The sequence below is a fragment of the Bufo bufo genome, chromosome 2 (assembly GCF_905171765.1).
Source record: "Bufo bufo chromosome 2, aBufBuf1.1, whole genome shotgun sequence".
In the NCBI taxonomy this organism is placed as follows: Eukaryota; Metazoa; Chordata; class Amphibia; order Anura; family Bufonidae; genus Bufo; species Bufo bufo.
This window is the reverse complement of record NC_053390.1, coordinates 385,880,779-386,024,957: the sequence shown is the minus strand read 5'-3', so window position 1 is coordinate 386,024,957 and position 144,179 is coordinate 385,880,779. Positions and strand designations below refer to the sequence as shown.

The following is a 144,179-nucleotide window of genomic DNA, read 5'->3' as shown; positions in this document are numbered from 1 at the left end:
ACGGCACAAACCTCAGATCACAGTACACACACACCTCCGGAGCTCCACTGTCAGACTGAGGTAATCCTTCTCACCTGGTAGTGCTGGCTGGATTTTAGGCCTGGCAAACCCAGCCTAGAACATGGGGAGTAGTCACCCACCCAGCACTTTGACTACTTTCAGTAAGAGCCATCCCGGATCAGCTATACAGCCATACTAAGAATTAAGGTGTCAAACAGCAACTGCTGCTGACACATAAAAACCGGCTCTTACTCCACGGAAGCCAGGAACCTTGGTGACACGTACCTATCATCCACAATGATTCCTTGTACCTTCTTACACCAGACACACACCAGTAGGTGCTTTTGTGACATTTGGTTTCACATGAACAGGTAAGGACTAGGGATGAGACAACTTGTGTTTCAATTTTGGCGTACAAGGTTCAGGTTATTTAAGAATTTCATTATGGATTCCGCTACTACGGATCATAACTTATGGTAGCGGAATCCATAACGGAATTCTTAGAAAACCCAAACCTTGTATGCCGAACTTGAAGACACAAGTTCACTCAACACTAGTAAGGACTTGTTCACATCTGCATTGAAGGCTCTGTTTGAGGCCTCCATTGCACATTCAGAATTTCCTGTGAATTTATCTTTGGGGGATTTTAGGTCTAAGGGTACTTATACACTAGCGTTTTTGCTTTCCAGTATTGAGTTCCGCCACAGGAGCTCAATACCGGAAATAAACTGATCAGTTTTATCCTAATGCATTCTAAATGGAGAGCATTGCGTTCAGGATGCATTAGTTCAGTCCCTCTTATGTTTTTTGGACGAAGAAAATACCGCAGCATGCTGCAGTTTTCTCTCCGGCCAAAAATACTTCGGATCCGGCATTAATTTACATTGAAGTGTATTAGTGCCGGATCCGGCATTAAGTGTTCCGGCAAAACGCACGCGCAGACCTTTAAAAATACAAAACATTTTTTAGACCGGATCCATTTTTCCAGATGACACCGGAGAGACGGATCCGGTATTTCAATGCATTTGTCAGACGGATCTGGATCAGATCCGTCTGACAAATGCCATCAGTTTGCGTCCGGATTGACGGATCCTGCAAGCAGTTCCGGCGATGGAATCCTCTGCTGCAAGTGTGAAAGTACCCTAAAGCATGTCAATTTATGCTTGGCTGCCCTAACCCAAACAGACTGTTTGATAATGTTTTATGATACAGCCTCTATCTGATTGTAAGGCTATTGTAGTGTATTAACATCATCATGTCAGTACACTGCAAAAGTCCCATGATCAGATATGAACTGACTGTATGATAAAACACAATGATAGTCAGTTTGGCTCCGGGGAGATACAGTCAATCCGGGAGATGCGGTCGACACACGATCCGTGTTTTCCAAACACATTGTGTGAATCAGACCTAACACTGCACTTTCACATTTTCCAATGGAAATCTACAACAAAATGTGCAACAAATGCATATGAAACATATGCAGATTTTGCAGTGGACAAAAAATGCTGCAAATCCACAGCAGAATTTCTTTAATGTAGATTAAATGCGGTTTTTCCACACTAATTTTCATGCAGAAAAACTGCAGCATAATACAGCACCAGCAAAGTGTATAAGATTTTAAAAAAACTCTCATGTACACTTTGCTTTTACTTTCTGTGTGGACATTGACATGTTGTGCGGATTTTAAAATACACAGCATTTCAATTGTTGTGCAATTCTGCACCTTATGTGAGTGGTTTTCCCCATAAACTTCATTAGGGTTGTTAACACAAATAGAAAATCTGCACAAAAATACCGGAAGAAAAAAATAGGTTTTATGCTTTTTTCATATTTTTTTTTAAACACTGCGGTATATATGGGGTTGCAGAGAGAGTGTACTGATATCTTGGAATAGCAGCCCAGGCCTGCTTTCAGCCTATATGTAGCAGGCTGCGCCTCTCTGGTGCTGACTCTTGGTGGATGTAAGTAAAGCACTGAAATAAACAATGCAATGCATTATAGAAGCAATCAAAAGATTGCCTGTTAGGGCTGTTTCACACAAGCGATTTTTTCATCCGGATGCATGTTGTGAACACGTAGCCTCCCGACAGAATCCTGACCCATTTATTTCAATGGATCTGTGCACATTTTTCACACATGCTCTCTGCGTTCAGGAAAAATCACAGCATGTTCTATATTGTGCAGCCCAGGCTCCATACAAGTGAATGGGGCTTGTGTGAAAAACGGAAGGCATCCGGATGCAATGTGTTTTTCACAGATTGTTGCTAGGAGATGTAGATTGTTATTCTTCAGTTTTTCTTTCATGCGCGTGAAAAACGCATACAATCCAGATACAATCTGGATGGAAAAAATATACACACTGAATGCAAACGCAGAAAAAACTGATTGAACTTGCATGAGAAACCATCATTTTGAGGGCTTATGCACAATACCATGTGCCGGCCTTGCCCATGCTACGGATCGCAAATTGCGGTCTGCAATGCACAGGCAACGATCATGTGGCCACTGTCTGCGGACGAGGACTATTCACTTGAATGGGGTCTGGTATCCGCATCAGACAGTCTGCACTGCAAAAAAGTTGTGCTTTTTGCGGTGTGGAGGCGTGGACAGAAAACCTACGGAAGAACTCTGTAGTGCTTCTGTGGGCTTCCGATTCGGGCCTCTGTACCGCACCATATCTCCCGGATTGCAGACCCATTTGTGTGCATGAGCCCGTATCCTGAACAGATCCTGACACAATCCGCATTGCTGTTGTGAAAGAGACATCCGGATGTCTTCCGTTTTTCACACAAGTCCCATTCACCTGTACGGAGCCAGGGCTACATGAAAAATGCACATTATAGAACATGCTGCAAATTTTTCCTCAATGCAAAGATGATGCATAAAAACTACACCCATGTACACAGACCCATTGGAATGAATCAGTCAGAATTCAGTCCAGATGCTGTGTGTTTGCTACACGCATCGTATCCAGACAGAAAACTTACTCTTTTGAAAGAGCCCTTAAAGTCTCCTTCCAGGACTAGTAAATAGTTAAAAAAAAATAATAAACAATTATTAAATTTAAAAAAATCCAAGTAAAAAAAAAATTCCATTGGGAAAAAAAGCTTTTGAATGAAACAAATTACATAAAATACCCTGGACATGTTGTTGGTATTGCCGCATTGTTAATGACCCACATTACACAATCATCATTCTATTTAAAGGGGTTGTCCAAGTTATATTTATTGATGACCAATGGATAGGTCATTAATATCAGATTGGCGGGGGTCCGACAGCCGACAACCCCGCAGATCAGCTGTTTTAACAGAAGGCGCGCGCCGTGCCAGGGCTGCCTCCTCTTCATTGTCTACCTGCTCGCCGTCGCATCTGCAGTGGTGAGCAGGTGTAATTACACCCAAGCCGTCCCAATTGAAATGAATAGGACCGCTTGGGTATAATTACACTTGCTCACCGCTGCAGATGCGACGGCGAGCAGGTAGACAATGAAGAGGAGGCAGAGCTGGCACAGCGATCGCCTTCTCTTCAAACAGCTCAGGATAGGTCATCAATAAATATAACTTGGACAACCCCTTTAATTTATCCTGTACGGTGAACGCCAAAAATAAAAACAATGCCAGAATTGCTGGTTTTGCTTATTCACCACACTGACCACCAAACAAAAAAAAAAAAGCGATCACAAAGTGTTATGTACCCCACAGTTAGACCTCTTGCACACGAATGTGTACTGCCCGTGCCCATGCTGCGGACAGCAAATTGTGGTCCGCCTAGCACAGGCACCGACCACGGGCCAGCCGCATGCGTATCGCGACCCCATTCACTTGAAGGGGGTCATCGATCCGTCCGTTCCGCAAAAAAGATAAAACTTTGCCTATCTTTTTGCGGAACGGAAGCACGGAACGGAAACTCACAAAAGCACTACGTAGTGCTTCCATTCCGTGGTTCTGTTCCGCACCGCATCTCTGGATTTGCAGACCCATCCGTGATGCGGAATGCACATGGCTGGTGTCCCGTGTATTGTGGACCCGCCATATGCCACGGGGGACACACGGTCTAAGAGGCCTTATTGGAATGAAACAATGAAAGAAAAAAAAAAAGCCTGGTGACTAAGGGGTTAAATAATAGTGCCGATACGTTTATTTGTTTAATTATCTGTCTACCAATTGCCTTACATTTTGCAAGAGAAAGCAAAGAAGACATTGTAAATATCTAAGGCCTCTTTCACACGAGCGAGTTGCAATGCGTGAAGTGAACGCATAGCACCCGCACTAAATCCTGACCCATTCCTTTAAAAAAAAAAAAATTCATGCATCAGTTCTGCGTTGCGTAAAAATAGTAGCATGTTCTATATTCAGCGTTTTTCACGCAACACTGGCCCCATAGAAGTGAATGGGGCTGCGTGAAAAATGCATCCGTAAGCAAGTGCGGATGCAATGCGTCTTTGGCCTCATGCACACGGCCGTGTTCCGCGGCCGAGATCGGTCCGTGGTAACCCGGCCGGGATTCCTTCTGACAGCAGGAGCGCACGGCGTCATTGGTTGCTATGACGCCGTGCGCTTCATGCCGCCGCTGCTGTACAGTGATACACTCGTATAGATCATACAAGTGTATCACTGTACAGCAGCGGTGGCATGAGGCGCACGGCGTCATAGCAACCAATGACGCCGTGCGCTCCTGCTGTCAGAAGGAATCCCGGCCGGGTTACCACGGACCGCTCTCGGCCGCGGAACACGGCCGTGTGCATGAGGCCTTTCACTGATGGTTGCTAAGAGATGTTGTTTGTAAACCTTCAGTTTTTTTTATCACGCGCGTGAAAAACGCATCAAAACGCATTGCACCCGCGCGGAAAAAACATCGCAATCGCAGACAAAACTGACTGAACTTGCTTGCAAAATAGTGCGAGTTTCACTGAACGCACCCTGAACGCATCCGTCACGCTCATGTGAAAGGGGCCTTAGGCCTCTTTCACACGGGCGTTGCGGGAAAATGTGCGGATGCGTTGCGGGAACACCCGCGATTTTTCCGCGCGAGTGCAAAACATTGTAATGCATTTTGCACTCGCGTGAGAAAAATCACGCATGTTTGGTACCCAAACCCGAACTTCTTCACAGAAGTTCAGGTTTGGGTTCGGTGTTGTGTAGATGTTATTATTTTCCCTTATAACATGGTTATAAGGGAAAATAATAGCATTCTGAATCCAGAATGCATAGTAGGTGATCAATTGAGGGTTAAAAAAAAAAAAAAAAAAAAAAAAATAAATTAACTCACCTTCTCCTCTTGTTCGCGTAGTTCTCCCGGTCTCTTCTTTACTTCTTTAATGATGAGCTGTGGGCTAAATGACCTTTGGTGACATCAGATCACATGCTCCAATCACATGGTCCATCACCGCGGTGATGGACCATGTGATTGGAGCATGTGATCTGACGTCACCACAGGTCCTAGCCGATAGTTCATCTTTTGAGAAGTAAAGAAGAGACCGGGAGAACTACGCGAACAAGAGAAGGTGAGTTAATTTTTTTATTTTTTTTTAACCCTCAATTGATCACCTACTATGCATTCTGTATTCAGAATGCTATTATTTTCCCTTATAACCATGTTATAAGGGAAAATAATACAGTGAATAGACTGTCACCTAGCAACCATGCGTGAAAATCGCACCGCATCCGCACTTGCTTGCGGATGCTTGCGATTTTCACGCAACCCCATTCACTTTTATGGGGCCTGCGTTGCGTGAAAAACGCAGAATATAGAGCATGCTGCGATTTTCACGCAACGCACAAGTGATGTGTGAAAATCACCGCTCGTGTGCACAGCCCTATAGAAATGAATGGGTCAGTATTCAGTGAGGGTGCAATACGTTCAACTCACGCATCGCATCCGCGCGGAATACTCGCCCGTGTGAAAGGGGCCTTAGTGGTACCATGGCCTTCTGCTCTATGCCTCCACTCTGTATCTTCTCGATTGCGGACCCATTCAAGTGAATGGGTTCACATATGTGATACGGTGCGCACACAGCTGGCGCCTGTATATTGCAGAACCGCTGTTTGCAGGCCACAGTACAGGCACGGCCGGCATACATTTGTGTGCATGCGCCCTTAAATTACTTTTCTTAGGCTGAGTTCACACTTTAGTTTATTTGATTAGTTATTTTCATTAGCTAGGGCTTTTGTCCGTGTCTGTTATTATTTTTTTTGGGCTGCAAAACAAGCTAATGACTCAGTTTGCGTTCCGTGTCTGCATGACTGTTCTGCAAAAAAATGAAACATGTCCTATTATTGTCCGCATTACGGACAAGGATAGTACTGTTCTATTATGGGCCGGACGTTCTGGTCCACAAAATGCGGAACGCACACAGCCAGTAACTTTGTTTTGTGTTTCCGAAATTTGCGGTCCACAAAACAACAACACTCATGTGCATGAGCCCTTAGGCCCCTTTCACACGGGCGAGATTTCCGCACGAGAACAATGCATGAGGTGAACGCAAGTAAGTGCGGATGCGGTGCGATTTTCACGCACGGTTGCTAGGAGACGATCGGGGTGGGGACCCGATCATTACTATTTTCCCTTATAGCATGGTTATAAGGGAAAATAATAGCATTCTTAATACAGAATGCTTAGTAAAATAGGGCTGGAGGGGTTAAAAAAACAAAAAAATTATTTAACTCACCTTAATCCACTTGATCGCGCAGCCTGGTTTCTCTTCTGTCTTCATCTTTGCTGTGCACAGGAAAAGGACCTTTGATGACGTCACTGCGCTCATCACATGGTCCGTCACATGATCCATCACCAGTGTAAAAAGATCATGTGATGGACCATGTGGTGAGCGCAGTGAAGTCATCAAAGGTCCTATTCCTGTGCACAGCAAAGATGAAGGCAGAAGAGAAGTCGGGCTCTGCGATCAAGTGGATTAAGGGGAATTATATTATTAAATTTTTTTAACCCCTCCAGCCCTATTGTACTATGCATTCAGTATTCAGAATGCTATTATTTTCCCTTATAACCATGTAATAAGGGAAAATAATACAATCTACAGAACACCGATCCCTAGCCCGAACTTCTGTGAAGAAGTTCGAGTCTGGGTACCAAACATGCAGATTTTTCTCACGCGCGTGCAAAACGCATTACAATGTTTTGCACTCGCGCAGAAAAATCGTGCATTTTCCCACGACGCACCCGCATTGTGAGCCAAAACCAGTAGTGAGGCCTACTCAGATAAAAGGCATAATGGAAAGATTTCCTCCTGTTCTGTGTTTTTGAGCTGCACTTGGTTTTGGCTGATGGAAATAACTGACCAAATAACTGAAGTGTAAATTCAGCCTTAGGCCTCATGCACACGACCGTGCCGTTTTTTTGCGGTTCGCAAACCTCGGATCTGCAAAAAACGGAAGTCGCCCATGTGCCTTCCGCAATTTGCGTAACGGAACGGGTGGCCCATTGTAGAAATGCCTGTTCTTGTCCGCAAAACGGACAAGAATAGAACATGCTATGTTTTGTTTTGAAGGGCCACGGAATGGAGCAACGGATGCGGACAGCACACGGAGTGCTGTCCGCATCTTTTGCGGCCCCATTGAAGTGAATAGGTCCGCACCCAAGCCGCAAAAAATGCGGCTCGGATGCGGACCACAGCAACGGTCGTGTGCATAAGGCCTTAGGCCTCTTTCACAGGACCGTATAGATTTTTTAGTGTTTTGCGGTCAGTTTTTCACGGATCCGTTGTTCCGTTTTTTGTTTCTGTTATGTTTGTTTGTTTTGTTTTTCCATATGGCATATACAGTATACAGTAATTACATAGAAAAATTTGGGCTGGGCATAAAATTTTCAAAAGATAGTTCCGCAAAAACTGAACGTATACGGAAGACATATGGATGCATTTCCGTATGTGTTCCTTTTTTTGCGGACCCATTGACTTGAATGGAGCCAGTGAACATGATTTGCGGGCAATAATAGGACATGTTCTATCTTTCAACGGAATGAAAAAACGGAAACGGAAACGGAATGCATACGGAGTACATTCAGTTTGTTTTTTTGCAGAACCATTGAAATGAATGGTTCGGTATACGGAATGCAAAAAACGGCTTGTAAATGGAAGGAAAAAAAACGGTCGTGTGAACTCAGCCTTACCTGATCTGTCTTATCAGCCTTCTCCAGAGTCCCACCTATACTTACTAGATGGAGGAGTTGGTTGTCGTGCAAAGTTGCTAAACAACATTGCTTTATGTCAGACTGCCCTCTAAGGATAGCTGCACATGATGCGGATTACGTGCTGATTTTCACGTGGACGAAACATAAGGGCTCAGTGCACGCATTGCGGACCATAAACAGCTGGTCTGCAATATAGGGACACTGGCCGCGTGCACTCCGTGGTGCGGATGCGGACCTACTGACTTGAATGAGTCCGCAATCCCCAAGATACGACCTCAGATAGGCTTTCACCTTTCTTTTGCGGAGTGGAGGCATGGATCGGTAGCCCACAGAAGCACTGACCATGGGCTTTCTGGTCTCTGCACCGCAAAAAGACAGAACTTATTCTGTCTTTGACCGTAACTTGCATATCGCGAACCCATTCAACTAAATGGGTCCGCAAATGGAGTGCACTGCACACTCCTATTTTCGGTCCGCAGCCCAGACACTAAGCCATTACGCTCATGTGCATGAGCTCTAATACAGTACCAGCAAAATGTATAAGATTAGACAAAGCTCATGTACACTTGCTTTTTTTCTTAGGTGCGTTAATTGGCCTCCGGTGCGGTTTTTGAAATCTTCAGCATGTCAATTGTTGCAGCGTTTTTCTTGTGCAGATTTCACTCTTTTCAATAGAATGGTGAGATCTGCAGAAAATCTGCATCAAATCCGCCCAAACCCCCCCCCCCCCCATAAAACTGCACAAAAAAAACGCACACGATAAATAGTGTGGATTCATGTGCGTTTTTTGTATGGTTTTGGTGCAGATTTCTTGTGGATTTTCTGCACACAAATTTGCACGGCGTGCAGGTGCCCTTAGGGTACATTCACATTTGGTAGACATTTCTGTGACTGTCCGGTTCATCAGAATTGAGCGCGGTGACGTTAGCGCAGGTCCTGCTGAATTAAGATGGAAGGTTCTTCTATCTTCATTCAGCAGGACCTGCGCTGACGTCACCGCTCTCACCACGCGGGGAGCGCGATTACGTCATCAAAGGTCCTTTTGCAGGTCCTGAAAAAAGAAGAAAGAAGATAATGCCGGCTGCGCGATCAAGTGGATGAGGCGAGTTAATTTATTTTATTTTTTTTTTAACCCCTCAAGCCACGTTTTAGTAAGCGTTCTGTATTAAGAATACTATTATTTTCCCTTATAACCATGTTATAAGGGGAAATAATAAAATCTACAGAACACCTAACCCAAGCCCGAACTTCTGTGACGAAGTCCGGGTTCTGGTCTGGGTACCACAGTCAGTTTTGCAAAATGCATTGCACTCGTGCGATAAAAACTGAATAACGCAATCGCAGTCCAAACTGACTGAAATTGCGCGGGTTTCCCGCAATGCAAACGCGACGCATACAGAGCAAATCCGGGACGCCCATGTGAAAGGGGCCTAAAAGAAAACCCATTCAGATGACTGGAACTCCATCTGCCGCATGTGACTATATCCTTAGAGATGACTCACCGCCCACCTTTCCAAGTTTATACATGCAAGGATTTCCAATCCCTATTACCCATTGCAGAGTATCTGGAAGCCACAGATCTGCATTGTCAGCAGTCCGTCCATGGATACAGAGCCTTCCACGTAACAGGTTGCTTCCATATGTGCCAGTATTCTGATATTAATCAAATGTGCACATCCCCATGTATGACCTCTAGGCATAGTAAACGTACTCTGAGTCATGACCTACATTGCTTTATTTGATCTTTTCGTTTTCAGACGTACTGTACTGTATTAATCTTGATGTGTGGCCAAAACAGTGTTACCGTGTTAGCCAACAAAATCTATGGGAAGTTAAATGGCATCTTAAAGTATGTAACGTCAGACATATTCTTGCAAACAGAACCAACATGTATCGGACTTGATTATCATCCAGTGCAAATGTGGTAGGTTATGAACACACAGCACTGAATTAGGCTACTTTCACACTTGCGGCAGTGTGATCCGGCGGGCAGTTCCGTCGTCGGAACTGCCTGCCGGATCCGCCAATCTGGATGTGACTGAAAGAATTTGTGAGACGCATCCGGATGCGGATCCGTCTCACAAATGCATTGCGAGAACGGATCCGTCTCTCCGCTTGTCATGCGGACAGACGAATCCGTCTTGTATCTTTAACATTTTTACCAGTGTTTTTTCTACGGTTTTCTCTCTCAAAAAGACTGAACTGAAGACATCCTGATGCATCCTGAACGGATTACTCTCCAGTCAGAATGCATGGGGATATAACTGATCAGTTCTTTTCCGGTATAGAGGCCCTAGGACGGAACTCTATGCCGGAAATGAAAAACGCTAGTGTGAAAGTACCCTTAGGCCATCTGCACAAGTTGCGATATATGTGCGGTTTTTCCCAGCGGATTTTATGTGAAAAAAAAAAACCGCAGTGTAGTACAGTACCAGCAAAGGGAATGAAATTACACATTTTCATGTACACTTTGCAGATTCTTTCTGTGTGGACATTGACTTGCCATGAGCATTTCTATACCATGTCATCAATTAGGTTTGCTGTTTTAGCTGCAGATTTCACCCTATTGCAATGAAGAATGAGCTCTATGGCAAAATTGCATCAAATACGCACAAAAAAATGGTCAGAAATTGCAAATTTTGGTGCAGATAAGCTGTAGAAATGCACATAAATCCGCACTGAAATTCATGTGGTTTTTTATGTGCGTTCACTCACACCCGTGTGTAGGTACCCTTACTAAGGGCTCATGCACATGACCGTATGCCCCATGTCCGTATTGTGGCCCGCAAACAGCGGAATGGGTCCGCAAGACATGGCACGGATTTCGGTCTGTGCCTCTGCACCGCACAAACATAGAACATGTTCTATTTTTTGTGGTGAAGAACGTATCTTGCGGATTGCGGAGCCATTCAAGTGAATGGGTCCATATCCGAAAACGGCCTGCACTTGGGTCAGTACCTTTGCATTGCAGACTGCTATTTGTGGTCCGCAGCACGGGGCCCACATTCTTGTGTGAATGAGCCCTAATAAAGATGGAAATCCACACCTCACCAAAACTAGATAACCACACATAGAATCCAGATACAAATACATACTTTATTTGGTAATATAAAAGGACATACAATAGACTAATACACAAGATGCAGTACAGACCTACACTGTGGATAAACTTTCACCCCACAAGCTCTGGGTCTATTTGAATCCCCCAAAAAACAGAAATACCCATATGATAGTGGGTGGGGCACTGGTATGCATGTGACCGGTAGTACCTAGCAGCTAATATATAGGTATCTCCTTTCCACCATTGGCGTTTTTGTTCTTTTGCCTGCTGCTATCTACTTTTGGTATGGGTGGTCTTACACCTTAGAATGCCATGTTAGGCTAGGTCTACACGACAACATTTGTCACGCGACATTTTGTTGCACCAATGTCGCGCAACAATTTTTATAATGGCAGTCTATGGTGTCGCACTGCAACATGCGACTCTTTGAGATGGATTTTTCTGCGACTGTTGCGTCGCAGTAGGTTGCATGTTGCAGTGCGACACCATAGACCGCCATTATAAAAATTGTCGCGCGATATTGGTGCAACAAAATGTCGTGCGACAAATGTTGCAGTGTAGTTGTGCCCTATCTGTTATTGTCATGCAACAAATGTCGTGTAGACCTAGCCTAATAACGGAAAACAAAAACAGAATCCATAACGGTGATGTGAACAAGCCCTTAGTCTATAGTTCATTGTATGTCCTTTATATTACCAAATAAAGTATGTATTTGTATCTGGATTCTATGTGTGGCTCTCTAATTTTGGGGAGGCGTGCATTGCTACCACACACTGTTATGTGTGGTTCTTTTGGGCTGTCTAGATAGAAATCTCGAAGCAGGGTGGGGTTGACGGGTAGACGGCAAACACAATTTGATCAATTTCTTTCTACAGCCAAACAGACACTGGCCCAGATTTACTAACCCTGTAGGCTGCCTAGACCCCCCATCTACACAGGGGCTCAGGCTGGATGATAAATCTGGTGCAGGGATAGACCTTTCTCTCTGACTCTATACCAACTATTGGTTGGCTTTCTGTCAGACAGAATTTTAGGCCAGAATTGCAAAGATACACCCCCTTTCAACTAAGCCACGCACCATTTTCAAGCAAGTCATCATAAAAAGTAGAGAAACCCAGTTGTGCCAAAACTGTGCCACTTTTCAGGCAGATTCTAGGCACATACACATTAGTTACTCTGGGTCACTGTGTGGCTGGTAAGACTGTATGACTCCATAGATTGTTAAACACAGACATAGCATGCTGGTTCAGCAGAGCCAGACGTGTCGGTACATCAGGGCTGACAGCAGGCGGTACATTTACACAGGACATAAAGTCTGCAGATATACCGTATGATATAAGTAAATAACCTTTCCCTCACAGAAGGCACAAGTCCTTTATCTAAATAACCTAATGAAGGCTTCCTGGTGCCACCCATAACACCCTGCCCCTGGGCCAAATTCCCCCCCCCCCCACAAGCTACATTCCTGATAAGGCGGCTGTGGCGCATTAATGCACACCCCAATTTACAATGACTGTGGCTACCTCTGTTGCATGAGAAAACCTCCCCTATTGTGATCAATTCAATAAAGATTATTATTTTCAGCAAAGGCCGGCAAAGACATTGATTATTTTAAAGGGGTTATCCAACCCCTATAATGTACCCCCTAATGCCCAGGTCCCTCAGATAGGTTATACTAACCCCACTTCCCATGCCCGTACGACCGCCGCTGCACCTCACTAGCGTCACCCAGGGAGATGCAGCAGCGGCCATGGGGGGCATAAGGAGTGACGCAGGTGCCGGGGAGCGGGGTAAGTATAACCTGAGAGGCCATTATAGGGGTTGGATAACCCCTTTAAAGCAAAGAGTATGAGAGATAAAAAGTAAGGGGGTCATTTATTAAACAGAAATGCACCTATTAGGCATATTTCTGGTCCAGATTGCGGCACAAAGGTCCTTTGCGCCACAATCTGCGACTTTTCCTCGATCACGGCAGGTCTAAAAGAGTGGGCAAGGAAAGGGATGGGCCAGCAGGCCGTCTCATTTACCATTTTCTGCGCCTGGTTTAGGCGTAGAAAATGGTCTAAATGTAAGCCAGCTAGGAAGCGGTCTTAAATGTAGAAGCAGCGATATATACGCCAAAGTTATGCACAGGCCGACGCTTCTATATAACTGCGGCGGATCCACTGCCAGTGTAGGGCTTTATCAAGACCAGCGTCTAAAACACCTGTCGTTAATAAATGTGCCCCTAAGTGTTCTTAGTTTAATACATGGGCATATAGAAGCTATTTACCGTAAGCATTCAGAAAATATTTCTTCTATATCAATAGCCATAAAAAATAATATATGACCATTTTTCCTTTTAATCCTTTCTGCACATGAAACTTTCTTCATTAATCGGACTGGCAGATCTGAATGAGTCATATCCTGGATTAGTCATCGAGTACCCCTCCTATGCACATACCTACACCCACAGATAACAAAATGCATACACTGGAGGCAGGGTAAATGATATACCGGTATTTGTTAAACCATGGATCATGCGTCAGGTGCTGGTCAATAAGAAAACATACTCCATTCAAATCATCTCCAAACTGCAGTGTCATGAAACTCTTATTCACAGGTATAGAAAATCCAGGGCACAGTCATAATGAAGGTTAAACAGGACCTGCAGCATGTGTAGATTTGAAAATTTGTTCAAGCACTTTTTCACTGCTAAAAAACACTATGGGGGTCATTAACTATCCACAAATATTTCTATATGAGGCGTATTTCTGGAGCAGATTGAGGCGCAAAGGTCCCTGCTCACTCTAGGTCTAAAAAAAGTGGATGTCGCGTGGGCGGAGAAGGGGACAGGCTGGCGGGCCCATCTCAGTCATCATTCTCCATGCCTGTTTTAGGCATAGAAAATTGTCTAAATGTATAACCCTGCTAGGAAGCTGTCTTACATTTAGACTGGTGCTGGACGCTCCGAAGAAATGTAGAAATCAGCACCTTTTTGATAACTTTGGCGGATCCTCCGCCAGCTATAGAGGTTATTGAGACCGGTGTCTAAAACACTGGTCTGAATAAATGACACCCTATATCTATTGTGGGGTTTCGCTCTGGTAGAAAGACTAGCAGACACAGTATAGAGGCAATCACAAAGTCTTTAAACAGTTCCGTGTTTATTCACACACAAGGAAAAACAAAATGACCGTTCACAGTCTTGGTGTTTGTTCACACCATGCAAGGTCCAAAGAACATAATCTTCACCTGGTTAGCAGTTTTCCACCCGCAGTCCACAGAAGGCTTTAGGGGCCTGTTTCCCGGCATGCAGCCCTTTAGCACGGCACAACTTCACAGGTCCCAAAACACAGAGACTCCCCAGCTTCGCTGTCAGATGGAGGATAAACCACACCCAGCCGAGATTGCTGGCTGGGTTTTATATAGGCCAAAAAAGACCCGGCCTTGAGCGTGGGGAGAAGCCACCCACCCAGCACTTTGGCTACTCCCAGTAAGAGCCGGCTCGGATCAGCTTTACAGCCATACTAACAACAAACCGTGTCAGACACCACTAGCTGCCGCTGACACTTACCTCACCGAGGCCAGGAATCTCGGTGACACATACCTTCCATCAATGACGGCCCCTTGCGCCTTCCTACTATATATAGTGTAGTATATACTGCATGTGTCTTTTTCTTGTCTCATGCATGTTTTATGAAGTTTTTTTAGTGTTGTTTCTTTATGCATGACTGAAATGTGCTTTCAGTCAAGCATTTTTTCCCTATAGAGAAAAAAAAAGAAAAATTTGTACATGCTGCAATTTTACAAAAACACAATAGACCTAAAAAGAGCCACATTTGAAAAAAAAACACCACCATGAAAAATCATGTGTGCACTGTTATTAAAAATTCCCATAGACTTTCATCTAACATCAGAAGCTAGCATTTAAAAAAAAAAACATGAAAAGAACAAAAAAGCACCCCAGATCTTTACTGAGGGAAGGATTCTGGCAGTGACCACTGATCTCTCATGGTTGCAAAACATTTTGGACCAGAAGACAAGGACATCACGTTGGCGGAAGCTCTGTCCTGTTTACTGAACGGAGTCATGTGACCTGGGTTCCGATCTCCAGCTACAGTCCACATGCACCTGCAAAATCAGTTGCAAAATCCAAACTCTGCACCTGCAAAATCAGTGGCAAGACCACGGCTGAAATACATAGCCAAGTCCCTGAAGCAACTGCCAGAATCAGAAATAACTAAAGTCTCCTTTTGGGACTAAAAAATATACACAGTGTGCTGTCCGCATCTTTTGCGGCCCCATTGAAGTGAATGGGTCCGCATCTGAGCCGCCAAAACGGCGGCTCGGATACGGACCCGAACCACTGTTGAGTGCATGAGGCCTAAAGGTAACACATTATGTTGAATGGTGAACAGAGCAAAATTTAAAACAAAAAATTATGGTGGAATTCCTATGTTTTCCATTCCCTCCCATATTTTTCAATGACACCATTTAATTTATTATATTTTGTATTGAACAATGGAGAAAAACAATTTTTGTGGGTTAAAATTAAAAACAATAAAAAAGCAAGTCCACCATTGCTTTTTGGGTTTTGTTTTTATGGTGATCACTGTGCACCTTAAATCATATGACAAACTAAGGCCTCCTGCACACGACCGTTGCTGTGGTCCGCATCCGAGCTGCAGTTTTTGCCGCTTGGATGCGGACCTATTCACTTCAATGGGGCCGCAAAAGATGTGGACAGCACTCCGTGACGCTGTCCGGATCCGTTGTTCCGTTCTGTGGTCCGCAAAAAAAAAAATATAACCTGTCCTATTCTTGTCCGTTTTGCGGACAAGAATTGGCAGTTATATTAATGGCTGTTTTTGACGTTTTGCAAATTGCGGAAAGCACAAGGACGCCATCCGTATTTTGCGGATCCGCAATTTGCGTACAGCAAAACGCACAATGATCGTGTGCATGAGGCCTTATTCTGCGGGTCAGTATGATCATGGCAATACAAAATAAAAGATTTTTTTTATTATGTCTACACGATTACTTTTTTTTTACATTATTCATTTACAAAAGCATCAAACAATATCCGTAAAAAGAAAAGGCGGAGAAATGCATATTTAAGCATTATACAGTTTTTTATGTTTTACAGAATTAATTTCTTTAAATAGAATAGTAAGGCCTCATTCACATCTCCGTCAAGTTGATCTGGCAAAAATGCTGACTAAAAACCGTTGCATGCAACTGTTTTTGTCGAGCCGAAAACCCGGCATTTATGCCGGAAAGTGGCCAGATCACCACCGAACCTCAATTAAGGTTGATGGGGATCCAGCGGTGAACTAAAGAATCCAGCAGCCGGATCCAGCGAAATCCGGCATTCTGGTCTCTGCCGGAACAACATGCCAGATCTGCTTGACGAAAATGTGAATTAGGCCTAACATTTATTGATTTCAATGCAAAGGGATCAAAAATGCTTTCCAGTAAAAACACAGAACTTATTTCTTGCTTTTCTAGGCTCACATACAATTTAAAAAAATATTTAAATACTGGATTTTTGCCCTATGAGACGCAACTGCCGATAAGACGCAACTAGGTTTTAGAAGAGGAAGATAAGAAAAAAACAATGTTTCATCAGACCTCTGTTCAGACTTCCAATGTTAATCAGACCTCAGATCAGAGTCCCACTCTATCCCCAATATTAGGGCCCCTGCACACAAACGTGTGCTTCCCGTTGCCGTATTGAGGACCGCATTTGCAGATCCGCAATACACAGGTGCCATTCCACATCACGGATGCGGACCCATTCACTTGAATGGGCCGGCAAATCCGGAGATGCGGAATGGTACGGAACGGAAGCACGGAACGGAACCCTACGGAAGCACTACGGAGTGCTTTCGTGGGGTTTCGTCCCGTACTTCCGTTCCGCAAAAAGATAGAACATGTCCTATCTTTTTGCGGAACGGCCGGATCGCGGATCCTTTCAAGTGAATGGGTCAGCGATCCGCTGTGGCTGTCCCACGGACTGTGTTCGTGCATTTCGGCCCGCAGTTTGCGGGCCGCAGCACGACCACGGGGCGTACACGGTCGTGTGCAGGGGGCCTTAATCAGACCTCAGCTCAGAGTCCCACTCATATCCCCAATATTAATCAGACCTCAGATCAGAGTCTCAATCATATCCCTAATATTAATCAGACCTCAGATCAGACCCCTAATAAGACCTCAGATCAGACCCCCATGTTAATAAGACCTTCATGTTAACCAGACCACAGATCAGAGAAAAAACTAATAAATTAACTCTGCTCTCCTGCTTCGGACACCACCGCCACTCCCGAGATCTAGCTCCTGCTCTTCCTGCCTCGCTATGCTGTGATCCGACATCGCCCAGCGTGAGGTCACAGAACGTGCTAACGTCCATGTGCAGACGATGAAGACCAGAAAGGAGTGAGTACAGATCCTGCACAGGGAGTGCTGCATTCACTGCTCTCTGGTCCTCCTGTACTAATGAGTGCTTCCCTAATGGGAGTTAAAGGGACACTGTCATCTGGATTTTACTTACTGAGCTATTAACATCACCACATCAAGTCTCCACAATTTATATTACAATATACTAGTATTAATGCCCTGTGTCTTGTATATGGTCTATAAAATTTTATTATTATGATAATTACCTCAATAAGGAGCCCAAGTGGCTGTCCCTCCGGCCGTTGGAGCCCAGCCGCACCCATTATCTTGGAGCCCAGCACCGCCCCACTGCTAATTTATTCACTGCTCATCGCCAACGTAATGTGTTTGTTGCGACCGAAATCTCGCTCATGCGCCGTGGAAACTCATGTCAGCGCCCGCGCGGTGTCCTCACAGAACGAAGTGCGCATGCGCCAGCTTTGCTCGACCCGGAAATGTGCGAGATTTCGGGCGCATCAAACACATTACGTCGGCGATGAGCAGTGAATAAATTAACAGTGGGGCGGTGCCAAGATAATGGGCGTGGCTCGGCTCCAACGGCCAGAGGGACATTGAAGTAATTAGCATATCAATAGACAAATTGCAAGACACAGGGCAGTAATACTAGTATATTTTAATATAAATCGTGGAGACTGATGTGGTGATGTTAACAGCTCAGTAAGTGAAATCCAGGTGACAGTGTCCCTTTAAGACCCTACAGGTCTTCACTACATATAGGGAGTTGCAGATACATTGGGCCATAAAGATAACACCTTTTGTGTTGCAGTTGACAAAACATCTGGTATGTGATATGCCCCGAACTATCTCTGACTGATAAGAGGACAAGCTTTACAGCATCCGCATCTGAAGGTCCCTATATTTGTATTCAACGGTCTCTCTGTGAGGGGCTAAAAGTGACCATGTACCAGCATGTCTCCCACATGTGATAGCTGGGTGGTCAGGTAAAACATCCCCTAAATCTTGGTCTGTTATAAGTAACGACCAATATTGTTTTTAAATCTCCCTCACGGTGTGTGATTCAGTGCCATATGTACCAATGACCTAGGTGATGTAAGGAGTGCTGATAGATCAGCGTTATCCTCAGATTATCAATATCCCACCGGACATTCACTTCACTGGGAGATGAGCTACAGTAACCCAGAATGACTGCTACACTTTGAAATTGCAAATGTTTTCATATTTTCTGTTTTGCATTACGAAAAACATATTGACCAGAATTTTGTACACTCCAGAATCACTTAGATAAGTAAGAGCATTCCAAATTCATTACCACATAAAGTGACACGTGTTAGAAAAATAGGGCTCCGGCGATTGGTTCAAACTGGCTGCGGGAAGGGATTCCCATAGTGCAGCATGTTCCCATGATGAGTTGTACCATGTGAAAAACTATTGCATACCTCCCAACTTTTGAAAAGAAGGAAGAAGGACACCATGTGTGGCGAGCGAAGTGTACCGTGGCAAATTTTTCCCACCCTAGGCACACCTCTAACTCTGCCCAAAACATAACTATACACCTAATCCCACCCAGTCCCCTAAATGCCCCTACATAGTAATTATTCCCCCTTTATGCCACTGCACAGTATTTGTGTCCACATTGTGCTCCCTTCACAGATTATGTCCAGATATGTGCCCCCTCACAGTAGTTATACCAGATATGTGCTCCCTAACATGATCCCCTCACAGTGGTAGGCCCAGTGCTGTGCCACCTTACAATGATATGCCCAGTGCTGTGCCCCCTCAGTGATATGCCTATTGCTGTGCCCCCTCACAGTGATATGCCAAGTGATGTGCCCCCTCACAATGATATGCCCAGCTGTGCCCCCCTTCACAGGCAGTTAAAAAAATAAACTCCACATACTTACCTCATTCCCCAGCAGCAACACCATCACCAGTCCACATGGAGCTCCCAGCTGGCCCCACCCCCTGCCCTGCCCCCTGCCCAGACCTGCAGTGTAGAGCGCACAGGGGGCAGCTGATGGATGGCTCTTGTTTCATCATTACAGGCAGCTGTCTCTGCTTCCTATGAAGGCAGGGTCAGCAGCCAGAGAGCGGGACATACCTCCACTGTACCGGGACTATGGGACAGCAACTGCAATGCGGGACTGTCTCGCCAGATCCGGGACGGTTGGGAGGTATGCTATTGTATTCCATACATGTTACCTTGTGAGCCACATTCAAAAAATGGTCCTGTGAGAGTACTGAAACATTGCACTTGTTCACATGGATGAATAAAAGTTATTATCTAGGAGTTCTGCAGACTTCGTTATATAATATATATATATATACAGTACAGACCAAAAGTTTGGACACACCTTCTCATTCAAAGAGTTTTCTTTATTTTCATGACTATGAAGGCATCAAAACTATGAATTAACACATGTGGAATTATATACATAACAAACAAGTGTGTAACAACTGAAAATATGTCATATTCTAGGTTCTTCAAAGTAGCCACCTTTTGCTTTGATTACTGCTTTGCACACTCTTGGCATTCTCTTGATGAGCTTCAAGAGTTAGTCCCCTGAAATGGTCTTCCAACAGTCTTGAAGGAGTTCCCAGAGATGCTTAGCACTTGTTGGACCTTTTGCCTTCACTCTGCGGTCCAGCTAACCCCAAACCATCTCGATTGGGTTCAGGTCAAGTGACTGTGGAGGCCAGGTCATCTGGCGCAGCACCCCATCACTCTCCTTCATGGTCAAATAGGCCTTTCTTTCAAAGTTTTCCCAATTTTTCGGCTATCTGACTGACCTTAATTTCTTAAAGTAATGATGGCCACTCGTTTTTCTTTACTTAGCTGCTTTTTTCTTGCCATAATACAAATTCTAACAGTCTATTCAGTAGGACTATCAGCTGTGTATCCACCTGACTTCTCCTCAACGCTACTGATGGTCCCAACCCCATTTATAAGGCAAGAAATCCCACTTATTAAACCTGACAGGGCACACCTGTGAAGTGAAAACCATTTCAGGGGACTACCTCTTGAAGCTCATCAAGAGAATGCCAAGAGTGTGCAAAGCAGTAATCAAAGCAAAAGGTGGCTACTTTGAAGAACCTAGAATATGACATATTTTCAGTTGTTTCACACTTGTTTGTTATGTATATAATTCCACATGTGTTAATTCATAGTTTTGATGCCTTCAGTGTGAATCTCCAATTTTCATAGTCATGAAAATAAAGAAAACTCTTTGAATGAGAAGGTGTGTCCAAACTTTTGGTCTGTACTGTATATATATATATATATACACATACACACACACACAGTGCTGCCCATAATTATTCACACCCCTGGCAAATTTTGACTTAACGTTACTTTTATTCAACCAGCAAGTAATTTTTTTTACGGGAAATGACATAGGTGTCTCCCAAAAGATAATAAGACGATGTACAAGAGGCATTATTGTGGGGGGAAAAAAAACATTTCTCAGGTTTTATTTACATTTGAGCAAAAAGTGTCCAGTCCAAAATTATTCATACCCTTCACAAACTGTCACAGTCTGTGGGAAAATCAAAAGTTCTATACCATTCAAAATAGTGCAAGCTGTTCTAAAGCATCCTAATTACCCTGATTAATTGGGAACAGCTGTTTTATAGGTGAAAAACAGCAGCTCTCTGCAGTTGGTTGTTGAGAGTCATGGCTAAGACAAAGGAGCTCAGTGAAGACCTGTGGCTGCACATTGTGGCTGCTCACAAGTCAGGAAAGGGCTACAAGGCCATTTCTAAATGTTTTCAAGTTCCAGTGGCTACAGTGCAAAGTATTATTAAAAAATACAAGATGTTCCGCACTGTGGAAAATCTCAGAGGACGTGGTCGGAAGCCAAAAGTGACACCTGTGCTGGTCAGGGGGATAGTTAGAGAGGTGAAAAAGAATCCAAGGATCACCACCAAGGCCATCCTGGTGAATCTGGGCTCTGCTGGTGGCAATGTCACAAGGCAGACAATCCAACGGACACTGCACACTCCTGGGTTCCACGGATGCAGACCAAGAAGGACGCCACTTCTCCAGATAAGGCACACAAACGATTGCTTGGTCTTTGCAAAAGCTCATCTGGACAAAGAAGAAGACTTCTGGTCTTCTGTGTTATGGTCAGATGAAACAAAAATTTTATTGTTTGGTCACAATGATGTTTCCTTCATTTGGCGTAAAAAAGGAGAAGCCTTCAACCCAAAGAACACCATCCCCACTGTCAAACATGGTGGTGGGAACCTAATGCTTTGGGGGTGTTTTTCAGCCAATGGACCAGGGAACCTAATCACAGTAAACGGCACCATGAAAAAAGAGCAATACATGAGGATTCTCAACGACAACATCAGGCAGTCTGCAGAGAAACTTGGCCTTGGGCACCAGTGGACATTTCAGCATGACAATGACCCAAAACACACAGCAAAAGTGGTGAAGAAATGGTTAGCAGACGACAACGTTTTGGAGTGGCCCAGCCAGAGTCCAGACTTGAATCCAATTGAGAATCTGTGGAGGGAGCTAAAGATCAGGGTGATGGCAAGAAGACCCTCCAACCTGAAAGATTTGGAGCTCATTGCTAAAGATGAATGGGCAAAAATACCTGTGGAGACATTCAAAAAGCTGGTCTTCAATTATAGGAAGCGTTTGATTGCTGTAATAGCCAATAAAGGATTTTCTATTGATTATTGAGAAGGGTATGAATAATTTTGGACTGGACACTTGTTTCTCAAATGTAAATAAAAGCTGAGAAATATTTTTTTCCACAATAATGCTTCTTGTACATCGTCTTATTATCTTTTGGGAGACACCTATGTCATTTGCCGTCAAAAAATTACTTGCTGGTTGAATAAAAGTAACTTTAAGTCAAAATTTGCCAGGGGTATGAATAATTATGGGCAGCACTGTATATATCCATCTTCCAGGAGATGCAGGAAGGCGGGCAGTCAGTGCTAGCAATTGGCAGTAAGTATAAAAGGCAGGGAGACAGGGAGAAGCTGTTCTACGGTATATAGGGACAGTTAGATAACTATAGTAGATATAACTGCATAATTGCTGCAACAAGCAACACACTGTTGCAGACATAAGGGCACTCCTACAGAGTCCACATCAGCATATTTTAGCTTCATTACCAATTTAAAATGCCAAGCCTTAAATGACATTTAGCCTTTTATTATTTAGGTGATGATTCACTGTTCGGGCATTGTTTCTTTCTTGTTGAAACCTGGTGAGTGTGGGACCAGGATCTACGGGTGACTCATCAATGCTTATGTAGCTTAAATTCCACAAAATCATCACCTGTACATTGGAATTTTCATTAATTTCCAGCGACCTCTTATGTGAAAATTAGAGCTTTATGTTCTGTTCTTGAAAAAAAATCTTAGCTTCTGGAACCATTAGAGGTCCCAGGAGTTTTTTTATTTTATTCGCTACTCGTTTTATCTAATGTATCATACGTGAATACTCATATAGGTCTCTGTGTGATAAGTTAGTAGAGTAACCTTAGCAATGTCTAAGGTCCACTAAGCGTGCCATACCTGTATTTTTGCAAACAAGTTTCTGAGGGTCTGAATCAATGACCATGAAACATACTAGACTATCGGAGGTACTATCAGGTACTGCACCGTTTCCTACAAATATAAAACAATTTCAGTTAGGTATTAATTGCAGCATTCTGGATCAGTGTTGTGTATAGAACGGTGTAATAGGGGAAGACACCTTGGGACAAAAGAAAAATACCCTGGGAAATAATAATATAAAAAAATTATTGCTCTTACCAGTAATCAGTATTTGTGAAACCCCTGGGAGACTTCCAATTCACTGGACAAAAAATTTGAGAAGAGGAAAGCGATTACTGGTAAAGCCTTATTCACACTTTTGTGATCATGGACATGTGCCGTCCGTGTTCTTCATGGACATCACATGTACACATTCATTTTAATGTGTGTATTCACACATTTGTGTTTTAGCATGGGAAGCATGTTCTATTTTTGTCCTTGTTTACGGATCCATCACCCACATTATAGTCTATAGGTCCATCAACAACATGGACACCGTCTGAGTTTCATGGACCATTTATAGAAGATGCTCTGAAAATATATTTTCAGCTGTGCAGTGTCAGTGGAACACGGATGACACAGATTCTTCACGGATGAATCGCTGACCATCTTATGAAGGATTAGGAAGGGTAGGACACAACCTTGGAACAGAATATTCACTGTGGAGGTCAGGGCCTCAAAGAATTGTTATATGCCAGACACTTTTCTGACATAATCACTGGAACAAGCAACTTTTTGGAATAGAAAAAGGAGAGAGGAATCCTCCGTATCTAGGGAGGATCCAAAATAAAATATCTTTCTGGATGAAGGAAAACTTCCTATTCTAGAGTCAGTTTGAACTTTTTTTTTATTTATTTTTTACTGAATTGTGGTGGGATAGTCACAGAACACCTTCACCAGTGTAAAGCGTAACCTTTACTGGTATTATTTAAAATTAACCCAAAAAGTGCCAATAAAATGTATTTTTTTAGTAGGCTGGGTATACTAAGGAAATAAATCACCTCAGCCTAAAAAAGTAAAACTGGGGGACAGATATATGTGTGAATATGTTTTAATAATGCCCAAAAATGATTATATCAGATTTTGGCCCACACACCAACAAACCATTATCGGTAATCAGACCCATATGCATATAACCAATTCTATAGATATCAATGATGATGATGAAAATTTGCATACAGATCAGTTATTGATCAAGGGGCAGAGATTGTTGTTGCTGCAGGTAAACAAAGGGCCAGAAGAGAACCAGGGAAATTAGGACTTTTTTTTGCCTAAAACTTGCTTAGCTGTATATATTGCTGCCCATCAGATGTACAGTGATCTATATATTTTTTTTTTAATAACTCGGACAACCCCTTTAACTGTCTCAATCACAGAGGAGGACAGAACCCGAATTTCACCACCATGTTTAGATGTCACATGTCTGGAGATGGGTTTATCACGTTTATTTCTCACATCCCCAATATGTTCCAAAATCAGTTTTTTGAAGGCACGGCATGTTTTAAATACATCAAATTACAGGTGCACTTGCACAAATATATCACACCCTCAGTGTTGCAGTTAGCAAAAGAGCGGGTATAGTACATTTTCTGTCCACCAGAATCAGAAAACTGAGAACCTCTACAAATAGACTGACATGCTTTGCAGTGGCCACAGTGAAAGGTCCCCAGTTGTCTACTGGTCAGCCAAGTTTCTTTTTTCTAGTTCTCAGAATGGCTGTGGACCAGGGTATCTCTTAGGTTGCGGCCACATCTATACGTAATTGCTGGAAATTCTGGATCTGTTTTTAGAAGTGACCAATATTTACCACGTACATGTGAATTGTGGTGGGAACAAATGGAGGAAAGGTCTTGAATTTCATTCAGAAATCAGATTTCGCCATACTTAGCGGACATTAAATCTTCTCTCAGTTTTATGAAAAGAGTGCCGGCTGCCCCATTAGCTTGAGCCCTCGTATTATTGCTGTTAATATTTGTTTCTGATGTGAGCTTTGCTCTTTCTCTTGCCACTGCTGCTCTTTTTTAAATATTTGGAGACCAAAAGGAATGAAGGTCCCTTTACATAGGATAATTACTGGGTTCGTAATCCCAATAATCAGCCTATGTATAGGTGCACCCGATGAACGAACGAAAACTTCGTTGATGTTGACACCTAAATCATTGTTTCTGGCCAGCAGCAAAGGATATGTATGGAGAGAAGCGATCACAGTAGCAACTGCTCATTTTCATACAGGGGAAGGGATTGCTACATCTAAATGCAGCTCTCACCTCCTCTGACGAGCCAGCAATTATTGGGAACAAATAGTTAAATCAGAATAATTGCCTGTTCATTTTGACCATGTACTGTAAATGGACCTTTACTCTGTCTTTTTATCTAAAGCCTCTTAAAAAAAAAAAAAGGTAATCTGTGGATGGGCCAAACTAAGTCCTCAGTATAGAAAATGCAATACAGTTTATGTTTGAAACCCATATCGCCACACCAAGGTTTGAGCTATAATTGCCGCGGACAATAGGCATCTTTCACATAAGGTGGAACGTGCAGATCAGGAAAATGCAGGATTCGCACGGCTGGTATCCATGTTTTGTGGATCCGCGAGCAAAACTGATACAGTCATGTGCATAAGGTCTGAAAAAGACACAATTTTAAATGAGAGCTCTAGCAAAAACACAACTTTCTATCATATGGCCTTGAACTGATTGTTTATCACACTGTGGACTTATTATCTGTAAATTGCACTCATTTCACTGCAGTTCAGCATTGGCAGCCAAAGAATGTACCAACTCTGCTTGCTGAGAGGACTGTGTAAATTTTCTTCTCTCAGTATTCTCCTACCTAGACCAAGAGATTAGAAAGACAGAGCCAAGCAGGCTGAACTGCCATGTTCTTCATTTTAACTGTGTGACAGGACCTAATCACCAGTAAGGCCCTGTTCATCGTAACAGTGTCAGTTTCACGTCCCTGAAAAAAAAGCATCGCCGTTTCATCCGTGAAGATGTCCGTGATGGATCCGTGTTTGGTCCCTGTGTTCATTTTTACCCTCTGTGTGTCATCCGTAATCCACAGACACTGCTCAGCTGAAAATTACATTTCCAGAGCATCTCCTATTGACTGTGTTTGATCCGCATCATAAACCAAAATAATGCATGTCTCCGTGATTCTTTACTGAACCACGGTCAATAAAAAAAATACTGATATGTGCACAGACACATTAAAATAAATCGGTACGTGTGCTGTCCGTAGAAAATGCAGACAGCGCACGTCAGTGAAAAACAGAAATGTGAACAAGGCCCAACTGTGAGGGGTGTACACCAAAGAGACCAGCAACTGGCTGCAACGATCATGTGTCGATTTGACATCACCGCTGGTGCAGTGTCCAGCCTGGAGAACTGGAGTGGCAGCAGTGAATCTGCTAGGTAAGTGCGCCCGCCTGGATGCAGCCTCCTGGCTGCAGCGGTGATGTTCCATACAGTTCACCGTGCAGCCAATTATTTGCCTCAGCAGTAAAGAAGATGTCACTGCTGAGGCCAGTGGTTGGATGCAGTAGTGACCTGTGTGTATGGAACATCACCGCTGCAGCCAGGAAAACAAACAGCAGTGAGGAGGACTGAGCACATCCCTGGAGTCCGCAGGGAAGAGAAGGAGTAAGTATCACCTCTTTTGTTACTTTAGCACATGTACGGGAGTGCCCACGTTTTTATTAAATCAGATAACCATATTAATTATTCTAAGAGAGGATCTGGACTTTATTGTTTTGTGACACTCAAAACCGACTGAGACGTATAAAGGCTGGCGATAGACCTGTCACAATCAAAGATCGCTGTTAGTGTTGAGCGAATCCTAGATCCAAAGTCGATTCCTTCAAAACTTCCTTTGAATGCTGTACGGAGATCGCCACTTCATGTCAAATTTCTGCAGCACGTGGGTTACTCAGGCGGATTTTTCTACAGATTTGTTGCCGTCACAAATTACGTGCTACGAAGATGTGCTCTAAAACTCACATTTATCACCTAACCTGTCTATAGGTGATATTTGTCGATTCTGGGAAATCTCTTCAATACAAAGGCCCAGATTTAATCATGAGTTTGCGCCCCAAATCTGCCTAAAGTGATGCAAATTGGCGCAATTTAGTTCTACCATTTTTTCTAAAATGCTCAACAAGGGGTGGGGCTTAGAGGGAAGGGAGCTTTGCAGGAAAGTGGGCGGGACTAAGATGCACCACTTTGCACCAAAATTGCACGCTAATTCTGTCATAATATTTTGTCTCAAGACAAGCCAACCAATAGTTGGTATAGAGTGGGAGAAAAGTGTCTATCCCTGCACCAGATTTATCATCCAGCCTGAGCCCATGTGATAAATCTGCTGCAGGTCTAGACAGCCTGTCTGAGTTTACGCCATTTTTAGGATTAGAAAATCTGGGTCAAAGTCTGAAAAGCACTTGTGCTATGCAGGTTGTACTGACATCTAGTGGCCAATGATAAAAACGGCAATCAACATGATGTTTTCATAGCTAATTTGTATGTACAGTCAGGTCCATAAATATTGGGACATCGACATAATTCTAACATTTTTGGCTCTATACATCACCACAATGGATTTGAAATAAAATGAACAAGATGTGCTTTAACTGCAGACTGTCAGCTTTAATTTGAGGGTATTTACATCCAAATCAGGTGAACGGTGTAGGAATTATAACAGTTTGCATATGTGCCTCCCACTTGTTAAGGAATCAAAAGTAATGGGACAGAATAATAATCATAAATCAAACTTTCACTTTTTAATACTTGGTTGCAAATCCTTTGCAGTCAATTACAGCCTGAAGTCTGGAACGCATAGACATCACCAGACGCTGGGTTTCATTCCTGGTGATGCTCTGCCAGGCCTCTACTGCAACTGTCTTCAGTTCCTGCTTGTTCTTGGGGCATTTTACCTTCAGTTTAGTCTTCAGCAAGTGAAATGCATGCACAATCGGATTCAGGTCAGGTGATTGACTTGGCCATTGCATAACATTCCACTTCTTTCCCTTAAAAAACTCTTTGGTTGCTTTTGCAGTATGCTTTGGGTCATTGTCCATCTGCACTGTGAAGCGCCGTCAAATGAGTTCTGAAGCATTTGGCTGCATATGAGCAGATAATATTGCCCAAAACACTTCAGAATTCATCCTGCTGCTTTTGTCAGAAGTCACATCATCAATAAATACAAGAGAATCAGTTCCATTGGCAGGCATACATGCCCACGCCATGACACTACCTCCACCATGCTTCACTGATGAGGTGGTATGCTTAGGATCATGAGCAGTTCCTTTCCTTCTCCATACTCTTCTCTTCCCATCACTCTGGTACAAGTTGTTCTTGGTCTCATCTGTACATAGGATGTTGTTCCAGAACTGTGAAGGCTTTTTTAGATGTCGTTTGGCAAACTCTAATCTGGCCTTCCTGTTTTTGAGGCTCACCATGGGTTTACATCTTGTGGTGAACCCTCTGTATTCACTCTGGTGAAGTCTTCTCTTGATTGTTGACTTTGACACACATACACCTACCTCCTGGAGAGTGTTCTTGATCTGGCCAACTGTTGTGAAGGGTGTTTTCTTCACCAGGGAAAGAATTCTTCGGTCATCCACCACAGTTATTTTCCGTGGTCTTCAGGGTCTTTTGGTGTTGCTGAGCTCACCGGTGCATTCCTTCTTTTTAAGAATGTTCCAAACAGTTGTTTTGGCCACGCCTAATGTTTTTGCTATCTCTCTGATGGGTTTGTTTTGTTTTTTCAGCCTAATGATGGCTTGCTTCACTGATAGTGACAGCTCTTTGGATCTCATCTTGAGAGTTGACAGCAACAGATTCCAAATGCAAATAGCACACTTGAAATGAACTCTGGACCTTTTATTTGCTCATTGTAATTGGGATAATGAGGGAATAACACACACCTGGCCATGGAACAGCTGAGAAGCCAATTGTCCCATTACTTTTGGTCCCTTAACAAGTGGGAGGCACATATGCAAACTGTTGTAATTCCTACACCGTTCACCTGATTTGGATGTAAATACCCTCAAATTAAAGCTGACAGTCTGCAGTTAAAGCACATCTTGTTCATTTCATTTAAAATCCATTGTGGTGGTGTATAGAGCCAAAAATGTTAGAATTGTGTCGCTGTCCCAATATTTATGGACCTGACTGTACATGGTTACTACTAGGAATGAGCGAATCGACTCCAGGTGAAACATCCGAAGTCGATTCGCATAAAACTTTGTTCCAATACTGAACGGAGCAGGAGCTCTGTATAGTATTAGAATGTATTGGCTCTGATGAGCCGAAGTTATTGCTTCGCGAAGTCTCACGTGACTTCAGGTAATAACTTCATAAATTAATTTGTACTGTAAAAAAACATTTCCCAAATTCGGTTTCAAATTCATTTATGAAGTTATTACGGGAAGTCTCGCGAGACTTCGCGAAGCAATAACTTTGGCTCATCGGAGCCAATACATTCTAATACTGTACCGAGCTCCGGATCCGTACAGTATTGGAACGAAGTTTTAATGCGAATAAACTTTGGATGTTTCATCTGAAGTCGATTCGCTCATCCCTAGCTACGACTAAGACCTCATGCACACAACTGTGTGCCAGCCATGCTCATATTGCAGGCTGAAAACAGCGGGTCTGCAATATACTTGCACCGGCCATGTGCGTACCGTTTCAAGGATGCAGACTCATTCACTTGAATGATCCACCAGAAGAACAGAAAACGGATCCTGTATTTTAAGCATCGTTATGCTCGGTTATGCATATTTTGCATCCGCTTTAGCCATTTCCATCTGAAATCCATTATTATAGATGAAAAAAAAGTCCTACACAAAGTTTTTTTTTTTTAGTCTAAAAAAAACTATGGAAAATGTGCATAACCGAGCATAAAGGATGCTGAAAATACAGAATCCCTTTTTTTTTTCTTCCTGTTCTTCTGACAGATCAGAAGAACAGAAAACTAAACTGTGATGTGAACCCGGCCTAAGCCAAATGCAAACACCTCTTATATGTTTTTTTATGTTTTATTAACCCCTTTCTGACACATGACGTAATAGTACATCATAGCGGCAGGTGACTTGCCACAACTTGACGTACTATTACGTCATGGTGATCGCGTGGGCACGAGAGTGGTGCACGCCCGATCACTGCAGGGGCCCGGCAGTCACGACAGCGATGCCGGCAGATTAACCCCTTTTATGGCGCTGACCTCGGCATAGAACGGGTTTGCGGTCAGTGAGGGATCCGATCGGGTCCCCGCGCTGCGGTAACGGGGACCCGATGGGTGAGAAGGCAGCCCGATGCCATGCACAGTCTTCCCAATGTCTTGCACGGCATCAGGACCTGCCATCTACTGGGTCCGAGGAGATCCAGCCACAGGCTCGTCTCCTAGGCAACCTGTTAGTGTATTACTCAGGTGTTATACACTAACAGGCAATGCATTACAATACAGATGAATTGTAATGCATTTCAGAGGGGATCAGACTCCCAAAAGTTGAAGTCCCAGAGTGGGACAGAAATAAAGTAAAAAAAAAATAAAAAAATATGTAAAATAAAAAAGTGTTTTTAATAATAAAAAATAAATTAAGTAAAATAATAATAAAAATAATAATAAAAATAGAGAAAAAAAAATAATAAATAAGGAAAAACACACACATATTAGGTATCGCCACATCTGTAACGACCAGCTCTATAAATATATCACATAATATACCCCGTCAGATAAACACCGTTAAAAAAAAAACTGCTAAAATTTGTGTCACCTTAAATCACAAAAAGTGCAATGCAAAACGATCAAAAAGGCGTATGCCCCCCAAAATAGTACCAAACAGTCAGCTCATCCCGCAAAAAATGGGACCCTACCTAAGACAATCGCCCAAAAAATAAAAATTATGCCTCTCAGACTATGGAGACACTAAAATATGATTTTTTTTTGTTTCAAAAATGCTTTTATTGTGTAAAACTTAAACTAATAAGAAAAAGTATACATATTAGGTATTGCCACGTCCGTAATGACCTGCTCTATATAAATATCACATGACCTAACCCCTCAGGAGAACTATGTAAAAATAAATAAATAAAAATGGTGCCAAAACATTTTTTGGTCACTTTGCCCCATAAAGTGTAATAATGAAAGATCAAAAAATCATATGTACCCAAAAATGGCACCAATAAAATGTCAACTCTTCCTGCAATAAACTAGCCCCTACACAAGACGATCGGCATAAAAATAAAATATGGCATTCAGAAAATGGAGACACAAAAACATAAAAAAAAAAAAAATGTTTTATTATGTAAAACTGAAACAGAGAATGTAGATATTTGATATTGTCGCGTCCATAACAACCTGCTTTATAAAAATAGCACATGATCTACCCTCTCAGATGAAGGTTGTAAAAAACAAAAAAAATGAAAACTGTGCCAGAACAGAATTTTTTTGGTTACCTTGCCTCACAAAAAACGCAATATGGAGCGATCAAAAATCATATGCATCCTAAAATAATACCAATAAAACTGACACCTTATCCTGTAGTTTCCAAAATAGGGTCATTTTTGGGAGTGTGTACTGTAGCGGTGCATCAGGGGGTCTTCAAATGGGACATGGTGTCTTAAAACCAGTCCAGCAAAATCTGCCTTACAAAAACCATACTGGGCTCCTTTCCTTCTGCGCCCTGCCGTGTGCCCGCACAGTAGTTTACCACCACATGAGGGGTGTTTCTGTAAACTGCAGAAACAGGGTAATAAATATTGAGATTTGTTTGGCTGTTAACCCTTGGTGCATTACAGGAAAAAATTTATTAAAATGGAAAATCTGCCCAAAAAGTGACATTTTGAATTTTCATCTTAATTTTCCTTTAATGCTTGTGGAACACCTAAAGGGTTAAAGGGATTGTCTGGGTTCAGAGCTGAACCCAGACATACCCATAATTCCACCCAGGCAGCCTCCCTGACTTGACATTGGAGCAGTTCATGCTCTCCTTTGCCAAAGGCATTTTCTGGAGTTCTGGTGACGAACCGGGTTCTCCGTAGGGCTGCCAGGCGGAGGCTTACGCCCAGTAGTGAGCCCGGTGACGTCACCGGCACTGATGGGGGGCTTTAGCGCTGCCCCAGCCTGTAAAACGGCTAGGGCAGCGCTAAAGCCGGCCCATTAGAGCCGGTGACGTCCCCGAACACACTACTGTGCGGAAGCCTTCGCCCGGCAGTGTGTTATAGTAAATAAAAAAGTCCTTGCCCTGTGTCATCCTGCTCAGGGCACGGGAGAGCATCTAACATCAGGGGGGCTGCCTGGGTGAAATTATGAGATGTCCGAGTTCGGCTCTGAATCCGAACAACCCCTTTAACAAAGTTTGCCCAAAAATATGGTCGCGTGAATGAAGCCTTATCTTATTGAAAAATGACAACTGGAAGCTCCACTATGAGAGGCAACACATGTGGCTGAGGTATGTCTTGCACATAGTTCTGAGCTGTTGGGGTGACCGACTGCCCTATGCGAGGACTCCCCAGATCATCACACAAGTAGTTGGGACAGTGTGACGCTACATGGCAAAGCCAGGATTGAAGCGCTCGCCACGAGGCCTCCATACTCCCAAACAGAACCTGGATTTATCTCTAAAGAAGATAAGGTTCCAGTCCAGGACTCCATAGCAGTCTAAGTTTCTCATTTAGGAGTCTGACACCGCTCCAAACAAAGGCAAAGGTCACTTGCTATCAATGGCAGGACACGCAATGGCAGCCATGAACCAAATTTCCTTCTAAGCACCTGGACACGGTCCAGACAGAGACAGGGGTGTGTAATGGCGTCACCTATGTCTGGATGATGGACAACAAAACTTTGGGAGTTGCACGTTCCTGTTGGTGAATCAAATGATCCTCTGTACTGGTGGTCTGTCTGAGCCGTCCAAAGCCTGTTCCAGTGTGTGCATGCCCCAATGTAACCACTGCTCCCAACATCTCCTGACAGCATAGTTGCCAACTGTCCCAAATTTACAATGACTGCCTTTGATTTTCAGAGGCAGCCGCAGGCCCAAAATGGGCAGGGCTACCAGCAATCCCACCCCTGAGTGTTTCCAGCAGAGTTGGGGAGTTTTCAGGTGCGTGGTTTTGGATGCCCCAATTTTACCAACCTAAACGTTGGTAAGTGTATAACAGCTACGTCAGAACAGCCTAGATGGTGGCCAATTCTTCAAAATGACCATCCTGCTTCACTCAGACTAATGATATGCCCCCCTTAAGGTCTGTCAACTGGGCATAATGGTTGAAGATTTATCAGAACCCATAGCAGCTAATCAGATTCTACAGGCAGGAGGTTCTCAAACCCACATGCAGTTGTTTATATATATACAGGGGAGCAAATCCTGCACTTGTGGCCCGTTGCTAATGGCGATCCCCAGCAAAAATGCATACAGTGGAGGATGACCGCAGCGAACCACAAGTACCATAAACATCCTACACAAGATAGCAATTATGTGGATGTGATAACCAATATAATAATATTAGCAAAGACAGGTGCACTCTGCAGTCTTACTAAACCGAACTCAAACTGATGTTAAAATTGAGAGATTAGCCAACATGTCCTACGGTGTAGGACATGTCTGAGCCCGAGCACCACGCCAAGGTTTCTCAAGTAGCTCGGACCTAACACTCACCTACCTGTGCCTATGTGGGCAATACCAGGGGCCAGTGGGCAAATTACAGGAGCATGAGGCCGACTCACCAGTTACCTCCAGCATGTAGCCATGCTTGCAATGGGAGGAGGGAGGAGTCTGCGAGTCCCACTCAAGACTGGCTGGTATGGCCCAGGCCTCACAGGTGCACCTAAATGTGGCCTATAGATGGAAAACAGGCACATTTAAATTGGAGTTTATACACCTCCAGGCCACCTCCCATTGCAAGCATGGTAGCCTCTGAGAGCCTTTTTGTAGGCAGCGGAGAAGGCACTTGTATGCCCGCTTGTGGCAAGACCCAGTGTCTAATTATTTAGGGTACTTTCACACTAGCGGTTTTGTTTTCCGGCATTGAGTTCCGTCGCATGCGCAGACCTTTAAAAATGCAAAAAAAAATTATATGAATACCGGATCCGTTTTTCCGGATGACATCGGAGAGACGGATCTGGTATTGCAATGCATTTGTCAGGCGGATACGCATCCGGATCCGTCTGACAAATGCCATCAGTTTGGTTCTGGCGACAGAACCGCCTGCTGGAATCCTCTGCCCCTGTGAAAGTGCCCTTACCTGGCTGACATAACTGCATGCCCTGTTTTGCAGTAAGCCATTTCTATCTGGATGCATTTTTTGTCAATGAGAGTAGGCACACATGCAATTTACACAAAGAACTCTGCTGCCTGCACAAAATAGCTTCGAAAGTTTTTTGCTTGCAGCATACACAGAGCAGCTATAAGAATGGTGCACTTTGCAGGGGGCGGAAAGATGCGACCGCCTCACATCCCCCTCTCCTCTCAGTGTAGCTGAGCTCTGGGCTGCGGAAGCATTCTCCGGAGCCACGCCCCCTCTGACGTCACCCAAGGTCTTTTACCCTGCACATGAGTACATCGTGTGAGTTGTAGCCCCGCCCCTATCCCCGGACTCCGCTATGGCAGCTGGGCACGTTGTGAAGGTAGGTACTACTTACCTCATAGCCAGGCCATGGCTCCTGGCTGAGTGTGACGCAGAATCCTTCCTGCAGAGCATCACAGCCGCCTTGTATCGGCAGGCTCAGGGTTGTGCAATGCTCTGTGTAGTCATAGAGAAGCCACTAGAATTCAGCCGGGGGGTGTTCCCCCTGGAGCAGGTTGCAGCTAGTGCAGCAGTACTGGCCCCAACATGTGTGGCCCTTTCCACCTCCATGTAAGTGTCCCTCCATTTCACCCAAGTCCAATGCAGAAATGTGCATTACTACATTGCTTCTTATTAAACTATCTGTATGGTTTCTAGCTGTATATTAGACCAGAACTTCATTATTTGGTGAAATTTGGGCTACTTTCACACTTGCGAAGGAGAAATCCGGCAGGCAGTTCAGGCGATGGAATTGCCTGCCGGATCCGTCAAAACGTATGCCAACTGATGGCATTTGTAAGACAGATCAGGATCCTGATCCGTCATACAAAAGCATTGAAATGCCGGATCCGTCTTTCTGGTGTCATCTGTGTTAGGCCTCATCCAGACGGCCGAAGGCTGTCCGCAAAAATGCCGATCTGTTTTTTTTTTTCCAGACAGTTCAGCATGTCTGTAAAAAAACGGATAGCATTCAGTATTTTTGCGGACCCATAGACTTCAATGGGGCCATGTCTTATTTTCACGGACAAGTATAGGACAGGTTTAATTTTGTTTTGCGGAACCGTGGAGTAGAAAAGGGCCCCATAGAAGTGAATGTGTCAGCATCTAATCCGCAAAAAAAAAAACGGATCCGCATTTTTGCGGATAGCATACGTCCGTCTGAATGAGCCCTTAATAACATTTTTTTTCGGTCTGCGCAGGAAGGACGGATCCGGCACTAATACATTCCTATTAAAAAAATAAATAAATGCTAAATCTAGCATTCAGGCAAGTCTTCAGTTTTTTTGGCCGGAGATAAAACCAGAGCATTCTGCGGTTTTATCTCCGTCCAGTAAAGGCAAAAAGACTGAACTGAAGACATCCTGATGCATCCTGAACGGATTGCTCTCCATTCAGAATGCATGGGGATATACCTGATCAGTTCTTTTCCGGTATAGAGCCCCTAGGACGGAACTCTATGCCGGAAAAGAATAACGCTAGTGTGAAGGTACCCTTAGACTTTAAAATATCTATAGCATATACAAAATCCCAGCAGCTGTGTCTTTGAAGATAGGATTTATTCCAATATTGGTTATGGTGTCCTACATGCAGGACGCGTTTCGGCAAGCATGCCTTTATCACCAGGAGTTGATAAAGGCATGCTTGCCGAAACGCGTCCTGAGTGTAGGACACCATAACCAATATTGGAATAAATCCTATCTTCAAAGACACAGCTGCTGGGATTTTGTATATGCTGCACCTGGAGTTTGCTCCTTTCCCGCGCAGCGTGTATTCAGCGAGTGCCGACGGCTTTCTTACCTGTTTAAAATATCTATAATCTGATGATTTATGAGCTAATATTTAGATGGATATTGAAGAGCACGAAACAAAATTGTCTCAGGGGGTCCACTTGCTATAAAAGAAATTGTACCCACCTAACTGATCCCCAGCTGCTGCAGTTGTGATGGAGTCAGTAATTATGCTTTGGGCGGAGTTAGAGGCGTGGCCTAGAATAAAAAAAATGGCCACGATGCGCGCTGCACATATTGTCCCTCTTTGCAATTTTCAAAAGTTGGGAGGTATGCACCTACCATGGTGACTGGAAGGGCTGAGAAAGGAGTATGTCCCAGAGGGGCCCTAAAAAGATCAGGCTGGGGCCCCATGGTGTGTTGTGCAGTGATCTTTTAAAGATGCTGGCAGCATTTTAGCCCCTGTACGGCCCGAGCAGACAGCTCAGATGCTGTGGTCGCAATCGACCACAACATTTGAGGGGATAAATGTCGATGATCGGCGTCATCCCCGATCGTGGACAATGCCTCTGGGTGTAAAACAGCAGGCACATGGCAGCTATGGCATCTGCTAAGCTTAGAAGCTGCTGCCATCTTTAAGCCATATGTGTTGTGCATTTTTCCGCTCCGCATGTTCCGCCCTATGTTAAAAATGCCTATTGTCCACAAAATGGACAAGAATAGGACATGTTCTATCTTTTTTGCGAGATGGCGGAACGGACATATGAATGCAGATAGTGCACGCGGTCCACATCCAGTATGCAAAAAATATGGTCATGTGCATGAGGCGCCTTAAAGGGGTTTCCAGGAGTAGTAAACCGGGCTGCTCTGCTAAGAACAGCTCCAACCCTGTCCACAGGTGGTGTCTGGTATTGCAACCAGGCTCCATGTACGGTGGAGGTCTTGAAGGAGTGTCCGCCTGGTATAACGACTGCTCAGCATGCGCCTTCTCCCTGTGAAGACTGCTATAATTACTATTGAGTGACCACGGCGTCTGAGAGCTCATGTACACTTTGCTTCATTCTTCTATGTGTCATTTCGTAAAACGCTGGACTTTGATAAAGGGATGTCTTTGTGTGGGTTTCCTCCCACACTCCAAACACGGGGAGAACATACAGACTCCGTGCAGATGTTGTCCTTGATTGGATTTGAACCTAGGACCTCAGTGCTAACCACTGAGCCACCCTGCTGCAATTTATATTAACCTGATATATAATTAAAGAGGTAATCGAAAATGTATATTTTTTTGCGGGTGTTGCATAGGAGAGAAGCCCTTTAACTTATAAGACATAATGTCTGTGGTGAACAGAGTCTTTTTGTTCCACTTTTGGTATTTCTATGGGCTCTATTATTTTTCTGCTTCATGAAAATGTGATAAAATATTTCACCCTCTTGCTTCTTCTGCAATAGGTCGGTATAATTGGTGGATCTGGACTGGATGATCCTGATATTTTGGAAGGAAGAAGCGAGAAGTATGTTGAAACCCCCTTTGGCAAGGTATGTGCTACAGTTAGGCACTCATACAGTAGACTTGCATAATACAATTTTTCAGACCTTAGATCAGACCTCCATGTGAATGACCCCATGGTCAGATCACATAAAAAAAATAAAAAAAAATCAATTTACTTCTCCTGCTCAAGATGCAGGCGGTGCTCCTGTCATCCAGCTTTCTTCTTCTTCCCGCTGCACGCGATGCTGTGACCCGACGCCTAACGAGTTCAGAGTGCTCACACTGTGCGCAGTCACAGCACAGCGAGCGGCCAAGGTAGACCAAAAAGCGGTGAGTACTGGTCCTCTATAATGGAAGTGCTCATTAGTATACACCCCATAAGACGCACTGACATCCCGCCTCCTTTGAGGGGAAAAAGGCGCGTCTTATAGGGTGAAACATAAGGTAGATATTAACTTATTATAAATGCATTCCCAAATAGCTTTTATTATTTATAGTTGAGTGAATTGAAGGTACAGAGAGGAGGATGGATGGGTGGGGGATGTCTGCTACATTACCACATCCACTCCGCAGTACGTCCTGTCCATCCTCTCTGTACTTGCACTTCACTCCGATCACTACACACATGTAAGATCGTAATGCATGACAGCAAGAGCAGTGAGGAGAGCTGAGAGAGCTCTTTAGTTCACTGTTTTGAAGTAACCCGTCCATCTCTGTTCTTAGGACGGGTTTTTTGTGGGCTAGTAGGTCAGTGGCCATTTTATTTCCCCTTATGACTGCCCCCTAGAGAAAACAAGCCATTATAAATAGTAAAAGCTATTTGGGAATGTGTTTTTAATAAAGTAATATTTAGGAATTTTCAGAAATTCTATTTTATTAATTCCCAGAAAATCCCTTTAAAGAAGAGCCGTCGCCACTTATGACATGGCTGTTTTACTGAATACATTTATTTCCCATGCAATATCGATTCTGGAGCATCTTTTCATATAAATATATGCTGCTCCATTCCTCAGGTATGTGACTTACTGGTACGTCACAGCAGCTAGATCATTCCTGCTCCGTGCCGTAATAGTATATCATGGCGTTGGAGTTGGGTCATTTGCAGGTGTCGGCGGTATTATACAGCAGGAACCCGACGCTCACTTTCGGGATTGGAGATGATGCTGATCGGCTCTATCAACCCCTAAGATGCCACAGTCATTAGCAACCGCAGCATCTTAACATTTAGACAAAGGACTCAAATGGCACCAAGGGGCCCCAGGCCTGTGATGTACTGGCCTATATATAATATAGTAAAATATCCCATGATATAACCCACACAGTAAATGCCATAAAGAAAACAATCCCCATTGCCAGAATTGTCTTTTATCACCTTGCCTTTCGCCCAAAAAAAAAAAAAAAGAATAAAAATTGATCAAAGGGTCCCTTGTATTCCAAAATGGCATGAATACAATCTCTTGCCCTCCAAAAATGAGCCTTCACACACCTCACAGCAGAAAGATAAAGTTATAGGTTCCAGAGTATGGCACAGCGAACACTGTAAAAACAAAACCCTAAAATCAATGGTGAGATTGTTTTTCCATGCTGTTGGTCAATTTTTTATGCAAGTCACCTGACGTACCCCAAAAAAGTGGCATTAAAAAAATCAACTTGCCATCATGTGGCGATGGGAAAAAAAAGTCATTACTTTTAACAAAAAATCGCAGAGTCTAAAGTGCCAAACTAGTCAGCGTCCTTAACGGGCTATTTAACTCTTTACTAGTTGGGACTTGGGAGTGTGTCCCTGCACAGTGTGACATATCTGTAGTGCCATTGTGAGACTGTGCAGGGGCACACCTCCCAACTGGTAACACCCAGTGACAAGTTCATTAATAAACTTCTAGTAGCAATAACCGAGGAACGGAACTTAATACAGTTATATGATCCAGAATGATTATTGCATGGAGAAATAGACATGTCAGAAGAGATGACAAGCCAATTTTAAATGAGTTGTTCCCCAAGGTACACTACCCACAAGTAGCCTCTGAGTAGCCTTGGGGAAGCACTTTTATGCCCTCTTGTGGCAAGACCCAGTATGTAATCGTTTACGTATCTGCCTGAGGCATAACTGCATGTTGAGTGTTGCAGCACTTATTTTTATTTTTTTTGTCTGAATTTAATCTTTTCCTTTAGGCCTCTTTCACACGAGCGTGGCGGATTAGGTCCGGATACGTTCAGCGTGCATTCAGTGAAACTTGCACCATTTTGCAAGCAAGTTCAGTCAGTTTTGTCTGCGATTGTGTTCAGTTTTTTTCCTCGTGGGCCCAATGCGTTTTAATGCGTTTTTCACACACGTGATAAAAAAGGTTTACAAACAGCATCTCCTAGCAACCATCAGTGAAAAACACATTTCATCTGGACTTGCTTGCGGATGCAATGCGTTTTTCACTGAAGACCCATTCACTATGTGGCCAGGGCTGCGTGAAAAACACAGAACATAGAGCGCTCATGTACACAGACCCATTGAAATGAATGGGTCAGGATTCAGTGCGGGTCCTATGCGTTCAATTGACGCATTGCGCGGAAAACTCGCTCATGTAAAAGGGGCCTTAAAGCTATACATCGGCTCTGCTCCTTCTGCTCTACTGCTGTATAATATGCTGCCTGCAGATTGGACTGCATTTTTGATGTGACAGGTTCTCTTTAACAGTCCAGCATTGCCAGTTGTAATCATTTCCTTATGTTCCTGTTCACATGTGGCATTATGTACTACCTTGTTTCGGAGCTTCTATAAACTAATGTTTCTTTCTGCTTGTACAGCCATCAGATGCTTTGGTTCTTGGAAAAATTAAAAATGTGGACTGTGTGCTACTTGCAAGGTAACCATAAAAATATTAACCTCAAAAACTTCTGCAACTTTGCAGTATGCTTTGGGGGGGGGGGGGGGAGTGTGGGTGTTAAGAGGACACATCAGCAGTATTAACCCTATTAAACCAGGCGTACATGGTTGATCCTATTGATTTAAAAAAATAAAATAAAATGCCTGTGTGGTTAAAACCGGGCCCTATTCCTTCGAGTTTCTTCAGCTCCTTTGCTTTTCAGAGTTTGCCAAGCCACCCCTCCCCTTGACTGACAAGGCCAAACATCATCATTGTCTTCTTGCCTGGCCCTGTAATCCTGCGCATGCCTCGGGGAGTCTATAATCTGCATGTTGACTAATTATCTTGACAGCAGGGAACTCTGAACCCAATACACTGCAGATGCGCCAATTGCAGAATAAACGGTGCATGCGTGGGTTTACAAGGCCAGACAAGAGGACCATGATGATGTCTCGCCCTGTCAGTCATGTAGAGGGGGATGTGAAAAAATGCTGTAAAACAGCGCAGTTGAGGTGTGCGGAGGGGCTAGAGTCCGCCCTTTGGCTCACTGAAGACCTAATTTACATATAGAATAAAACTCTTAAGGGTCCATTCACACGTCCGTGGAATGGGTCCGCATCCATTCCACAATATCCGGAACGGGTGCGGACCCATTCATTCTCAATGGGGCAGGAATGGATGCAGAGATCTTCCAGTCCGCAGCTCCAGGAAAAAAATAGAACATGTCCTATTCTTGTCCGCGATTGCGGACAAGAATGGGCAGTTCTATGGGGGTGCCGGCCAGGTGTATTGTGGATCCACAATACACTACGGACGTGTGAATGGACCCTTGGTTGTCCGCTTACTGGCTACGGTTGACCAATGTGTTTGTAGCATCATTAGATGGCACTTACTAATATAGTCTTTGATGATATTCTGTATAATTTTCTATATTTCATAAGGTATGTCCCTTGTTTACAAAGTCTTTTGTGCTGTCCACATAGAGGTCCTGTCCATAAAATGGCTGCTGATGGAGGATCATGTGACCAGACACATGACTCAGCCTCCTCCCTTCTAACACTGCACCTGCACTAAACTCCTAACGGAACAGGTAGAGATGGCAGTTGTGGTGTATATGAATGGAGGAGAAATCACATGGACTTAATTTTGTCTGGTCACATGACCCTCCATCAGCGGCCGTCTTGTGGACAGTACAAAAGGCTTTGTAAACAAGAGGACATACCTTATAAAATATAGAAAATGGTGCAGAATATCAACAAAGACTGTATTAGTAAGGCTACTTTCACACTTGCGCTTGATCGGATCCGTTCTGAACGGATCCGATCATATTAATGCAGACGGAGGCTCCGTTCAGTACGGATCCGTCTGCATTAATAACTTAGAAAAATTTCTAAGTGCGAAAGTAGCCTGAGCGGATCCGTTCAGACTTTCAATGTAAAGTCAATGGGGGACGGATCCGCTTGAAGATTGAGCCATATGGTGTCATCTTCAAGCGGATCCGTTCCCATTGACTTACATTGTAAGTCTGGACGGATCCGCACGGCCAGGCGGACACCCGAACGCTGCAAGCAGCGTTCAGCTGTCCGCCTGGCCGTGCGGAGGCGAGCGGAGCGGAGGCTGAACGCCGCCAGACTGATGCAGTCTGAGCGGATCCGCATCCATTCAGACTGCATCAGGGCTGGACGGAAGCGTTCTGCTCCGCTCGTGAGCCCCTTCAAACGGAGCTCACGAGCGGACAGCAGAACGCTAGTGTGAAAGTAGCCTAAGTGCCGTCTAATTATCTCAAACACATTGGTCAGCGGTAACCAGAAAGTGGCCAACCCCCTTTAACGTTTTGTTTATGCTGTGAAACAGCGTAACAGATTTTGACCATACTTGTTTAATCAGCATGATCACCCCCGCCTAGTTTTCTATGGTTGCTCCTGGTGATGACAGGTCCTCTTTGCGCTAATGTAAAAAAAGTCGAACATTTCTCCACATGCCATATTTGCATAAAATTATTATTTTTAATAATTGTTTTGCAATTATTCGCCACGCTCACCGCTTTTCAAGAAAAGAGGTGCAAGGCACAATCCGTCTGAGAAACCAACTGTAACTTACACTAGAAACTGGGGTATAGGATGGCACACATAAGTGGGCTGGCAGAGTTTTAATTTCTGGCACACGGACTACCAAAAGGTGCATGTCATCAGTTTGCCGCATCTGACTCCAGTGCACGTTGGGTAAAGTCTGGCATATCAGATACCACTCTAAGCAAGTCTCCCCCTTTTTGTTTTGGTCCCTTAACATTTTAAAGATCCCTGCTTGTTGTCAGTGGATAAGAACATGAAAGCCTATAAAAACGTAAAGGGTTTGTCCTGCGACTAAATATTAATATTTGTTTCAATTGTAATCATTTTAAAAATGCTTTTATCTGGATAACGTTGTTACATACATGTTGTGGTGCCCCCTGGTCCTCTTTTGTTTATTTTCCTAGAACCTCCACCTAATGTGCCCAGTGCTGGTGCTCACAGATGGTCAGTAACCGTGTCCTGCTGAATCCACTTGTAGACATGTGGTGGAGTGATTTCTGCTATTGTGCAGGCTACCCAGTAATAATCGGCACACTGTAAGTGGCTTCTTCTGACCAGCACCACACGCATTAGTGGCAGAGTGTTCTAGACGTGGTCCGTGACATACAGAGGACATTGTGCAGGGAGGAGGAGATGAGCTGTGACCATCACCTGTACTCCTGGCTCCTGTGTTCTCTGCCCCAGCGTTATAATAGAGAAGATATCTTTCATTGTGATACTAATGATTAGGGTTAGGTTATTTCGGAAAACGGGAAGTGTCAGCCTGTGAGGCTCAGTGGCCAGTGTGAAAACTGCAAGATTGCAGGATTTTATTTTATTTATGTACTTTTTTTTTAAATATTTTTTGTAAATGTTTAACATAAAAAAAAATAATGTAAGAATACAATTTTCTCGCCCATATTCCTTGGGGGACACAGGAAACCATGGGTATAGCTCTGCTCCCTAGGAGGCGTGACACTAAGTGAAAGCTGTAAGCCCCTCCTCCATCAGCTATACCCTTCAGCCTGGAGAGAGAGACTGCCAGTTTTTTGCTTAGTGTCCAAGGAGGCAAGACACTCCCTGCTTAGGCAGGGTTGCTTTCCTAAAATTTTTTTATTTTTTGCGTTATTTGTTGTTTTTTAATTCGTTTTTTTTCTACTTGCAGGGACAACAGAGGCGCACTAGACCCCTCTGTTTCTCCTGGGGTTGAGTTGCGCCAGTGCCGGTAATGCCGCACTGCCGCCTCCCCCACAGAAGACAAGGTGGACCAGGGCAGCCTCGCTCCCCTGCGTCCCGCCAGCTCAAGGGTCGCCCGCACGCCAAGTCCCTCCCCCGGCTTCCTGCCACTGCGGTGCCAGTAGCTGAAGGGGCGACCCTGCTGGATGGATTGAGGGTGAAGACAGCGAATGGTGAGAGTGGCTGCTCCAGCCTCCCCTTCCCTCCCTCCCACCGCTGCTACGTCTAAGCTTGAAGGCAAGCGTTTTTTCCATCATCGACCCCCCCCCCCCCCCCCCCCACCCACATGGGCATAACTGGACCGGCAACTTTACCGGCCATCATTTGGGGGGGACTTCGGTCTTCTCTAGCGGCAGGGCATCAGGGGGACGGCTGTGGGCAGGAGGCCGTCTGCCACATCCAGGCGCGGCGGGGGCCGCTTACTTGGCGCGAACGGCGCCATTTTATCTTGGCCGGCACTTCATCTTCCTCGGGGGTTAAATCATTTTGCCGCGCGCGCGGCTCTGCCTTCTCCTTCAGCGCGGCAGGGGGGGGCGGAGCTTCCTACATGCGCTCCGCTACTTCCTGTTTCGTCGTGCTGCGTGGAATCCTCTCTGCCGTCCGATCCTGAAGCTCTTCATCTCCGTGCCTGCTGCCACTCCTCCACAGCCTCCTTCAGTCTGCTGCCCTTGCTGCTGCCGCTTGCACTGTCCGCGGGTCTGGTAGGACTGTTAACCCCCTCCGTGCCACCAGTACCGCTGCTTGGGTGTAATCCCCGTTCCGTTTTTTCCCTGGGGTCTCCCACTTTAAGTGCAACATTTTTTCCACCATGTCAGACCCTTCTGCAGCCGCCAAGCCTTGGTACCATGCCTGTACCGCTTGTAGGGAACCCTTTCCCCGGGGGCAGTCTGATCCGCACTGTCCTGCATGCTGAGCTCCACCGCAGCCTCAGTCGCCCGCTGTGTCGCTCCCTGTTTCCTCTGACCCGCCTGACTGGGCTAGATCCCTGTCCCAGGCCGTGGAAAGCCTCACCCATGTCGTGGGCCGCCTAATAGACAGGCCGCCTACCCCGCAGGACGCCACTCTTACTGTCGCGCCCTCCGGGTCCACCGCTTCCGCCGCTGCGGCGGGTTCACCCTCTCTTAGTGACCCTTCCCGAGCTAGGCACTCTCAGAAGCGTTTTAGAGTAGAGCGAGCCTCCTCCTCGGATGCCTCCCTCTCCCCGCCACGCGTGCGCACTCAGAAGGGCCTCTCCTCTCCAAAGGATTTGCCCTCTGAAGGTGAATTGGCGGCTTCGGATTTGGAAATGGACTCGGCCCTGCCGTCCAAGCTAGCCTCAGCGATGGGTCAACTCATCTCTGATATTCGTGACACCTTTAAGGTGCAAGATGACCCCCCTAGCTCTGACGCAGCTAGCGTCTCCTTTATCAGACCCAGGCAGGCCTCAAAAGTCTTTCCAATCCACTCTGATTTCTCCTCCGTGGTGTCTAAGGCTTGGGCTCGCCCGGACGCCCGTTTTGTCAACCCCAAGAAGCTGGATATTTGCTATCCTTTTCCAGCCGATGTCGTGGCCACCTGGTCGTCCCCACCCAAGGTGGACCCCCCTGTGGCCCGTCTGTCAAAGAACACGGCCATCCCTGTTCCCGACGGGTCCTCTCTTCAGTCAGCGGAGGACCGTCGCATGGAGACCCTTTCCAAGGGCATTTTTGCTGCCTCCGGTTCTGCCCTCAGACCGGTTTTTGCCTCTGCCTGGGCAGGTAAAGCAATCTCTGCTTGGGGTGTGCAGCTGGAACAGGAGTTGGACTCGGACGTCCCCATCCAGGACCTACGTTCCTTGGCCCAGCTTATTATTCGGGCCGGGAATTTTGTTTGTGAGGCCTCCCTTGATGCGGGAGCCCTTATAGCACGCTCCTCCGCCCTGGCAGTTTCCGTCAGGAGGGAACTCTGGCTGAAGGTTTGGAAAGCGGACGCTGCCTCCAAACGTTCCTTGGCGGGGCTACCTTTTGCGGGTTCCCGCCTTTTCGGGGTCCGCCTAGACGAGCTTATTTCGGAGGCCACGGGTGGTAAAAGCACCCATCTTCCTCAACCCCAAGCCAGGGGCGCCCCCCGCGGACGCCCTGGTGCATCTCATTTTCGGTCCTCCCGCAGGACCTCTGGGGCTCCCCCCGCAGCTGCCGCTTCGGCCCCTCCCCAGGATAAGCGTAGGAAGCCGTTTTTTTCGGGCGCAGCCCTCCTGGCGCAGGCCGCAGGCTGCCCGCACACCCGCAGCGAAGCAGTCCTCTGCCTGAAGGTGCGCCCCCACCCACCCGAGTGGGGGGCCGGCTCCTCCTTTTCAGGGACGTCTGGATGGCTCACGTCTCCGACGCCTGGGCTCTCGAAATTGTGTCTTCCGGATACAAAATCGAATTCGCTCCTTCCCTCCAGATCGGTTCTTTCGCTCCCGCCCGCCGCGGGACCCGAAAAGCGCGGCTGCGTTCTCCGCGGCCGTTCAAGCCTTACTGGACAGGGGGGTGATTACCCCCGTTCCTCTAGAGGAAAGGTTCCAAGGGTTCTATTCGAACCTCTTTGTAGTCCCCAAGAAGGGAGGTTCGGTGCGGCCCATTTTGGACCTCAAAAGGCTCAACCGTTTTCTCCTCCTTCGACGGTTTCGGATGGAGTCCCTCCGTTCCGTGGTGGCTTCCCTGGAGCGGGGAGATTTCATGTCTTCCATCGATATACAGGATGCCTACCTCCATGTTCCGGTAGCCCGGTGTCGCCATCCCTTCCTCCGATTCGCCGTGGGGGACCTTCACTTCCAATTTGTCGCCCTTCCCTTTGGGCTGGCAACAGCCCCCCGGGTGTTCACCAAGGTCCTGGCCCCGGTTTTGGCCTTACTCCGCTCCAGGGGTGTTTTTCTGCTACCGTACTTGGACGATATCCTCATCAAAGCTCCGTCCCTTTCTCAAGCGGTTGCCAGCGTGGATCTCACTCTAGAGACCCTGGCGAGGTTCGGTTGGGTCATCAACTTCCCCAAGTCCTCCCTTCCCCCCTCCAGACAACTGGTCTTCCTGGGAATGCTTTTAGACACGGGAGCGGCGGAGGTACGTCTTCCCTCGGAAAAACGACTGACCCTCCGTCGGGCGATTCGGGGTCTCCTTCTCCACCGTCGACCGTCCTTCCGCTTCTGCATGCGGGTCTTGGGGCAGATGGTTGCCTGCTTCGAGGCGATCCCATTTGCGCAGTTTCACTCCCGCCCTCTCCAACGGGCGATCCTCTCCTCCTGGGACAAATCGCCGGAGTCTCTGGATCATCCCTTCCATCTATCGCCTCCGGTGCGGTCATCTCTCCGCTGGTGGTTACAGTCCCCTCTTCTGGGCAGGTCCTTTCTGCCGCTCAACTGGTTGGTGGTTACAACCGATGCCAGTCTCTTGGGCTGGGGAGGCGTGTTTCCTCCCCGATCCGTCCAGGGCATTTGGTCTCCATCGGAGTCCAAACTCTCGATCAATGTCCTGGAGCTGAGAGCGGCCCTTCTGTCTCTGCGACACTGGACTCATTTGCTGAAGGGTCATCCAGTTCGTGTGCAATCGGACAACGCCACGGCCGTGGCGTACATAAACCACCAGGGGGGCACTCGCAGCGATGCGGGAGGTCACCAGCATTCTCCGTTGGGCGGAAGCCCACGTCCCGGCTCTATCTGCAATTTTTATTCCAGGGGTGGACAATTGGGCGGCGGACTTCCTCAGTCGCACCACCGTCGACCCCGGCGAGTGGTCTCTTCACCCGGAGGTGTTCGAGGCCTTCGTTGGGGCATACCGGACGTGGACCTCATGGCCTCCAAGTTCAATAACAAGGTCCCCGCCTATCTGTCCAGGGCCAGGGATCCGGGAGCTTGCGGAGCCGACGCCCTCGTTCTTCCTTGGCGAGGCTTCGCGCGTCCATACATATTCCCTCCCATCCCACTCCTGCCCAAGGTCCTTCGGAAGATCGCGGCGGAAGGCGTCTCGGTGATTCTGGTCGCTCCGGACTGGCCCCGCCGGTCTTGGTATGCCGGCCTCATGCTGCTCCTGGCAGACGCGCCCTGGCCGCTGCCCGCCAGGGAAGATCTTCTCTCTCAGGGACCGATCTTCCACCCGCGTTTAAGGTCCCTACATTTGACGGCGTGGTTGTTGAGACCACCGTCCTGACACGTAGGGGTTTTTCTGCGGACGTCGTCCGCACCATGATCCGCGCCCGTAAGCCGTCCTCTTCTAGGATCTATTATAGGACCTGGAGGACCTATTTGGGGTTCTGTGCCGATCTGGGGATTCCTCCGCTCCGCTTTTCTCTCCCCACCGTTTTGTCCTTCCTGCAGAGCGGACTTGCCCAAGGTCTGGGTCTTAGTTCTTTGAAGGGTCAGGTGTCTGCGCTGTCCATTTTGTTTCAGCGCCCACTGGCCCCCCTTGGTCCTGTCAAGACCTTCCTTCAGGGCGTGGCTCACGCGGTTCCCCCGTACCGCCCTCCGGTACCGCCCTGGGACCTGAACCTGGTTCTCTCAGCGCTCCAGGCTTCTCCTTTCGAGCCTCTGCGGACGGTTTCCTTGCGACTTCTGTCCTGCAAGGTTATTTTCCTTGTAGCCGTCACCTCTCTTCGGAGGGTGTCTGAATTGGCTGCACTCTCCTGTCTGGAACCTTTCCTAGTGTTCCACCAGGACAAGGTGGTTCTTCGTCCGGTCCCTTCCTTCCTTCCTAAGGTGGTCTCCGCCTTTCATCTGAACGAGGACATCGTTCTCCCCTCTTTGTGTCCTTCCCCTTCCCACCCTAGGGAGAGGAAGCTTCATCGCCTGGACGTTGTCAGGGCGCTCAAGGTTTACCTGGAGGTAACCAGCTCTTTCAGGCGTACTGACTCGCTCTTTGTGGTTCCGGAGGGGTCGCACAGAGGGATGGCGGCGTCCAAAGTTGCTATCGCCCGTTTTGTCAAGATGGCTGTTACTGAGGCTTATCTCGCCAAGGGCAAGGTTCCGCCCCTTGGTGTTACCGCTCACTCCACTAGAGCGGTCGGGGCTTCCTGGGCTCAGAGGAAACGGGCTTCTACGGAGCAAATTTGCAAGGCGGCCACTTGGTCCTCCTTGCACACCTTCACCAAGTTCTACAGGGTGCATACTCATGCGTCGGCTGACGCTGCTTTAGGCCGTCTGGTGTTGCAGGCGGCAGTTGATTGATGCCTCTGGTGTTGGTCTAGTTTGTTCTGGTCCCTCCCTTCTGGGACTGCTCTGGAACGTCCCATGGTTTCCTGTGTCCCCCAAGGAATATGGGCGAGAAAAGGAGACTTTTGTATTACTTACCAGTAAAGTCTCTTTCTCGCTCTTCCTTGGGGGACACAGCACCCGCCCTTCATTTGGGTTTACAGTTGTGGTTCCGGCTTGGTTGCCCCGTTGGGGCTTGACAGTTCTTTTTTCCGGTTGGTGGTTATCTTTCACTACTTGGACACGCAACTGGCAGTCTCTCTCTCCAGGCTGAAGGGTATAGCTGATGGAGGAGGGGCTTACAGCTTTCACTTAGTGTCACGCCTCCTAGGGAGCAGAGCTATACCCATGGTTTCCTGTGTCCCCCAAGGAAGAGCGAGAAAGAGACTTTACTGGTAAGTAATACAAAAGTCTCCTTATTTCGTTGCCAAAAAACCTAACGGAAGTAATAATGCTCACCAATCTTGTGATTTCTTACCCACGTTTATAGGAATCACCTTGGAATCTGCATTAACGACATACCTGAAATTTTATTTTTCTTGCTTTTCCTGAACGGTTTCCATGCCTTTGTGTTGCAGACATGGCAGGCAACATACGATAGCTCCTTCAAATGTAAACTTTCGAGCAAACATTTGGGCATTGAAGATGGAAGGCTGTACTCACATTTTGGTCACCACAGCTTGCGGATCACTGAGAGAGGAGATTGAGCCTGGAGATATTGTTGTACTTGACCAGTTTATTGATAGGTGAGAATGAATTCCTTTAGAAGCAGGTATTTACTATACTATAGATAGGGCGTACTCAACCTGCCACCTTCCAGCTGTTGCAAAACTACAACTCCCGACATGCCCGAACAGTCTACAGCAGGGCATGGTGCGAGTTGTAGTTTTGCAACAACTGGAGGGCCGCAGGTTGAGCATCCTTGATATAGATGGTGATTGTAATCTACAGAAGGGCTCCATATTTATATGATGTGTATGTATACTGGTTCTATATATGTTATGATATATATTATGTGTCCTAAAAGGTGGCTCTTGTACCACTTTAACCCCTTAAAGACTGGGCCTATTTTCATTTTTGCACTTTTTTATTTATTTTTCCTCCCCACTGTCCAATAGCCAGCTTTTTTTTTTTATTTTTCTATTCACATAGCCATGTGAGGGGTTATTTTTTGCGGGACAAGATGCATTTTTTTAATGGTACCATTTAATTTACTATGTCTTGTATTGGAAAACGGGAAAAAATTCTTTGTAGGGTAAAATTAAACAAAAAAAAAAACACTTCCCCAAGGTTTTTGTGGTTTTGACATCACTGCGTTCACTGTGCAATAAAATCGACATAACATCCTAATTTTGCAGCTCAATGCAACTACGGTGATACCAAACTGGTGTAACTTTTATTTTGTTTTATTACTCTTAAAAAAAAAAAATATTTAAAAATCAAAAATTTGTTTCCATCACCATTTTCTGTCAGACATAACTTTTTAAAAATTTTGGTCTACAGAGCTGTATGCGTTTTTTTTTTTTTTTTTTTTTCTGTGTGTAGAATGAACTGTAGTTTTTATTGGTACCTTTTTTTTGGTATGTACAACTCTTTGATCATTGTTTCATTTTTTTTTGGGGGGGTGACAAGGTGAATAAAATACTTTTTTTTTTCTGTTATGACATTCGCCACACAGGAAATTTTTTAAATCTATTTTAATAGTTGTCATTTTTGGAGACTGCAATACCTAGTATGTTTGTTATATTTATATTTTAAAATGGGGAAATGATTTAAATGTTAAATTTTTTTAACTTTTTCACTTTTTATTTAACTAAGTCCCCTCTTTTGATCCCTTGTCCTAGTCACCCTAATAGAAATCTATTAGGTTGAATAGGATTCTAACAAGCTCCCTGCTGAGCTATGCCTCATGCAGAACTTAGCAGGGATATTACTGTGACACCCATGGTAAGCTTCAGCAGGCCCCAGGCTGTCATGCTAACCGATTAGAGCCCTACAACTTCACTGCGGGGGCTCTGATCGGGAGGCAGAGGGTTCTCTCTGCCTTATCTCGCAAATGCCGCAATCGGTGTTGACCATGACATCTGAGGGGTTAAATTATAGAGTTCGGCGTAATCACTGTTCCCCATCATTGCGACCGGGTGCCTGCTGTACTATGTAGCCTGCTCCCGTGGTGTATGTAGAGGGCTGACTGCAGCAACCCGCTCCATACAGATGCGGGTGCATAATTCTGTACATGTGCGGTATTATCTATTCAGGGATTAAGGCTGGGTTCACACGAGCGTGTCCTGATTAGGTCCGGATGCGTTCCGATGTATTGCGGCAAACCCGCGCGAGTAGGAACGCAATTGCAGTCAGTTTTGACTGCGATGGCATTCCGATGTTCAGTTTTTATCGCGCGGGTGCAATGTGTTTTGCACGCGCGTGATAAAAAAACCGACTGTGGTACCCAGACCCGAACTTCTTCACAGAAGTTCAGGTTTGGGTTAGGTGTTGTGTAGATGTTATTATTTTCCCTTATAACATGATCGCGTAGTTACCGGTCTCTTCTTTACTTCTTTAATGATGAGCTGTGGGCTAAAGGACCTGTGGTGACGTCAGATCACATGCTCCTATCACATGGTCCATCACCACGGGCAAAAATGCTCATGCAATTGCAATTAAACTATAACAATATTAATGGCATACGGCAAATGGCATAACGGGAAAAAAATAAAACAGCCAATTTTTGTCACTTCAACTCCCCAAAACATTTTTTATGAAAAGTGATTAAAAAGTCGCACACACTTCAAATTGCATACTGAAAGTACAGATCACCCCGAAAAAAATTAGCCCTCACACAGTCCCGTACACATAACTACAAAAAAGTTATAGGGGTCAGAATATGGTGATAAAATATTTTTTTTTCTCAGTATTCAAACGCAAGAAAAATTATACAAGTGTGGTATCGTTGTAACCGTACTGACCTGTAGAAGTAAGAGAACAGGTCAATTTTACTACATAGTGAACGGTGTAAAAAAAAAATTGTCAGAATTGCGTTCCTCATTTTGGAAATTTTGTATTACATTTTTTTTTCACTTCCCACTACATTGTATGCAACCGTAAATGGCGCCATTAGAAAGTACAACTTGTCCCACAAAAAATAAACCCTCATAAGGCTATGTGAGCGGAAAAATAAAAAAGTTAGGAAACAAAAACGCAAAAATAAAAAAATCGCAGTGTCCTCTAAGGGTTAAAGGGATCCTCCAGGCTTTTGCAGAAAATCCAGGGGTCTTGAAAGATTGTTTCCTCAGTCCGTCGCACTACCATCTCCAGTAGTATAAGTAGCTGAACAGGAAGACCCATCCAGTCGGGACCTCAGTAGAAGAGCCTGCAGCCAGTCTGGGCATAGTGGAGACTGCGGGGCAATGGACGTACTGAGGAAGCAATCTTTTCATCCATAGGTAAGAAGACTCCTGAATTTTCTAAAAAAATACTGGAGAACCCCTTTAACATAAACGTGTCAAAACCAGACCATCATGACAGGGTTCTTTCTTGGTGCCATGACACTTTGAAAACCCCTTTTAGATGCTGTTACAGATTACACTTTTTTCTCTACTGGGTAGGATACTGTTTTCTTTCCTTCTTGAAACACTGATTGAAAAGCTTACAGTGCTATGAGACAAAAGAAGTAATACATTAAAGAGGTATTCCAGGATTTTAAAGAGGACCTGTCACCTCTCCTGACATGACTGTTATAGCAACTAGCTGCATTCCTCATATAATATCCATTCTGGGTTTTCTTATAGCTCCACGTTGTGCCTTTCCTCTGTTATTGCTTCTAGAAGTTTATGGCATTGTTCAGAAATCTACCGTATGCCGCAGGAGACTACGGTAATTTTCTGCATCAAAATACAGTAATGAAAGCCCTGTCAGCACTGTAATTACCAGGGTACTGCAGCTAAGAACATCCGTGGATGACAGTGTTATGGGGGGAGGGAGGGGGGATCTGCTGCTGACACAATGTTATGGGGGATCTGCTGACAGTGTTATGGGGGATTTGCCCCTGACACAATGTTATGGGGGATCTGCCGCTGACACAATTAGAGTTGCAAGAAGCGACTTCGGATTAAAGAGGACCTTTCATGGGTCCAGCCATTATGAAATAAGTAGCACGTTATGTAGGGCATAGTGCAGGGATGTAATATTGCTTACTAGTTTGTCTGGGCGCCGCTCCGTTACCCCACTGCCCCCCGTTCACTTTTCTCACCTGTTATGCTAATGAATAGCATCGGTACAGGGAGGAGGAGACTGCCGCGGTCCAATCACAAAGTAGAGCGTCACAGCCAGGGAGAAGGTTATTTTTTTTCTCCCTGGCTGTGATGCTCTCCGCTGTGATTAAGAAATAGGGCAGTCTCCTCCTTCCTGTACCGATGCTATTCATTAGCATACCAGGCTGGAATAGTGAATGGGGGGCACAGCGGGGGAACGGAGCGGCGCCCAGACAAACTAGTAAGCAATATTACATCCCTGCACTATGCCCTACATAACGTGCTACTTATTTCATAATGTCTGGACCCATGAAAGGTCCTCTTTAATCCGAAGTCGCTTCATTCAAAACTTGGTTATAATGTACGGAGGTCTGTCTCCATACACTATTAGAATGTATGGGCTCCGATGAGCCGAAGTAAGTCGAAGTTGCGCGAGACTTCGTTGAATAACTTCAGTAATTGATTATTACAGAGAAAAACCACTTTAAAACTTGGAACCGAACTCAGCTTTGGTTCTAAGTGGTACCTTGGAACAGAAGCAGAGCTCAGTTCCAAGGTTTTTCACTGTAATAATCAATTACCGAAGTTATTCAACAAAGTCTCGCGCGACTTCGTGAATGACTTACTTTGGCTCATCGGAGCCCATACATTCTAATAGTGTATAGATGGGTCTCCGTACAGTATTATTCTAAAGTTTTCAATGACGTGACTTCGGATGAAGCTTCCAAAGTCGCTTTGCTCATCTCTAGACACAATGTTATGGAGGGGATCTGCTGCTGATACACTTATGGTGGGGAGGGTATCCAGTGACACATTGGAGGGACAGTTTATTAGGGATTCCTAAGAAGTTTTCTAGCACAGCTACCAGGGCATGTACACTAGAGCAGGCATGTGTGACAGGACAGCTTGATTCGCCCAGCTGCTCCAGCGCACCCGCCCATGGTCTCTCTCAGCCAGCACCCCATTCTGCAACAGGTAACAAATGGGGATCGATGTCCGGTGCATCACAGGCTGCTGTTCCTATGCAGCACAGCCTGGGATGTACCGGCCACATGCAATGCGTCCACCACTTTTCAGTTTTTTTTCCTGTATTCACCCCATAACACAAACAGGTTTTTTTCCCCCATTTTAGGGGGTCTTTTTGGGGTGAAAAATATAGTAATTACAAGTAAATATAAAACAGATTTGTTTTGGCCTGGTGAGACATTGTACTGTGTGTGTGTGTTTTTTTTTATTTTTATAACCAGCAGAAACTCCTTGCGGTGTATGACGGGTGTTTCTTAACTCTTACATTGTGTATGTGTGATTATGTCCACAGGACCACGAAAAGACAGCAGACGTTTTACGATGGGACACCCAGCTGTCTCCCAGGTGTCTGTCACATTCCTATGGCTGAGCCTTTCTGTGGCAGAACTAGAGAGGTAAGGACTAAATCATGATCAGCAGTCACGTGTGGTACATGCAAGGATCACCAGGCCAGCGGTCACGTGAATTATGTACGTGGCGTCACCTCTGCAGGACTGGCGGTGCTGGTGCACAGGGGCATATAGGGGGTAAATAATGGGGGTTTTTTTGTTTTTTTTAAATACGCGTACCATTGCTCAAAAGCTATTTTCTTGAAATCACAGGTAATCCCTTTAAATATTGATTATAATTAATAGATATGTGTAGTACTTTTCATACACTTTTCCTTAATTGTACCAATCTAGACATCATTCACCGGGTTACAATTTTAATGTTACTAATTCAAATCAGACATCATACAGTACATGACAATCTCTTTATAACAAAGCTAGAACCAGCCCTGTACCTCACATGGATTCAGAGATCACACCATTCATTACTCCATTTGCTGTGCTTGATTTTCTTCAGGCTGGCAGTTCAGGGGGCATGTCCTTTCTGCTGAAGCTCTTTCCCTGCCACAACTAAGGGGGCATGGAAACCCTTCCACGGGCTTTGGGATCCGCACCTCAGCGGAAAATAGTTCCTAAAATAACCTACAACTAATCCCTTAAAATAAAACATTTTAAAATATAGAAGAAAAAATTAAAAAGTCATGACTGCTAAAAGACAAAGGGGAAAATATTATTGGTCCTTAAGGCGAAAATTAATGATGTTGTTAAGGGGTTAAAAATGTCCCCTGAGTTGTGCGCCAATGAGATTTACTGCAGACACACATTAAAAATCTACAATAAAAAAGTGACATTTTTGGGAAGGTTTTTCCAATTTTAAGGTGGCTGTTAAGGATGGAATTGAGCATGTGTGGACCTCGGCGATGTTCTAGTTCTAGTACATTAATGGGGGTCACAGCGTCCAAGTATATTAGGCTTTTGTCGGATACACATCCCTTTTAGATCCTTCTCCACTCCAGGACCCATATTTCAGTAGATACACAATTTCAGACAGAACATATGTTCACGTGAGAATCTTTATTTCTTCAGCCGAATAAGTTGGTGCACAGAAGTACAGCAATGTTTCGGGCTTAACGTTGCGGTACTACTGCGCACCAGCTCATTCGGCTGAATAAAGATTCTCATGTGAACCCTGCACATGTTGGGAGTGCTGTCTGAAACTGTGTATCAGCGCTGTTACTGAGGTTGATGGGGAAACAGCAGGTGGCGCTATAGAGATACATTTTATTGAATAGTGCAGTGGCTATACAACATTTTTAAAAGGGTTTTCTGAGATTTTAATACTGACAACCTATACTCTGTTCGGTGGGGGTCTGACACCCAGTACCCCTGCCGATCAGCTGTTTGAGAAGGCACCAGCACTCCTCACAGCTCACCAAGCTCAGTGCCATACATAGTATAGCGACTGTGCCTGGTATTACAGATTCCCACCGATCAGATATTGATGAACTATCCTAAGGTAACCCTTTAATTCCATGCAAATACACAAATATTTACATCCAGGTGCTTGTTTGAAAAAAGTAAAATATTTTTTACAGGACAGCCGTGTTAATGTAAATAACTATTATAGGAGGATCTACATTTACATTCACAGCAATTTTCAGCAACCATCCTGTGTTTCAGTGGCTCATACATGTCACCCCTCCCCTTCCTGAAAATGGAAATAATCAATTAAATAGGCATCGTCCTAAGACACCTGTACTATAAAATATAAAAATATTTATCTCATACAGCAGGTGGTGTAACGGGAAAAAGATCATGACGATTCAGCATTTTTCATCACTTCACCTCCCCCCAAAAATTTAGTAAAGTGATCAAAAAGGTCTTTAGGTTTTATTGTTTGTGTATAGCAACCAAAATAAAAAGTGTCTTTTCTTGTTTGTTTTTTTTGTTTTTTTTAAGCTTGATCCAATAAACTATAATATATAGTTATTTATTGGTGTGCGTCCATGTTTGGCATGTGCTCCGCTAAAGCCTGGCATAGCACATCGATGCAGGGTATCCTAAGGCAGAGCTTTCAGTATAGTGGGCACAGGCAGCAGCAGCGAGGTGTGCTCCTGCCGATACCGCACATTGTACAAATCAGAATCCATACACTGAATATATGGCTACAGTGTACGGATTCTGTATGCGCTGCAGTCAAGAGCACTTCAGGAAGGTCCGAACTTCGGAGGCCTCTTCTGCTTGTAAAACTATAAAATCAGGAAAGAAATATACTATATAATATATTAGGATATTTCTGTCCGTTTAAAAAATGTTATCGAAACTTTAGGTACATTTTAAAGGGGCTATGCCACCATTAAATGTTATTTTAATGGAATTCAACATGAGAAACTACTTACTTTTGTATTTTGCTTTGTTACAAAAATGCTCCAGTTGTGAGATTCTCTTTAAGTTATTATAATGGCACCCCCTGGTGTTTACCTTTTTTAAAGGGTTTCTATCACTTTGTTTCACCTATTTAGCTTTCAGACACTAGCGATCCGCTAGTGTCTGCTTTATCTAACCATCCTAATATAAGAGCTTATTGTCCTGCCGTTTAGCTAAAAAAATAACTTATATAGATATGCAAATGAGCCTCTAGGTGCTATGGGGGGCGTGATTAGCACCTAGAGGCTCCGTCTACCTTAACAAACTGCCGCCGCCCAGCGCGTCCCTCCAGCCCGCCCATCTCCTCCGGAATGCGATGCTCCTCGTATTCGGCGCATGCGCAGTGAATGTCTGATCGCTTCCCTGCTCAGACATCTCCACTGCGCCTGCGCCGATGACGTCATAGTGCTCCGAGGAACAGGCGCAGTGGAGATGTCTGAGCAGGGAAGCATCAGACATTCACTGCGCATGCGCCGAATACGAGGAGCATCGCATTCCGGAGGAGATGGGCGGGCTGGAGGGACGCGCTGGGCGGCGGCAGTTTGTTAAGGTAGACGGAGCCTCTAGGTGCTAATCACGCCCCCATAGCACCTAGAGGCTCATTTGCATATCTATATAAGTTATTTTTTTAGCTAAACGGCAGGACAATAAGCTCTTATATTAGGGTGGTTAGATAAAGCAGACACTAGCGGATCGCTAGTGTCTGAAAGCTAAATAGGTGAAACAAAGTGATAGAAACCCTTTAAAGTAATAGGTGGTCACACATGCTCACTTCCATCCTTCACTGCCACCAATCATATCTACTGTTGCAAGCTGTGACTTTTAATGGGAGAGAGCTAAAGCAGAAATGACCTCCTCCCCCCCCCCCCCCCCCTCCCGAGCTGTGACAGGGAGAGAGCTGCAAGTTGGGCAGACTAGATGGGCCAAATGGTTCTTATCTGCCGACACATTCTATGTTTCTATGTTTAAGTGCAACAGAAGGGGGCACGCCTGAAGAGAATCTGGTGGCGATATTAGTGCGGAGCAGATTCTAGCTTTGTTGGAAACAGATGGTTATGTACTGTGTGATGTCTGATTTTCATTTTTTTACATCAAATATGCCATAACCCATTTAACCACCTCAGCCCCCATAGCTTAAACCCCCTTAATGACCAGGCCACTTTTTACACTTCTGACCTACACTACTTTCACCGTTTATTGCTCGGTCATGCAACTTACCACCCAAATGAATTTTACCTCCTTTTCTTCTCACTAATAGAGCTTTCATTTGGTGGTATTTCATTGCTGCTGACATTTTTACTTTTTTTGTTATTAATCGAAATTTAACGATTTTTTTGCAAAAAAATGAAATTTTTCACTTTCAGTTGTAAAATTTTGCAAAAAAAACGACATCCATATATAAATGCTTGCTCTAAATTTATTGTTCTACATGTCTTTGATAAAAAAAAATGTTTGGGTAAAAAAAAAATGGTTTGGGTAAAAGTTATAGCGTTTACAAACTATGGTACAAAAATGTGAATTTCCGCTTTTTGAAGCAGCTCTGACAGTACAAACACCCCACAAATGACCCCATTTCGGAAAGTAGACACCCTAAGGTATTCGCTGATGGGCATAGTGAGTTCATAGAACTTTTTATTTTTTGTCACAAGTTAGCGGAAAATGATGATTTTTTTTCTTTTTTTTTTCTTTTCTTACAAAGTCTTATATTCCACTAACTTGTGACAAAAAAAAAAAAAAATTCTAGGAACTCGGCATGCCCCTCACGGAATACCTTGGGGTGTCTTCTTTCCAAAATGGGGTCACTTGTGGGGTAGTTATACTCAAAGGCGAATTAAGTGCATGATAGGCCCGGGGCTGTCTAACCAACTTGGCCCCCCCCCCCCCCCCCATTTCCTATTTTAGTTTAGTTTTTTTTTGTATGAAGAGGCTGCGGTGCTTCATGAGCTCCACAGTTTCTTCTTAGGCCATATGACATCTTCAGACAAAAAAAAAATACCCCAAATTGGGTCCTAAACTGAAAAATTTGGTCGCCAAATTTAAAATACATATAATTATAATAAAAAAAGACATGGAGGAGAATACAGCACCACATACCTCTTACATCCAGTGACATCTCCTGTCATGTAGACCTTCTCTTTCCTCTTCTCCTCCATTTGACCCAGACCGCCATGACAAATTCTTTCAGCCGCATCTCGTCTCTACAGAGTTTGTAACACAGACACGTTAGATTTCTCAATTCCTCCTCATCCTGGTGTCCCCACAGTGTCACCCTGCTGCCACTTCCAGTACTGTGCCCGTTGTGCCCCCCAATGTCCAAGGTACTATACTGCTTAAAAAATAGTGACCCTAATAGACATAATTGGAGTCATTTATCAAACTGGTGTAAAGTAGAACTGGATTTCCAAAAGAGCTGTCAAATATGAAAGGTGGAATCTGATTGGATGCTATGGGCAACTAAGCCAGTTCTACTTTACACCAGTCTGATAAATTACCCCAAATGTTCCTATAGTGTCCACAGCAGCTATAATGTCCCCCAGAGTGCCCCGAGTAATAATAACACCCTATATTGTGCTCCAGGCAATAATCCCTGTATAGTGTCCCCAAAAATAAAAAATAAATTCCCCTACAGTGCCTCCCCAATAGTAATTTCCACCACACTGCCCCCACACAGTAATTTCCCCCACATAGTAATTTGCCCCACACTGCCCCTACATAGTAATTTCCACCACACTGCCCCCACATAGCAATTACCCCACACTGCCCCCACATAGCAATTACCCCACACTGCCCCCACATAGCAATTACCCCACACAGCAATTACCCCACACTGCCCCCACATAGCAATTACCCCACACTGCCCCCACATAGCAATTACCCCACACTGCCCCCACATAGCAATTACCCCACACTGCCCCCACATAGCAATTACCCCACACTGCCCCCACATAGCAATTACCCCACACTGCCCCCACACAGCAATTACCCCACATTTCCCCCACACAGCAATTACCCCACACTGCCCCCACACAGCAATTACCCCACACTGCCCCCACACAGCAATTACCCCACACTGCCCCCACACAGCAATTACCCCACACTGCCCCAACACAATAATTACCCCACACTGCCCCAACACAATAATTACCCCACACTGCCCCCACACAATAATTACCCCACACTGCCCCCACACAATAATTACCCCACACTGCCCCCACACAATAATTACCCCACACTGCCCCCACACAATAATTACCCCACACTGCCCCCCACACAATAGTTTCCCCCACATAGTAATTTGTCATAGCAATTTCCCCCACACTGTCCCCACACAATAGTTTCCCCCACATAGTAGTCCCTCCAATAATAATTTGGCCCCACACAGCCCCATATAGTAATTTGCCCCCACACAGTAATTTGCCCCCACACAGTAATTTGCCCCCACACTGCCCCCATATAGTAATTTGCCCCACACTGCCCCATATAGTAATTTGCCCCCACACTGCCCACATATAGTAATTTGCCCCCACATAGTAATTTGCCCCCACACTGCCCCAAATAGTAATTTGCCCCCACATAGTAGTCCAGCTCCCATAATAACTTGCCCCCACATAGTAATTTGCCCCACATAGTAGTCTCTCCTATAATAGTTTAGCCCCACACAGCCCCCACATTCCCTCTCCCATGTACTCGAGGTCCCTTGAATATGACCTCCTCTGTGTGTCGTCCCCCACATGTCCCCCAAAGTAGGCACATGAAATAAAAAAATAAAAATTAGAAAAAAAAATGAAAAGCTAAATACTCACCGTCCAGGGCCAGGCGTGCACACGTCAATGTGCTGTGTCCCGGCACAGGCGCGTGATGACGTCATCACGCACGCGTGTGATGACGTCATCACGCACGCCTGCGCCGGAATTTCACTACCGCATAGGCCTCAGGCCTACTAGGCCTGAAGCCTATGGCGGTGATAGGCGACGGGACAGGGAGCTATGCGCTCCCGTGCCCCGCTGCAGTATGTGGGCGTTCGGGTCGGCGCTGGGCCCCCCAGCGGTGCTGGGCCCGGGGCTGCCGACCCGAACGTCCCTATTGTAATCCGCCACTGGTTATACTGCCCTGGCATTCTAGGGGCCCAAATGTGTGGTAAGGAGTTTGAAATCAAATTCTGTAAAAAATGACCTGTGAAATCCGAAAGGTGCTCTTTGGAATGTGGGCCCCTTTGCCCACCTAGGCTGCAAAAAAGTGTCACACATCTGGTATCTCCGTATTCAGGAGAAGTTGGGGAATGTGTTTTGGGGTGTCATTTTACATATACCCATGCTGGGTGAGATAAATATCTTGGTCAAATGCCAACTTTGTATAAAAAAATGGGAAAAGTTGTCTTTTGCCAAGATATTCTCTCACCCAGCATGGTATATGTAAAATGACACCCCAAAACACATTCCCCAACTTCTCCTGAGTACGGAGATACCAGATGTGTGACACTTTTTTGCAGCCTAGGTGGGCAAAGGGGCCCATATTCCAAAGAGCACCTTTCGGATTTCACCGGTCATTTTTACACATTTTGATTTCAAACTTCTTACCACACATTTGGGGCCCCTAGAATGCCAGGCAGTATAACTACCCCACAAGTGACCCCATTTTGGAAAGAAGGACACCCCAAGGGTATTTCGTGATGGGCATAGTGAGTTCATGGAAGTTTTTATTTTTTGTCACAAGTTAGTGGAATATGAGACTTTGTAAGGAAAAAAAATAAATAAAAAATAAATCATCATTTCCGCTAACTTGTGACAAAAATATAAAATTCTAGGAACTCGCCATGCCCCTCACGGAATACCTTGGGGTGTCTTCTTTCCAAAATGGGGTCACTTGTGGGGTAGTTATACTGCCCTGGCATTTTCCAGGGGCCCTAATGTGTGGTAAGTAGGTAAATGACCTGTGAAATCCGAAAGGTGCTCTTTGGAATGTGGGCCCCTTTGCCCACCTAGGCTGCAAAAAAGTGTCACACATGTGGTATCGCCGTATTCAGGAGAAGTTGGGCAATGTGTTTTGGGGTGTCTTTTTACATATACTCATGCTGGGTGAGAGAAATATCTCGGCAAAAGACAACTTTTCCCATTTTTTTATACAAAGTTGGCATTTGACCAAGATATTTATCTCACCCAGCATGGGTATATGTAAAATGACACCACAAAACACATTGCCCAACTTCTCCTGAGTACGGCGATACCAGACGTGTGACACTTTTTTGCAGCCTAGATGCGCAAAGGGGCCCACATTCCTTTTATGAGGGCATTTTTAGACATTTGGATCCCAGACTTCTTCTCACGCTTTAGGGCCCCTAAAATGCCAGGGCAGTATAAATACCCCATATGTGAGCCCATTTTGGAAAGAAGACACCCCAAGGTATTCAATGAGGGGCATGGCGAGTTCATAGAATTTTTTTTTTTTTTTGCCACAAGTTAGCGGAAATTGATTTTATTTATTTTTTTCTCACAAAGTCTCCCTTTCCGCTAACTTGGGACAAAAATTTCAATCTTTCATGGACTCAATATGCCCCTCACGGAATACCTGGGGGTGTCTTCTTTCCGAAATGGGGTCACATGTGGGGTATTTATACTGCCCTGGCATTCTAGGGGCCCTAAAGCGTGAGAAGAAGTCTGGAATATAAATGTCTAAAAAATTTTACGCATTTGGATTCCGTGAGGGGTATGGGGAGTTCATGTGAGATTTAATTTTTTGACACAAGTTAGTGGAATATGAGACTTTGTAAGAAAAAAATAATAATTTCTGCTAACTTGGGCCAAAAAAAATGTCTGAATGGAGCCTTACAGAGGGGTGATCAATGACAGGGGGGTGATCAATGACAGGGGGGTGATCAGGGAGTCTATATGGGGTGATCACCCCCCTATAAGGCTCCATTCAGATGTCCGTATGTGTTTTGCGGATCCGATCCATGTATCCGTAAAAATCATACGGACATCTGAATGCAGCCTGACGGGGGGGGGGGGTGATCAATGACAGGGGGGGTGATCAATGACAGGGGGGTGTTCAGGGAGTCTATATGGGGTGATCACGCCCCTGTAAGGCTCCATTCAGACGTCCGTATGCGTTTTGCGGATCCGATCCATCTATCAGTGGATCCGTAAAAATCATGCGGACGTCTGAATGGAGCTTTACAGGGGGGGTGATCAATGACAGGGGGGTAATCAATGACAGGGGGGTGATCAGGGAGTCTATATGGGGTGATCAGGGGTGATCAAGGGTGAATAAGGGGTTAATAAGTGACAGGGGGGGGTGTAGTGTAGTGGTGCTTGGTGCAACATATTACTGAGCTGCCTGTGTCCTCTGGTGGTCGATCCAAGCAAAGGGGACCACCAGGTAGCAGGTATATTAGACGCTGTTATCAAAACAGCGTCTAATATACCTGTTAGGGGTTAAAAAAATCACATCTCCAGCCTGCCAGCGAACGATCGCCGCTGGCAGGCTGGAGATCCACTCTCTTACCTTCCGTTCCTGTGAGCGCGCGCGCCTGTGTGCGCGCGTTCACAGGAAATCTCGGCCATCGCGAGATGACGCGTATATGCGTCGCTGAGCGCAGGGCTGCCACCTCCGGAACGCGAATCTGCGTTAGGCGGTCCGGAGGTGGTTAAAGGGCTTCTGTCACCCCCAAAACACATATATATATTTTTTTGGGCTTGTTAAAATCCTTATTTAACTACTATTCCCTATATAGGGCTCTTACCTTTTGTCTGTGGCTTCTTTTCCTTAAAAAGCTATCTTTTAAAATATGAAAATGACTTCACTACCAGCAAGTAGGGCGTCTACTTGCTGGTAGCCGCCGCAAAAAAACGCCCCCTCCTCCTGTTGATTGACAGGGCCAGCGAGCGCTTTCCTCCTCCGGCTGGCCCTGTCAGCATTTCAAATCCCGCGCCTGTCTTCATTCGGCGCAGGCGCTCTGAGAGAACGAGGCTCGCCTCCTCAGCACTCCCTCAGTGCGCCTGCGCCGATGACGTCACGGAAAGAGAAGACATCATCGGCGCAGGCGCACTGAGGGAGTGCTGAGGAGGCGAGCCTCCTTCTCTCAGAGCGCCTGCGCCGAATGAAGACAGGCGCGGGATTTGAAATGCTGACAGGGCCAGCCTGAGGAGGAGAGCGCTCGCTGGCCCTGTCAATCAACAGGACGAAGGGGGCGGTTTTTTGCGGCGGCTACCAGCAAGTAGACGCCCTACTTGCTGGTAGTGAAGTCATTTGCATATTTTAAAAGATCGTTTTTTAAGGAAAAGAAGCCACAGACAAAGGTAAGATCCCTATATAGGGAATAGCAGTTAAATAAGGATTTTAACAAGCCCAAAAAAAAAAGGGTTTTGGGGGTGACAGAAGCCCTTTAACTGACTGAAACTTAGATAAAATATAGACCGTACATAATTATTAGCCATCTCTAACCTCATTGTAAAGTTTTTATATTTGTTAGAGGTTTTCTGTGATGCATTTGAATATTTTTTTTAATCTTGCAGGTCTTGATAGATAATTCCAAGAAGCTTGGTATAAAATGCCACTCAAAGGGTACAATGATCACCATTGAAGGTCCACGTTTCAGTTCCAAAGCTGAAAGTCACATGTTTCGGCTTTGGGGGGCTGATGTTATCAACATGACCACAGTTCCTGAAGTGGTTTTAGCTAAAGAAGCTGGGCTCTGCTATGCAAGTCTTGCATTGGCAACAGACTTTGACTGTTGGAAGGAGCATGAAGAGGCTGTAAGTGCAGATTAACTTAGATTTCAGAATTTACTATGAATGAACTGAACTTTTTATTACCGCAAAATCTAAGAGATGCTAGAGACTGGATCTAGTCTAAAGCACCAAATGATGCAAATATTAAAGTCACCACTGTGGGAATTGAAATCATCTTCGGCGTCGCAGACCAACCATGTGATGTGGGTAATTTTCACAATACGTCTCAGTAAATTCAAAGGTAGCCGCGCTGCCAGGCTCGCTTCAAAGCGTCAGTGCAAAATCAAGGGAAAAACAGCAGCTCTTTTTGTGTAGCTATGACACAGACTTCCACCAACAGGCAATCTCTATCGTGCGAGTTCCTCCTGTGGATTACAAAGTTGTGCCGCACATAGTGAAGTTCCACCAATCTTAATCTCTTAGATGCTTTTTAATATACTCACAAGAGTCACTAAAATTCAGGCATTGAACTATAAAATCTGTAGCACTGCCCGGAGATTTAAGAGATTAAGATTGGTGGAACTTCACTATGTGCGGCACAACTTTGTAATCCACAGGAGGAACTCGCACGATAGAGATTGCCTGTTGGTGGAAGTCTGTGTCATAGCTACACAAAAAGAGCTGCTGTTTTTCCCTTGATTTTGCACTCTGACGCTATGAAGCGAGCCTGGCAGCGCGGCTACCTTTGAATTTATGGAGACTGGATCTGGCCATTACAAACCACTTTACAGTAAAAATGTGTGGTGCACCAACTTTCCGAGTCAGATCAAAGGAGAGAGGAGCAGTACAGATATGTGGTACATTTGGCTGAACTGATTTGGATAAGGAACACATCCAGGGGTTCACCTAGCCTTTCTGCTGCTTGAGGCGAAAACAGAACCTGCGCCCTCTCCCCCTCCCCAATGCCAATTTTTTAACCTAACCCTTCCTTCCTCTAGCTAGTACAAGACACAGACCTCCTTCTAGTCTGTGCCCTAAGCTCTATGCAGCCGGGCTCAGGCAGCGCAATAATGATGACACCGGCCTCTGAGCATTTTCACAGTGGAAGCGCTCATTGACCATGGCCCATCCCCCCCCCCCCGTCTTGCCCCTACCTGGTGCTGCCTGAGGCAGTCAACTTGCCTCATTGGTGGTGCACCCCTGAACACATCCATCAGAAGGAGTTACAGTATATATTTTAAACTCAACATTTATAGAAAATGTTTTTTAATTTTTTTATTTGATAGTAGATGTAGAATTAGGAGGACAGGATGACAGCTCTATTGTTCTCTTGATAGGCCCAGATAAAGACTTGCATTGATTAGTGTAATGTGTGGTGCTCTAATAGAGTTATAACAGGGGGGAAGGGGGGTACTTGACTGTGAAACCTAAAGGCTGGTTTACATTGCCCAATTGTCGGACAGATTATCAGGGACTAACGTTTGTACGAATGTTTGTTCCCCTTAACCCGTTAAGTACTGAGCCCATTTGGTTTTTCATTTTCATTTATTCCTCCCCACGTTCCAATAGCCATAACTTTTTTAATTTTATGTTCCTATATCCAAATGAGGGATTATTTTTTGCGAGATAAGTTGTATTTTTTAAGGGCACCATGTTTGTTATTGGAAAACGGGAAACAAAATGATTTGTAGGGCCAAATTGAAAAAAGAAAAAACAATTCTAGCAACGTTTTTGGGGTAAGTACATCACTGCGTTCACTCACTCTTATTCTGTGGTCTCAATACAAATATGGCAAACTCGTATAGTTTTTTAAATTTTTTTATACTACTTCAAAAAAATAAAACCCTTTGAAAAAATAAACATTTTGTTTATTTTATTTAAAATTTAATTTTTGCATCGCCATTTTCTAACAGCCATAACTTTTTTTTTATATTTCGATCTAGAATATTGTCTGAGGACTTTTTTTTTTCAAAACGAACTGTTGTTTTTACTAGTACAATTTTTGTGGTAAGGTGACAAAAAAAATGCAAATTGTGTGGTCATCTTCCCCCCCCCCCCTGTTACAGCATTCACCACACAGGAATTTTAAAAATAAAATATTTTAATAGCTCAGACATTTTGCATAAAAAAATACAATATTTGCCAAAAGTTTTGAAAAATTTGCAAATTTAAAAGTTTCAGTTTCTCTACTTCTGTAATACATAGTAATACCCCCAAAAATTGTGATGACTTTACATTCCCCATATGTCTACTTCATGTTTGTAGCATTTTGGGAATGATATTTTATTTTTTGGGGGATGTTATAAGGCTTAGAAGTTTAGAAGCAAATCTTGAAATTTTCAGAAATTTACAAAAAACCCAATTTTTAGGGACCACTACAGGTCTGAAGTCACTTTGCGAGGCTTACATAATAGAAACCGCCCAAAAATGACCCCATTCTATAAACTACACCCCCTCAAGGGTATTCAAAAACTGATTTTTACAAACTTTGTTAACCCTTTAGGTGTTGCACAAGAGTTATGGCAAATGGGGATGAAATTTAAGAATTTCATTTTTTTGCCTATTTTCCATTTTAACCCATTTTTTCCACTAACAAAGCAAGGGTTAACAGCCAAACAAGACTGTATCTTTATTGCCCTGGACTCCTGCAGTGTACAGAAACACCCCATATGTGGCCGTAAACTACTGTACGGGCACACAGTAGGGCGTAGAGGGAAAGGTGCTCCGTATTGTTTTTGGAAGCCAGATTTTGCTGGACTGTTTTTTTGACACCATGTCCCATTTGAAGCCCCCCTGATGCACCCTTAGAGTAGAAACTCCATAAAAGTGACCCCATCAAAGAAACTATACCCCTCAAGGTATTCAAAACTGATTTTACAAACTTTGTTAACCCTTTAGGTGTTGCACAAGATTTAATGGAAAATAGAGATACAATTTCAAAATTTCACTTCACTGTTAGATTTTCCATTTTAATATTTTTTTTCCAGTTACAAAGCAAGGGTTAACAGCCAAACAAAACTCATTATTTATGGCCCTGATTCTGTAGTTTACAGAAACACCCCATATGTGGTCGTAAACTGCTGTACGGGCACACGGCAGGGCGCAGAAGGAAAGGAATGCCATATGGTTTTTGGGAAGGCAGATTTTGCTGGACTGGTTTTTTTGACACCATGTCCCATTTTGAAGCCCCCCTGATGCACCCCTAGAGTAGAAACTCCAAAAAAGTGGACCCCATTTTAGAAACTACGGATAGGGTGGCAGTTTTTGTTGGTACTAGTTTAGGGTACAAATGATTTTTGGTTGCTCTATATTACACTTTTTTGTGCGGCAAGGTAACAAGAAATAGATTTTTTTTGGCACGTTTTTATTTTTTGTTATTTTACAACATTCATCTGACAGGTTAGATCATGGTGGTAATTTTATAGAGCAGGTTGTCACGGACATGGCGATACCTAATATGTATACAATTTTTTTTAATTATGTAGTTTTACACAATGATTTCATTTTTAAAACAAAAAAAATGTTTTAGTGTCCTCCATAGTCTAAGAGCCATAGTTTTTTCAGTTTTTGGGCGATTATCTTAAGTAGGGTCTCATTTTTTGCGGATGAGATGACTGTTTAATTTGGCACTATTTTGGGGTGCATATGACTTTTTGATTGCTTGCTATTACACTTTTTGTGACGGTAGATGACAAAAAATGGCTTTTTTTACCACCGTTTTTATTTTTATTGTGTTTACGGTGGTCACCTGAGGGGGTTAGGTCATGTGATATTTTTATAGAGCCGGTCGATACGGACGCGTCGATACCTATTATGTATAATTTTTTTTTTATTTATTAAGTTTTTACACAATGATTCATTTTGAAACAAAAAAATCATGTTTTAGTGTTTCCATAGTCTAAGAGCCATAGTTTTTTCAGTTTTTGGGCGATTATCTTGGGTAGGGTATGATTTTGCGGGATGAGATGACTTTTTGATTGGTACTATTTTGGCGTACATGCGACTTTTTTGATCACTTTATTACCTTTTTTGGGAAGTAAGGTGGGCAAAATTTCAATTTTCTCATAGTTTTTATTTTTTTATTTTTATGGCATTCACCGTGCGGGGAAAGTAACATGACCGTTTTATAGATCAGGTCGTTACGGACGCGGCGATACCTAATATGTGTAGTGTATTTTATTTTTTTATTTTTATTCAGTGATAAATGTGTTTTTTTTAATCTTAACTTTTTTCACATTTTTTTACATTTTTTTTGACCCAGACCCACTTGGTTCTTGAAGATCCAGTGGGTTTGATGTCTGTATAATACAGTACAGTACAATATATAATGTACTGTACTGTATTTTACTTACACTTTGTCTGAACAGATCTCTGCCTTTAGCACAGATCTGTTCAGCACCATGGACAGCAGGATGCCTGAGACTGCGTCCTGTTGCCATGGGAACCTTCCCCGTCTGCTCAGTAGTGTTCAGAACTTCGCAGACGGGGAAGGGTAAGGACGGGGCTGTCTGGGGGCTCTCTCCCATCCGGGGGCTGCAGAGAGAGGGAGGGAGCTCCCTGAGCTGTTAACCTTTTCCATACATCGGTCCGTACGGACCGCTGTATGGAAAAGGTTAAGCTGCTGACATCGCATCACCGATGTCAGCCGTTTATACCAGGGTGCCAGCAATGTGCTGGCACCCTGGTATACCCACTAGCCACCAACGATCATTCAAGGGGAGGCGGGCGGGGGATCGCGATCCTGCCGCACCGCCTGCGACCCCCCCCCCCCCCTGCACCACCCGCCCACATAATATCATTCAGGGGTGCAGGGGGGGGGTTAATAAAACTTTATTTAGGGCATTTTAAAGTTTGATCCCCACGATCAGAGACCGCGGGGATCAGAATCGGCTAAAAGCGCAGCAAACCGCATGTCTGAATTGACCTGCGGTTTGCTGCGATTGTGACAGGATGCCGGCTGAATGATTTCAGCCGGCATCCCGTTCGGATTAACCCCCGGGGCGCCGCAATCTTATTTTAAACTCATGACGTACCGGTACGTGATGGGTCCTTAAGGACTCGGGACCCATGTCGTACCGATACGTCCTAAGTCCTTAAGGGGTTAAAGATGGTGCACGCTTTACAGTGGAGTGAGCGCAATAACCGCTGGGTTTCTGCTGTTTCACACAGCAGACATCTGGGGCTAATCTCTGTAATTGGTGATGGTGCAGATCTCAGACATTTAAACCCTCAGATCCTGTGGTCAAATGTGGCATCTCGCAGCTTTGTTCCTATGGAAACTTGACAATCCATAGGAACGGCAAATTTCTCATATACTTCAATGCTAATGCATTAGAGACTATGACAGAAATGAGCAAACAATCTCATGACCGCTTGTTCAGGTTCCCTATGGGGAACTTTTGAAAAGTTTAAAAAGAAAAAAAAAGTAAATATATGAAAAAAATAAAGAAATATTTATAAATGATAAAAAAATAAACATAATAGGTACAGTGGATAAACTAGAATAATGGGCGAGCACATTTGTATCATCCAATACATAAAATTTAATTAAATCCAATAGATAAACACGTGATGCAAAATAAAATAGTCACACAATAAATTAAAATACAATAAAATATCTGAAAAACAATAGGCTTGGATTGATTACACTTCAATAGATACCGCAGATGAATAATTACACTGTATGGTGAAGTCCAATTGATAGTATGTGGACCAAGGTGTCATAAAAGTCCATTAATATGGTAAGATATCTTGCATTCTCCTATCCAGGAGATCTATGGTCACAAGTCTATTGCATGGATAGTGCACCTATAGTATGTGCTGATATTATGGCTCCAATATAGGGAGAGAGTATCCTCTTCCAGTCTCTGGCCGACTGCTTTAAGTGAACTCCTGTATAAGACCTTAGGTGCTGATTAATATGCACCAGTTGGCTGTATAATGTAGCAAAGTCCCGTAGTCACTATGGGTATAGCAACTAATAGATACAGTGCTTCTTACCTCCCTCGTGGTGGACGGGTTGTTACCAGCGTGAGTCGGGCGACGCGGGATACTGCCGGCGTCTAGCTTCGTTCAGCTGCAGCTGACTTACCCGATGTCTCACGAGATTTACAAGCGGGATTTCGCCCAGACACAGCAGGGAGGACACAGTGAGTCTCCAATATGTTCCTAGTTATTGAAGTCCTTCAATTCAATTTACAGCATGGCCATGCTTGTGGACGTGGAGGTGCTTTTAATTACAGGTATGCGATCCGGCCCATACGCGTTTCGGGAACTCTCCTTCCCTTCATCAGTGGTGCCGCATCACCTGTGAGCCTACACCTTTTATATCTTAGATAGCACCAAAATATGGATCACTGGATTTTTCCTGCTCCAATGCAAAACATGTGATTTTTGTACATGCACTTGATAAACAACTCTTTGAATACTCATGTAGTTTTTCACATCATTATATATATATATATATATATATATATATATTTGTCTACATATAATCGATAGTATATGTTGCATATAGAGGTTATTCAATTGAAAACGCCAACTAGGAGTTATTGGATCTCTCCTTCCAAATGGTCTGCATGCGTTTTTTTATATATACATGCGTTTATTGAGCATGCGGTTTTGGTGCGTTTTTTTGCAACTCATGCGTTTTTTGGCTACATTTGTTCCTACAATCGATATGGAGAGAACTATGTAAGCCAAATTAATACTATAGACTGAATATCAAAGTTGTGCAATATTGAAGTGAAAGTGCATTTAAAGTGTGCTATTAATAAATATTCATAAATATTCTATTTATACATAAGCCTACAAATGACATTCCAATTGTTAAAATATTAAGAAGAGACTATATTTGATAAAAAAATATATATAAAATATATAATATTATTGGCGGATAGACTGATTCATATATTCTAACAGATATTAAAAGGATCCGTGGTCGGGACAGCCAACCGTAAGGTAGCCTTCCAATGTATTTCTTTGTAAACAAGGATCTTGTAGATGGTATATGGCTGGAGGCCCCCCATCCGAGTCCACGACGCAGTGCCGATAACCGGCCAAACTGCGGCGTGTGAGTCAGAATGGGGGCATCCAGCCTACAAGAACCCGAATAACTCCAGTTCTGCATTTAGACCCGCTGGTATCATTGATCCAAACTCATATATCCGTCTTGATTCTAATTTTGACATCTGTTTGATATAATTTCCTCCTCGCCATTGTCTATCTACCTTCTCCAGTGCCATAAAGATCAGTTGTGAAGGGTCTTTGTTATGTACGTCCCTATAGTGTTTTGACAGACAATGTTTGTCGTAGCCCTTCCTTATATTGGCTACATGTTCTGCCAATCTAGTTTTCATTGGACGTTTAGTTCTTCCTATATACTGTCTTTTACATGGGCACTGGATCAAGTAGATTACACCGGCGGTATTGCATGTGAGACATTCTTTTATTTCCCATTTGTGCGTATTTTGGGTGGAAGAGATAGTAGTTATTTTCCTGGGGGTGGGGTTTAATTTACAGGCCATACATTTGCCACACTTAAAGAAACCGGTAAGTTTCATCCAGGTCCCCATAATTGTATTCTCTTTATTTATCGATTTAATTGGTTTAATAGATGGAGCTACCTTTAAGCCTAAATTCGGTGCTCTAGTAAATGTCAGAGATGGTGTGGTTGGTAAAAGATGGCCTATCACCCTATCTCCCAGGATATGATGCCAATGTGTTTTAATTATTTTTTGCATTTTTTTCTGATTATTATTGAAAGGGAGAACAATTCTAGTATTTATTACTGTGTTTACTGGCTCTATCCCAGTCTTTAGTTCTTTATCAATAAAGAATGTACGTCTATTTAAGTTCCTTGTCTTCTCCAATGCTATATCTAGGATTTTCTCAGGGTACTGTTTATCCAAAAATTGACTCTTCATTTTTCCAGCCTCTATCTCAAAGTCTTCATCATGTGTACAGTTTCTCCTAATTCTGCGAAACTGGCCGAACGGGACATTAGTCAGCCAGCTGGGCAGGTGACAACTGGAAAACTGTATAAAACTGTTTTTTGATGTAGACTTAGAGAATGTTTTGCATATATATTTCCTATCCACCTGTTTGATTTTTATATCTAAAAATTCTGTTTCATCTTTAATATTCGCGGTGAATTTCAAATTTAGTTGGTTCTGATTGAGGTCTAACAGGAATGTTTCTAGTTCCTCCTTACTGTTTTTCCAAAATAATATCATCTATGAACCTTCGCCATAGGACCAGATCCGCCCCAAGTTTGGGCAAGATGAAATTGGTTTCCCATTCTGCCAAAAAATTAATTAGCATAACTTGGGGGCGAATCTGGTTCCCTTGGGCGGTCCACACCTCTGTAGGTATAGTTACCCTCAAATAAAAATAATTGTGGGGTAGGAATGTAATTTAATCCCTCTGTAATGAAACCTATATGCGCATCGTCAAATGTCCCTTCTCTCTTCAGTTGTTCTTTTGTTGCTGAAATACCCTGTTGATGGTCAATCACTGTGTAGAGTGATTGTACATCAAGTGTACCCATAATCCACTCAGGTTCAGCTTCTAACTCTTCTAATATTTGTATAATGTGGGTGGTGTCTTTGATGTAGGAGCTGGTTTTTTTAACAACTGGTTGTATTTGGATGTCTATATATTTTGATAGATTAGAGGATATTGAGTCTATACCCGAGATAATTGGTCTCCCTGGTGGTTTCACCAGGGTTTTGTGAATTTTGGGGAGACAGTAGAAGATGGGTAATCTTCCCTGTGTCCCCAAAATAAAATCGTATTCCTGATTGGAGATGATAGATGACTCCAAACCTTTCTTACATAGCGTCTTGAGTTCTAGGTCAAATTCTACCAGCGGGTCCTTTTTTAGCCTCATGTATGTTTCCACATCATTCAACTGTCGGAGGCATTCTTCATTATAATCAGCCGTATTCATTATAACTACCGCCCCCCCTTTATCAGCGGGGCGTATAGTAATAGCTTCATTTTTTTGGAGATGTTTTATAGCCTGGCTTTCCTGTCTGGTCAGGTTGTTCCGACTCACAGATCCTATTTTGATCTTGCGTATGTCAGCCTCAACATTTTTATAAAAAGTAGACATCTCTGCACTGATTTTGTTCCTCGGAAATAGAGTAGACTTCTTTTTCAGTAAAGGTTTATCTGATTGGTCTCTATTATCTGTCCTTACTAGTGGATTTTTAAAAAAATGTTTTTTTAGACATAAGTTTCTTATATACTTTTGGATCCCTATATAGACAGAGAATTTGTCCAATTTCTCAGTGGGTGCAAATTTCAGACCTTTCTCTAATAAACAGATTTGTGAGTGAGTAGGATTGATTGAGCTCAAATTAATTATCATTGAATCTTTTTGTGTTATTGGTGGTGTCTCCTTTGTTGTCTTGTTCTTCCTGTGACGACTTCGTGTCTTTTTGGACCTTCTATGTGCTCGTGTTGATAGTGTTGGCGGGGCCTGTGTTTCCTTAGGGGATAAGTGTCCTGTTCCCTCTCTTGAACAGGATGGTGAGGGTAATTTTCTAATATTTGTGTCGGATACTGGTGTTTGTGCCTCAAGTTGTATTGGTGTGTAGGTGATTCTCGATTGTAAGTGGGGGGCGTGCGTTCTTTGTGTCTGGTTCTGGTCCTGTGATGTGCTGGAGTGTGATCTAAAAAATGCTGATTAGATAATTGGTCATATCGGTTATTCACTGGAACATTATAGTGACTTTGTAGGACCTCCTCTCCCATTTCTCTAATTGGGGGGGGATTTTCTCTGGGTTTATTCGAATTTCCTTGGGCCTCTTCTATCTGAGGATTTTTTTGTGAGTTTGTGTATTTTCTCCCTTTCCTATTTATTATATCATTTTCAATTCGATCTAGACCCTTACACAGTCTCTCCTGCCAGTTTTCAAATTCTTCATTCTTAGGGAATTTGTCTACTAATTCTTTCAATTTAAGTATCTTACTATTTAAAACTTCCAACATTTCTAAACGTCTTTTAATGATTAGTTTAGTCAGTGACACTGAGTGCGCAAATAATAGCGCATTCCACTCTTCCTCCAACTTGTCACTGAGTAGATCATATGCTGGAGTTTTTTGTAATAGAAGACCCTTCGGTATTCTATTACTATCCACATATTGTTGTAAGGACCTAATCTCCCAATATTGTTTTAGCTGTTTTTGTAACAGACTTTCTAATTCACGAAAAATTTCAGTCATGTCTCTATTTGCTGGTGTTGCATTGTTAATATCATTAAAATCATAAGTTTCCGCTCTAATTTTTTTGGTTTCTAGATGATGCCAAATGTCCATATTGCCGTCAAGAGGAGCTCACACAAATGGGTGATAACAATAGAATAAGTAAGCAATGGGATGGTGGCTCACTCAAGGCGGAAATGTGGAACAGGTGCTGCTAGCCCATTATTCTAGTTTATCCACATTACCTTTTGAGTGTGGGTGTCCCTCACATTTGGGCTAGCAGCACCTGTTCCACATTTCCGCCTTGAGTGAGCCACCATCCCATTGCTTACTTATAATAGGTACAGTGCCTTGCAAAAGTATTCACCCCTTCCCCTTGACTTTTTTGTGTTTTGGTGCCTCGCAACCTGGAATTAACATGAATTGTCTCAGGATTTGCTTCATTTCATTTACAGAACATGCCTACAACTTTGAAGATGTATATTTTTTATTTTATTTTTTATTGTGAAGCAAACAACAAATAGGACAAAATAACTGAAAAAGTCAATGTGCATAACTATTCACCCCCCTAAAGTCAATACTTTGTAGAGCCACCTTTTGCAGCAATCACAGCTCCAAGTCGCTTTGGATAAGTCTCTATGAACTTGCCACATCTTACCACTGGGATTTTTGCCCATTTCTCCTTGCAAAACTGCTCCAGCTCATTCAAGTTGGATGGTTTGCGCTTGTGAACTGCAATCTTTAATCACTTAAGACCACAGGTTTATACCCCCCTAGTGACCAGGCCCTTTTTTACAAATCTGCACTTCACAAATTTAACAGTTTATTGCTCGGTCATGCAACTTGGCACCCAAATGAATTTTACCTCCTTTTCTTCTCACAAATACAACTTTCTTTTGGTGGTATTTGATTGCTGCTGATATTTTTCGTTTTTCTGATATTAATCAAAATAGACCGCAATTTTCTCAAAAAAAGTGTATTTTTAACTTTTTCTGGTAAAATTGTTCAAATATAATTACATTTCTATACAAGTTTGTGTCAGAATTTATTGTGCTACATGTCTTTGATAAAAAAATAAATCCAATAAGTGTATATTTATTGGTTTGCGCAAAAGTTATAGCGTTTACAAACTATGGTACAAAAATGTGAATTTCCGCATTTTGAAGCAGCTCTGACTTTCTGAGCACCTGTCATGTTTCTTGAGGTGCTAGAATGCCAGGATAGTATAAATACCCCCCAAATGACCCCATTTTAGAAAGAAGACACCCCAAAGTATTCGCGGAGTTCTTGTATGATTAAAAAAAATTCACAAAGTTAGGCGGGAAAATGGACACTTTCTGAGGATAAAAAATAAAGTTTTCCATTTCTGCTAACTTCTGGCAAAAAATAAATAAAAAATCTCCCACGGACTCACTATGCCCCTCAGTGAATACCTTGGGGTGTCTACTTTCGAAATGGGGTCATTTGTGGGGTGTGTTTACTGTTCTGGCATTTTGGGCGGGGGCTAAATTGTGAGCAACCCTGTAAAGCTTAAAAGGTACTCGTTGGACTTTCGGGCCCCTTTACGCACGTAGGGCTGCAAAAAAATTGTCACACATTGTGGTTATCGCCGTACTCAGGAGAAAGTAGGGTAATGTGTTTTGGGGTGTATTTTTACATATACCCATGCTGGGTGAGAGAAATATCTCTGTAAATTGACAATTTTGTATAAAAAAAATGTAAAAAGTGGTCATTTACAGAGATATTTCTCACACACAGTATGGTTATATGTAAAAATACACCCTAAAACACATTGCCCTACTTCTTCTGAGTACGGTGATACCACATGTGACACTTTTTTGCAGCCTAGGTGCGCAAAGGGGCCCAAATTCCAATGAGTACCTTTAGGATTTCACAGGGCATTTTTACGCATTTGGATTCCAAACTACTTCTCACGCTTTAGGGTCCCTAAAATGCCAGGGCAGTATAAATACCCCACAAGTGTCCCCATTTTCGAAAGAAAACACCCCAAGGTATTCTATGAGGGGCATGGCGAGTTCATAGAAGTATTTTTTCTTTGGCACAAGTTAGCGGAAAATTATTTTTTTTATTTATTTATTTTTCTTACAGTCTCATATTCCACTAACTTGTGACAAAAAATAAAATTTTACATGAACTCGCCATACCCCTCACGGAATACTTTGGGGTGTCTTCTTTCCAAAATGGAGTCACATGTGGGGTATTTATACTGCCCTGGCATTTTAGGGGCCCTAAAGCGTGAGAAGAAGTCTGAAATCCAAATGTCTAAAAATGCCCTTCTAAAAGGTACTCATTGAAATTTGGGCCCCTTTGCGCATCTTGGCTGCAAAAAAGTGTCACACATGTGGTATCGCCGTACTCAGGAGAAGTAGGGCAATGTGTTTTGGGGTGTATTTTTACATATACCCAGGCTGGGTGAGAGAAATATCTCTGTAAATGACCACTTTTTACATTTTTTTTTTTTTTTTATACAAAGTTGTCTATACACCCCAAAACACATCCCTACTTCTCCTGAGTACGGCGATACCACATGTGTGACACTTTTTTGCAGCCAAGATGCGCAAAGGGGCCCAAATTCCAATGAGTACCTTTAGGATTTCACAAAAGGCATTTTCTATATAGTTCTGGCAATGTGCAGATCCGCAAAATGCGGAAAGCACATTGCCGTTGTCCGTGTTTTGTGGATCCGCAAAACACATATGGACATCTGAATGGAGCCTTACAGGGGGGTGATCAGGGAGTCTATATGGGGTGATCAGGGGTTAATAAGGGGTTAATAAGTGATAGGGGGGGGGTGTAGTGTAGTGTGGTGATTGGTGCTACTTACAGAGCTGCCTGTGTCCTCTGGTGGTCGATCCAAGCAAAAGGGACCACCAAAGGACCAGGTAGCAGGTATATTAGACGCTGTTAACAAAAGAGCGTCTAATATACCTTTTTGGGGTTAAAAAATCGCATCTACAGCCTGCCAGCGAATGATCATCGCTGGCAGGCTGTAGATCAACTTCTTAGCTGCGCGTCGCTGTAAACGCGCGTTCACGCGAAATCTCGGCTATTGCGAGATGACGCGTATATGCCTCCAGGAGGAATAACCCGGCCGCCCGCAGGACGCATCCCTGCGTTAGGCGGTCGGGAGGTGGTTAAAGGGTAACTGTCATGTTTTAATCAAAAAATCTATTTTAGCATATGTTACTGCGGCAGCAGCATTATGCATTGAGCAATCTTTAGTTTCTTCACATACCACTGTTTTCCTTGAGGTTTTTCCATTAGTTACGGCTGTTTAAACATTTACAATATGAGGACCTTCTCAAGATGGCTCCTCTGTCAGTTCTCTGAAGCTAAAACTGCTTTCCCTCACTTCCCATACACACTTGCTGTAGGCCAGCAGCTCCTGCCAGCCATCAGATTGGATTACTGAGAGACACGCCTCCTCACTGTGAAGCCTAATGCAGGCATGCAGTGTGGAGGACCGCCCCTCTGTCTTCTGTTTATACTAAAAGGAAGACAGACAAGCCCTAGCAACGGTCTTTTAAGGGAGCAGTGGAAAGGGACAGAGGACATTAATGAAAGCTGTTATTGTAAGGTAATTACAGATCTTTTGACAATCATTGACAGACTAACTCAGGTATACATGCCTCGCTCTAATAAGCTAGCGAATAAAAAAAAATATAATATGACAGTTACCCTTTAAGTCTGACCACAGATTTTCTATTGGATTAAGATCTGGGCTTTGACTAGGCCATTCCAACACATTTACATGTCTCCCCTTAAACCACTCAAGTGTTTCTTTAGCAGTGTGTTTGGGGGGCATTGTCCTGCTGGAAGGTGAACCTCCATCTTAGCCTCAAATCACGCACAAAGTGGTACAGGTTTTGCTCAAGAATATCCCTGTATTTAGCACCATCAATCTTTCCGTCAACTGTCCAGGTCCCGGCTGCTGAAAAACATCCCCACAGCATGATGCTGCCACCACCATGTTTCACTGTGGGGATGTGTTCTTTGGTTGATGTGATGTATTGGGTTAGCGCCAGACGTAGCATTTTTCTTGATGGCCGAAAAGTTAATTTTAGTCTCCTCAGACCAATCACCTTCCTCCATACTTTTTGGGAGTCTCCCGCATGCCTTTTCGCAAACCACAACTGCCTTTTTGTTTTTAGCTGAAAGTAATGGCTTTCATCTGCCACTCTGCCATAAAGCCCAACTCTATGGAGCGTACTGCTTATTGTCGTCTATGTACAGATACTCCAGTCTCTGCTGTGGAACTCTGCAGCTTCTCCAGGGTTACCTTAGGTCTCTGTTCTGCCTCTCTGATTAGTGCCTCTTTGCCCGGTCCGTGAGTTTTGGTGGGCGGGGCCGTCTTTGGCAGGTTTGCTGTTGTGGGCCATGGTTCTTTCATTGGTTATGATAGATTTGGATGGTGCTCCTGGGGATCATCTGATTTGGATATACTTTTAATAACCTAAACCCTGACTTGTACTTCTCAACAACATTGTCCCTTACTTGTTTGGAGAGTTCCTTGGTCTTCATAGCAGTGTTTGGTTAGTGATGCCTCTTGCTTTGGGTCTTTCAAAAAAGGTGTGTATATGTAATGACAGATCATGTGACACTTAGATTGCACACAGGTTGACATCATTTCACTAATGTGACTTCTGAAGGTAATTGGTCGCACCAGAGCTTTTTATGGGCTTCCTAACAAAGGGGGTGAATACATGCGCACATGTAAATTTTCTATTCTAAACAATAGTTTTATTTATAATTTAACCCCCTCACTCACGACAGCACCACGAGAGAGGATGGATCCGCCCCCCAAAGACTGGAAACCTGCGGCACAAAAAGGCAGAGACTCCTCTCTGCCCTCCAGTATGGTTTCCTGTCTTTGAGGGGAAGCCTGTGATTCGTCCTCTTCCCCCTAAGCTGCCCTGTTACCTGCGGCTCCCGTTTGTATGTGGCACGCTGTGCGCAGTGGGGCTTGCAGAGGCGTGATGGCTCAGCGTTCCTGAGCGCTGGAGGGGCATGATGCTTCGGTGCAATAACAAGCACCAGTAAGCATCCGTCGACGCAGGAGATCCGGCCAGAGGGAGGAGTCGTAGGAGAAGCTCCGCTCACATGACTGCCACTTCCGGGTTGAGAGTGAGGCATGGAGCGCACAGATTGGAATCACGTGCAGGGGGGTCTGTGGTTTAAAGCCCACTGGAACCTGGAAATGGCTGCCGGCGGTCACGATTGCAGAGACAGCGTCTGGGCTATTTCCTACACAGACCACCTTTTTTTTTTTTTCGAGGGAAAGATCCAACTGATCCTTTCGCACCTTCCGTTCCTTTCGGAGTAACAGAGAAAGTACGAAGGAAGATAAGTCTTACAAACCAAGATCCCGAAGAGAAAGGGAGCAAAAGGGCTATTTCTTCAACAAACAGACCAGAGGAGAGGAAAAAGTCTGAACAACAATGATGCCAGGGACCATGTAGGAGGAAGGTTAAAACACTTTCTACCTGCATGGACCCAGATTTCTAGCAGCCCTTGATTCTGGACACTTTAAAAGAGGGATTAAAGCTGGATTCTCGTTTAAGTTCTCCTTCAAGGTTCGTATTTACGGAAGCGGCGCAAAAGGATGGAGGGGCAATCATGTCAGAAGTCCAGTCTTTAGCAGAAAAGAAGTCTTAGTAGCAGTCCCGAAGCATCAGGGAAGGAGAGGGGTTTTATTCCTCTCTCTTTTTTGGGTGAAAAAGCCTGATGGTTCTTACAGAACCATAATCAATTTAAAGAGACTGAACCATTTTCTCTTAGAGAAAAAGTTCAGAATGGAGACTATCAACTCAACGATAAATCTACTCTTCCCAGGTTGCTTCATGTTCCGATTCATCAGGACTATTTATTTATTTTATGCACTTATATAGCGCTACTATATTCCACAGCGCTTTACAGACATAGCATCCAACTGTCCCCAGTTAGGCTCACAATCTAAGGTCCCTATCAGTATGGCTTTGGAGTGTGGGAGGAAACCGGAGTACCCGGAGGAAACCCACGCAAACACAGGGATAACATACAAACTCCATGGTCGGTCCTTGGTCGGATTCAAACCCAGGACCCCAGCGCTGCAAGGCACCAGTGCTAACCACTGAACCACCGTGCTGCCCACTATCAGAAATACTGGGATTTGCGATCCAGATGAAAGACGAATTAAAACACTGGCAGTTTCAGGCACTCCCATTCGGCTTAGCAATGTCCCCCAGGGTCTTCACCAAGGTGAAAACAGAAATGTCAGCTCACATCCGCGGAAAGGACACATTATTCATACCTTATCTCGACGATTTTTTGATTGTGGCAGAAACAGAAAAAGCCTGCGAGTTGGCGGTCTTGGAAGTAATCCGCATCTTGAGGAAGCTGGGGTGGATTCTCAACGACAGGAAGTCAAAACCAACGCCTATTCAACGTCAGCAGTTCCTGGGCCTAATCTTGGACTCCAGGTTCCAGAGGTGTTTTTTAACAGAAGAAAAGACAGTCAGTATACGACAGAAAATTCTAAACTTAATAGATCATCCCCGGATTACTCTAAGAAAAGGGGAAAAAACAAAGGACATCAAGCATCAAAGAAGACTCTGGCAAGATGGATCAAGTCGGCGATTACTCTGGCATACTCTTCCTCGGGGAAGGAACCGCCTGAGGGTCTACGGGCACATTCCACAAGGGCTATATCTACATCTTGGGCTGAAAAGGCTGCGGCCTCTATCAAGGACATCTGTAAAGCGGCAGTTTGGTCTTCTCCTTCTACCTTCTTTAACCACTACCAGTTACAATTGAACTCTCCTTCTGATTTATTCTTTGGAGCTTCGGTGCTTTCTGTTGTCATCCCACCCTAGTTTTCCTTGGCTCTCTCTCGTCGTGGTGTTGTCTAGGGGGGGTAAAATGAAAATTACTTACGGGTAATTGGATTTTCCTGAACCCACGACTGCACCCTTATTTTCCCTCCCTTCTTGGCTGGTGGAGTGTGTTCACCGGTGTAGCAAAAAAAAAGTGAACTAACTTATACTGCGGAGTTCCTCAAATCCGTGGATGTGTCATACTGAGGGCAGAGAGGAGTCTCCGCCTTTTTGTGCCGCAGGTTTCCTGTCTTTCTGGGGCGGATCCATCCTCTCTCGTGGTGCTGTCGTGGGTTCAGGAAAATCCAATTACCCGTAAGTAATTTTCATTTTTTCTCATTTCACTTCACCAAGTTAGGGCTCTTTCGCAATGCGCCGAAACGACGTTTAGCTTAAGGCCGGATCCGGATCAATGCCTTTCAATGGGCATTAATTCCGGATCCGGCATTGCGGCAAGTGTTCCGGATTTTTGGCCGGAGCAAAAAGCGCAGCATGCTGCGGTATTTTCTCCGGCCAAAAAACGTTCCGTTCCGGAACTGAAGACATCCTGATGCATCCTGAACGGATTTCACTCCATTCAGAATGCATTAGGATAATCCTGATCAGGATTCTTCCGGCATAGAGCCCCGACGACGGAACTCTATGCCGGAAGACAAGAACGCAGGTGTGAAAGAGCCCTAAGACTATTGTGTTCTGATCCATCACATAAAATTCAGATTAACAAAACATTGAACTTAAGGCTGTAATATAACAAAACATGAACAAAGTAAAGGGGGTGAATACTTTTGCAAGGCACTGTACATCCCAAAACTCTTGTACTATTAAAATCTAAAAAATATTTATATCATTCGGCATAACAGTGTAACAAAAAACAAAGCCGATTTGCCTTTTTTTAACTCCCCCAAACATTTTACAAAAAGTGATGAAAAAGTCATATACATAATTTTATGGGAATCAGAAAATGGTAATGAAATGAAAAAAGAACATTTTTTTTTTTTTTCTTAAGTAATTAAAACACAAGAAAAACTATACAAATGTGGTATAGCTGTAATCGTACAGACCTGAGGAATGTAGGGCACTGGTCACTTTTAACATATACGGAATACATAACAAACCTATAGGAAATTTTTTATTGTTTTTTCCAATTCCACCCCATATAGAATTGTTATCCAGCTTCCCACTATATTGTATGCAATATTAATTGCCATCATTAGAAACTCGTCCCGCAAAAAATTAAAAAGCCCTAATACAGCTATGTGAATGGAAAAATAAAAAAGGTATGGATCCAGGAAGACAGGGGGTAATAAAATATAATGAAAACTTGTCCAGTTCTCTAAGGGTTAAGTGAGGCTGTCAAAAGTTAATATCCAGAAACCATCCACCCATTTTTTTTTTTTTATAAAAGAAAATTACATAGAATATTCACATAAAGGTTGTTAATATGTGATTGATGGAAGTGTCCGTTTAATGGGCACAGTCCCCACCATTTTCCGTAATCTGTTTGATGGCAGTGCTTGCTCCTGTGGAAGCTGCCAACTGGATCAGGCTACAACTTCCAGCATGCCTGGACAGCATACAGCTATTAGGGCATACTGGGAGTTGTAGTTTTGCAACAGCTGGAGGGCCGCAGGTTGAGCATTCCTGTTATAGAGGGACCAGGATATTCAACTGCTATAATTAACTAATCTCCTATTCAGGGGGATGAAATCCCAATCTGTCACACTATTTACATAAAATGTAACTTTTTTTTATTGATCCAAAATTATAAGAAGAGGTTCAATAGAGCAATTCCGTTTTTAAAAATTGAGCATCTAGACCTGACCTCTATAAATAACTGGTCCTAAAAACCTGGCTTTCATGGGGGAATGGGGGTCCACTCCACTATGGTAGTCCCATTCACAGGAGTATTCACTACTGCTAATTCCCAGGGATTAATTCTATGTGAATGTACTTCACAAGCACTGATTTATAGGATCGCTGCCTTACATCTGGTGGCATCGGAGGCAGAGCTTGTTAATAGCTCGTTTGCATCCCTTTCTTCCCAGAAATCGCAGCTGCTGTGGCACTTGTAGTGGGGCTCTCACTTGTGAGCTATGCTCTCAGTTTATTGCTATCTACCAGTGTGCAGCCACAACTGTGTGATACTGCTGCATCCAACATTCAAGTGTAATTAGATAATGGTAACTTTAACCCCTCCTCATACAGCTTGGTCGCTGATTATCCTGGATTTCACATCACTCCCCGTTCACACAGTTCTGTAATTCAAACTTTCACAATTATACAGCAATAATTCGGGGAATATATAACTTTGAAGTGTGAGTGAGAGAGCAATGTAGATTAACATCACCCCTACCCCAAGAACGGAGTATTGACTGGATGTACAACAGGTATAGTCATAGGATAATAAAATACGGAAACAGAAAAAAAATGTTTGTGTGCATGAGCCATAAGGGAAACGCTTACTAATAAAGGGGTTGTTGGTTTTCCTATGTTGATATATTGATGATCAGGATAGGTCATCAATATCAGATCAAGCAAAACCAATCAGCTGTTGGTCCAAAAGTGGAAAATAATTGTAGAACTGCTTTTCCGGCGCTGCTTTGTACAATTCAAACCTCCATCCAGCAGTCTAATCACAGGAGTAACCTTTTTGCTTGATAAGATGTACCTGATAAGAGAATCACCTAGGTTTTTGAGGAGGTGTGCTTTTGGTGGGTTTTGAACTAATGGTGTCCTGTGGATGACGCACTATTATGGGGGGACCTGTGGATGACACACTATTATGGGGGGACCTGTGGATGACACACATACGGCACCTTATGTTTGTCCCCTCATGGCCCTATGTGTAACTTATTTATGTGTTCCGTCATGTCCCTGTGTGAATAGGGACACCATTGCACCTGTGATGTACCAGTTACAGTTCTATGACATGGGGTGGGAGGAGGGGCTGGAGGCCGGCAAATGCTGTTGCACTCGTGGCGGGGCCTGGTGCAGTCACTGTACTCCATTACACCGGCCTGCCATGTATATGTGTAAGCCATGTAAAAATTGCCCTATTCCCTTTATAAGACGCACTGCCATTTCCCCCCCACTTTAGAGACCCATATCAGACCTCAATATCCGACCTCCGATAATACCAAAAATAACTAAATGAACTTACCACTTAGGACAGCACTGCCACAATGCACTTTTCCTGCACTTACCCGCTCCCAGTCTTCTCTGGGCCCGCGCTGCACTGTGACCTGACATTGCAGTGTCAGTTTCTATAGTACGTGCACTGCCTCCTGATGCTGTACACAGTCAGGGCAGTGCAGCTGAGAAGACCAGGGAGCGGTGAGTACAGCCCGAGCTAGCAGCGTTTAACTCCCAACCGCCGGCTCCTACTGCATACTTTCATAACAGAAGCGCTTGTTAGTATTCACTTTATAAGACGCACTGACATGTTCACCCCACTTTTGGGGGAAGAATGCGTCTTATAAAGCAAAAAACGGTATCTTCAGGACACAACTAATTGAGGGGACTGTCAATTGTTATATTGCAAGGTTGCATAAATTTCCTCAAAATTAGAAAACCGGTGTCTTTAAATATTTACAAGCCTCTCTTTTGTGCAATGACGTTTATACTATGTGTGTTTCTTTTTTTTAAGGTCTCTGTAGACAAGGTGCTGAAAACATTAAAAGAAAATGCCAATAAAGCAACAAGTATACTGCTGACTGCAATACCTCAGATGGCAGCCATGGACTGGACAGACACAATTCAGAACATGAAGGTGCTTGTTTGTCACACACTCTACATTTCCCATAGTATGATTTTCAAACAGTAAAATGGAGGTAGCCATTAGGGATCGACCGATTATCGGTTTGGCCGATATTGAGGATTTTGACAGTTATCGGTATCGGCATCTATTTTGCCGATATTCCGATAGCGTATGGGGAACACAGAACGCGCTGCTCTCGGCGCTCTCCGTGTTCCCTCCGCAGCACAGGGGAGAAGGAAGCAGTGTCTCCTCCCCCTGTGCTGCTGCTGCCGCTGCCGCCAATGAGAGGAGAGAACATAAGAAGAGGGGAGGGGCTGTGGCCAGCGCTCCACCAATGAAGATAAGCCTTTCATTAATTCATATACAGGAGGCGGGAGCTGGCTGCAGAATCACATAGCCGGCTCCCGACCTCTATGAGCAATAGCTGCGGTCCGCGGTAGTTAACTCCTCAGGTGCCGCGGATCGCAGCTACCGCTGATAGAGGTCAGGAGCCAGCTATGTGATTCTGCAGCCAGCTCCCGCCTCCTGTATATGAATGATTGAGAGACTTATCTTCATTGGTGGTGCAGTGCGCCCCCCCAAGCCCCCCAGTATTAATCATTGGTGGCGCAGTGCGCCCCCCACCCCCACCCCAATCCCAATAGTAAAAACATTGGTGGCGCAGTGCGCCCCCCCCAGTATTAATCATTGGTGGCAGTGGCCACAGGGTCCCCTCTCCCCTGCTCCTCCGATCGGAGACCCAGCAGTGTAATCCTGGGGCTCCGATCGGTTACCATGGCAGCCAGGACGCTATTGAAGCCCTGGCTGCCATGTTCAGCTCCATGCTGCTGTGTGCACAAAGCACAGAGCAGCAGGGACAGAGTGAGATCCTATTCACCCTGATAGAGATCTATCAGGGGGAATAGGACAAGGGTTCTAGTCCCTAAGGGGGCTAAAAGTTAGTAAAAAAAAAAAAACACAAAAATATTAAGTATAAATGAAAAAGATTTAAAAAAACAAAAAAAATACACATTAACAAACATTAATTTTCAGCAGATTTGTGTAGGAAATTTTTTTTTTCTCAAAAATGAAAATTCCCAGAATATCGGTATAAATTATCGGCTATCGGCCTGAAAGTTCACAAATTATCGGTATCGGCCCTAAAAAATCAATATCGGTCGATCCCTAGTAGCCATTGTAGAGGTGTGCAGATTTTAGGCTTATTTCACATTAGGGGGGCTTTCCTAAATAAGAGAATTTAGTCAGTAATTTGCCCTCTGTTGGGCCACAGATAACGCTTTTTTCATTCATGACATGATTGCTTGCATAATTTGAATTGTATACATTTTTGATCGGTCACTATTAATGATTTTGTGATATTATATGCGTTTAGAAATAAGAAGTGGCATTTAAAAACCCTACACATCTTGAACTTTTATTTGTAGGAGATGTTGTGCATCTTGGACACTGCTTGTGTCAGACTTTTGAGCCACATGAATTTTTATGTTGTTTTTACAAAATGTTTGGCTTTGAAGCATAATTGCATGAAGGAAAGTCCAGGGGAGCATTTACAGTGTGCCAGTTTAAAATTCACTTTTATTTGTGTATGTCAAAAGTGTGAGAATTGTCATTGTTTAATTGAACCAGTATTGTTTTTTTTATATATATATATATATATATATATATTTAAAAGGGTGTTCCATTAAGGGTGTTGAAATTTGCTCTCAAATATGCAGTATTTATTTTATTTATTTATTTTTTACTATGTGCCATATTCAGGGGTGTTCATAGAAATCATTAGGCCCCATAGCAAGAATCAGAATTGGGCGCCCATGTCGTGCTCCCTCCCACCCCTAGACACTCCCACTACCTGCCCTGGATACGCTGGAACAGAATACCGGAATCTGATCGAAAGTGTGCACCTAGCCTTACCTAATAAACCGTGCCTGCTGCCATTTATATAGTGTGCAATCCTTCCTCCATAGACTGTGCCAGCTGCTGCTTATTTTATGGTGTGCCATACCCACCATGAACTGTGCCTGCTGCTGTTTCTCCTTTAAGCTAAGAGGACAGAAGTACATCCCCCAGCATGTCCAGCCTGTTATTATTGGGCATCAATATACATTACAGGGAGAGGGGTATAAGGGGAGAGAACTACAACTCCCAGTGTGTCCAGATTGTTATAGGCCATCAGCTGACATTACTGGGTGAGGTTTTTAAGAGGAGGGACTACAACTCCCAGTATTACCAGACTGTTGTTGTAGGGCATCAGTTGAAATTACATGGAGAAGGATATAACCGGATAGAAGAACTACAGTAAAACTCCCAGTTTTCTAGGATGTTATGGGTTATGCCAGGACACCGCTAAGGCTACTTTCACAGCTGCATTTTGCTGTACGGTTTTGAGATCTGTCACAGGATCTCAAGACCACAGCAAAATGCTTCAGTTTTGTATCAATTTGTTTTCAATGGGGACAAAACTGAACGAACTTGAATGGAGTGCATCAGAATGCACTCCGTTTTGTTTCGTTGCGTTCCCATGACGCGCACAAAAACACTGCTGTCTGTACAGCATGGGATACTGAGCAAGACAGATCCGGCACTATTGACTTGCATTGTGTTTCACGCCGGATCTGTCTTGCTCAGTATCCCATGCCATACAGATAGCAGTGTTTTTTGGACATGAAAAATAACTGATCCGGAGTCCATTGACTTGCAATGGTTTTAGTGCCAGATTGTTCATTTTGGAGACAATACAACTGGATTCATTATGAACGGATGAAGACTGTTGAATTATTAAACTGATGCGTTTTAGCTGAAGCCCTGCCGGATCCATCAAAAACGCAAATGTGAGAGTAGCCTAACCTCTCCTCCATGCACAGCACAGGAGCTCACATCAACATCCCACAGGTCTATCATCATTTCTCTGCAGTAGTCACTTGGTGGTGACATCATTTGATGTCATTCAGACTTTTCCTCTGCAGTGTTAGGCCTCATGCACACGACCGTTGTTGTGTTCCGGTCCGCAAAATGGGGTTCCGTGATCCGTTTCCGTTTTTGTTTCCGTGTGTCTTCCTTTATTTTTGGAGGACCACCAGACATGAAGGAAAGTAAAAAAAAGTCTGACAGGTTTGCCATGCAAATGATAGGAAAAAAAACAAACGCGGATGACAATCTTGTGTGCCTCCGCGTTTTTTAGCGGTCCCTTTGACTTGAATGGGTCCGCGAACCCTTTTCCGCGAAAATAATAGGACAGGTTATATTTTTTTGACGGACTGGAACCACGGATCACGGACGCGGATGGCAAACGGTGCATTAGCCGAGTTTTCAACGGACTCATTGAAAGTCAATGGGTCCGCAGAAAATCACGAAAAACGGCACAACGGACACGGAATAAAACAACGGTCATGTGCATGAGGCCTTATGCTGTGGCTTCCTGCACTGGTCACATGATGATGACATCATCAAAGGTCCTTCTCCACATCCCGTCTTCTCCTCTGCACTGATACAACTGTAATTAGGGGGCGAGCATTTCATCCACTGTTGGGGCCCCCTTCCCCAACAGGACCCATAGCAGCTCCATGGTCTGCCTTCATTTGAGGTATGGCACTGGCAATATTCTACAGTAGGTGCAGATGTAAATTACATCTTTCCAGTTACCTTTAGGGTATGTTCACACTGGCTGTTCACGTTTTCAAGAGATATAAGCCTTTAAAATCCAGGCATTGCTGGCATTTTTCAATTTTGCATACTGATTGCAAAAATCCTTTAAATTCACTCCCAGTAGCATATTTCAGAGCATAATACAAGCATTGTACACACTAAAAAACACTTCAATTTTAGCCACTTCATTAGTTTTTTTATTCAAAGTAGATTTCTGCATAAGACGTTTTTTTTAAGATATTAACGTGTGTTTTAAGCAGTACAATTTTGTTAAACATGTTTTGTTTCTTCAGTGCACAGCTGAACTTTCCGTCATGTTGCCAAGACATTGAGAAAGCAGATGAAACCTTCATTCAAAGGGAAAATAAAAGCGCCAGGATAAATCAAGCAGGACACAGGACCATATGTTCTTAGTATACTACATTTTTTTTTTTTTTAACCTTACTAGCATTCCTGTATACAGTACCTTGAGAACCTACCTGTAATGTAGTAAAATTATAGATATTGACATTGAAAATAAAAAAAATTTAAATCACCAAAAATTCTTCAAAATGACAGTCCCTTTTATAATAATAAAGTTGTACTCTTGTGGATCATTTGCCTCGGCCTAGGACAACCATGGTTCCCAAATTCAATAGTAAGTGGGTAGTGTGCCCCTCCTTTTTTTATTTTATTTTATTTTTTTTATTGCTTTTTTTTAACTCTTTTATTGAGTAATATCACAGATACAGAGATAGTTTCATGAAAATAGAGACGTCAATAAGTCTCCAGCAAATTACAATTGTTTCTTCAATGAACATTGCTTCAATAATCATTACTCCAATAATGGGGATGGGGAAGAACAACTGGTCACACGTTAATGTGTTGTTAGGCAAGAACAAACTGGTAATTGAGTTCACAATAATAAGGGTAGATTCATCATCTGAGGCGGGTTAGGCAGGTAATCTCTAGTAGCTGCAGATCTGCAACTTAGTGTGTAGGTGGCTGAAGTTATTAACCTTTCCCAAAAGTCCTGTTAATTACAAGAGGGATTAAGCCCTCAGTTTTAGGTCATGTATCCTCTAAAGGACTTCCACACCTTCCATGTCTTGTCAAAATTATGATGTGATCTCGCTTCCCAGGAGGATATCTCCTCAAGTCTAAATATCTGATCGATCTTAAGGAACCATTGTTCCATGGATGGGACTTCAGGAGAGAGCCACAAGGTTGGGATCAGGAGTTTGGCCGCACTTAATAGGTATTTAAACCGTTTTAAGTTGGGAGTAAAGAGGTCTGTAGGGAAGAGGTTTAAAAGGACTATTTCGGGAGAAGCAGGATAATTGGTTCCACAGATCTGATTTCCTTGTCTGAAAATGTTTTCCCACCAAAGTAGTATTATAGGGCACTTCCACCAGATATGTATGTATGTGCCTCTATCCTTAGAGCACCTCCAGCACACGTCCGAAGCAGAGTATAAGCATGTTTTGTCAGGGGTTTTGTACCACCTTGAGATTATTTTGTAACAGTTCTCGAGTCCTCACGCATCTAGACGCAATATGGGGGGAGATATATATCTTTTGAATTTCATTACTCTGAAAGGTTTTGTGTAGATCCTTTTCCCACAAGCGGATAAAAGCAGGGACCAGCGAGAATGGGGGGGGGGGGGGGTCTCTTAGTTTCTTATATAATTGAGAAATTATTTTAAGTGGAGTCTGGGCTTGAGAAATAATACTCTCAAACCATGTAAGAGGTCTGAGAAGATTGTTTAATCTACAGTGTTGATACATGTAAGCTCTGAGGAAGTATATTAAGTTATATCTCGAGGGGGACACCTCTAGTAACTTGTGCATATCATCAATGGAAAGGAGGGAACCCTCTTGGTATAGATCTATGATCTTAACTCCTGACATTCTAACCTTAGTTGGTATACTGTCTTAGTGCCTGGGGGGCCAAGTCAAAGACATCTCTAACAGACAGGGTTGGGGATTGGAGAGGTATACCATTATAGGATCTCTGCAGGGTGTTCCAAACTTGTAAGGTTGCTTTCATGACCGGCGAAATGTTAGAGCAAGGAGGGATAGAGAATAGTTTGCCCAGTAAAAAGGCTGGAAATGGTGAACCCATTAGGGATTGCGACCCAAGATTTATGAGGAGGGCATCTCATCCAATCCACCAGAAGGGCCGCTCTGCCGTAAATTTCCGTATCTGGCAGTGAAATTCCCCCTTTCTCTTTAGAGTAAGTTAAGGCTCTATATGAAATCCTTGCCCTCTTCCCAGACCAAATAAAGGATCTGAATAGAGAGCGAAGGGAAGCATAGTAGGTAGAGGGTATGGATATTGGGAGTGTTTGTTAGTGTGCCCCTCTTAATATAAATAAGTTTCTCACGTAGGATCAAACTGCTAATGTGGTGAAAAAGGATATTTAAGGAGATAAAGCTTAAAGTTGGAGACTCCATTGTCCTTCCTCTGATCTGGCACCACAGCTAAATAAATTGATATACCTATGAGACTATCTATAATCTAAGAGAGTAATAGAATAGAAAAGAAACCAAAAAAAGGAGAAATGGACCACCATTAAGAATAGAATATTCTCAATAGTTTATTGATTTTTAAGGAATCATTTTAAAAACCTCCTATTGAAAAATAATAATTTATCCACCATAGTATGTAAAATAAGACCGATAAGAGAAGTGGGCCATTCCTGTCATCTATAGAGTAGGTCCTATAGTCAGGAACTATAATATAATGGTTGAATAAATAAAAAATAAAAAAATGAGCTAGAATACTTACTAATGAGAGGCTTATACAGATAAATTACAAAAGTATATGCCCCTCTGCTCTTTTTCCCTCCTTCCTCAAAATAAGATTATACAATACATAATAATAAAAATGAGACACATAAAGCAATAACTTGTTATATAATAATAATAAATACTACAAAAAGGTACTGATAATTGTTAATTGCCTGCAATATTTCCACATACTAGGACAAGTAATATTCAATAAGGAGGAATAAACATACATAATAAACGGAGTATATAAACAACCAATATGTTGTGGAAATTTTATTAGGATGTGTATTTAATATATTGTGTATTGTCATCATGTCTCTCAGTGTCAGGGTAAACCATTGGAGTGGATATCTTCCCGTGTATGTCCTGTCACAGCTGCTGGGCGCAGAGGTCTCCGTCGGCGAATGGTCCATGTGCTAAGTACTGGGCTGTGGGCCGGGGGAGACTGATGTGTTCAGCAGAGCAGTGTTTTGTTGGCTGATGTATGGACGCCGGCTAGGGCCCCTGCGCAAGACGCGGATTTATTGGCTTGGCATGGATGCATTTGTTAAGTGAACAATATAACGAAAGGAACGTGCGTTTGTTGTCTCTAGTGCGCCTGATCAGCCACTGGAGATAATGACGCTGTCCTGTAAATAAACATGCATGAGGATCATAGTAACTTTATCGGGCATTGATCACTGAGCAAGGCTGGATAAAATTAACTCCAGTGGTAATGGGTGTTATGGCTATGTTATTCTAAATGATGGTGTCTTGTCTTCCTATGTCATCACTCCCTGCATCCTTGTGACATGAAGTAAGTGGTCGGGTGATGGGCCAGCCCCTTTTCTATTGTTACACCTTTTGTGAGTAAATAAAAGTGAACAGGGCGGGGGGAGGAGGAGTGCAAGAACTTAAGATGGTAACACTGTTGTCTGTGTCGTGAAGAGATCTACCTTTCCTTACACAAAGTCTGATGCGAGCGGATTTCTACTATTAATATTTCTACTAGAAAAGGAAAATGATATAAAGCAGGGATGCTTAACCTGCAGCCCTCAAGCTGCTGTAAAACTACAACTCCCACCATGCCCTGCTGTAGACTGATAGCTGTAGGTTGTCCGGGCATGCTAGGAGTTGTAGTTTTTGCAACAGCTGGAAGGCCGCAGGTTGAGAATCCCTGATATAAAGAATAGAAGATGAATGCAGTGTGGGAAGAATACAAGGGCCTTAAAAGTACAAAAAAAAACTCAGTGAAGAATGTCTAAGTCCGCTGACATGCACACTAACTGGCATTCACTGGAGGAATACTCTAAGTTGGCGCGTGAGTTCCGTAATGAGCCAGGAAGCCTCAATGAGGTAGACGCACGTCAAAGGAGCAGGCAGGGAAGTAAGGAGAGGTGAGCGAATCAGGAATGACTTGCCTTCTCCCAAAATACCTAGCACTGCATTTCCCTGTGGAATTGCAACAGTGGAAAGCATCTCTAAGATATTAATTATACATGATAGACTACACTGCGCTACTTACTGATACTTTTAAATTGTCTCACAAATAGGCCTCTTTCACACAAATGTATTTTATTTCCGTTTTTGCGGTTTCCGTATGCGGAACCATTCATTTCAATGGTTCCGCCCAACAAAAAAAACCGGAAGGTACTCTGTATGCATTCCGTATATCCGTTCCACTAAAAGATAGAACTTGTCCTATTATTGTCCGCATATTTTTTGCGGACATACGGTCGTGTGCAAGAGGCCATACTATACTGATATTTTAGGTATGTTGCCAATAAAAGTTAAGTTCTAACCAATAAATGGCATATGCAAAACAATGACGTCTAATAGTCAAATGACTAATTATAAATGTTTTGAATGCAGTAACACAAAAAACAAACGTCTTTATTGTGCATAAACTATAGTTTTTATTTTTTTTTTTTTATTCAAATAACCAGCAGAATAAATATAATTCTGACTCCTTATACCACACATATGCTCACTGAAACCAATGGCTATGTTTCTGTGTTTAATACGTCCAAAGAGTGCTAGAGTCAGTTATCCTACTTTCATAATGACGTGCAGCGTAGATTTGTTTGGCAAGCATTGATGACTGGTTTATTAGATACTAAAACATGAGCTCCGTTTCTATGATTCATATTGAGCATAGAGCAAGGCTAGATCTTGTAATCTTAGCACATTTTTAGCTAAATAAGATACGCAGACAATGTAGCTTAGACCAGAAGCTTGCAAATCTAATCACTGTGAACACATATGGGAAAGAATTGAAAAAGGCAAATGATTCCAACCACAATATATACAAGGCATCAACTGTAATACAGAAACTAAAATACTCAAATGAAAATATATAAAATACCAAAAAAAAATTAAATGCACAAACTAGACACAGGTATAAAATAGAAGCATACATGTAGAATAGAAAAGGAACATGAAAAAATGCTTATATAAAAGCTCAAGTTTTAATACTTTGTGAATGTCCTCACTCTGAATCAGTGGTTGGTGAGATTAGTTAAGACAAACATTATATCTAGAGTTTGTTAAACCAGAGGTATTGTATGGTATGGAGATCACTGTCCGAAATCGCATTTAGCAAACTACAAAATGCTCCCAATCTTTCAACACCAATCAAACTGAAAACAGAAGTTAAATTGCAAAAGATTGGTGGCTCACTTCCTGCTCCACTATTGGGTAGGTGCACTGCCCAACAGCACTCCCTATTGCTGGTAGAGTAAAGAAATAGTTAATTGGATTGGGCGTCACTCTTTATCAGGCAACACAGACAAGCTGGATTGTATATCAGATATTTTTATGTGTATACCTAAAACAATATTAAAACTTAGACTAAAAATACACTTCTATGCACTGAAATCCTTGGGGGGGGGGGGGAAGGGCTGTTAAGCCGAAATAGTCCAAAGGCAATTGTGGCTTTGAATTATATTTGCAACTATAAACTTGCACCAATTGTGAAAAAGCAATGTTCAAAAAGAGCAATGTTCAAAAAGAGTCATTGGCATCCACAGATTTAACAGTAATCAGATGCTGAGTACTTTACCGCTCCTGTATTCGGCCCGTTTGTGCACCAGCTTGTCAGGTGCGATGCTTTAATTATAAGCTTTCAGGACCTGTCGGCAAAGTCTATGGAGTCTCCCCTCTTGCCTGGATAGCAGTGCAGTTTCTTTCCACTGCTTTGACCTTCCAGGACCTGTGTGGCGTCCCACGTGGTTAGCTGGGCGGTCAGATGACTTGAATTTCCAGGCGGGGTTTTCAAAAAAATCTGTAGATATTCGTAGTTGAAAACAAGCGATTCCAAAATGTTGCTTCTTGATGTTCCCTCACTGTCTTTACCATACGCGTTTCAGGGTAACAAGGGGCATTGTTACCCTGAAGCGCGTATGGTAAAGACAGTAAGGGAACATCAAGAAGCAACATTTTGGAATCGCTTGTTTTCAACTACGAATATCTACAGATTTTTTTGAAAACCCCGCCTGGAAATTCAAGTCATCTGACCGCCCAGCTAACCACGTGGGACACCACACAGGTCCTGGAAGGTCAAAGCAGTGGAAAGAAACTGCACTGCTATCCAGGCAAGAGGGGAAACTCCATAGACTTTGCCGACAGGTCCTGAAAGCTTATAATTAAAGCATCGCACCTGACAAGCTGGTGCACAAACGGGCCGAATACAGGAGCGGTAAAGTACTCTGTACATAGTACAGCATCTGATTACTGTTAAATCTGTGGATGTCAATGACTCTTTTTGAACATTGCTCTTTTTGAACATAGCTTTTTCACAATTGGTGCAAGTTTATAGTTGCAAATATAATTCAAAGCCACAATTGCCTTTGGACTATTTCGGCTTAACAGAGCCCCCCCCCCCCCCCCCCCCCCCCTAAGGATTTCAGTGCATAGAAGTGTATTTTTAGTCTAAGTTTTAATATTGTTTTGAATGTATGAATTTTATGCAACATGTTAGTATTCAGTATATTGGGCAGACTAGATGGGCCAAATGGTTCTTATCTGCCGACACATTCTATGTTTCTATGTTGTACATCATTTTAAAGAGGTATACACATAAAAATATCTGATACACAATTCAACTTGTCTGTGTTGCCTGATAAAGAGTGACGCCCAATCCAATTAACTATTTGAAAACAGAAGTGTAATCAGGGTCAAAATTAGGAGAGTCTGTAGAAGTCAAATCAGCAGACAAGGGATTAATCGGGATCTAAGTTAGTCTGTACACAAAGGATATTAATCAAGAATAGAGGATGAGCAGTAAGACAAAAAAAAGATCCAGGACACATACAAAATCACAGGCACTGACCATGAGTAAGTGCACATGATTTGCTGAAATTGCTGTTAAATTTTCTGCAATAGCAATGCCTTGAAATCTCTCTTAGCAAAGTCAGTTTTACAAAGTCAACAATAGCCTGGACATTAGCTGGATCCATACTGAAAGCATGAAGCTACACCTAGGTGTCTACAATACTGAAAGCATGATGAGTAAAAATATACCCAAAAAATGTATTTCTTGTACACCAAAAATACACATAACCAGTTAGACATACTAGCTCTCACTAAGTATCTAAAGCACAAATCTGAAGTATGAGACAAATCAGAGCAGAATGACAGTACTGAAAATATCATTAATCAAATTCTGAAAAACTATGGGACTGTTACTTAACCCAAAAGGCATTACCAAATTCTCATAGTGACCCATGGGTGGTGTTAAACCCTCTCTTCCACTCGTTTCCTTCCCAAATAAGAACTTAATTGCAGGTTTGAGAGCCATTTGGCCCCGAAGATCTGATTAAATAAGTATGGGATAAGAAGAAAGTACTGATCTAAGTGGTGATTTTATTCAAATAGCAATAATAAAAAAAAGCTGCACTGCCGACGAAACAGAAGGTCTATTATAGCCTTCACAAAGTCTATCCTGGATTTGATTTTTCATAGCCTGCCTTTCTGTTCCAGAAAGATTATAAATCTTCCCCTTGGTGAATTTGACATTAGGAATAGCACACTCATTGTTTCTATGGCAGGGGTCAGTAACCTCCACACTCCTTGCAGAAATGAAATGAGGAGCCCCACTTGTTGCTGTCTCATGCTCCCTGAACAACTCTTTCACAATTTGAGCCCGATGAATCCTGGCATTGTCATCTTAGAATATGCCCATGCCATCAGGGAAGAACAAATCCATTGATGGAATAACCTGGTTATTCAGTATGTTCAGGTAGTCAGCTGACCTCATTCTTAGAGCACATACTGTTGCTGAACCTAGACCTGACCAACTGCAGCAACCCCAGATCATAGCACTGCCGCCACAGGCTTGTACAGTAGGCACTAGGCATGATGGGTGCATCACTTAATCTGCCTCTCTTCTTACCCTGATGCGCCCATCGCTCTGGAACAGGGTAAGTCTCGACTCATCAGACCACATGACCTTCTTCCATTGCTCCAGAGTCCAATCTTTATGCTCCCTAGCAAATTGAAGCCTTTTTTTCTGGTTTGCCTCATTCATTAGTGGTTTTCTTACGGCTACACAGCTGTTCAGTCCCAATCCCTTGAGTTCCCTTCGCATTGTGTGTGTGGAAATGCTCTTACTTTCACTATTAAACATAGCCCTGAGTTCTACTGTTGTTTTTTATCTATTTGTTTTCACCAAACGTTTAAGTGATCGCCGATCACCATCATTCATATTCCTCGAATATTATGGGTCCCAACTATCCTTCAGTTTTTAATAATGCGTTGGACAGTTTTTAACCCAATTTTAGTAGTTTCTGCAATCTCCTTAGATGTTTTCTCTGCTTGATGCATGCCAATGATTTGACCCTTCTCAAACAGACTAACATCTTTTCCACGACCACAAGATGTGTCTTTCGACATGGTTGTTTAAGAAATGAGAAGCAACTCGTTGTACTAGTTGGGTTAAATAACTTGTTGCCAGCTGAAAGATAATCGCCCATGCAGTAATTATCCAATAGGAGGCTCAGAACTATTTGCTTAGTTAAATCCAGGTAGTAACTTTTTTTTTTTTTTTTGGACAGGCAGTGTATCTTGCATCTCTCCTGGATGGTCACAAATTATTTCAGATCACCAGTAAAACATCTCGGGAAGGTTTACCTTGGGTTCCACCTGGAATTGGCAAAATCATAGATGAAGTTGCTGTAGCGGTACTTTCGGGCAAGTGCAGCCTCCTGATGTTGAAGCCTCTCTGCAAGATCTTGGACCAGTTGTGCCAAGCCCTGCATTTGAATGGCAAGATTATGAATCTACTCCATATTGTAGCCTGTGGTCACAGTCTGGAACCACAAATGGCAAACTTAAAATTGCTACCAGTATTCCAACAACACTCTGGTTAGTAGACCTAAGGCTACTTTCACACTAGCGTTGTTTGAATCCGGCGTTCAATTCCGACACTGGAACTGCCCGCCGGATCCGGAAAAACGTGTGAAAACGGATTACATTTGAATCCTGATCAGGATTTTGATCACAATGAAAAAATGCATTGGAAAAAACGGATCCGCCATTTATGGACTAACTTTTTTTTCAAATTTTTCGGGTTTAACATGCAAAAGCCAGATCCGGTTTGACCGAACAAACGGCGCCGGATCCGGCGTTAATGCAAGTCAATGGGAAAAAGGCCGGATCCGGCGTTCAGTCAAAGTGTTCCGGATTTTTGGCCGGAGGAAAAAATACAACATGCTACGGTTTTCTGAAAAGCCTGATCAGTCAAAAACATAGTAACATAGTACATAAGGCCGAAAAAAGACATTTGCTCATCCAGTTCGGCCTGTTATCCTGCAAGTTGATCCAGAGGAAAGCAAAAAAAAAACTGAGGTACAAGCCAATTTTCCCCACTTTAGGGGAATAATAAATTCCAATCAGGCAATCAGAATAACTCCCTGGATCAACGACCCCTCTCTAGTAGCTATAGCCTGTAATATTATTACGCTCCAGAAATACATCCAGGCCCCTCTTGAACTCTTTTAGTGAACTCACCATCACCACCTCATCAGGCAGAGAGTTCCATAGTCTCACTGCTCTTACCGTAAAGAATCCTCTTCTATGTTTGTGTACAAACCTTCTTTCCTCCAGACGCAGAGGATGTCCCCTCGTCACAGTCCTGGGGATAAATAGATGATGGGATAGATCTCTGTACTGACCCCTGATATATTTATACATAGTAATTAGATCTCCCCTCAGTCGTCTTTTTTCTAAAGTGAATAACCCTAATTTTGATAATCTTTCAGGGTACTGTAGTTGCCCCATTCCAGTTATTACTTTAGTTGCCCTCCTCTGGACCCTCTCCAGCTCTGCTATGTCTGCCTTGTTTACAGGAGCCCAGAACTGTACACAGTACTCCATGTGTGGTCTGACTAGCGATTTGTAAAGTGGTAGGACTATGTTCTTATCACGACTGAACTGAAGACATCCTGATGCATCCTGAACGGATTACTCTCCATTCAGAATGCATTAGGATAAAACTGATCAGTTCTTTTCCGGATTTGAGCCCCTGGGACGGAACTCAGCGCCGGAAAAGAAAAACGCTAGTGTGAAAGTACCCTAAGGCTACACCTTGGTGTTCACCATAGCCAGCTGCAAGGCTGGATGGACTTGGCTGCTAGGACCCAGGTTACACTTGTACTGTAAGGTGACAGAAAACTGGTGTAAGCTCACTGGTAGCAGACCTCACCAGATGACCAAACAGGGGAGTAGTCAGCTAAACAGGGTCAAAACCAGCGGAATTAATAGAAGCCAAATCGGTAGACAAGAGTTTAATCAGGATACAAGTCAGTACACAGAGGATATCAAACAAGAATAGGCGATGAGCTCTAAGCACAGTAGCAAAAAAACAAGCCAAGACCCATACAAAATCACAGACACTGACCGAGTCAGCATCTGATTAAATCTGCCACCTAGCCCGATGACTGAATGCTGAAACAGAGGCCTGATTGGCTCAGCTTCTCATCTCTCTAATAGTTAACCTTCCTGGAATGGTCAACTTACACATAAGCTGCTCCTGATCTCGCACAGCACCAGCGCATGGTCAGAAGTGACTACTGCTGGGTTCAGAGACAGGCGCTGCCGGATCATGGCCAGGTAAGTACATGACAAGTAAGATGAAACATGTTGACGCATTCCAGTGACGGTATCTTCCAGAAAAGACAATCCTGGCATCGTACCTGGGAACAGGCTGGCATATGTGGGGGTACACCGGCTCCCTAATGCAGTATCCCTTAGTCGGTGAGAATTATTGGGGTCATTTATCAAACTGGTGTAAAGTTGAACTGACTTAGTTGCCCATAGCAACCAATCAGATTCCACATTTCATTTTCCAAAGGAGCTGTCAAAACTGAAAGGTGAAATCTGATTGGTTCCTATGGGCATCTAAGCCAGTTCTACTTTACACCAGTTTGGTAAATGACCTCTATATGAGTGGTCAGTTATGTCTTGTTTTTAAGAAGATAAATACTGCTTCCAATCCCAACTAATGGGTCATGAAATCATGCAGTGCTTCCTCATTGATTGATGCAAAAATCATTGGGGGAGATATATCAAGATTGGCGGATCCATCCGCCTGTCTTGATCTCCATGCGCTAGTGTGAGATGCACCTGATTTGTTAAGAGGAAGAAGCCTCTTAACAAATCGGGCACATCTCTGCCCTATTGTGCGCCAGAAACTGAAGTCTATGCCAGCTATAGGCTGGTGTAGAATTCAGCTATAACTTCTGCCACTTTCTGACGAAAGTTATAGTAAATGCGGTGGACAATGTGAAGCCACGCCTCCTTTAGGTAAGCCACACCCTCAAAAAGTCACAAATTATGGTGCACTGATGCTGTGCGCCATAATGTGCGACTTTTTTACACCACAGTTGTGGCGTAGAAACAATGATAAATGTCCCTCATTGTGTCTTCCATTATACTTTCCAGTTTAAATATTATTATTGGAAGTCTAAAACAAGTTGTGCCACAACATCAACGTATTCCCTATACAGAGGAAAGGGTGTAAGCATGTGATCAGTGGGGGTCAGAGCATTGTACTTGGCTTTTTCTGATAGTCCCCATAGACTATGAACGGAGCAAGGAAGAGATCAACAAACTGGAGGGGACAACTCCAAGAATTTCTTAGTCCAGCCCCAAATCCTCTGTCAATATAGTCGGGTCCATAAATATTGGGACATCGACACAATTCTAACATTTTTTGCTCTATACACCACCACAATGGATTTGAAATGAAACGAACAAGATGTGCTTTAACTGCAGACTGTCAGCTTTAATTTGAGGGTATTTACATCCAAATCAGGTGAACGGTGTAGGAATTACAACAGTTTGCATATGGGCCTCCACTTGTTAAGGAACCAAAAGTAATGGGACAGAATAATAATCATAAATCCAAACTTTCACTTTTTAATACTTGGTTGCAAATCCTTTGCAGTCAATTACATCCTGAAGTCTGGAACGCATTTTTGGATGTGGCAGTACCTATTACAGTATGTATACTGCTTTTTGCTGTAATGAGAAGGTCCAGACATCGACCAGCAAAGCTGTCCTGTATTTCTTTGACATAGGCCTCCACTATCACAGTTATTTGTTGAATCGAATATGGCATATTGGACATATGAACAACACTACTGCCAGTGCCCTCCCCAAGGAGTACATCTCGACTGATGGAAGGATATGATGGGTCTCATTCATTTCTTAAACTGCTCTGGTGAGGCTGAGTTCACACTGCAGTAATCTGGTCAGTCATTTCCAACAGTTAGGGCTCATGCACACGACCGTATGTATTTTGCAGTCAGCAAAAACGGATCCGCTAAAAATACAGATGACGTCCGTGTGCATTGCGTATTTTGTGGAACAAAACAGCAGACTCCTAATATAACAGTACTATCCTTGTCCGTAATGCAGACAATAATAGGACATGTTCTATTCTTTTGCGGAACGTACATACAGAAACGGAATGCACACTGAGTAACTTCCGCAAAAAAAACGGAACGGACACGGAAAGAAAATACGTTTGTGTGCATAAGCCCTTATTGTGAGCCAAAACCAGATGCTGGTCAAAAACACAGGATGAATAGGCTTCACATCTGGTTTTGGCTCACAATATCTGATTGAAATAGCTGAACTCAGCCTAAACTGAAAGCTGAACTCTGATTGCTCTGGGCAACAAACACAATTGTACTGTGAGACCGTTTTGATGACTGAGGCCGGCTATGCATTATCCTGTATAAGGAAAATAGGATCCTGTTTTTCGTTGGCCCACCCTGTACTAGCCAGAAAGATTGTTTCGCTGCACATTGTTGTGTGTTGCTTGAGGTAACATCTCCTATCACTTCGGGGAGCACATGCCACTGCATTTTTTTCACTTATTGGGTTTAATAATGTTTATTTCAGTTCATGTGAATGGCACAATCGGCATGTGTAATACTTCTTTTATATTTCACCACTGAATTCTTCTTTTGCACACATGCTTCTGCCATAGCAACAGTTGTTACCCTGTATATATAAGGTCTCATGCACACGAACACGTTCGCCCCGTATCTGATCGGAGGAGGTCTGACATCCAGAACCCTAGCCGATCAGCTGTTTGAGAAGACATCAGCTCTCACAGTGTCCTTCACTCAGCTGACCAAGCACAGCACCGTACATTGTACAGCGGATTTGTTTGGTATCGCAGCTCAGCCCCATTCACTTCAATGAGGCTGAGCTGCGCCTAGACCATGTGACCAATAAACGTGATGTCACATAGCCTAGGCAAGGCTGCGGTGATACTGCAAGTTGTTGTGACAAAACTAACCTCGCCTCGGGTTTTGGAGGGGCCTGTTTGCCAGCCTCTTACCTCAGGATTATGGCCCATATGCTAACTTTGAAGGAGAAGACAGACCAGCCGCACAGCTTAAATCTGTGGAACTGTTTTGGGCAGGAAAGCCATGCTTGCGGTCGGCCAAATGTGACTTCCATGGAATTCGAAACCCCTACACGGATCTGGGTGATTATGTTGTTCACCCAGATCAGAGCTATCCATGGATGTATACATTATGGGGATATGTGGGGTTTTGAGGTGTTTTCTGTGTCTTGGGAAAAATGTGTGTTTTCTGCCTGTGAGTGATTGTTAGGCCATTATGTTTGGTAATTGTATCACAGGCAGAGCCTATTGTGTTTTGTTAATTGTGTTTGGTAATTGTATAACAGGCAATGTCCATTTGTATAACAGGCAATGTCCAATTGTATTTAGTTGATTGCGTCACAGACAGAGGGGGGTATTTGCTGGGAGGGTTATAATACTGTAAATGCATGTGATTGGCTAATGTCACAGTCTTCTGCAAGGTCCCCAGGGGGAGTGTCCCTTGCTGGAAGACCTGCATAAAAGGCTGACGTGTAGCCCCATTAAAGAGTTCCTGTTTTACCCTCAACATAGAGCCTCATCTCATGTGTGGGGGGAAAGGCTGTATCTACACTGAGGAATGCTACACGCTGTATACTCCCCTGGCTATAATCACTGAGCTCTTTTAAGAGCTTGATCCTGCATCGCTCTCTGAAGGAAAAGAAGTTCACCCACTGGAGCCTTGTCATAGGTCCAGGGTAGGTAAGATATAGAGAGACCCCAACCAAGCTGCGGCGGTTCGTGGGGCCTGCAGTGCTTATGGGTCAAGTAGAGTGCTTGGAGCCCTCAGGAAGCACTAGGAGCATCCATCAACGGAGGTACCCAGTCGGGGTGCATGGAGATCCGTTACAGTTGTCTTCTCAAACAGCTGATCGGCAGGGGGTCCAAGGTGTCAGATCCCAAACAATCAGGTACTGATGACCTATTTAGAGGATAGGTCATTAGTTAAAAAATCTCGGAAAACCCCAGTAACATATACCTGTGTAAATGAAATAAAGGTAATGTACACTCATTGACAAAAAAAATTGAATGGAATCAAAGATTATATAATGTGTGAATATAATGATGAATATATGTGATTACAATATTGAAGTGATGCACTTATTGGTGAACACTGTACAATTGAAAGGAGGCTCTACTACCCCTGTTGGGCCGCTTCTAGCCTGGATACAAGATGATGGACATGGAGGCATACAGGTTCTGTATGGTACCCTGCAGCACATTTGCCAACAGATGTTGCCGCCGGGCCTGTAGATCCTTCACACTCATAGGTTGCCAAAGCTGGTGTCCTAGCTGGTCCCATAAATGTTTGCTTTGCAATAAATCTGGCGACCGGAAAGGCCAAGTGTTGCAGTCTGGTTGAGACCGTCCTGGCAAACCCGTGCTGTTTGTGGACGAGAATTATCCTGTTGAAAAATGCCAAATGAAAACTCTACTATGAGAAGCAACACATGTGGCTGCAGGATGTACTGCACAGATCCCCGAGATGGTAGGTTCATATTACTAGGGGCGATTGACTGTCGTATGTGATGGCTCCCCAGATCATCACAAGAGCAGTTGGAACAGTGTGTCGCTTCCCAGTAAAGGCAGGATAGAAGTGCTCACCACCAGTCCTCCATACTCCAACCCAGCTGTTCAATTTGTCACTGAAGACAATACAGTTCCAGTCCACAGCAGTTCAGGTTTTTAAATTGTGACACCACAGCAAATGAAGTCGATGGTGGCTGTCTGTCAATGAAAGGACTAGTATTGGGTCCATGACACCACATTTCCTTTTAAGTGCCTGGAAATGGTGCAGGCAGAGACAGGGGTGTGTAATAAAGGTGCCACTTGTGTCTGGATAATGGTCAACAATATGATGGGATATGCTTGTACTTGTCTTTGGGTCAAATGATCCTCTGTTATGGTAGTCTGTCTGGACCATTTGGAGCCTGTTCTGTGTGTGTGCATTCCCTCACATGAATACTGATCCCAACAACTACGGGTCAGAACAGCTTATAGGGCGGGCAATTCAATGAAGTAACCATCCTGCTTCTCACAGTCCAATAATGCCCACATCTTAAAGTCTGCCAACTGGGTAAAATGTCTTCGAGTGTACCGAAGAGGCATGTTTAACAGTCAACAATCTTTCATCAAGAGGTGAACTACCCAAAAGTAGCCTCTGAGAGACTTTTATAGGGCAGTGGGGGAAGCATTTTTACATCCTCTTTTGGTAAGATCCAGTGTCTAATCAGACCGCACCTGTTATCATTTATATACATGCCTGAGACATAACTGCATGCTGAACATTTCTATCTGGGTGTGTTATTATATATATATATTTATTATTAAATTTTATTTTTTTGTCAATGATTGTGCATATATATTCTCCCCGCCAGCCATGCAAGGACCCCCCATTCAGAACTTGTATATCTACCTGAATTGCTATCCTTCTGCGTGACTCACTGCATTCTTGTAGGAGCCTCCGAGTCACTTCCAGATCCCCCAGGCAAACTGCTTTGCAAACTGCATCCACTTTAGGGCTTGTTCACAGGAACGTGTGCTGCCCGTTGCCGTATTGCGGACCGCATTTGCGGATCTGCAATACACGGGCACCGTTCTGTGTGCATTCCGCATCACGGATGCGGACCCATTCACTTCAATGGGTCCGCAAATCCGGAGATACAGAACGGAAGCACTACGGAGTGCTTTCTGGGGTTCCATTCCGTGCCTCCGCACCGCAAAAAGATAGATCATGCTCTATCTTTTTGCGTAACGGAGGGATCAATTGAATGGGTCCACAATTCCCATGCGGCTGGGCCGCGGTCAGTGCCCGTGCATTGCGGACCGCAATTTGCGGTCCACAGCATGGGCACAGACTTCACAAGATCGAGCCCTTATCTGACGTGAGTGTGGACCGAGTGATGGAGGTGACATGGGTGTGACCCAGAGTCTGTGCTGCCCCCCCCCCCCCCACTTCCCCCAGACCCCTGGTGCATTCCTGGCCCTTTGCCTGTCACATGCCTAAGCAATGACATCTCATCCCACATGACCTGGCTGCAGCCGTTGGCATGGGTCCTGGTAAGGGCTCTTTCACACCCTGTCCTTTGTTTCAGTTTACTCAAAAAATTGATTGGTTTATCGGTACTTCCACAATTTGTTTTCTGCTGGGATATTTATTTATTTATTATTTTTTGCGATTTTGTGTTTTTTTCTTTTTTTTTTTCTTTCTGGCATTTCTTGTACATAGTGTGGCTTACTACTGGAATTTTTACCACGAAAGAACACACCAAAGACACAGGTGCCAAAAAACACACAAAAGTGCAGAAAAATTCCACCAAAAAAAGAACCATGAGGAAAGTTATACAGTATACACACATGTAGATTTTGGTGTAGATTGGAAATCAAAAGATGATGAATACCATTGTTTCCCTTGGGTTTATATTCACATGTAGCAAGTTTATTTCAGAAATTACTTTAAAAGTAAAAATTTATTCCATGTATCTGAATGGGGTTGTATCTATAACTTCTGCCTAGATTTTTTGGAAAACCACAATCAGATGTATAAGACAGTCACAAGATATTTCTGCAACAAGTTTCATATGTGCAACTACAACCTAGGTTGTAAATAATTTTTTAGGTGTTTTCGAGTATTTGGTCTAGTTTTTTTAAAAAATGTTTTCGAGTTTTTAGTGTGTTTTTTTTTTTAAGTGTTTTTCAGTTTTTAGTTTGGTTTCTTTCTGCAGTGAGAACAAGAAGAAATCTGGTTGGCACTCGGGCTTGTGGTGGTGCACATGGAAGGGATGTGTTTTTGAGAGCAGATAATCGCTTTCTTCAATATGCTTTTATTTGTCACATCAGTTGTTACATAGGAAGCGTTTCAGCCCTTCCAGAGTCTTTGTCAACTACAACACTATATATACAAAAGATGCATTATATAAAGGCACAGAGGGTACTGTGGTAATGTGAACAGTGCTGGAAGGTGTGTTGTCCCACTTCAGGTACCTCAGATGGGTGAGACAGATAAAATCCAGAGAGTGGCAGTAGTCTCAGCAAAGTATAGTTTGCTGAGACATTTCTGTATGCATTTTCTGGGCTGGATTTTACTTGGACTAGTGACTAGGCTTGGTAGAGGGAGTTGCCAGTCCACACCCTTCCAGTACGGGTTTTCCTTTCTACCTGAGGTGATCGCAGGTGAGGCCTGCTGTAATCAGGCTGGCATAAAGCGCCTCAGAGTAGGTCAGTCTGAGGAGGGAGAGTGAGACTGTTTTGTGAAGCAGAGGCTCTGTGTGTGGTCTCAGTCAGGAGGACTGAGGGGCCACAAGGCTTTGAATAGCCTGAGGTGTGGAGGACCTAGCGACACCTAGAGAATGAGGGTTGCACGCCCAGCGTCTGGAGGACTACTGGGCCACACTCCCCCAAAAGGTACTGGAGTTGCCACAGCCTGGAGGGTGCAGTATTGATGTTGGCTGAGGAAAGCCGCATAAAATGTCCATGTGTGAACTGTGCTCTATGAGTGAGGTAGGGACGTATTTTGTTTAGGTAGCGCCTAGACGGGCAGGAGTTTATTTGTGTTTTAAGTGTTGGCGGTGTGGGAACCTCACCCCACCCACCCAGTGATGTATAACGGGACTATCCTTTATAAGAAGACTGTCAAAATAAATGCACAGTTTGGACATGAAAATCCGTTGTCTGGTGAGATATCTAAAGAATACCTAAGAGAGAATACCTAAAGGCGTGTTTAGACGGGCCAAAGGATCGGGCGACTGTCGGGGAGGAAGCGTTCTTTTCTGACAGTTGGCTATTTGCTCAGTGAAGGAGACTGCTGCATTTACATGCAACGATCTTCACTGTATGAGGACGAGGGATCGCTATAGTGATCCCTCGTCCCCACACAGAATCATTGTTTCTGGACGTAAAATAGCTGTTTAGACGGCATGATCTGCTGCCCAGGAACCATAATTGGTGGTGCCTGCATGAACGACGGGGTCACCCAATGAACAAGCTCGTTCATCAGGTGATCGGCGGCACATTTAGATGGCCAGCTTATTGGGAACGAGCATTCACAGGAACAGTAATTTCCGATAATCTGGGTGATTAACCCTTTTGGTCCCAGGCTCTGAAACCTGTATCCAAAAGGCCTCCCTTTTCAGTAATAACTTTAATATCGCAATCTCCAGTTATTACTGAAAAGGGAGGCCTTTTGGATACACATTGCAGACCCTGGAAACAAAAGTGTTAAATAGGGACTATGAGATTGCACATTTATTCTTGTAATCTTTTTGATACAGTAATGATAATTACCTTTTTTGTCCCCCTTGTTTTTTTGTTTGTTTTTTGTCTTTTCATACTCTGCTCAGATTCTATAAGAACTTTTCCGGTTTCTGTTTTGTAGCTCGTGTATATCTATGTCATCATTTGTGGCAACATGGAAAATAATTAGATCTCTTTCCTATTAGGCTACTTTCACACCTGCGTTAGGTGCGGATCCGTCTGGTATCTGCACAGACGGATCCGCACCTATAATGCAAACGCTTGTATCCGTTCAGAACGGATCCGTCTGCATTGCCACGGATCCGTTTGCATTGTTCATGATAATGCAAACGGATCCGTTTTGACTTACATTGAAAGTCAATGGGAGGCGGATCCGTTTTCAATTGCACCATATTGTGTCAGTGAAAACTGATCTGTCCCCATTGACTTGCATTGTAATCCGTTTGGCTCAGTTTCGTCAGACGGACATCAAAACGCTGCAAGCAGTGTTCGCCTCCAGAGCGGAATGGAGGCTGAACGGAGCCAAACTGATGCGTTCTGAACGGATCCTTTTCCATTCAGAATGCATTGGGGCTGGAACTGATCCGTTTCAGGGCTCTCACAAGCGGCCCAAAACGGATCTCACAGGCGGACCCAGAAACGGCAGTGTGAAAGTAGCCTTAGACATCTTAGACACTGCGATCTCCTGCTTCTTGTCATTACTTAGGTATCCTCTGTGCCTTTATATAATGCATCTTTTGTATATCGTGTTATAGTTGACAAGGGCTCTGGACGGGCCGAAACGTGTCCTATGTAACAACTGATGTGACAAATAAAAGCATTTTTAGTCAGAAAACCCCAGCACGAAATGTTCCATAGAAGTCTATGTAACATATTAAATACAGCACACACATGTTTATGTAGTGGTGTTTTCTCACCCTTGAGGTGCATTTGTGGAGTCAATGGTATTTTTTGTTGAATCGCAGCATGCTCCGGGTCTGGTGGTTTTTCTCTCAATTCTTTAGCTTTTTGTACCATAGACATTCATTGTTTTGTTTTAGTTTTTTGGTGTGCTTGAAAATAAAGTAAGTGCCAGTGTATGTTGCATTTTGTAATGACATTTCTGCACGCCATGTTTTGTACCAGTGCACTGTTCTACACAGAAAGCGATATTATAAACTTTCCTCTAAACACATAGCACAAATCTGTGTAAAGAAGGCCCCAAATGCTGCATTCGTTTGTTTGTGTTGTTTTTATTGGTTTCGTGTTTTTTGCACATATTTTTTGGAGTCTTCTAGTGCCAGCTTCATGTCTGGAAAAAAACAAAACAGCATGCTTTTTTTAAAATATATGCTTAGAACAGGCAATTTGTCAAAATGGCCTTTTTCGTGGTTTTGACATTGTTCTCATAGGGCAGCATGCTCTAGGAACAGCATTTCTCCCATACAAATCTGTATGGGGAGTTGAAAATGTTTGAAAAATGCAATACATTGAACTGCTTTTTCAGAAAAAAAAATGACAGTATTAAGGCCTGCTTCACATATCCCAGTTGTGCCCGGCCAGTGATTATATACAGTGGGATGCGAAAGTTTGGGCAACCTTGTTAATCGTCATGATTTTCCTGTATAAATCGTTGGGTGTTATAATAAAAAATGTCAGTTAAATATATCATATAGGAGACACACACAGTGATATTTGAGAAGTGAAATGAAGTTTATTGGATTTGCAGAAAGTGTGCTATAATTGTTTAAACAAAATTAGGCAGGTGAATAAATTTGGGCACTGTTGTCATTTTATTGATTCCAAAACCTTTAGAACTAATTATTGGAACTCAAATTGGCTTGGTAAGCTCAGTGACCCCTGACCTACATACACAGGTGAATCCAATTATGAGAAAGAGTATTTAAGGGGGTCAATTGTAAGTTTCCCTCCTCTTTTTATTTTCTCTGAAGAGTAGCAACATGGGGGTCTCAAAACAACTCTCAAATGACCTGAAGACAAAGATTGTTCACCATCATGGTTTAGAGGAAGGATACAGAAAGCTGTCTCAGAGATTTCAGCTGTCTGTTTCCACAGTTAGGAACATATTGAGGAAATGGAAGACCACAGGCTCAGTTCAAGTTAAGGCTCGAAGTGGCAGACCAAGAAAAATCTCGGATAGACAGAAGCGACGAATGGTGAGAACAGTCAGAGTCAACCCACAGACCAGCACCAAAGACCTACAACATCATCTTGCAGCAGATGGAGTCACTGTGCATCGTTCAACCATTCGGCGCACTTTACACAAGGAGATGCTGTATGTGAGAGTGATGCAGAGGAAGCCTTTTCTCCGCCCACAGCACAAAAAGTGCCGCTTGAGGTGGACTAAAGCACATTTGGACAAGCCAGCTACATTTTGGAATAAGGTGCTGTGGACTGATGAAACTAAAATTTAGTTATTTGGCCATAACAAGGGGCGTTATGCATGGAGGAAAAAGAACACAGCATTCCAAGAAAAACACCTGCTACCCACAGTAAAATATGGTGGTGGTTCCATCATGCTGTGGGGCTGTGTGGTCAGTGCAGGGACTGGGAATCTTGTCATAGTTGAGGGACGCACGGATTCCACTCAGTATCAGCAGATTCTGGAGACCAATGTCCAGGAATCAGTGACAAAGCTAAAGCTGCGCCGGGGCTGGATCTTTCAACAAGACAACGACCCTAAACACTGCTCAAAATCCACTAAGGCATTTATGCAGAGGAACAAGTACAACGTTCTGGAATGGCCATCTCAGTCCCCAGACCTGAATATAATGGAAAATCTGTGGTGTGACTTAGAGAGCTGTCCATGCTCGGAAGCCATCAAACCTGAATGAACTAAAGATGTTTTGTAAAGAGGAATGGTTCAAAATACCTTCAACCAGAATCCAGACTCTCATTGGAACCTACAGGAAGCTGTAATTTCTGCAAAAGGAGGATCTACTAAATATTGATTTCATTTCTTTTTTGTGGTGCCCAAATGTATGTACCTGCCTAATTTTGTTTAAAAAATTATAGCACACTTTCTGTAAATCCAATAAACTTCATTTCACTTCTCAAATATCACTGTGTGTCTCCTGTATGATATATTTAGCTGACATTTATTATCGTAACAACCAACGATTTATACAGGAAAATCATGACGATTAACAAGGTTACCCAAACTTTCGCATCCCACTGTATATTCACTGCACTTCCATGAACAGATCCGGCCTCTACAGCCTGATATCACTGGACAGGAAAGCGGATCACAAAGTATTTTACTGTTAGGTGCTAATCCAATACAAAACTATGGGATCACCTCTAGCTTTAGATTCCCTCTTTTGCACCATGCCAGAGGGAATATGAGCCTGATCCCTGGTTATATGTGAAACTGCATTGATGGAGGGTTTACACGACCCAAGGAGCAGCCGATTATCAGGAAGGAAGCGTTCAGTGAAGGAGACCGTGCGTTTACATACAGCGATCACCTCCACAGTACGAGAACGAGTGATCGCTCATCCTCATACAGCTGCATTGTTTCTACCTTGTTTCTCTGAAAATAAGACAGGGTCTTATATTATTTTTTTTTCTCCAAAAAAGGGTTAGGGCTTATTATTGGGTTAGGGCTTATTTTGGCTGCATGAACATATTTTATATAGACACATGCCAATTACAGAACAGTCCCTGGACAGTGTTTATATTAAATATGTCTATAACCCCCCTCATCCATAGGAATGCACCCATATACTGCAGTACATGGGTGCATTCCTATGGATGAGGGGGGTTATAGTCATATTTGCCACACATTTTTCATTCTAGTACCGTATATTGCCCCTGAGCTGCCCTTACCCAAGGACCTAGGCAGCAATCTACGGTACCAGGGAGAGCAGATACGGCACGGGAGAGATGTAGGGAGCTCCTCCAGGCAGCAGAGAGGAGAAGGAGATCCTCCTGCTGCCTCCTTCATGTAAGTAAGAACGTACGGGCTGGCGGCAGTACAGGGCATACAGAGAAGCCGACAGCCTGCCCAACGTGCAAGTGAAGCGTGAGTTGCCGGCATAATTTAGCATTTAGTGAAGCCGCCAGCCTGCCCGCCAGGTGCTGCTTAGTGCCGCGATGTATGGCTTCACTGGTGGCTTCACTGAAGGCTAATTCCCTGAAGCCTGCGCTGCCCGTCCGCCTACAGTTTCATGGCAGTTTAGGAGTCATTAGTGAGCGCTCCTGAGCTGCTGCAGCCCGCACAATTCCCCCACCTTTCCTTTATATAAAATAAAATACGGCTGTATCTAGGGATTATTTTTGGAGTAGGGCTTATATTTTAAGCCTACTCCAAAAACCCTGCAAATTAGCGCTAGGGCTTATTTTTGGGGAAACACGGTAGACAGCACGATCTGCTGCCCAGAAGCAATAATTTACTTTCCTACATGGACAATTGTTTCATTCAATCAACGAGCACCCTTAGGCCTCATGCACACGACCGTTGTTTTATTCAGTGTCCGTTGTTCCGTTTTTTGTGATTTTCTGCGGACCCATTGACTTTCAATAGGTCCGTTGAAAACTCGGCTAATGCACCGTTTGCCATCCGCATCCGTGGTTCCAGTCCGTCCAAAAAATATAACCTTTCCTATTTTTTTCATGGGAAAACGGTTCGCGGACCCATTCAAGTCAATGGGACCGTGAAAAAACGCGGAGGCACACAAGATTGTCATCCACGTCCGCGCGTCCGTGACTGTTTTTTTCCTATCATTTGCATGGCAAACTTAACAGATTTTTTTTTTACTTTCCTTTATGTCTGGTGGTCCTCCAAAAATAAAGGAAGACACACGGAAACAAAAACGGATCACGGAACAACGGAACCCCATTTTGCGGAACGGAACACAACAACGGTCGTGTGTATGAGGCGTTAGACGGACAGATTATCAGGAACAAATGTTCGTAGGAAGGTTCATCCTCGATAAAATGCCAGATAATCAGGCCCTGTAAACCTGCCATAACAATGCACAAACCCAATGTGAAATAAAAAAAATTTGCCCAGCAAAAAAAAACATTGAAACCAGCCTTATATATATTTTTAGGGATTGTCTGATTCACTGTAAAATACTATAAAACTATATATAACATGAAATCAAGTAATACATTAGATTTAATATATACTGTAATACATCCATAATAATTTATGTAATAAATTAAAATATACTTAAATGTAAAATGATTAAAAAAGAAGAAGAATGAAATGTCAGTAGAGGCAGAGCCAGAAGAATCCCATCTCTGAGACTCCTGGAGGCCTGTCCTTGGCATTCACAGGGCACCTACTGTTACACATTCATCATGCATCCTACTTTCAGCAACATTGGCCCATGTAACTAATTATACTAATAGTTATCAATAATTAGGACAATATATTAATAACTGTTATTAGTGTTATTATTATGTGTATTATATATATTATTAGCATCAGCACCCATTCACCAAATATGTCCAAATACAAACCAGAATTTCCCATTTTCTGCCCCAATTTGCTGCTGGCCATACTACTCTCTTGATAAAACAGGCAGTAACCAGAAGACATAAGTAGAGGTGATGACATTTAATGTATTATATTCCATATACAATGCACATATGAAAGACAAGTGCAGCTAATTTCCAGCCAGTCCAAGGGCTTTTAATTTTTCCAAAACCAATGGGGAAGCTAAGTCTATAGGTCGCTGACCAAAGTTGTCTGGTGGGCCATCAATACTTGCTCCTCCATTTATCAGTACGACCAAGGTGTCCACAAAGCCTTCACGGATGGCATCATGAGCAGGACAGGTGCCAGTGGTGGGGTCAGGGATAGTAGGGTCGGCTCCATGATCAATTAGCAGCTGGGCTAGGTGCGGACTGCCCATCATCATCACCTGCTGGGTCCAATATAATGAAATCATATGTATCATTACTATTATTTATTATTATTAATATTATCATCACTTGATGGGTCCAATATAATGAAATCATATGTATCATTATGATTATTTATTATTAATATTATCATCACTTGATGGGTCCAATTTAATGAAATGATATGAATTATTACTATTTATTATTTTTATTATCATCACTTGCTGGGTCCAATATAATGAAATCATATGTATTACTGTTATTATTGTCATCATCATCGCCTGCTGTGTCTAATATAATAAAAAGTATTGTTACTATTAATTATATTATTATTATTATTATTATTATTATTACCACCACCATCATCATTAACTTGCTGGGTCCACTATAATGACATCATATGTATTATTGCTAATAATAATAATACATATGATTTCATTATAATGGACCCAGCAAGTTAATGATGATGGTGGTGGTAATAATAATAATAATAATAATAATAATAATAACAATACTAATAATAACTGTAATCAATAGTAATAATACATATGATTTCCTTATATTAGACCCAGCAGATGATGATGATGATGATGATGATGATTAATAGTAATGATACATATAATTTCATTATAGTGGACCCAGAAGGTGGTGGTGATGATGATGATGATGATAATAATTATTAATAGTAATAATACATATTATTTCATTATAGTGGACCCAGCAGGTTAATGATAATGGTGGTGGTAATAATATTATTATTATTATTATTATTATTATTAACAGTACTAATAATAAATATAATTAATAGTAACAATACGTTTAATTTCATTGTATTGGAACCAGCAGGTGATAATATTATTATTATTATTATTATCATCACCTGCTGGTTCCAATACAATGAAATCAAACGTATTGTTACTATTAATTATATTTATTAGTACTGCTATTATTATTATTATTATTACTACTACTACCACCACCACCACAATTATCATTAACCTGCTGGGTCTAATATAAGGAAATGATATGTATTATTACTATTAATTATAGTTATTATTAGTATTGTTGTTGTTGTTGTTATTATTATTATTATTATTATTATTATTAACAACAATACTAATAATAACTATAAATTATAGTAATAATACATATGATTTCCCTATATTAGACCCAGCAGGTTAATGATAATTGTGGTGGTGGTGGTAGTAGTAATAATAATAATAATAATAGCAGTACTAATAATAAATATAATTAATAGTAACAATACGTTTGATTTCATTGTATTGGAACCAGCAGGTGATGATATTATTATTATTATTATTATTATCATCACCTGCTGGTTCCAATACAATGAAATCAAACGTATTGTTACTATTAATTATATTTATTATTAGTACTGTTAATAATAATAATAATAATAATAATAATATTACCACCACCATTATCATTAACCTGCTGGGTCCACTATAATGAAATTATATGTATCATTACTATTAATTATCATCATCATCATCTGCTGGGTCTAATATAAGGAAATCATATGTATTATTACTATTGATTACAGTTATTATTAGTATTGTTGTTATTATTATTATATTATTATTATTATTATCACCACCATCATCATTAACTTGCCGGGTCCACTATAATGAAATCATATGTATTATTACTATTATTATTATCATCATCATAATCACCTGCTGGTTCCAATATAATGAAATCAAACGTTTTGTTATTATTATTTATATTTATAATTAGTACTGTTGATGATGATGATGATATCACCACCACCATTATCATTAACCTGCTGGTCCACTATAATGAAATCATATGTATTATTACTATTTATTATTATTATCATCATCACCTGCTGGTCCAATATAATGGAAATCATATGTAATATTACTATTAAATTAATAATAATTATAATTATCATCATCATCATCGCCTGCTGTGTCCAATATAATGAAATCAAACGTATTGTTACTATTAATTATATTTATTATCACCTGCTGGGTCCAATATAAAGAAATCATTATTATTATTATTATTATTATTATTATTATTATTATTACCGCCACCATCATCATTAACCTGCTGGGTCCACTATAAAAGGAAGGAATGAAATGACATCTGACCATGATGATGATGGTAATGACTGTACAATGTGTGGTCTCTGTACTCCCCTCACACTACATGTTCCAGCATTAGGAAATACCCCATTATACCCCCGACCTCCTAGCAGCCATTCTAGCCCTACTTACCGAGGATTATTACTAATAATCCTATATAGGTGTGTGTTCTAGATAGCGATGCCGACCCTTATGTACAGCAGTCTGCTCTATATCGTGGTGCTGAAAACATCTACCTACGGAAAGTTCTATTATCGGTTTTATATGTAGTTTACACTTTGTGATATTGTTTCAATTTGATAATTATCACTGGTCAGACATTAACACTATGACTGCCGGTCTTTGAGCATTTTTATTCTCCACACTGAAATATTTTTATAATGGTATCTGTGATCTAACAGATAAACCCGAGAGATGCATGTAATCCGATAGTAACAGTGTATTCTAGAGAATAGCATCATAAGTAGTGTAGAGTACTGTATATACAGGAATATTCACATCAGATTTATCCTACTCATATCGATCTATTATCTATCTATCACCTATCTATCTATCATCTCATATCTATCTCTGTATCTATACAGCCATATACTCTATTCTATCTATCTATTTATTCTATCTATCTTATATCTATCTTATATCTATCTATCTTATATCTATCTATCTTATATCTATCTATCTATCTTATATCTATCTTATATCTATCTATCTTATATCTATCTATCTATCTATCTATCTATCTATCTATCTATCTATCTATCTATCTATCACCTATCTATCTATCATCTCATATCTATCTCTGTATCTATACAGCCATATACTCTATTCTATCTATCTATTTATTCTATCTATCTTATATCTATCTTATATCTATCTATCTTATATCTATCTATCTTATATCTATCTATCTATCTTATATCTATCTTATATCTATCTATCTTATATCTATCTATCTATCTATCTATCTATCTATCTATCTATCTATCTATCTATCTATCTATCTTATATCTATCTATCTTATATCTATCTTATATCTATCTATCTTATATCTATCTTATATCTATCTATCTTATATCTATCTATCTTATATCTATCTATCTTATATCTATCTTATATCTATCTATCTTATATCTATCTTATATCTATCTATCTTATATCTATCTTATATCTATCTATCTTATATCTATCTTATATCTATCTATCTTATATCTATCTATCTTATATCTATCTATCTTATATCTATCTATCTTATATCTATCTTATATCTATCTATCTTATATCTATCTTATATCTATCTATCTTATATCTATCTTATATCTATCTATCTTATATCTATCTATCTTATATCTATCTATCTTATATCTATCTATCTATCTATCTATCTATCTATCTATCTATCTATCTATCTATCTATCTATCTATCTATCTATCTATCATTATCTATCTATAAATCTATCTATCTTATATCTATCTATCTTATATCTATCATCTAATATCTATCTATCTCAGGCAATCCAGCCAGACATGGTCAAAGTCCAGAGACAGACGCAGAAGGGATCACATCAATGTTGTAATAACTCAGACCTGTGCGTTTATTTACGCGTGTCCATAAAAAAAACTCTGCGTTTTCTATGGCAAGAAGTAAGTAAAGGCAGAGGTCTGGGGTAACTGAAGGAGTGCTGTCCCCCTTCTGCCTCCATCTATAACGGCTGTCTGTCTGTCCTTCCATTGTCATGGTTTGTGACATGCTTCCCAAATCTCTGATTACTATAGATCTCTATACAGCTCTGTAGTTCTCTATGACCCAGTCTTCTCCTACCTGGATGGCTGTCCTGCCATGAGAGTTGCTGCTGTTCGGGTTTGCCCCATTCTCCAGGAATGCTCTCACTAGCTGTACATCTCCCTGCGCCGCTGCCATAGTCAGCAGCTCCTCCATTGGAACCCACAAACATCACTGGTTTTCTTCTACGGAGCGCCCTCTGCTGCCCTTTCTCCGTATGACGTCTCCTGATTTATCATCGGCGGCCAGGCAAGTGTGTGCTGCTTGTTCAGTGCTTTCCGGAGACAGTGCTGGGAAACCACCAGCTGCCCTGCTATTTGTAAGGCACACACCCTGCTGAGTGACGTTGGTAATAGAAACTGAAATGAGATGATAGCTCTAACCGATAACTTTCCCTGATCTATGCAGAGGTCAGGGAGGATGAAGGTCCTTCCAGCTAAGGCTGGGTGTCTGTATGAGAGACTGGCAGCATTATTCTATTTTCTTCTTTTCTGTTGGATGCATCATTTAATCATTTATTTTTCCCTACATAAAAATGCCAGTCCTTCCATGCAGCAAACTGCATCATGAATGTGTGGCTCAGCCCGGCTTTTACTTCCATGATGCTTAGATTAGGCCTTATTCACATGTCCATGACCAGATCTGGGATAAGATAGTGATTCATACGCAAAGATTTCCGTGAAGAATCCGGGTTTGGTTTTTGTGTCCGTTATTTGCTGTCCATGTGTCATCCGTTTTTCATGGACACTGCACAGCTACTGTGCACCATACTGGGGGCACCCAGCACCGACCCGACACTATGAATTGAATTTAGAAAGGGGGGTAGGGGGGAAGAAAATAAAATCTATACAGAGAGGGTGCCAGGCAGGGGCTGTGCCATACTGGGGGCACCTGGCAGTGGCCCTATGAACTGAATTTAGAAAGGGGGTCCCGCACCAGCCAAATAAAAGAGGGCCACAAAAAAATTAAATCTATACAGAGTGAGAGGGGGGCAGGGGCAGCCAATCATTCAATTATATACAGGGGCAAAATGAAATATATACAGTATGAGTGGGGGCAAATGAAATATATACAGTCTGGGTGGGGCCCAAATGAAATATATACAGTATGAGTGGGGGCAAATGAAATATATACAGTCTGGGGGCCAAATAAAATATATACAGTCTGGGTGGGGCCCAAATGAAATATATACAGAGCGAGTGGCGGGGCGGTGTAATGAGGATGTGGGTTTATGGGGGTGGGTGGCCCCAATCCAAAGTTTGCCCTGGGGCCCATAGAACTCTAGTTACACCACTGAATATATAAGATGTACAAAATGTGTTTTGCAATCTCAAGTTTAACAACCCAGGTAGGAGGCATTCAGTTTAATGCATGATAGTCTCTCTAAATCAGGCATGCTCAACCTGCGGCCCTCCAGCTGTTGTAAAACTAAAAGCAATTGGCTCCTAACCTGAAAAATTTAGGAGCCAAATAAAACTTTTAGTCGCCAAATTTAAAATACATATAATTACGGTATAATAAAAAAAAAACAACGACCTTTCTCACATAGGGTTGTCACAATACCAAAATTTTGATTCGATTTCAATACCATAAAAAAGTATTGCGATATTCGATACCACGCGAAAAAAAATAAAACACCAAAAAAGCCGAGCGCATTCCTTTTTTTGGAACGTCTGGTCCATAATAGAACAGTTCTATCCTATTTTTTGGGGGGACAATGTGACAGAAAAAAAATAGCAAATTGTGCGGTTTTTATTTGTTTTCTGTTAGGGAGTTCACCACATAGGAGATATTTTTAAATATTTTATTAGTTCGCACTTTTTTGGGCGTGGAGATATGTTATATGTTTATTTTTTTGGTGTTTATATATTTTATATGTAAAATTGAAAAAGGGGTGATTTAAACGTTTAGTATTTTTCATTTTTTTTCTTTTACTAACTATTTCCCCCCTTAGGGGCTAGAGCCTGGGATCTTTTTATCCCTTGTCCTATTCACCCTAATATGGCTCTCACACTCTCCCTGCTGTCCTGTGCATAGTGCACAAAGCAGCAGGGAGATTACCATGGCCGCCAGGGCTTCAGTAGCGTCCTGGCTGCCATAGTAACCGATCGGAGCCCCAGGATTACACTGCTGGGGCTCCGATCAGAAGCTGCCACTGCCACCAATGAGAGGAGGTGAGGGGACCCTGTGGCCACCAATGATGACAATAGTTATATTACTGGGGTTGGGGGGTGCGCACTGCGCCACCAATGATTATACTTTATAATACGGGGGGTGGGGTGTGCACTGCGCCACCAATGATTATACTTTATAATACTGGGGTTGGGGGGGTGGGGTGTGCACTGCGCCACCAATGATTATACTTTATAATACTGGGGTTGGGGGGGGTGCACTGCGCCACCAATGATTATACTTTATAATACTGGGGTTGGGGGGGGGTGCACTGCGCCACCAATGATTATACTTTATAATACTGGGGTTGGGGGGGGGGCGCACTGCGCCACCAATGATTATACTTTATAATACTGGGGTTGGGGGGGGGTGCACTCCGCCACCAATGATTATACTTTATAATACTGGGGTTGGGGGGGGTGCACTGCGCCACCAATGATTATACTTTATAATACTGGGTTTGGTGTTGGGGGGGGGCGCACTGCACCGCCAATAAATATAAAACTATTATATATTAATTTAGGTGAATATAGTTTATGCCTGAATACAAACGCAGGCTGCAGGTGCCGGCCATATCCCATAACCGGCTTCTATAACTGCGCGCTGCGATCTGCCTCAATTAACCCCTCAGGTGCCGAACGTGAGGGGTTAATTGCGGCGGATCGCAGTGAGCAGTCATAGAGGCTGGGTGCCGAGTATGGGATATGTCCGGCACCCGCAGCCTGCGTTTGTATTCAGGCATAAATTATATTCATTGGTGGCGCAGTGGCCCAGCCCCTCCCCTCCTCCTCCCTGCTATCAGTACATTGGTGGCAGCGGCAGTAGTGGCACAGGTGGGAGGGACTGCCTCCTTCTCCCTTGTGCTGCTGAGGAGAACATGGCGCTCGCTGAGAGCAGTGCGTGCCATGTCGATGCAACTCGCGTGTGTCTGCTGGATGAAAGCCCTTTCTTCTTAAAGAGGCAGAACAGCGGAGGTTCTAAGCGCAAATGGCGACAAGACTACAAAGTCTTGTCGCCATTTAGCAATTCTAAGTCGCATTGGCGACCATTTTGGTCGCCATCTGGAGCCCTGCACCGTGTCCAAAAAAACACCTGTACTATTAAAATATAAAAATATTTTTAAAAAGTATATTTTTTTTTATACAGTAAATGGTGTAACAGAAAGCAGTATCAAATTGGCAGTTATGGGGGTCAGAATATGGTGATGTAAAAGTTTTAATTTATTATTTCAGTATTTAAACGTATAAAACCTATACATATGTGGTATCATTGTGATTGTTTTAATACTCTTTATTGGTTTTCAAATGTAACACATTCAGACATTTCTATTGTTAGACTTGTCACATAGTCGCAATAAAAGATATGTATAGCAAGAATTTTCATACATATTAAACATTCTGGTACAAAGGGTGCAATAAAGTAAACAATAACACACTAACTCATTTTTCAACAAGCCAATATAATGTGAAGTTTCAGTTTGGTAGGTGAGTGCCATGGACATATACCTACGCAAGTAAGAGTCATCTAGATCAGGTGTGTAGAGGCGGGCCAGTTTTTGAGCCATATACACTGCTAGACCATAAGTGCCATGTACAGTTGTGTTCAAAATTATTCAACCCCCACTGAAATTGAGTGTTTTGGCCAGTTTGACATTGATTTTGATCATTTCAGTCATCTTGTTTACAATTAAATCAAAGAGGCACTTGTAAGTCAGACAAATATAACATAACATTTATAATGAAATAACCACAAATGTCTTTTCTGTGCTCACATCATTATCAGTTTTATTCAACCCCCAAGTGACATTCAATCTTAGTACTTAGTACAACATCCTTTTCCAGTTATAACAGCTTTTAAACGTGAAGCATAGCTTGACACAAGTGTCTTGCAGCGATCTACGGGTATCTTCGCCCATTCTTCATGGGCAAAAGCCTCCAGTTCAGTCACATTCTTAGGCTTGCGCGCTGCAACTGCTTTCTTTAGGTCCCACCAGAGGTTCTCAATCGGATTTAAGTCTGGTGACTGCGATGGCCACTTCAAAATGTTCCAGCCTTTAATCTGCAACCATGCTCTAGTGGACTTGGAGGTATGCTTGGGATCATTGTCCTGTTGAAAGGTCCAACGTCTCCCAAGCCTCAGGTTTGTGACGGACTGCATCACATTTTCATCCAATATCTCCTGAAGAGAATTCATGGTACCTTGCACACGCTGAAGCTTCCCTGTACCTGTAGAAGCAAAACAGCCCCAAAGCATGATTGACCCCCCACCATGCTTCACAGTAGGAAAGGTGTTCTTTTCTTCATAGGCCTTGTTCTTCCTCCTCCATACATAGCATTGATCCATGGGCCCAAACAGTTCTAATTTTGTTTCATCAGTCCACAGAACACTATCCCAAAACTTTTGTGGTTTGTCCACATGACTTTTGGCATACTGCAGTCGACTCTTCTTATTCTTTGGAGACAGCAAGGGGGTGCGCCTGGGAGTTCTGGCATGGAGGCCTTCATTACGCAGTGTGCGCCTTATTGTCTGAGCTGAAATTTCAGTACCCACATCTGACAAATCTTTTTTCAGTTCCTCAGCAGTCACACAGGGACTTTTCTCCACTTTGCGCTTCAGGTAGCGCACAGCAGTCGAAGTCACCATCTTCTTTCTGCCACGACCAGGTAGCGTTTCAACAGTGCCCTTTGCCTTGAATTTGCGAATGATGCTTCCTATGGGTGTCTCTTGGTATGTTTAACATCTTTTCAATCTTCTTATAACCATTGCCCTTCCTGTGAAGAGAAATCACCTCTTCTCTTGTCTTCCTGGACCATTCTCTTGACTTCATCATGTTTGTAAACACACCAGTAAATGTCTACAAGGAGCTGAGTATCACAGTCCTTTTAAATCTGCCTAATTGGTGCTTGATTGCTGCTCCTTGACATCCACAGGTGTTTTCAATACCTGATCGAAAACACTTGAATGAACCTCTGTTCTTAAGAGTGGTAGTCTTTAAGGGGTTAAATAATTGTGTCAATGAAGAAATCACAAAAAAAACATTTAATACTGTATTACAAAAACAATTGATGTCATTTTAGTTGCATTTGGTTCTTTAAAAAGTCCTTGTAAGATTTCATTCTGAACACAATTACAAATGTACTCTAAATTCCCTAAAACCCTTTACAGCATTGGGGGTTGAATAATTTTGAACACAACTGTATTATGTAAAGCTTTGGTTGACATAATAGAGGGAGTTAAGGCCCTCTCATATTGCCATGTGGTTTTGATAGATGATAGTACTTCTTCCATTGGAGGAGCCATTGTGTCTTTCCCATGTCTAGTAATCACTAATTTAGCGATCACCAATATTTTGCAGCATAATATTCTACTCTTTTGTGGAAGTTCATCTAAGTCTAAGTATAATAATGCCATATGTGCTGAGTTGCATATTGTGAGTCCCACTATAGAAGATATGATGTGAAAGATTTCTTCCCAATATGTCTTAAGTGTTTGGGCAAGGCCACAAAACATACATTAACCACCTCCGGACCGCCTAACGCAGGATCGCGTTCCGGAGGTGGCAGCCCTGCGCAGATTCACGCATATATGTGTCATCTCGCGATGGCCGAGATTTCCTGTGAACGCGCGCACACAGGCGCGCGCGCTCACAGGAACGGAAGGTAAGAGAGTTGATCTCCAGCCTGCCAGCGGCGATCGTTCACTGGCAGGCTGGAGATGTGTTTTTTTTAACCCCTAACAGGTATATTAGACGCTGTTTTGATAACAGCGTCTAATATACCTGCTACCTGGTCCTCTGGTGGTCCCCTTTGTTTGGATCGACCACCAGAGGACACAGGTAGCTCAGTAAAGTAGCACCAAGCACCACTACACTACACTACACCCCCCCCCCCGTCACTTATTAACCCCTTATTAGCCCCTGATCACCCCTGATCACCCCATATAGACTCCCTGATCACCCCCCTGTCATTGATTACCCCCCTGTCATTGATCACCCCCCTGTAAAGCTCCATTCAGACGTCCGCATGATTTTTACGGATCCACTGATAGATGGATCGGATCCGCAAAACGCATCCGGACGTCTGAATGAAGCCTTACAGGGGCATGATCAATGACTGTGGTGATCACCCCATATAGACTCCCTGATCACCCCCCTGTCATTGATTACCCCCCTGTAAAGCTCCATTCAGATGTCCGCATGATTTTTACGGATGCACTGATAGATGGATCGGATCCGCAAAACGCATCCGGACGTCTGAATGAAGCCTTACAGGGGCATGATCAATGACTGTGGTGATCACCCCATATAGACTCCCTGATCACCCCCCCTGTAAAGCTCCATTCAGATGTCCGCATGATTTTTACGGATGCACTGATAGATGGATCCGATCCGCAAAACGCATCCGGACGTCTGAATGAAGCCTTACAGGGGCATGATCAATGACTGTGGTGATCACCCCATATAGACTCCCTGATCACCCCCCTGTCATTGATCAACCCACTGTCATTGATCACCCCCCTGTCATTGATCACCCCCCCTGTCATTGATCACCCCCCTGTAAGGCTCCATTCAGACATTTTTTTGGCCCAAGTTAGCGGAATTTTTTTTTTTTTTTCTTACAAAGTCTCATATTCCACTAACTTGTGTCAAAAAATAAAATCTCACATGAACTCACCATACCCCTCACGGAAACCAAATGCGTAAAATTTTTTAGACATTTATATTCCAGACTTCTTCTCACGCTTTAGGGCCCCTAGAATGCCAGGGCAGTGTAAATACCCCACATGTGACCCCATTTCGGAAAGAAGACACCCCCAGGTATTCCGTGAGGGGCATATTGAGTCCATGAAAGATTGAAATTTTTGTCCCAAGTTAGCGGAACGGGAGACTTTGTGAGAAAAAAATTAAAAATATCAATTTCCGCTAACTTGTGCCAAAAAAAAAAAATTTCTATGAACTCGCCATGCCCCTCATTGAATACCTTGGGGTGTATTATTTCCAAAATGGGGTCACATGTGGGGTATTTATACTGCCCTGGCATTCTAGGGGCCCCAAAGCGTGAGAAGAAGTCTGGTATCCAAATGTCTAAAAATGCCCTCCTAAAAGGAATTTGGGCACCTTTGCGCATCTAGGCTGCAAAAAACTGTCACACATCTGGTATCGCCGTACTCAGGAGAAGTTGGGGAATGTGTTTTGGGGTGTCATTTTACATATACCCATGCTGGGTGAGAGAAATATCTTGGTCAAATGCCAACTTTGTATAAAAAAATGGGAAAAGTTGTCTTTTGCCAAGATATTTCTCTCACCCAGCAAGGGTATATGTAAAATGACACCCCAAAGCACATTCCCCAACTTCTCCTGAATACGGCGATACCACATGTGTGACACTTTTTTGCAGCCTAGGTGGGCAAAGGGGCCCATATTCCAAAGAGCACCTTTAGGATTTCACAGGTCATTTACCTACTTACCACACATTAGGGCCCCTGGAAAATGCCACGGCAGTATAACTACCCCACAAGTGACCCCATTTTGGAAAGAAGAGACCCCAAGGTATTTCGTGACGGGCATAGTGAGTTCATAGAATTTTTTATTTTTTGTCACAAGTTAGTGGAATATGAGACTTTGTAAGAAAAAAAAAAAAAAAATCATCATTTTCCGCTAACTTGTGACAAAAAATAAAAAGTTCTATGAACTCACTATGCCCATCAGCGAATACCTTAGGGTGTGTACTTTCCGAAATGGGGTCATTTGTGGGGTGTTTGTACTGTCTGGCCATTGTAGAACCTCAGGAAACATGACAGGTGCTCAGAAAGTCAGAGCTGCTTCAAAAAGCGGAAATTCACATTTTTGTACCATAGTTTGTAAACGCTATAACTTTTACCCAAACCATTTTTTTTTTTTACCCAAACATTTTTTTTTTATCAAAGACATGTAGAACTATAAATTTAGAGCAAAATTTCTATATGGATCTCGTTTTTCTTGCAAAATTTTACAACTGAAAGGGAAAAATGTCATTTTTTTGCAAAAAAATCGTTAAATTTCGATTAATAACAAAAAAAGTAAAAATGTCAGCAGCAATGAAATACCACCAAATGAAAGCTCTATTAGTGAGAAGAAAAGGAGGTAAAATTCATTTGGGTGGTAAGTTGCATGACCGAGCAATAAACGGTGAAAGTAGTGTAGGTCAGAAGTGTAAAAAGTGGCCTGGTCTTTCAGGGTGTTTAAGCACTGGGGGTTGAAGTGGTTAAGGTGCCTTTCTGGCCACAATTTCTCCAACACATTGGGGAGGATGTAGGGTATATCCTGTGCAGTCTATATGGGGTCATATACCACCTTAAGAACGTTTTCATTGCCGCTTCATAATGCGATTTGCATTTACATGTTAGATTGTTTATGTGTAAAGCAGATAGCGACTTTTTTGTATCAAAGACACAGCCTAGATCCTCTTCCTATTGTGCATACGGTTGTGATTTGCTGAAGGAGAATTGGGAGTCAATTACACCATATGCGTGTCTCATGATCTTGGATTTATTTTGGATGATCGATAGCATTTGTGCGTGTCCTATATTGATTCCTTGGTGTTTGCCGTCGAGGAAGTATCTTATACGTAAGTATTTCAAAAATTCCGTATTGGGGATTGAGTATTTTCCTTTCAGTTGTTCAAAGGTAAGTAATACTCTGTCGTTATACAATTGAGAGATGTGTGTGATACCTCTAGAAATCTTCTTAAATTGGAAAGAGAGATCACAAATGTGTGTATTCAGGTATTGTAACGGTACGGTTTCCCAAGAGGTTCGTTCTTCTCCCGATTATTTTTGGGTGAAAATCCCTCCAACATTGTAGGGTTCTTTGCGTCAGTAGAGAGGCTTTTTCTATTTGGGACGGTTTTTCCATATGCTTAAAGGTGAGGGCTTGGAGAGATGTTGGGAATACTAAACTATTTTCTATATGTGTCCAGTTCGTAACTTCTCCTTTTTTCCATTTAGCTATCATCTCAATTTGTATCGCTATATAATATGCTGTAATATTAGGTACCCCTACACCCCCATATAGTTTATGTTTAGTTAGCAGTGAATATGCAATTCTGGGTTTACGGCCTGCCCATTTTAATTGTGACATACATTTTTTGGAAATCTGAGAAAAATCGGGCTGGTATTCGTATAGGGTACTGTGCGAAATAAGTATAGTAATTTCGGCAATAATAACATTTTAAATGCTGCAATTCTGCCTATCCATGATATTTCATATTTTGATAATCGGGATGTTTCTTCTCGTATAGTTGACAGCATGGGGAGGTAATTATGTTTGTATAAGTGACCAAATGTGGGGGAGATATTAGTGCCAAGGTATCCAATTCTCTTCCTGCCAATCTAAGTTTTTAAGTAATTTATGGAAGAGGAGGTGAGAGACACCAGCATAGCTTGCGATTTAGATGTGTTGAGTTTATATAGAGATATATATCCAAAGTGTCAAATCCACTCTAAAGATTTGGCTAGTGAGCATTCGGGACCAGATAGGGTCAATATAACGTCGTCTGCATGCAAAGAAATAGTGTGTTCGCGGTTGCCTATTTGTATGCCTTTTACCTCCGGGTCTGATTCTGGAGTAGAATCGCCAATGGTTCCATGTATAGTACAAATATCAGGGGGGAAAAAGGGCAACCTTGGCATATGCCGTTGGTAATATTAAAGTTGCTTGACAAAGTTCCATTAGCCAGTACCCTGGCTGATGGGGCTGAATATAAAGCTTTAAAGCGAACCTTTCACCTGCATTTCACTTAATAAACTATCAAAAGTACCTTATAGATCATCCTCATTGTGTTATCATACAGTCTTGTCCCGCTTTTCTGCCATGTATATGCATGAAAAAAACGACTTATAAAGTACTCTTCTCCAGCTCCACAAGTCACGGTAGAAGTCAAGAGGGTAGCCCTTCCCTCACTCCAGGCTGTAACTCCCCTGCCCTAACCCCGCCTCTATGCAGTCTAATTGACACCCGGCTCAGTCGCCGGGACCACGCTTGTACAGGCGGCGCATGCGCCGTCGGACTCAAGCGCGATCCTGTAACTGAATCGCGCGTGAGGAAGAGAAGACAGGCAGGCATTGGGGACGGCTCTTGCGCGATTCAGTTACAGGATCGCGCTTGAGTCCGACGGCGCATGAGCCGCCTGTACAAGCGCGGTCCCGGCGACTGAGCCGGGTGTCAATTAGACTGCATAGAGGCGGGGTTAGGGCAGGGGAGTTACAGCCTGGAGTGAGGGAAGGGCTACCCCCTTGACTTCTAACGTGACTTGTGGAGCTGGAGAAGAGTACTTTATAAGGCGATTTTTTTTTTTTCATGCATGTACATGGCAGAAAAGCGGGACAAGACTGTATGATAACACAATGAGGATGATCTATAAGGTACTCTTGATAGTTTATTAAGTGAAATGCAGGTGAAAGGTTCGCTTTAATGGCCTGCAATATCCCATCGCCGAACCCAAAGCGTTCTAGGACTGAGAATGCATAGGACCAGCCAATTCAGTCAAACGATTTCTCAGCGTCTAAAGATACTAGTACTGATGGTATTTTGGAAAAATGTATGTAATGCAATATATTTAGTACTCTTCTAGTGTTATCGAAGGCTTGTCTAGACTTGACCAATCCCACTTGATCTTCATGAATTTGATTTATCAATAAGGGGGCTATTCTGTTAGCTATAATTTTAGCATATATTTTCAAATCTATGTTAAAGGGAACCTGTCACCAGGATTTTGTGTATAGAGCTGAGGACATGGGTTGCTAGATGGCCGCTAGCACATCCGCAAAATCCAGTCCCCATAGCTCTGTGTGCTTTTATTGTGTAAAAAAAACGATTTGATACATCTGCAAATTAACTTGAGATGAGTCCTGTATGTGTGATGAGTCAGGGACAGGACTCCTCTAAGGTTAATTTGCATATGTATCAAATCGGTTTTTTACACAATAAAAGCACAGAGAGCTATGGGGACTGGGTATTGCGGATGTGCTAGCGGCCATCTAGCAACCCATGTCCTCAGCTCTAGACGCATTTATATTCCAGACTTCTTCTCACGCTTTAGGGCCCCTAGAATGCCAGGGCAGTATAAATACCACACATGTGCCCCCATTTCGGAAAGAAGACACCCCAAGGTATTCGCTGAGGGGCATATTGAGTCCATGAAAGATTGAAATTTTTGTCCCAAGTTAGCGGAAAGGGAGACTTTGTGAGGAAAAAAAAAATAAAAATCAATTTCCGCTAACTTGTGCCAAAAAATAAAAATTTCTATGAACTCGCCATGCCCCTCATTGAATACCTTGGGGTGTCTTCTTTCCAAAATGGGGTCACATGTGGGGTATTTATACTGCCCTGGCATTTTAGGGGCCCTAAAGCGTGAGAAGAAGTCTGGGATCCAAATGTTTAAAAATGCCCTCATAAAAGGAATGTGGGCCCCTTTGCGCATCTAGGCTGCAAAAAAGTGTCACACATGTGGTATCGCCGTACTCAGGAGAGGTTGGGCAATGTGTTTTGGGGTGTCATTTTACATATACCCATGCTGGGTGAGATAAATATCTTAGTCAAATGCCAACTTTGTATAGAAAATGGGAAAACTTGTCTTTTGCCGAGATATTTCTCTCACCCAGCATGAGTATATGTAAAAAGACACCCCAAAACACATTGCCCAACTTCTCCTGAATACGGCGATACCACATGTGTGACACTTTTTTGCAGCCTAGGTGGGCAAAGGGGCCCACATTCCAAAGAGCACCTTTAGGATTTCACAGGTCATTTACCTACTTACCACATATTAGGGCCCCTAGAATGCCAGGGCAGTATAACTACCCCACAAGTGATCCCATTTTGGAAAGAAGGCACCTCAAGGTATTCCGTGAGGGGCATGGCGAGTTCCTAGAATTTTTTATTTTTTGTCACAAGTTAGCGGAAAATTATGAATTTATTTATTTATTTATTTATTTTTTCTTACAAAGTCTCATATTCCACTAACTTGTGACAAAAAATAAAAACTTCCATGAACTCACTATGCCCATCACGAAATACCTTGGGGTGTCTTCTTTCCAAAATGGGGTCACTTGTGGGGTAATTATAATGACCTGGCATTTTAGGGGCCGAATGCGTGAGAAGTGGTTTGAAATCAAAATCTGTAAAAAATGGCCGGTGAAATCCGAAAGGTGCTCTTTGGAATGTGGGCCCCTTTGCCCACCTAGGCTGCAAAAAAGTGTCACACATCTGGTATCCCCTTACTCAGGAGAAGTTGGGCAATGTGTTTTGGGGTGTCTTTTTACATATACCCATGCTGGGTGAGAGAAATATCCTGGCAAAAGACAACTTTTCCCATTTTTTTTTTTTATACAAAGTTGGCATTTGACCGAGATATTTATCTCACCCAGCATGGGTATATGTAAAATGACACCCCAAAACACATTGCCCAACTTCTCCTGAGTACGGCAATACCAGATGTGTGACACTTTTTTGCAGCCTAGGTGGGCAAAGGGGCCCACATTCCAAAGAGCACCTTTCGGATTTCACCGGCCATTTTTTACAGATTTTGATTTCAAACCACTTCTCATGCATTCGGGACCCTAAAATGCCAGGGCAGTATAACTACCCCACAAGTGACCCCATTTTGGAAAGAAGACACCCCAAGGTATTTCGTGATGGGCATAGTGAGTTCATGGAAGTTTTTATTTTTTGTCACAAGTTAGTGGAATATGAGACTTTGTAAAAAAAAAAAAGAAAAAATCATCATTTTCCGCTAACTTGTGACAAAAAATAAAAATTCTAGGAACTCGCTATGCCCCTCACGGAATACCTTGGGGTGTCTTCTTTCCAAAATGGGGTCACTTGTGGGGTAGTTATACTGCCCTGGCATTCTAGGGGCCCTAATGTGTGGTAAGTAGTTTGAAATCAAAATCTGTAAAAAATGACCTGTGAAATCCTAAAGGTGCTCTTTGGAATGTGGGCCCCTTTGCCCACCTAGGCTGCAAAAAAGTGTCACACATGTGGTATTGCCGTACTCAGGAGAAGTTGGGCAATGTGTTTTGGGGTGTCATTTTACATATACCCATGCTGGGTGAGATACATATCTTGGTCAAATGCCAACTTTGTATAAAAAAATGGGAAAAGTTGTCTTTTGCCAAGATATTTCTCTCACCCAGCATATGGGTATATGTAAAATGACACCCCAAAAAACATTGCCCAACTTCTCCTGAGTACGGCGATACCACATGTGTGACACCTTTTTGCAGCCTAGGTGGGCAAAGGGGCCCACATTCCAAAGAGCACCTTTCGGATTTCACCGGCCATTTTTTACAGATTTTGATTTCAAACTACTTTGCACGCATTTGGGCCCCTAAAATGCCAGGGCAGTATAACTACCCCACAAGTGACCCCATTTTGGAAAGAAGACACCCCAAAGTATTTCGTGATGGGCATAGTGAGTTCATGGAAGTTTTTATTTTTTGTCACAAGTTAGTGGAATATGAGACTTTGAAAGAAAAAAAAAAAGAAAAAATCATCATTTTCCGCTAACTTGTGACAAAAAATAAAAAGTTCTATGAACTCACTATGCCCATCAGCGAATACCTTAGGGTGTCTACTTTCCGAAATGGTGTCATTTGTGGGGTGTTTGTACTGTCTGGGCATTGTAGAACCTCAGGAAACATGACAGGTGCTCAGAAAGTCAGAGCTGCATCAAAAAGCGGAAATTCACATTTTTGTACCATAGTTTGTAAACGCTATAACTTTTACCCAAACCATTTTCTTTTTTACCCAAACATTTTTTTTTTATCAAAGACATGTAGAACAATAAATTTTGAGAAAAATTTATATATGGATGTCGTTTTTTTTTGCAAAATTTTACAACTGAAAGTAAAAAATGTCATTTTTTTGCCAAAAAAATCGTTAAATTTCGATTAATAACAAAAAGTAAAAATGTCAGCAGCAATGAAATACCACCAAATGAAAGCTCTATTAGTGAGAAGAAAAGGAGGTAAAATTCATTTGGGTGGTAAGTTGCATGACCGAGCAATAAACGGTTAAAGTAATGTAGTGCAGAATTGTAAAAAGTGGCCTGGTCATTAAGGGTGTTTAAGCTAGGGGGGCTGAGGTGGTTAAGTAAGGATTGTAGTTTTTGGGTTTTTTGTTTCTTCACTAAATGACCTAACTTTAAAAAGGAGCCTCTAATAACTGCCTTGTGAGCATTCCAGAGACAAAACGGGTCAGAACCTGAATTTATATTCAGATCAAAATACATTTTTATGTCTTGAAAAAAAGGAAAAAAGGCTCCCCCTGCGCTCCTGTTGTTTGACCGGGCAGATCTACCTGGATGGGGAGATCCCGCTGCTTACTGTCTAGTGAGGAGCTATTGTTCTCCTCAGAATAATGTAAAGAGAGAGGCGAAGGAGCCCGACAGGCTCTGAAACACGTAGGTAGTCTTTTGTCCTACGGAGGCTCCTGTACTCAAAGCGGTGACGTCACCACCAAAGGTTTCCCGGGCAACAGACCAACAAGCTCCCTCGCGCTGCGCGTGCTTCCAGCCGGGGCCGCGCTGCTGCTAGGAGGTGAGCCAGGAGGACGCCGCGATTTAAAGGAACAGGACCAGCAGAAGAACCTTACAGCAACCAATTCCTATTTATCACCACATCGAACCACCAACTGAAGGACCGACATCAGATGAATAATAAGGTAGCGACACTGCTATTATTACTTATGCCAGTTTTCAGTTTTTGTTTTGCTTTTTGCCCAAAGGATAACTAATATACACTAATATAATAATACAAATACTGCATCAGGCCAGCGCTGACATTACTAGCACTGCATCAGGCCAGCACTGACATTACCATTTATGGGACCAGCTGTCTTGACCGTACACTCCAGCGCTATCTGTCTTGTATCTCTCTTTACATTTTTAGGTCTTGTTCAATGGATTGTTTGTGAATTGGGTGTGAATTACACCTCCACACCGAGGCCGGGGTACATCTAAATGATTCCTCTACTATGATGGTAACAGGGGCATGGTCTGACCATGAAATGGTGTCAATTGAGCCTGCAGTTGTTTGAAGGAGTATGTCTCTATCTGCCAGTATGATATCAATTCTGGAGTAGCTATTGTGGGAGGTTGAGAAGAAAGAATATTCTCTCTCTGCTTCATATAGTGTTCTCCAAACATCATATAAACCTTCTCGCCATATTAGCTTTCTCAATGGTGATGTGGATGTATATCTAGAAGGGGTTATTGTGTCGAGATTTGGGTTCAGTATGCAATTGAAATCTCCAAGAATAAGTTTACCCTGTTTCACTTTGTTTTTGCGATTAATCACTTTGTGCAAAATCGTATTGGATGTTGTTTGGTGCATATATTGCAGCTATGGTGTAGACTGTGTTGTTAATGGAGCATACTAATATCACATATCGTCCTTGAGTATCAATGCATTGGTCTATCAGTTTAATAGCCACTGTGTTTATAATAGCGATTAATACCCCCCTGGACTTGGTGATGAAGTGAGACTGGAACACCTCAGGGAATCCTCTGCGCCTAATACGATGTGCGTCTTTGGGAGTAATGTGGGTTTCTAATGCGCAAAATATGTCACATTTCAAGCTTAAAGCTTCTGACCACATTGGAGTTAGTCTATGTGGGCTGTTAAGCCTGTTGACATTTAAAGATGTTATGTGCAATACCATGATATTGAAGTAAAGGTAAGATGGTTCTCAGGGCACCCGGTGTTTCCTGTCTTGCCCCACACCCTCGTCGATCCCCTGGTCTCACACTTCTCTCTGCATAACAAAAAAAAAAACAGTATAAACAGCATGAACATAATAGAGTGTTTCTGCGTTGTTGATGGCTCAAGAGGGATTTAGACCTCTCTTGCAGAAACACTAGGTTGTAGAAACTTATCTCGTAGGGTGGATGGTTTGAGTCAATTTCTTCAATTTCGATCTGGTAGGTTCGGGGGAAAGTTCTGCCTGAGTTAGGTCAGGGCCTCCCCAACCAACATTTATAGGAACCACAAAAAGGTAACTGTGTCATTCAGAGGAGTTAACCTGATGATACGTGCTAGTCCAAAATGGCGCGTTGAGGAGGAGATCTCCACTTCGGATCTGATGATGCCTTGATCTGTAGCTTCTGGAGGAGACGATCTACCTCTGCTGGAGTCTTGATCACAAGCGGCTCATTGTTGTGTTTAACAATTAAATGAATTGGGAAACCCCAGCGATATAATATATGGTGTTCTTTCAGTGCCGTAGTTATTGGCATGAATTCTCTGTGTTGTCGCAGGGTCATTGCCGAGAGGTCAGAGTGTAGAGTAACCTTTTCATATGGTTCCAGCAGTGGGATATGTTTCCTGGCTGCTTGGAGTAGTTGTTCTTTAATATGAAAAAAGTGTACTCGAGCGAGGAGGTCTCTTGGCACTGAGTCTGCTAGGTATTTAGGTTTAGCCACTCTGTGGATCCTATCTATGACAAGGTCCGCTGGTTGAGATTGTGGCAAAAGGAGTTTAATGATGAATTGTAAGTATGCTGGAAGGCTTGCCGGTAAGACCCAATCCGGACTCCTCTCAATTTGACATTATTACGGCGCGACCTATCCTCTAGGTCGACCATCATTGTTTGCAGCATTTTGAATTCAGACTCTAGACCATAATGTGCATCAATTAGGTCGTTATGTGAAGAAACCAGCTCTTCCATCTTAGTCTCCACGTGTTCCACTCTAGACTCTATCTCTGTAATTGCTGCATTGATCGGTTGTACAAGTTCTCTCATTGTTGCATGCAGGGAATGTTTAAAAGCTTGCAGCATGGTTTTGAGTGACAGTTCAGTAACTGACTGTTCAGATGCAGGTAGGTTATCAAATGCATTGGTGGGGTCTATTTCTGAGATTACAGAGGGTTCACCCCCTGATATCCCCGCTAGCACTGTATTATTATGCAGCTTATGGGGCTTCAGCGTACTTGCCGGTGCTCGTCCCGAATGGCGGGATTCAGCTCTAAGATGGCCGCTGCCGCATGCTGCGCACTCACCAGTTGAGCTGGATGTGAAGCTCCTCTGCATGATTTCTCTTTTGCGGGTGGCTCGTGATTCGGATCCGCTGCGCCTTCTTGGTGAGAGTTGGATTTCTCCATCTTCTGTCGCCGGAGTTGGTTCGGATGTTAGAGATGAGGTAGGCGAAGTTGCGCAGGTCCGCGCTAGCTCCTGATGCTTGGAGAAGTAGAAGTCTGATATTTTCTTCAGACCTGGAATGTTCTTCCTCCTCTTGGGCATCTTGGACGATGTGGGAGCCTCAAATATGTAGGTTTTGTCCAGAGTTTGTGGGTGTTCAGTCGCTGTAACTGAATCAGTCAGGGAGAGCTGTAAACTCAAGCGGCCATCTTCCTCAAGCGTTGGCCACACCCCCCGGTATCATTGTAATTGTACTGACCCAGAGAATGAAGGGAATAGGTCAGTTTTTCCACATATGAAACACCGTAGGAACAAAATCCGTAAAACTGTGGAAGAATTGTGTTTTTTTTTTATTCCACCCTATTTGGAATTTTCTGTAGAGTCTATATGAAAATAGCTCACCTCCTCACAATCGCGGTCAGTTGCTCCGATCTAAATTGATTCACCCTTCAAATAACATAACTTGCAATGGAAGACTGGCACACTTTACATATGGGACACCATGGGCAAAGTCTGGACCACAATATGTTTAATACAAACACAATATGTTAAAATATAAAAAATATATAAAATATTAGCTATAAACAAATTACACACAATTACATAAAAAAGGTATAGTGGCTCAAAATAGGTAACTAGCAGATTGCTAGATCAATTGGTTAAGCGTTCTGAGGCATGGCAACAATGGATCTGCTACTTGAATTGTAATGTAAATCTGAAATCGCAATTTGGTGTTCTTTGTTGCAAAAATGTAATCCAAAATGTCTCACTGCCGTGATAGAGAAATAAAACGATATATAGCCGAATATGGCAATTCGTTTATATCAAGTTGGATATATTGTGTCCTTTAGTGAAGAATATATACACCGGTCAGCAAAATCCTTTTATGCCGGTACTGATAACCCACCTCGTGGGCTTACCTTTATTTATCCCGAACTGTTAGTCGATTCCCGTGGTACCTTCTAAGGCCAACTACAGACCAGCGTCCCGCGTTTGGTTGGAGGTTGATTCACCACGTGGGTGTTACGGCGGACAGGATACAAGATACAAAGAAAATAAACAAACAAGTGTCTAGGCAAGAAGCTGGGGATAAAGGTCACCTCCTGACAAATCCCTACCAGCTTTCCCTAGACTTCTGTGCCCACGTTCAGACCCTGAAGGTGGGAACAACATGTCCTCTTGCCTGGGCTGAAGATACCCTAAGATGGTGAAAGGGGAAAAGAGGCAGCCTGCTCCCTCAGAACCTGGAAAGGGCAGGCGTCTCTCTAACAGCCTAGACAGACAACCACAAGAAACCAAAAACCAACTTATCTTTACTGAGCAGGAACAGCCAATCCTTCCTTCCTTCCTTCCTTCCTTCCTTCCTCTGAGCCAGACAGAAGCTATAACCCGCACAGGACACTGGGAGTGGGCGTAATTTAAACTCTAACCAACGACCACACCCAGTGCACCTGAAGGAAGGCGGATATAGCTCAACTCCAAAACAAAACAAAAAGGCTACACCCATGCTGCTAACCTGGCAGACCTCCGCACATAGCATGAGCAGGGCATGACAGTGGGTGGTACTCGCGGAACTGACGTTCAAGCAGGCAGGACAGAATCTTCCGTATGTCTCGCTCAAATCCTCGATTGTATAAGGCGATGATCGTTTGTTTGTAGGATTAACAGTGCACTGTTTTTGATCAGAATAAACTCCGTTCTCTCCGGGTGAAATTTATGTTTGAATCATAGTTTTAACCTGACGCTTTTCGGTGATGGCTCTCCCCTTCCTCAGTGGCAGCACCCCTCTTGCATGAATTGTGGGTTTTTATACCTAGAATGGTTGTATTAAAAAAACGGTATGAATTGTTCCAGGTATCATTTTCCAATTTTGCAGATTTTCTGTATATGCCTCAGGTTTATTTGTAGTGGGACATCTTTCATTTAATATTATTGCTAGTTATCATTTCCATTCATTTGATTTAATATTTATTTTTCATGCTTGCGATTTTGTTGTGGTTGTCATGCGTTTTTTGCCATGGTGATGCGTTTTTTTCATATTGTTTGCATTTTCTTACACTATACATGCTACTTAGAATATTATTTGCAATTTCAATTTTATACTTTAGTTATAGACATAATTAGTTCAGACTTTCTCTTTGTGATCTCACCTATTGTGACAATTGTTATCCATCTATTATACTTGGGGATATATATTTTCTATCTGGATTTTTCCTACATATTCATTCCATCGTATTAGCATAGATATTAGGAAGAAGGAGGGGGTTCATGCACTCATCACCGAGGGAAGATCGCAGTGCTGATAAACAGCCAGACATGCAATCTTCCGTCGGTAGATGAGCGAATGTCCCATAGTTTCACAAAAAAACTAATATCTCCAGATCAGCATTGAGTCCCATTGGTACGAGACTACCGAAATCATAAATTCACCTTGATTCTGCCCTAGACATCTTTTCAATGTGATCACCACCTCTCCAGTGATGTTCTATCTGCTCTAATGCCATGAAGGACAGACCTCTGCAGTCTTTGTTGTGTACTTCTTTAAAATGTTTGGATAATGAGTTATTTTCACAACCTTTTGCTATATTGTTTTAATGTTTTGATATTCTAGTTTTTAGCTGCCTTTTAGTTCTGCCAATATATTGTTTTGGACATTGGCTTAGATAGACAACACTGGAGGAGTTGCATGTGAGAAAATGTTTGATATTCATAGAGAAAGAGTTCTGGGTTGAGGAAATCTCTACTGTCTTTTTTGAGAATTTGGTTTTCACATCTGAAAAAACCATGAGGTTTTAACTAATTTTGTGGAGTTATTTTATTTTTTATTATGCTTATTTTTAACCGAAGGTGCTATTTGTATGCCCAAATTTGGCGCTTTAGTATATGTTATAAGTGGACTTGTGGGTAATATAGGACCAATAAGTTTGTCATGAAGACCATGGTGCCAGTGACGTTTAATTATTTGTGTTACTGGTCTAGATTGTGCATTGAAAGGAAGGATCATTCTGAATTCAGTGTATACTACAGAGCCGTCCAATTGAAGTGAATTAAATGGCTTGTAACTATTTGAAATTTTCCCACTTCATTGTATAAATGGTGGTATTAGAAAGTACAACTTGTCCCTCAAAAAACAAGCCCTATGTGAATGGAAAAATAAACAAGTTATGGCTCCAGAAAGACAGCAAAAAAAGGGTTAATACATGACAATGGGGGGGGGGGGGGGGGTGTGATTTATCAAACTGGTGTAAAGTAGAACCGGCCAAGATGCACATAGCAATCAATCAGATTCCACTTTTCATTTTCCAAAGGAGCTATGAAAAATGAAAGTAAGAATCTGATTGATTGCTATGGGCTACTAAGCCAGTTCTACTTTACACCAGTTTGATAAAACTCCCCCAATATTCTTTCCTTTTCTTAGTTAAGTGTGCATAATGTATATCATTCACTGAGTACAAGAGGGCTTGGAGACAGAATCAATAGATATCCTGGCAGGAATGTAATTAGTAATTATCTCCCAGCAGTAGTGTATCTTTTAGAGATTCATTTTACTAGTAAAAATGTATGGACATTTTGTAGGAAATGGATGACCAATTAGTTTGACTCGATCTAGACACCTTATTCTAAAGGAGTTAGTATTTTTGCCCACAAAAAGATATATGTATTTTTTATTATTGTGGCAGTTTACATTCCCCTTTCTAAGGGGGGGAGATTTATCAAGACTGGCGTTCCCATACACCAGTCTTGATCTCTCTGCCCTGGAGCAAGATGTGCCTAATTTATTAAGAGGCAGATGCCTCTTAATAAATGAGTCACATCTCTGGCACTTTTACTTTTTAATTTTTTAAATCACTTATTTTTTTTATTTTAGTCCAGCTATGAGACTTACATTTTTTAGGGCCTGACTCCTGATTCAATACAGAACAGTACATGGTGGGCCTGGGTTCATAAGCTTCTGTTGCTGGCAACCATCGACACCCTGCGATCTCAACCCGAGGTCCCTTTGTAAACCACCTAAATGCAGTGGTCAGCACTGACCACATCTGACTTTTCACTGATACTGGCGGTTACAGCAATAGCCTGGTTGTCAGTAATAGCCAAGCACCTTTATTAATAAAGTGGGCACATCTCCTGTGCCTGTCCGATCTGTGTAACTCCTTCCTACTGTGCCGTACATGTACACCACATGTCAGGAAGGGGTTAAAAGTCTGTTTATTAAATACATTAGATTCTCTATTAATGACATCTGGTGAAGAACAGGTTCTCACCGGCGCTAGGAATTCCATTATAGTGTTCCGTTATGGCAGAGTTTATAACTGAATATGACCATATTTTAGGACAGAATGCAAAATGGATCCCTTTAAGAGGCTCCAGCATAATACGTGTCTATGAGAACAAATAAGGGTTCCATTTTGTTCAGTTATACACGATGGAGGAGAAAAAAAGTCCTATCAAACATTGCAGTGGTGTAGTTACAAGCTGTCCCATTCACTTCAGTGGGACGGCTCCTTCCTATTTTAGTGTATATTACAGAGCTGTCCAATTGAAGTGAATGAAATGACTTGTAACTACACCTCTGCAATGTCGACAGCGAGCAGGTAAACAATGTGTGTGAGCACAGTCTTCTCTTCAACCAGTTGATCGGCGGGGGTTCCGGGTGTCAGACCCCCCCAATCTGATATTGATGACCTATCCAGAGGATTGTTGACAGGCGTCAATCTTAGAATCACTTCACAATTCACTTGTTTAGTCAGTTACAGGGCCAAAACTGGGCAAATAACTAAAGTTTGAACTTAACCTTATAGGTCAATGTTGGCGTCAGATATAAAGAACCCAAGATTCTACTATAGAGTGAAAGAGCGCACTCCTTTTACAGCGTCGTCAGTTGATTCCTCATAGATTTCTACAGAACCTGTTCTTTTACACGATGATACAAGTATTGCCCCCATGACAGCAGGTGGCAAACACATGAGGAGTCAACAGAGAGAAGAGGGTGTCCGCAGTAAGTTTGTGTTGACGTCACTGTTTATTTTGCCCTTCTTCCGATCCGTCATAAGAACAACCCCCAAAATACTGATCCTGTCTTTTGGGCATCCGCGTTCACATGGTCAGCATTTGGCCAGCAATCCATCAGTATTGCTAATGCCCCAAAAAAAACAAAAAAACAGGAGTGGATCCAAAATAGAGATGACACGTGATTGGAAAGTTTGCATGTCTTCTGTGTTTTGCACCCACTCCTGCTTTTGGTTTCCAAATCATGACCATAAAGGGACTGTGTGGTACAGGCCTTACGGATGCTCCAAAGACAGGGTTGCAACCACATGAGGAGTCAACCCAGTGGCAAACACATGAGGTGTCAACATAGTGGCCCAGTCACAGAATGGTGAGGTGGCAACCGCATGAGGAGTCAACATAGTGTTCAGTCACAGAGTGGTGAGGTGTCAACTGCATGAGGAGGCAACATAGTGCTCAGTCACACAGTGGTAAGGCTGGCAAATGCATGAGGAGTCAACATAGTGTCCCAGTCACAGAGTGGTGAAGTGGCAACTGCATGAGGAATCAACCCAGTGGCCCAGTTACATTATGGGGAGAGTGGCAACTAGCATCAGGAGTCAACATAGTGGTCAGTCAGAGTGGTGAGGGTGCCAAACGCATGACGAGTCAACATAGTGCCCCAGTCACAGAGTAGTAAGGTGGCAACTGCATGAGGTGTCAACATAGTGGTCAGTCACAGAGTGGTGAGGGTGGCAAACCCATGAGGAGTCAACATGGTGGCAACTGCATGAGGAGCTAACATAGTGGTCAGTCACAGAGCGGTGAGGTGGCAACCGCATAAGGAGTCAACACAGTGTTCAGTCAGAGAGTGGTGAGGTGGCAACCACATGAGGAGTCAACATAGTGGTCAGTCACAGAGTGGTGAGGTGGCAACCGCATGAGGAGTCAACATAATGGTCAGTCACAGAGTGGTTAGGGTGGCAACCGCATGAGGAGTAAACACAGTGGCCCATTCACAGAGTGGGGCGCAACAGCAGTGGAAGTAACAGCACACGATGGTGGGTGGCAGTAGGATAATATGGCAGAAGACACAGCAGTTGTGTGGCATTAGGCGAGTGGCAGCATCTGAATGGTGGGTGAAGCAGGTGGCCAGAAGAAACGGGTCTCTTTTCACAAAGTTTGGGTGTGGCACCCTGAATAATCTAGTCTGATGCATCAGGCACTGACGTGTAGAAATCCTGGTTGATTCACGCCTGATTCATCTTCACAAAGGTCAGTATGTCCACATTTTGGGTGGAAAGGCGTGTTCTCCTTGGTGTAACTATGTCCCCAGTCACACTAAACTACTGCTCTGATGTTACACTACTGGCTGGCCAGGAAAGCTTGTCCAGAGCAAACTCGGCCAGTTGGAGCCACAAATCAAGTTTGGCTGCCCAAAACATCCAGTGGATCTTGGATGTCATGTGGCAGGGTGCAGTACAAGTATGCCATCACCTGCTGGTACATGTTCTGCTCCATGTCTTGCTGCTGCTACTGCTGGTGAGTGGTTTCTTCAGTAGGCGGGTGAAGAAAACGGCTCATTAGAGATTCCAGACTTAAGTTGCTGCTGATCCTCCCCCCCACCAACAGCCATGGCAGTGGAACGTAAGCGCAGAGGGCCCCTTCAGTCAGACCTTCGTGAGGATGGGCTATGGCACACATAGGCAGCAGCCAACTGACTATATAGGATGTCTTGATAGTAGTTCAATTTATACTCCCTCTTAGTGGGTGGAAAAAAGGCCCCCATTTTGGAGCGGTAGCGAGGGTCTAACATGGAGGAAAGCCAGTAGCCATCCCTCTGCCGAATGTTGATAATATGGCTGTCACTACGCAAGCAACTCGGCATGCATTGGGCCATTTGCGCAAGGCACTTGGAGGAACTCCCTGCCTCCATCTCCGCTGCATACAGCCACGGTGTGTCTGAGTCATCTGCCTAGTCTTCCTCATTGCCCTCTAGCTGCTCCTACTCATCTCCGGTCACTTGTGCAGAAAAAAACACCCATTTCTGTATACATTGCTTGTACATGAATGTCCTCCTCCTCCTCCTCCTCTAGTTCCGCCCCCACAGGCTTTAGGTGGCCGTGAGATGTAGGCGCCACATCTCCTGTATCCCTGGTCAGAAAGATTTATCAGCATCTGCTCCAGGTTGTGAAGGAGTGGAATGACGTAGTTCATCCCATAGTCCTGGCGATTGACAAATAAAGTGGCCCCCTTTAAAGGGCCTGAGAAAACGGCAGTTGTCACGCATGAGCTTCCACTGGCTAACATCAAAGTTACATAGGGGAGTGCTCCTGTCCATCTGCATCATCAAGAAATCATTTATTGCTTTCCCCTGCTCATATACTCTGTCCAACATGTGGGAGGCGGAGTTCCAATGGGTAGAAACGTAGCATATCAGGCAATGTTGGGGAACGCTATTTTGCCTTTGCAGCTCAAGGAGTGCGTGCTATGCAGTGTAATAGTGGCTGAAGTGCATGCAGTTCCCTAGCCATTTTCAGGATGTCTTGCAGTTGGGTGGAAGACTTCAGGAACCTCTTTACAACCAGATTAAAGACGTGTGCCATGCATGGGTCAGCCCTCCTTGACGCAGCGCCGACATGATTTTCTTCCTGCTGTCGGTGACCTTGGTTCCAATTTTAAGTTGGCGAGGAGAGCCAGGATTGGATTTCCTCTTGAAGGACGCGGAGCAGTTCCTCCCAATGCGACTCTGTTCACCCAAGGCAAACCAGCTGCGGAACAGCGTGACACCGCCATGCTCTGCACAGGTGGTATGCTAGAGGAGCACTCCAAATTGTGCCTGCAGTGGCGGCTGAGGACTAGGTGGAGAATGAAGAGGCAGAGAAGGACATTGACGCAAGACTCACTGCTTGAGAGCATGGAGGCGTCAGTGCCGTCACCTGGCCAAGATGCTGGGCAGGAACCACATTTAGCCAGTGCGCCCTAAAGGACATATATTGTCCATGACCATAGTTACAGCTCCACATGTCTGCGCTGCTGTGAACTTTAGCAGACACTGACAGGCTCAAGGACTGGCCCACCTTCTGTTCAACATGTGTGCAGGGCTGGTACAGTCTGTTTGGAAAAGTAATGATGGCTTGAGACTCTCCACCTTGGCTAGTCACAAGCCATTAGTTCTTTGAAAGGTGCAGAGTCCACCACATGGAAATCAAATGGCCAAGAGAGGAGAGAAGGCGCTCATAGGTGAGGGTAAACAAATTGATGTCCCTTCCCCCTACCCAGGATGAGTGAAGTTACTCACCTGGTTTGGTTTGCACTGATTGTGGTGCAACCTTAGTGGAGGGAGGTTCGAATGGTGGAGCTTGTCTGGGTTGGTGCTGCCGGATGGTGTCCGAGACGACCCTGGGCGAGGGCCAAACTGCCACTTGGGTGGATATTTGGATATATAAAAAAAGGTCTCGTCTGCACTGGATTCGTGCGGCGAGCCGATGGACTTAAGGCGCAAATCACAACCCGAGCTTGGATATGAGATTTTTTATTTTGAAAAGACGAGGCGTTTTGGGGTACTCAGGACCCCTTTATCAAGTCTGAAAAAACATATAGTTATTACAGTAGTCTGGGCAGTGTAAATGATCAAAAGTTCATAGTAGCTGGAAGACAGTAGTTAAAATAGTGTGTATACAAATGTGCATACATGTACACATACGCACATGCACGCATTTATATTTGTATATATAAAAATTAATTGGATGCATGGATAGATCAATGAATAAAGACAAAAACATGAACATAATATATATCCATAGGTAGTTGGTTGCTTCAGTATTTTAGCTGGATGATTGATTAGACAAATGTTTAAATAGAGGGTGGAAGTAAAAAAGAGATAAAAATGGCTGAAAGAAGTAGATAAAATTAATTATATATCTAAAAAGGTAAAAACTAAGGAAGATTGTATACAGGTCTGAATATACAGATAGGTAAAAGTACATGGTCTAGGGTGCAAAAAAGGGAGTCCC

At 43.1% G+C, this 144,179-nt stretch overlaps 2 protein-coding genes across 4 annotated transcripts; one reads left to right on the top strand and one right to left on the bottom strand.

The window, feature by feature from the left end:
* The first annotated feature begins 34,678 nt into the window (after positions 1 to 34,678).
* LOC120989231 (methylthioadenosine phosphorylase) lies at positions 34,679 to 89,668 on the top strand. 2 transcript variants are annotated; one of them, XM_040417200.1, is made up of 8 exons: positions 34,679 to 34,783; positions 37,620 to 37,706; positions 40,459 to 40,517; positions 49,562 to 49,729; positions 54,552 to 54,654; positions 64,527 to 64,766; positions 85,410 to 85,532; positions 89,456 to 89,668. In XM_040417200.1, exons 1-8 carry the CDS (start codon positions 34,760 to 34,762, stop codon positions 89,492 to 89,494), a joined length of 843 nt encoding a protein of 280 aa, XP_040273134.1. In that variant the 5' UTR covers positions 34,679 to 34,759; the 3' UTR covers positions 89,495 to 89,668. The 2 variants fall into 2 exon arrangements, with proteins under 2 accessions (XP_040273134.1, XP_040273133.1); XM_040417199.1 differs by lacking the exon at positions 89,456 to 89,668 and having other exon boundaries at positions 85,410 to 85,593.
* Positions 89,669 to 113,499: 23,831 nt separating this feature from the next.
* On the bottom strand, positions 113,500 to 118,102 carry LOC120991543 (cyclin-dependent kinase inhibitor 2A-like). Of its 2 annotated transcripts, none has more exons than XM_040420332.1 (2): positions 117,867 to 118,102; positions 113,500 to 113,938 (listed from the first exon to the last, which is right to left on the bottom strand). In XM_040420332.1, the coding sequence occupies exons 1-2, from the start codon at positions 117,981 to 117,983 to the stop codon at positions 113,678 to 113,680; spliced, it is 378 nt and encodes a 125-aa protein (XP_040276266.1). In that variant the 5' UTR covers positions 117,984 to 118,102; the 3' UTR covers positions 113,500 to 113,677. The 2 variants fall into 2 exon arrangements, with proteins under 2 accessions (XP_040276266.1, XP_040276268.1); XM_040420334.1 differs by having other exon boundaries at positions 113,500 to 113,935.
* Between the last annotated feature and the right edge of the window lie 26,077 nt (positions 118,103 to 144,179).

Excerpts from the sequence above, each read along its gene's own strand:
- LOC120989231 (XM_040417199.1), top strand. The coding sequence starts at position 34,760 with ATGGCAGCTGGGCACGTTGTGAAG. Across the intron at positions 40,518-49,561 it reads GACTGTGTGCTACTTGCAAG|ACATGGCAGGCAACATACGA; the intron begins GTAACCATAAAA and ends TTTGTGTTGCAG. Across the intron at positions 49,730-54,551 it reads CTTGACCAGTTTATTGATAG|GACCACGAAAAGACAGCAGA; the intron begins GTGAGAATGAAT and ends TTATGTCCACAG.
- LOC120991543 (XM_040420332.1), bottom strand. The coding sequence starts at position 117,983 with ATGGAGGAGCTGCTGACTATGGCAGCGGCGCAGGGAGATGTACAGCTA. Across the intron at positions 113,939-117,866 it reads ATGGCAGGACAGCCATCCAG|CAGGTGATGATGATGGGCAG; the intron begins GTAGGAGAAGAC and ends TATTGGACCCAG.